The sequence below is a fragment of the Odontesthes bonariensis genome, chromosome 11, assembly GCF_027942865.1.
Source record: "Odontesthes bonariensis isolate fOdoBon6 chromosome 11, fOdoBon6.hap1, whole genome shotgun sequence".
In the NCBI taxonomy this organism is placed as follows: Eukaryota; Metazoa; Chordata; class Actinopteri; order Atheriniformes; family Atherinopsidae; genus Odontesthes; species Odontesthes bonariensis.
In genome coordinates, this window is record NC_134516.1 from 29,659,811 (window position 1) to 29,803,989 (window position 144,179).

At 42.6% G+C, this 144,179-nt stretch overlaps 1 protein-coding gene, 1 long non-coding RNA gene and 7 other non-coding genes across 9 annotated transcripts; 3 read left to right on the forward strand and 6 right to left on the reverse strand.

Annotated features, from left to right (window-relative positions):
* Positions 1-10,189: 10,189 nt before the first annotated feature.
* Positions 10,190-82,634, forward strand: LOC142391893 (uncharacterized; the record flags this gene model as incomplete). The annotated part of the gene is made up of 2 exons (XM_075478078.1): positions 10,190-10,505; positions 81,472-82,634. Coding segments are annotated over 2 exons (1,125 nt in total), but the record flags the coding sequence as incomplete, so codon positions are not given.
* On the forward strand, positions 62,792-63,814 carry LOC142391896 (uncharacterized). Its single transcript, XR_012770628.1, has 3 exons — positions 62,792-62,870; positions 63,388-63,536; positions 63,757-63,814. It is a non-coding gene; the product is annotated as an uncharacterized LOC142391896 (long non-coding RNA).
* Positions 82,635-96,425: 13,791 nt separating the features above from the next.
* On the reverse strand, positions 96,426-96,536 carry trnal-caa (transfer RNA leucine (anticodon CAA)). The gene is made up of 2 exons: positions 96,499-96,536; positions 96,426-96,471 (listed from the first exon to the last, which is right to left on the reverse strand). It is a non-coding gene; the product is annotated as a tRNA-Leu (tRNA).
* A 527-nt stretch (positions 96,537-97,063) lies between these two features.
* On the reverse strand, positions 97,064-97,136 carry trnak-cuu (transfer RNA lysine (anticodon CUU)). Its single transcript has one exon. It is a non-coding gene; the product is annotated as a tRNA-Lys (tRNA).
* Positions 97,137-98,175: 1,039 nt separating this feature from the next.
* On the reverse strand, positions 98,176-98,286 carry trnal-caa (transfer RNA leucine (anticodon CAA)). The gene is made up of 2 exons: positions 98,249-98,286; positions 98,176-98,221 (listed from the first exon to the last, which is right to left on the reverse strand). It is a non-coding gene; the product is annotated as a tRNA-Leu (tRNA).
* A 529-nt stretch (positions 98,287-98,815) lies between these two features.
* trnak-cuu (transfer RNA lysine (anticodon CUU)) lies at positions 98,816-98,888 on the reverse strand. Its single transcript has one exon. It is a non-coding gene; the product is annotated as a tRNA-Lys (tRNA).
* A 715-nt stretch (positions 98,889-99,603) lies between these two features.
* Positions 99,604-99,714, reverse strand: trnal-caa (transfer RNA leucine (anticodon CAA)). Its single transcript has 2 exons — positions 99,677-99,714; positions 99,604-99,649 (listed from the first exon to the last, which is right to left on the reverse strand). It is a non-coding gene; the product is annotated as a tRNA-Leu (tRNA).
* A 529-nt stretch (positions 99,715-100,243) lies between these two features.
* trnak-cuu (transfer RNA lysine (anticodon CUU)) lies at positions 100,244-100,316 on the reverse strand. The gene has a single exon. It is a non-coding gene; the product is annotated as a tRNA-Lys (tRNA).
* A 26,507-nt stretch (positions 100,317-126,823) lies between these two features.
* On the forward strand, positions 126,824-126,905 carry trnas-uga (transfer RNA serine (anticodon UGA)). The gene has a single exon. It is a non-coding gene; the product is annotated as a tRNA-Ser (tRNA).
* Positions 126,906-144,179: the final 17,274 nt, after the last annotated feature.

Here is a 144,179-nt window from a genome sequence, read left to right on the forward strand (position 1 = left end):
GGCTGCGGTATGCCAACCTTGCAGCTGAAGCAGAGGGGCGGGGCTGAAACGTGAAGGCGTGGCCTGTCGAGGTGGGCTGCAGAGGCTTTGTGGCCAGAAGTACCACAGGGCTGCTGAAGGAAGTTGGCATCAGAGGGCAGGCCCAACGGAGGGCAATGAAAGAACTGTCTGCGGCAGCTGAGCAAAGCAGTCACTGGCTGTGGCTCAAGCGCAGGGACACAACGTGGGCTGCTGGGTGAGCATGTGGTGCCACCGTGCAACACGCACCCAGGTCTGATCAGCCTGCGGTGGGCCAACCCTGGCAGAGGGTGTCCTGTGAGGAAATGGCCAAAACACCCTATGATGCCCGGGCACACAACTGATGATGTGTCGCGCTGGGGGCGCCACATGGTCAGCAATGGCAAATCCCACTCCACTGTCACTTACCATGAACATGAAGGGACTTCAACACCAAGTCCTATGAGGAAGTCTTTACTGATTGGATAAGGACTTGTGGGATATTCTGTATGACTTTCCTATAAGTCTCACTGGAACAACTCATGCTATATTTAGCATTAAAATAATTCAATTCAACTATGTTTCCATTATCATCCATTATGTGTCGAACAGACCAAATTTGTTTAGTCATCCAGTCTTCCATTAACATAGACTTCCTTCCATTCAATATTACCCGATTATTCCACAATGGTACATTATGAGGGCTGAAATTATGCTTGAACATCAATTTCCAATTTAACAAATCCTGTTGATGAAATTTGGATAGTTTTATGGGCAGTTTTGAAATTTCAAAATCTCATACTAATAGAAAACCAATACCTCCAACTTTGTTAAAAACAAGAGAAGGTAGCGAGAACCATATCTCATCATCATTTCTTAAGAAAGAACAAAGCCATTTGATCTTCAATATACCATTCATAATTTCAAAATCAATTGCTTTTAAACCACCATCCTCATAATCCTTTATCAAATCTCCATTTTTGATGTAGTGATGCTTATTTTTTCATATGAAATGAAAGTTTATTCTATTGATTTCTTTTATAATTCTAGGTGGGATGGCGAGGGAGTATGCTGGATAAATGAATCTGGATAATGATTCAACCTTGCTTAACATGGTTCTGACGAATAGCGTTAAGTCTCTTTGTAGCCAATTATTTAAAGTTTTTTTAATAATTGGCTATTTTGCATATTCTTTTTTTCACTAACTTCTTCACATTTAGTTATCCAAATCCCTAGATATCTGGTCTCCTTTTTGACAGGCATATCATACAACGAAGAATCAGAACAGTTATGGATACTCATGAGTTCACATTTGTCCAGATTCAGGTGCAAACCTGAGGCCTGAGAAAAAATCTTTATTGTTTCTAAGGCTAATGGAATTTGATCCTTATTTCTTAGAAATATAGTTGTATCATCAGCAAGCTGACTTATAATAAATTTGTGTTTGTTAATGTCTAAACCTTCAATGTTTGAATTTAAAACAGTAATAGCTAGTAGTACAGTGGCTATAATAAATAAAAGAGGTGAAATGCTGCAACCCTGCCTGATGCCTCTTTCCACCCTGAATCTGGAACATGTACCTTCTGAGAGACTGAACCGGTGGAGGTACCAGATCGGCTCGGGGGCCGTCGTCTGCTGAACACGTCACACAATATGGCTGAACGCTGGAATGGGAGTACATTGTGATTGGCTGTACGTCGGACAGTTGTGATTGGCTCGTTTTTTCTTTCATCTTATAACCTTATGCGTGCCTTGAACATGTACACCCCGATTTACCTTTGTGTATACATGCCACATGTTTCTGTACATTTTGTTAAAAATCTTTAATAAAAAAAAAGTTGTGATTGGCTCAGACAAACTTCGTTGCGTTCGACTTTCACAAGAAACAGACAGAAAGATAAATGGATGCCATTTATATAAGCTAATTTTTCAGTTTGTGTATTTGTCTTATTTACCTAGACTATATGTATATATAAAATATATATATATATATATATATATATATATATATATATATATATATATATATATATATGTATATATATATATATATATATATATATATATATATATATATATGTATATATATACATAGTCAAAGAGGTTATTGCTGCTCAGCACACAAAGCTGAAAATGAAGCTTCTCTTCAGAGTGAACCAAGGCCAAAATGATTCAACAAAACAAACTAGATCTTAAAGCTTTGGGGCTAGTGGTGGTCAAGGTGTGGTACACACTATTTTGTAGGAAATATTTCATTTCTTCCTAAAAGCTCTCCATAGCTGCTGCCGATCACCGAAAGACCGAGAAAAAAACTCTCCTAGTTACGGTTACTATGGCTACTACAGCCAATCACAATGTACTCCCATTCAGAGTGGTGTAAAAAGAGAGTGGCGACACTCTCATAGACGTCTATAGAAAGAAAGGAATGCGGAAGTCACGTGGGTCACGGAGACGCCACAGTTCCAAACAAGAGATGCAGCTCCGTTAACCTCAATTGCTCGTCAAGAACAATTACTGGTAAGTTAATAAAATAACAGCATTTTAAAAGTTTTTTACATTTTTAAGCATTATCTATCAGAAGTATACTCTTAGACATCGTTATTTTTACATTTGGTTAGCATGAAATGTCGATGTTGATGTTAAAAATGGAATGGATTTAGGGACCTAGCTTAAAGCTTGGTAACGGAGGCTAACGTGAGGTAATTAACGTGATCATTTCACTAAAGTCCGTTAACTTTTTATTGTCAGGTGACATTGTGTAAAGTTGTTTTGATTGTTAGGTTTTAAAACATTACCAATATACTATATAAGCCTATAGTAATTTTACATTTAATACATTTTTGGTATTTCTGACGTATTTTCTCCGGTAACCTGATTAAATTACAACATTTTTGGCATAGTGAGGCATTAGCTGACTGGTCTTTAATTAAGTAAGTTTTTTTCAGCATGACTTTGTAGCTGTGATAATGAATTTATCAATTTCTTTGTTGTTGTCAGGGAGGTCAGCAGATGTGGTGCTCGCTGCGGTCATGGATCAACCCTCATTAGGACTTCAGAACTTTTCTACAATGTCCAAACCCTTGAATTTGATCAAATACAGTTCATTGTTGCAGATTAATCTACCCAACAGTATAAATAGCAGTAAAATAACTTCTTTAATAAGGCTTGTTTTACATTTTCCATGATGACATTTCATAATAAAATGTTTGGTTTAAATCTGTTTTGTTTATTTTTTTCACAACTGACACATTTATTTTGTCATTAATATGGTTTTAACCAGAAAAAAAGTTAAATTCATATTTTAATCCATCCATTATACCCGCTGAATCCGTCGGTCGGGTCGCGGGGGGGCTCATTGTCCATCTGACACCAGAGAGAACAGACAGACTGAATGACTGAATCTTCTACAGATGGAGTGTTTGGGACAACAGGAGTAAATCCTGGGAACAGACAGTAACATCAGGCTCTGTTGAAGGATGTAGATCTGAAGGTAAGCTGGACCTCTGGGATGATTCAGTATAAAGGAGGACGAGGTAGCTGCCCCCTGCTAGCATGCAGGGGTACCTTCTACGATTTAAAATGGTGATAAATGTGTCTCTGCGCTCCAAAAAAGAAAAACGTTGATAAAATACATCGTCGGTGAAGTGATCAATGCACATTATGGGTCAATATTTACCGAAAATTGCGTCGTAAATGTTAAAGTTATCGTTTTTGTGCTCCGTCCCGCTAAGACCCGTTCAGACTGACTGACAACGCTGTGATGTTTGGAACTCCGGAGGCTCACATGAACCACGTGACAGCCCTAGCGGCGACTTCAAAGCGTGTCGCAACTCTGTATTACTCTATAGCTCTGCTCCCATTCAAGCCGACAGCCATATAGTGTGACGTAATCAGCAGGCGACGGAAGCCGAGCCGATTCGACCAAACAATGCGTTCTGCGCTTCGGACGTCATCAATCACGTGATCAGCGCCATTTGCTGCACGCCCCGGAACATTGTCCCGACTCTGAACACGTGATAACATAGCAACAGAAAGCTGCATGCAGGTGAGTCCAGAAAAGAATGAATTTAGCGGTCAGACGTTAGCAGAAATGCCCTTAAAGTGCTCTGTGTCATTGGTTTGATTCCTGCTCCTGGACACGGGCAGTCAGAACATGCAGCAGAGAGTAAAAAGTTCAAATAACCTGGCTGCTATTCACAGTTAGCCCGGCATGCTAAAGCTAACGCTTGATAGAAGTGTGCAGCCAAAACATGTGATTTGATGTGTTTAACGTACACAATATGCCATATTTCATGATTAGATCTTAAAATGGGACTTAATTATGCTCAATATAAATCATTTAATGACATGAAGAGTTTAAGTTGTGTGAAGAGGAGTCATAGCATTATTATAAAGACTTGTGGGTGATCCAGGAAAGTATCACAGGAGCAGTAGAAATCCAGTTCTCCTCAGTATCAGTGTGTGATTTCTCAGATTTACACTCAGAAGCCCATTAAAAGACAGTCTGACTGTCCTCTTCAGAAGTGTCTCATGAAAGCTTCATTATTCACTTTCCTTTACATATCCAATATTTTCTGTTATCCACGAATCAACAAGGACTGAGCACATGATAAAAAGGTTCTGGAAATGAGAACAGGTTTAGAAACGGAGAGAATCTGAACCTCAGTCTTTGGGATGATATTGGGACCCTTTCCTCAAACAGGATCATTGTCTTAATGTAGTAGAATGATTTAAGTTGATGGTGTTCCACTGACTCAGATGAGATTTATGGGATATTGCACACAGTGGCTGTCGGTCTACAGAGTTATTATTAAATTTTTTTCTGAATTTGATCAAAAAGCTACAAATATTTTGAACTGTGACCTTAGTGGGTCTTTAAAGAAGCATTTTAAAGTTCACAGGGATTTAAATAAAAAGCACAGTAATGAGTTTAATGGAATGTGACTTGATGGTTAAAAACTGTGCAGAAAGGTTATCAAGAGAAGAAGAAAAGTGGGTGTGGTTTAACACGCTGCACGCCACAGCTGGATCTTATCGTATGTGCTGAGAGTTGCAGAGTCCATCAGTCGGACCAGAATGGAGCAGAACCAGGAGCTGAAGCAGGACCAGAACCAGGAGCAGAACCAGGAGCAGAACCAGGAGCAGAACCAGGAGCAGAACCAGGAGCAGAAGCAGGAGCTGAAGCAGGAGCTGAAGCAGGAGCTGAACCAGGAGCAGAACCAGGAGCAGAACCAGGAGCAGAAGCAGGAGCAGAAGCAGGAGCAGAAGCAGGAGCAGAACCCGGAGCAGAACCAGGAGCAGAACCCCTCCACCAGTAACAGAGCCGGCTCATCCTCTGGGTCCACCGGGCCACAGGTCAGTGTGGAGGAGGTTTTTATTTTATTTCTTATTTATTTGGTTAGGACTCTGCACATTAATCAACATATCAGCAAAGCATCCATGTAAATATGCCGGAGTTAGCACAGTTGCTAAATTTCATCCGTTGTCCTCAGGCAGGTATCATAAAAACACACAGACAATACACCATGACAAAAAACTAAAGAACAAACAAACAGAAAATCTTTAGAAAGATTCACATCAAAGTTAAGAGTCCGTACACAAAAGGGAAAAGACGGAGAGGTGACCCATGAGAGCAGCTCTGGCTGTTTTCAACCACTGTTTAAGGGTCTTTTTAAAGGTGGTGGAATTGTCCCAGTTTCTAACACGAGTTGGCAGTGTGTTCCAGCACTGTTCCTCTGATGGACTCCACCATTTGGCACAACTTAGTCCTGCATCATTGCACATCAGTCTCCTCGAGTGCTCTGGGGTTTACTCAAGAGGATTTTGTCTTTATGAAATCCTGTAATAATGGAGGGGCTAATCCTTTGGAAACCTTAAAGATGAGACAGACATCCAAAAACAGCTGATAGCTATCAAAGTAGCTTTTGGCGCCGTTTACACATACCCGGGTATTTTGAAAAACGCATATTTTCTAACCTTCGTTTTCAAAAAAAAACCCATGCACACAGCCCCGTTTTAAAAAAAACCCCGTCTACATTGATCCGGAGAAATACGCTATCAGGAGCTGTTAAATTACGCCAAGCCTGACGGTGGCAATGTTAGAACAATGAGAATTCCACACAAGCCAATCAGAAGCCTAATAGAGAACCGCTGACAGGCAACTTTCTTCACAACATCAACAGAAGCGCGCATGTGAGTACTCTCACCCTGGATGTGCGGGCGTAGCAGTTCTGCTAGGGAAAGGAGTGAAAATCGTGACATCCTGAAATTTTCCCTCCATTCCTCCGGGACAACGAGGCCATTTTCAAAATTTTCCCACCATAAAGCAGTCCGTCCGGGTCTAATCCTGAATCGCCGTCGCTGGCAGTGGTATGGCCGGGCTCTGTCTGCCAACAGAAGCTCCGCAATTGCTGCCCTCCGCGCCGTAATGCGCCTTTGTTGTTCAATACTTTGTATGAGTGTAATTTTCAAAATCACACAAGCGAGTATAGCTCTCAACAAAATAAATGCTGCTAGTACCTCCATGCTTGCCAGATAAACAATGAATGGCGTTATCCTGCCACTATGGTGGATAGGGGCGGGGCTCTGTACTATGACGACAACTCCGCATTCCATTCTGAAAACTCCGTTTTCGTCTGTCAACCAGTTTACACACAAACGCTAAACGGAGTTTTTAAAAAATCTCCACTTTTGCCTGAGTTTTTTTTAGCTTCGTTTTCGGAGGAAAAAACTCCGTTTGTGTGTCAACGAAAGGCACAAACGAAGGGAAAGGTCTTCGTTTTTCAAAATACCCGGGTATGTGTAATCGGCACCTTAGTCCAAGTGTAGGAGCCATTTGAATAGTTTATGTTTATCATTTATTGTCTTTAAATATTATTATTTACAAATTCCATTTTTTTACTTTCAGAACTTAATTTGTTTCTCTACATCCAATATAATTCCTGTTTTGAGTATGTATGAGTAAGAGGGAGTGAGTGTGAATGAATGAGTACGCCCTCTACAGGCAAAGGGGGAAATATACCGACAGGTATATAGGTGTGCCATCCAGATGCCAATGGGAGGGTTCGGTGATGCGCACACCATCAAAGACCGTGGCAAAGAGAGGAAGGAATGGACATTGGAATCCAGAACATTAGAAACTTACAAAGACACTTGAACCCTTGAAGTGTGTAATTTATATTATTTCTGTTAATAAACCACAATCAACTTTATTTTCGACTCCTCGACTGTTTAACACGAGTCAGTGATCATCACACCGAACCCCAGGAAATGTCAAACAAACAAAGGTCAATGGGACACCAAAATAACACCAAGGTTTGGACAATACACCAAGTTCCTCAACTGAGCCAATGAAAAATCTATTGATAACTCGCAGTAATCTCCAGATTGTCAGTTAGCTCATCATTTACCTGGAGCTGTAGATCACTAAAATGGGGAGAAAACTCATTTAGATTGTTCCATATTAGCTTTTAATCACCATTTGCCCCATTTATGTCCTCAATATAGAATCTGCTTTCACCTTACGGGTCATCCTTAAGACTTTATCTCTATTTTTCATACATTTTATAATTTCATTGTTCAATCAGGGCAGAGGTCTCTTTTGAAAGAAAACACTCTGAATTGTCACCTACAACAGTCAGAAGTGCTATTGCACAGAGTTATATGAGCTTGAATACAGTGAAAACAGATGGATTTTTATGCCTGCCAAATTTTTCTTCCCAATGTGTGTCTTAAAAGTGACTGTAGCATAGGGCTGCTGACTGAAAAACACAATGGGACTACAGCCTGAAGTCTTACCCATTCCCACTTCAAATGTGACTGTAATACAACAAAAAAAATTAGTATTTTGTACAGTTTTTTCCAAGGATAGGACCTTGGAAAAAAGCTTTAGTGATGAGAATGCTGCTGAGTGATAACGCTGAGTCACAATTTACTTCGGTAACAATTAAGTATCTAACTGTCTATCTATGAGTACAATAATATTAAATAAAATAACAATAAAATGTAAATAATACTTGTCAAGAGTAACGTTTCCGTCGTCAGAAAATGCTTCTTCTTCTTCAGAGTCAATGAACGACACATCACTGTCTTCCTCTGACACACACTCGTCAGAAGCATCACTGTCCCGCCGTAGACAAACCTCCAAGGCTTCCTCCATAGTGTATTTAGTTTTCCAAGTCCGTTTAGCCATTTTGTAGACGCAAGAAGACGAATAACTGCAGAATTTCGAATTACGCACAGCGATGCGTAATTTGCAACTCCTGAAATCAGCGACTACTTGCACAGGAAATGTTTACGCACACCTGTGGCTGTTTATGGGAGAAATCCCACCCATCGCGCGTCATGCCGTTTTTTTCAGAATGCCATTTGCTATTCAATCCGCCACTCCAAAGTAAACTGGTTCGAGCCGCACACGAAACAAGTAGTGCAGATACTTTTGACGCATCAGTGAGTAACTGACTATTGTGCCCCAGCAGACAGGGTAAACATTCATCTATTGGAACAAGTAAGATGTCATTCAAAAGCTAAAAGACCAGAGCTGTTTCGGTATGACGTTGGTGCTAATACATGCATGCTAACTGAAGTTATGATCAAGAATATGCGGAAAAATATGCTTCCGACAGAAATTCTGAAAGTTCGCCGCCGCAGACTTTGTGTCTTTGTGGGCGAAATACTTGTTGTCGACTAACTATTTTATTGGAGTACATTGATTGGACCCTTGCCAACGTGACAGGACCATTTTTATTGGAGACTTTATAGGTGACTTTGATACTTTTATGTTTTTGCGACTGGTTTTACATAAGTGTTAACTGTGTCCACAGTTCTGATTGTATCCTGGATACATCATTGGAATCACAAGACCCTTAGCTTTCCAACGGTATATAACATATGTAGGCAGTAGGCACATATAAAGGCGGGCTGAGGAAAACCCCGGATTTGCGCTGAAGTGTGCAACGTCCCGCCAGCGGGACATGAAAACGTTAAGGGGTTAATAAATGTTCCATTTGCTCAGTTTGTGCTTTTCCTGGTTAAAAACATCTATCTATCTGAAATAGTGTAGCTCAAGTTCCTTTTCAGAGTTTCATCATGACAAAAATAATTAGTAAAAGAGCAAAAAGCAAGAGTTTACTGCTTAAAAAGCTGAACGTGTGCAGAACACATCAGAGCACAGTGCTGATAGCTGAGGGCACTTATAAACGCACCCTCAGCGTTCACGTTTGATCTGAGATATTGAGACCTGTGTGGCTCGGTCTGTCCAGCTCCAGTTAGAATATGTTGGTTAGCGTAGGTTAGCTTAGAGAAATCTTTTGTGTGAACTTCAAAAGGATCTAAGTCTTCTTCCTCTCTGTCATTGCAGAAACGTAGAGCCCAAGAGGGATCCAGATGGCACTGCTGTAAGGACTGTGGGGAAGTTATCAAACGATCTCGTCTGAGGTATCATCAGAGGCTTCATACTGGAGAGAAGCCATACAGCTGTGGTCAGTGTGGGGCAGCTTTCACTGAATTAGGTAGTCTAAAGAAACACAAACGTATTCACACTGGAGAGAAGCCATACAGCTGTGACCAGTGTGGGGCAGCTTTCACTACATTAGATAATCTAAAGACACACCAACGTATTCACTCAGGAGAGAAGCCTTACAGCTGTGGTCAGTGTGGGGCAGCTTTCACTACATTAGGTAATCTAAAGACACACCAACGTATTCACTCAGGAGAGAAACCTTTCATCTGTGGTCAGTGTGGGGCAGCTTTCACTACATTATATCATCTAAAGACACACCAACGTGTTCACTCAGGAGAGAAACCTTTCATCTGTGGACAGTGTGGGGCAGCTTTCACTCAATTAGGTCATCTAAAGACACACCAACGTAGTCACACAGGAGAGAAACCTTTCATCTGTGGTCAGTGTGGGGCAGCTTTCACTAGATTATCTAGTCTAAAGACACACCAACGTAGTCACACAGGAGAGAAGCCTTTCATCTGTGGTCAGTGTGGGGCAGCTTTCACTCGATTAGGTAGTGTGAAGACACACCAACGTATTCACTCAGGAGAGAAGCCATACAGCTGTGGTCAGTGTGGGGCAGCTTTCACTGAATTAGGTCATCTAAAGACACACCAACGTATTCACACAGGAGAGAAGCCTTACAGCTGTGGTCAGTGTGGGGCAGCTTTCGCTCGATTAGGTAATCTAAAGACACACCAACGTATTCACTCAGGAGAGAAACCTTTCATCTGTGGTCAGTGTGGGGCAGCTTTCACTCAATTATCTAATCTAAAGACACACCAACGTAGTCACTCAGGACAGAAACCTTTCATCTGTGGTCAGTGTGGGGCAGCTTTCACTAGATTATCTAGTCTAAAGACACACCAACGTAGTCACACAGGAGAGAAGCCTTTCATCTGTGGTCAGTGTGGGGCAGCTTTCACTGGATTAGATTATCTAAAGAAACACCAACGTAGTCACTCAGGACAGAAACGTTTAATCTGTGGTCAGTGTGGGGCAGCTTTCTCTCGATTAGATTATCTAAAGAAACACCAACGTAGTCACACTGCAGAGAAATGATTGGCTTAAATCAACAACAATTTTTACGGCAGATAAGCAAACATTCACCTGGGAGCAGCAACAGGAACTACCAATCAGAAGCCTTGCCTTTGTTCAGATTAAAAATCTTCTTTGTGGATTACCACCTTCTCTTGTCAGGACTTTAGTTCTGAATGTTCTGTGGGGAGCACATGTTTGAAGAACCATTGAAAGTGCTTTATAATTTGTTGGGATTGCTTTAACTGGGGACGGATCTCCCGACGTTCAAGACAAACATGGCATCAATTGTGAGTTGATGGACAGAACAAAATGCAGTCTGTTTGAAAGTAGAAACATGTTTATTCTGTTATACTGAACATATTTGTTTTGTTTAAAGTTAAGATCCACAAAGTAGCTTTGCACCAGCTGTGGGTATTTCTGTAAACATCTGAAGAAGCAATATATCATTTCAGTTTGATGTGAAGTCGAGCTTTACACTCGTCTGTATTTCATTGTTCTGCATTTCATTAAAGGTCAGATGTTAACTTTTCTCATGCTTTTCATGTTCTTGTTACAGATATTTTTGAAGAAAATGTGTGTTTGGTTACGAGGGAAAGTTGACCCTTATCATCTTCCCCAAAGACCCAGAAATCTTTAACGCAGTCTGAAAAAGGTTTGGAGTTGTTCCCTGTACTTCCCAGACAGCTGTATGATGCTGATGACTGAAGCTGAAAGTTAAGGCTGTTCCAACGCTAAAAGGGCACGAGGCCCAACTTCAAGCTGTGAAACTCTTTCAAATGTCTGTTGTGTTGGAATCAGATGTGTGAACGCATTTTAGTCCAAACGAGGGAAAAGGCAGCTAAGCAGGCTAACGGTACTTTGAATTGAACCGTTTAACACAAGAAAACTGAACTGATCTGTTTGTTGCTTCTACAACTGCTCAGTTACTCACACAATCAGGTACTGAGCAGATTTACCAAACAGACATTCTGCTGTAATCTCAGATGCTCTCAGTCGCGCTGCTCACGTTGTTTTAGTCCACAACTCTTCTTCTTCTTCTTCTTCGCGTGAGAGGAAGAGCGGAGCGAAAGAGAGAGAAAAAGTTTTTTTTGTCATCTTTATTCTCTATTCTTGGTTTTCTTTGTTTCAATGTTTCATTAGTTGTGTCTTTCTGAGTACTTTGTCTTGTGTGTTGTGAGTTTAGTTTAGTTTTTTTTTTTGTAGCGTTTGTTGGGCGTGCTTCCCAGCACTGCTGGGAAGCCGCAATGGCGGCGGGCGGCTTCTCCGCGCTGTCCAGGCAGCACGGCATCAGGGTAGGTGCCGGCTCTCTGTGCAGCGTGGAGGACGTGGCGCTGGCCGTGGGGCAGGTGATCGGGCACAGCTCTGTTAAGTCTGCTGCCCGCATGAACAAGGCTGTTGTCTTGTTTGTGGCGAAGGTGGAGCAGGTTAAACTGCTAGTGGAGACGGGAGTCACAGTTAATGGGATCTTCGAGCCGGTGATGCCGCTCACGCAGCCGGCTTCGAAGATCGTTCTGTCAAACGTGCCCCCGTTTATTAGTGACGAGTTCCTAATTAAGGAACTCTCCAGGCACGGGAAGGTGGTTTCCCCACTGAGAAAGGTGCTGTCGGGCTGTAAGTCCCCACTGCTAACGCATGTGGTGTCTCACCGCAGACAGCTACACATGATCTTAAACGATAAATCAGGGGAATTAAATCTGAGGTTTATTGTGCGCGTGGAGGGGTTCGATTATACTTTGTTCGCCACCTCCTCCACAATGAAGTGCTTTGGCTGTGGCACAGAGGGCCACCTGATTAAAGCCTGTCCCAGCCGCGCCGCTCCGGCGGGCTCCAGCGGAGCCGCGGCTGCCGACCAGCCCGCTCCTGGTGCCGCGGGGCGGGGGGGTGATGCTCCCGCCTCCGGCTCTGGTGGAGCCGCGGCGCCCGGCCGCCCCGCTCCTGGTGCCGCGGGGCGGCGTCCGGGGGGGCAGACACAGAGCCAGCGGGGGGTGAGCCGCGAGGGCGAAAGGGAGGAGGGTGAAGTTAGAGGCAAGGTAAGTGAAACGGGTAAGGTGTGTGAGACAGGTAAGGTAAGTGCAACAGGTGAGATAAGTGAGACAGGTACAATAAGTGAACCAGGTAAGGTGTGTGAGACAGGTAAGGTATGCGAGACAGGTAAGGTAAGTGCAACAGGTGAGATAAGTGAGACAGGTACAATAAGTGAACCAGGTAAGGTGTGTGAGGCAGGTAAGGTGTGTAAGACAGGTAAGGTGTGTGTAACAGGTAAGGTAAGTGAGACAGGTAAGGTGTGTGAGGTAGGTAAGGTGTGTGAGACAGGTAAGGTAAGTGAGACAGGTAAGGTAAGTGAGACAGGTAAGGTAAGTGAGGCAGGTAAGGTGTGTGACACGGGTGAGGTTGCAGGTGAGGTGAGTGTCCTCCCTGCAGCGTGTCCAGGTGCTTTAGCTGCTGGAGCTGGACTCATGGAGACCTGTGAGTCTGGGGAGAACTTTGTTTCCGTAAAACGTCGCAGCAAGCGCAAAAATGTGGTGAAGGTTGTGGGGGGCTGTAAAACCGGCCGGCTGGAGGCTGGAGTGAGCGACGCAGGCAGCAGCGACAGCGAGGGCGGTGTGTCTGACTGCAGCGAGCTGTCTCTCAGTCAGACAACCGCCAGTCAGGAGGGTGACCTGTATCCCGCTGAGGTGTTCCAGACCTTCCTGCACCAGACTAAGGGCATGAAGGGCCTGCGGCTAGAGCAGCGTTTTCCAGATCTGCTAAAGTTTTACGTCTCAGCGAGACACCTTATTCAGCACAGAGCTTCCTCAGGTCTCACTGATCGGGAAATTTACAGACTCAGGAAACACATGATCAAAGTGAGAAGTCAAATCGGACTTTAATGATGAGGGTTTTAGAACTGGTTTTACTTCTCCATTTTACTGTCTTTGGTTTTAACATCTCCTTTACCATGAACATTTTAAAAATGGGGAGTTAAACGTCAACGGAGCCAGGGAGGCCAGAAAAAGGGCTCTGGTTTTTGACACAGCACGGAGAAAAAAGGTAGATGTGCTGTTTTTACAGGAAATCCACAGCGATGGCAGCAACGAGGCAGACTGGAACAGGGAGTGGGAAGGTGAAGTGTTTTTAAGCCATCACAGCACTCAGAGTGCAGGAGTAGGCTTCATCTTCTCCAGAACATTTACTCCATTGTCTCTGGAGGTCGAGCAAATTGTACCGGGGAGGTGCCTTTTAATCAAAGCAAAGTTTGAACACCACACACTGTTTTTTGTAAATATATATGCTCCGACCAATGGTCCAGGGAGGGAGAGCTTTTTTAATCAAGTCAACGACAGACTGAACTGCTGTGGCTCGGAGGATTTTTTATTCTTGGGGGGGGATTTTAACTGTACTGGAGACGCGGTTTTAGACCGTAACCATGCAGAGCCTCATCCAGCCTCTCAGCTCGCTCTGAGGCGGCTGGTCTGCTCCCACGGCCTGGTGGATGTGTGGAGAAGGACGCACACAGACTGCAGGCAGTACACATGGTCCCACCTGACAGACAGTAGGATCTCCTCGGCCAGGCTTGATCGCTTTTATTGTTTTAAACATCGTTTTAATGTTTTTAAGGGCTGTACGATCATGCCAGTCGGTTTTACTGATCATTCTTTGGTTTTATGTCATGTTGTTCTAAAGAATGTTTTACCCAGGAGTGCGTACTGGCATTTTAATTCAGCGCTGACGTTTGATAAAGGTTTTAAAGAAGCTTTAAGTTATTTTTGGGCCATTTTTAGACTTAGGAAGGGTGATTTTACGTGTCTCAGGCAGTGGTGGGACCATGGCAAGACTGAGATAAAACTCTTTTGCCAGCAGTACACTCTCAATGTTACACGGGATGCCTGTCGATCTATACAGGACCTGGAGACTGCGATCGTGGAACTGGAGACAGTTGTCACTTCCACAGGAAATCGAGGATGTATTGAAGTCCTCAAATCTAAAAAGATGGCTCTGGCCAAACTGCTGGACACAAAGGTGCAGGGTGCACTGGTCCGATCCCGGTTCCTAAACATCTCCGAGATGGATGCTCCCTCTAGCTACTTCTTCGGCCTGGAGAAGAAGCGAGGTCAGGCCAAGGTAATCCACTCTCTGCTCTCCGACACAGGGCAGAAACTCACTGACACTGCAGATATCAGACAGCGAGCTGTGGATTTTTACGCATCCCTCTATGCGAGTGCATACGAGGAGAATGATGCACTGTTTGAGGAGTTCTGTGGTGAGCTGCCTCAGGTCTCTGAGGAGACCAACGCACAGCTGGAGCAGCCCTTACAGCTTTTGGAGCTGCAGGCTGCTCTGCAGGGCATGCAGGGACGGAGGGCTCCCGGCATCGACGGTCTGACTGTCGAGTTTTATAAGGCCTTCTGGCACATTTTAGCACCCGACGTTTTAGCTGTTTTTAACGAGAGCTTGGCTTCGGGTTCCCTGCCGCTGTCCTGTCGCAGGGCTGCTGTCACCCTCCTGCCAAAGAAAGGCAACCTTCAGGAGATAAAGAACTGGCGCCCTGTGTCGCTCCTGTGTACAGATTATAAAATCCTGTCCAAGGCCTTGGCGAACAGGCTGAGGAATGCTATGGAGCAGGTCATCCACCGGGATCAGACCTATTGTGTACCTGGCAGGTCTATGGTAGACAATGTCTACCTGATTCGGGATGTTTTGGAGGTCTCCAGCTCATTGGGCATTGATACTGGTCTCATTTCGTTAGACCAGGAAAAGGCTTTTGACCGCGTTGAGCACAACTTCCTCTGGAAAACCATGGAGAGGTTTGGCTTCAGCGCTGGTTTTATAGCCAAGATCCGGGTGTTATACTGTAACATTGAGAGTATGCTGAAGTTCAACGGCAGTCTGTGTGCTCCTTTCAGGGTGCATGGAGGCATCCGGCAGGGCTGTGCTCTGTCTGGGATGCTCTATGCACTCTCCCTGGAGCCCCTCCTCTGTAAGATTCGCACACGCATAGATGGCCTGCTTTTACCTGGTTTTAAACAGAGCATTGTGTTGTCTGCCTACGCAGATGACGTCATTGTTCTGATCGGATTCCAGAGAGAAGTAGATCTTTTAGTTGAACTAGCCGCCTCCTTTAACACTCTGTCCGCAGCGAGGGTGAACTGGAGGAAGAGTGAAGCCCTTGCTGTGGGCAGATGGTGTGATGGCCTCCCAGTTCTCCCTCAGCACCTGCAATGGAGCAGAGAGGGGCTGAAATACCTTGGCGTCTTCCTCGGGTGTGAGGAGATGACCAGGAGGAACTGGGAGGGTGTCACAGAAAAGGTTGTAGGCAAACTACAAAAATGGACATGGCTGCTCCCCCAGATGTCTTACAGGGGTAGAGTGCTGGTGCTGAACAACCTGGTAGCATCTCTGCTGTGGCACCGCCTGGCCTGCGTGGACCCCCCATCAGGTCTACTAGCTCAGGTCCAAGCAAAGATTGTCGACTTTTTTTGGAATGGTCGGCATTGGGTGCCACAGGGGGTGCTGTTTTTACCGAGAGAGGAGGGGGGCCAGGGCCTCATCCACCTGGCCAGCAGGGCCTCCACTTTCAGGCTTCAGTTTGTCCAAAGGTTTTTAACAGGTCCGGCGGACTTGGTGTGGAGAGAAGTGGCCGGCTGGATTTTTAAACGTGCGGGTGATCTGGGACTGGATGCTGCTCTGTTTTTAACCGATTGCACTTTATTAAATTTAAACGGGTTGCCTCCTTTTTATCACAGTGTTTTTAAGTCGTGGGTCCTTTTTAAACTTGACTCGCGACAAAGCTCTGCCTCCCTGTTCTGGCTGCTGCAGGAGCCACTGGTGCACGGGGCCCGTCTGGACGTGTCCAGCGAAGCTACGCCTGGACTGGGAACAGCACTGTGCAGGAAAAAGGTTGTGGTGTTCCAGCAGCTGGTGGACACTGCGGGGCCGGCGCTGACGGACTTGCAGGCCGTGGGCTCTCTCCTCGGCATCAGGTCCGCCAGGGTGGCAGAACGGGTCGTGGAGCTCTGGAGGCGGAGGCTCTCTGGCAAGGAGGGAGGCCTCCTCCCAGTGTCGCTGCTGCCTCCAGAACCACTTCCGCTACACCGGCTTCAGGAGCCAGTAGGAACTTTGTCCGTCTCTGACGTCATAAGTAATAACCAATGGGAGAGCAGCTGAGCGTTTGGAACGAGCCCCGCCCCCTCGCTGGCTGCTTCTGCCGGGGTGAAGCACAGAGATAAATCCTCGTTCCCTCTGTTAAAGACACCTTTATGCCCACTGAATCCAGTCTGAGGAGAACTCTGAAATGTTTCAGCTAACAGATAGTTGTCCACAAGAACAAACACAAGAGGCTCCATGTTTTTAAGTGTATACAGTAGAAAGTTTTCAGCTGTTTGGTTTGATTACTCTTACCTTCTCTGTCGACATAGCTTGCACCTTCTGACTCCTCGCCGGTTCGTCAACAAACGTGAAAAGTGAAAGTGAAAGGGTGTTGTATTTACGACAGTGTAACCGTACATTACCTCCAAGCCTTAGGGGGAGCTCCATAATGGGCTTTTTGAGAAGTTACATTGTATTGCTTTAACGCGGACATTAAAAGATGGAGGCAGCGGTAGAACAACAGCAACAGGGTTCGGTAAAGTTTGACACATATTGACAGATTCGCACTTGCTGAATAAATACCTCCAAAATAAAGCGTCGTTCCAGATCAAATCACACCTCTCTCCATCAGATAAACATTTGAATCCAAATAAGCTGTCCTTGGAGCAGGAAAATAACATTAGTCTCCATGTGCAGCCGGCTGCAACACCTGCTCCAGAAATATTCAATAACTCCGCTCTAATGAGTCTTAATGCCAATAAAATCACTGCAGACATCAACGGCCTCCTGTTGGTTCCACAAACACAGCTTGTGCTTCATTTGGTGCGTGTGAGTGTGAGTATGTTGTTCTGAACAATTGACCAACATCTGTATTACAGACTGTGGTGTCACCTCAGGAGACTCTGATATCCTGCTGCTTATACTACAACAGGTGTGTGCAGCAGGAACAGGGAAAGGATGGATGAGATCTTTATGATATGATGGAGGTTGGAGCTTCAACAAGAAGATGAGAAAAGTCTATATATTTCTACATTTATTTTCTTCATCTTTGACAGATCTGTCCTTTTTGTGGCAGTTCAGTAAAAATATGGAGTTTCTGCAGTCCGAGAGGCCAAACTGACATCATGCAGTTTATATTTACACCACAAGAGAGCGAAATCACCATAAATGAAAAGTCCCCTTCCGTCACAGTTCCAGCAGATATGAGTTACATTAGAGCTGAACTGAACATGGATCAGTAACATTTATTCAGTCCTGATCATCAGTGTTTTTCCAGTTATGGTAACAAAGACAAACTGAACACATGTGGCACCATTAAAGATGATTTACAGCCCTTAAATGAACTCTCCGTCTCCTCTGTAACTGATGAGTTCAACATGTTGAAGAGCTGTTTGAACCAACTCTGAACTCATTCATTCATTCATTCATTCATTCATTCATATCGTCTCACACTTTGATGGAAACGTGTCGCACAAAGAAAAGTGATCATTCATTTCTTTAGATCTAAAATAATCAGTGTTGATAATCTGAGGCTCTTTTGTACAAATCTAACATGTTTTTAATCCTGTAAATGATGTGATCATGTGACCAGCACTAAATCAGCTGTCTTCAGATCAGAGGTTATCGTTTTATTTGAATAAAATACTTAATAAAGAATCATTTCAGATGTAGAATATCTAAGTTACACAAAGAGCAGAGAGACCTCGATAAAATGACAAACTGACTTTTCAACAACATCTCTTCTTCTTTTGTGGAGACTCAGAATGTGTCCAAAGTTTTGGTGGACTTTCTTTAAAAAGTGATCCATCAGCTATATTCCATCCGCTATATTCCACATCTGCTGAATACAGAAAGTTTGGACGTGTTTGTGGCTGCTGCTGCTGTCCCAGCCATGATGTGTCCACACTGGGTGTTGTGTTCAGAAAGAAGCATGCACATGCACATGCACATGCACATGCACATGCTAAAACAAGGGCACAGATAGAAATGACCTTTGGCCAAATTAAATACAGGTTCATTGCTTAACTCTCTGGGCGCCATAGGTTTACCTCTGAAATGTTCCAATTTGACATCTTAATTTCAAAAGGCCATATCTTAAAAATGACAATAGATAGAGACTTTCTGTAAATTAGAGAAATGTTTAGTATGATCTCAAGTTTATGTGGAGATAAGATTTACCCATCTAATTTGCATATTATAACATCATAGGGTGGCGGCCATTTTGGAATAGCATTTTCTGAATCTGAATTTGTAAGGTCTTTATCTCCTGTATAGCCAATTTGCTGCTCGAATGGGGAGATCCAATTTTGATACACATCATTGTTATTCGTCACGTACGCAAAGCCAGCATTCATGTCTTGTACAGGTACTGGCAGCGCATTACGCGCGGCTCCTCTCCCCCGTGACACAGGGCTCCTGCTGCGGGCAGCACCGCGCCCACCTCTGCCTCCAGCACGCCGGGCTGAGGGGCTCGGGCTGCCGTCATTTTCCATCCCCACCCTGTATCTACTACGCTGCCCATTTCCTCTCCTCTGCACACTTCTCCCCCGTCTAATAACACCATCAGTCACAGGCAAAGACTCCACAACTTGTGTGTCTCCAACATTACGGAGAGGAACGCGACCTGAAGTAAAGGTAGCAACATGGCTATCATAGTCAGAAGACCGGGGAGCTAGCTGGCTAGCGCGGTAAAATGACTGAACTTCAACAGCTGCCCCAGGCTCATCACCTTCAACTACACCTTCCACACTAATGCCCCGACCCCGTGAAACATCGCCACCCCCACTGACATCGGATACACCACTATCTACTGTATGGGAAACATGGCAAGAAGTGGTTTGTTGTGCTTGGTGTACTTTCGCCGCACTTTCTCCGATCATCACTAAATGAATCACCGTCATCAAAAGGATTATATTCGCCTTCCGAATCGGGATCGGCGAAAAGAAGTCCCAAAACATCATTACAGGTGAGTTTTTTGCCCGACATCAGACGCAAATCCAAATGTACAGGCGCTAATGATACGAAACTGGCTATGTGAAAAGATGCTAACTGGCTCCTGAACAGTGAAACTCGTCGCTCTGATTCAACCCACCGTATCTCCTCAGTTTTGTATAGAAGCATGACGTAATTATGGGTGTAAACCAAACTACAACATGTCCTCCCTCTAGTGGATGGGAGTAGAAACGGAGTTAAACACCCTATTTGAAAAAAAAACACCGTTTTATCCAGTGCGGCATCTTGTCGACGAAAGTCGCCTGTGGCGCCCAGAGGGTTAAAGTTCTCAGGCACCATGGCTGACTTCTGACAGAGCCATCTTAAATTAATAGTATACTTCATATTTTATACATTTTGTCTTGTGGACAACTTTTCAGGCTCAAGTCTTTTCTTCGTTGAGTCCCTGCAGGTTCTAGTGCCTGAAAGGACTCAGTTTCTCCTGACACAGTGAGGGACCTGTACAGGGACACATGTTTCCTTTGATCCTTATTGTTGTGACCTTTGAGTTAGAACTTCTTTTTATAATTTAGCATTGACACAGTAGTAGTTTAAGTCAGAGCAAGTGTAAGAAGGCTAAATGGACAGAGATGATTTATAACTTTCCACACGTTTAGGTCATGGCACCCCACTGTGAATATAAATGTATAAAACACATTTCTAACACGTTGCATGAACCGTACAATAATGACAAGTTTGAGTTTAAGTTGTGTTGAATTGTTTAATTATTGTTACATGTTTCTCAAGCTGTGGAGAGAAACCAGAATTAAATACAGTTCACAACATGAAATTCTCCTTTATCTGAATTTATACACGTCCCTCTCCAGTTTCATAATCTCTAGCTTGATCTTTTTTATTTTCAGTTTCTTGTATTCCATATCTAGTTTGGCGCTCTCTTTATTGGACAAACACATTTCTTCAAAGGCTACTTACCACTCTGACATATTTTCCTGTACTTTACCTTCACTTGCTGCCAGGTACGCTTTTGGCTGTTAAGATTCCTCCTGTTGAGATGTAACAGTGAAAAATTAATATCTGGGTCACACACACAGGATAATATGGTCACAAAGTATGATGATGCATGTCGATTATTGGGTTATTAATAAACTGAGCAGGGCCAGTATATGTGTACTGTACATCTGATACAGAGACAATTCAGCATGCTTTACGTAAACACATTATAACACAAAGAGGAGAGCATAAATACATGAGGACAGTAAAATGAATGTCAATGGTATGAAACTTTCATAACTTACGCATTTAGTCTGTCTACAGTTGTTTGCCATGCCGTTTCTTCGCTTTATTGATCACAGCTGTATTACCATTTCTGGTGATGAACTTTTAAAATCCTCATACAGCTCCATAAGCATTATTTGTTCAGCTGCCGAAAAAATAAAAGCTCTTGTCTTTCTCTCCTTTTCTGCCATCTCTGTTTTTCCACCATCCACTCGTCAGGGCTTCTTACGTTCCTCGTACACTCGCACTTAGCCAGGCTATGTAAGCCTCGCTTGGATTAGCCTCACTGAGATGCAGCTGAGCTGGCTTCATGGAACGACTTGAGGCTTAATTGGAAGATGGTGTCAGTTAAAGCGACGCTTTCCGGCTACAGCCTGGCTTTCTTTAGCTACTTTCTAGGAATACCCCCCTTGAGTGCCTATGAAAGGTGCCTATAAATAAAATGTATTATTATTATTATTAATTCTGATGTGCGATGAGGCAGTTCTCCTGCAACATTAAGCTCTTTTCCACCAGTACTTACTCACAACCACTTCAATGTGGGTGGGATCGTTGTAGCAAGGAGGTCCAAAAGTCCTGTGATGTCAGTCTTATGTGACACAAACATGACACAACAATTTAGGACATCGAGGCAAAGGTTTACCTGCTGCTTGGTCTATGTCTTTGCGTCTAGCAATCCACCTCGTTGACGATCACAGAATACATCAAATCCAACTGTTGCTGTTGCCGGTTCTTGTTAAGGAGTGGCTTTCATGACTCATCCAGTGACATCAATCCCTGGCCAATCAGTGGCCTGCAGTCTGTAGATGTCACATTTTCGGCTCAACTCAACTCGACACCGACCGAGTAGGTGCTAAAAATGTATCACCTGGTGCCAGGTGGTATTACCTCATGGAAAACCCTAACAGCTGAGTGGGATCCAGTCGAGTGGAGTAGGTAGAGGTTGAAAAGGAGGAATGTGTTCTGATGTCATTCTAAATCTCTGAAAGTTGACTTAGGCTTGTTTTATCTCGTCTTTTTTTTTCGGAAGGCATGTTTTATCACATGTGATTAGCCCGGCTAGCTCAGTCGGTAGAGCATGAGACTCTTAATCTTAATCTTAAAAGCCACAGGTTCCTCTCTCAGTGACAGTCAGCCAGACTCCACCTGATCGGTACAAAGAAGAGAAGCAAACAGTCGAAATGAGCTACTTTTTTTGCACTTTACGTTCAACAGACACTGAGGGTGGGGGTATTTCAACATGCATTCACTTCTTTTATATTACATTTTGCAGACGCATTTACAAATTAGGATAATTAGGATATGATGACAGACAGTCATCATTGAAAAAAATAAACGTGCACAATCGGCCTCCTATAATGCAATCTATGCAATTTCCAAGCATAGAATCGAGTGTAGGAGCGAGTGAAATTAAAGAATTCCCGATTTCCATGTCTTTTTTTAAAATTTAAAGAAAAAAAAAATTTAATTTTAAAACTTTTTTTTATTTTTTTTATTTTCCCGGTTTGGAATGTCTCGCGGACCGGTACTGATTTAAGTGATCAGTATTTAACAACTTTGTTGCACAAGGCTGGGTGGCCTCTCGCGGCCCAGTTTCCCTTTTTAAATAAACATTCCAGTCATTCGTATTGAATGTTGACCCCGTGGTTGAACATCAAACATTTAGATGCAAACCTTGAAGACGTAGAATGTTTCAAACTGGATGTTTCAGCTGTTGTCTCGAAGCAAGTTCATCAACAGTTTCAAGTTCTCTACCCGACTGATGTACTTAGAAGGTTTTGGATCAACATCAAAGGAATCCCTGGAGTCAAAAGAACCACCACTTTTATTATGGGTTGTCCAACAGATAATGGTGAGAATATAGAGGGGGATGGCCACTATATAACGCTGTTTTCACGTAGTTGTTAGCTGCTCACTGGTGTGAACTGTGAACCTGAACGAGTGTGTACAAGTAAAGCAGATTTTCAGCTTCCCACATGAGAAGCCTGGACAGAAATGTTTGTTTTGATTTAAAAACCTCTTTACTCCATGACCCTTTCTCTTAGTGCAGAATTAGAACCCCAGAATGTTCTAATTTATTCGCTGAGCCCCCTGTGACATCACACAGAACCCCCCTTAATGTACAGAATACGGAACCCGTGGCAGTCGGATCCTTACCAGACCGGTGCAGAGTAACACCTGTTTCAGTAGTTTGTGAAAGCCTTTAACTAACTTCCACACTGCTGATATACAGCTTGCAGACATCCATTGCATCTCTCAGTGTTGAATGAAGATGATGCCCTTCAGTGATGATGACATAATGTGAGTACAACCAACTGCTCGATGCTGTAAATTGTCTCTTTGGGTCTTAAAATTCTTTTGGGTCTATCATAAAGGAACATAAACTCGAGAGTGATATTACAGTTCTTAAATGGTGCGCCTATGACTCAGAGTTTACACCTAATAAGTTGGACTCTAGATTCAAAGATTGGATAGCTGAGGGTATAACAGCCTTATGCAGGGTAATGAAAGATGGAAAAATGCTCAGTTTTGAAACGCTTAAAAGGACACATTTAGTAGAAAAACAAGACTTCTATGGATATCTGCAGCTGCGGCACTACGTTGATACGAAGATGAAAAATGTAACAAAGACTGGCACATGTTTGATTGAACTGTTTACAAAAGCCTATAATTCAGAAACTATTGATAGAACTGTTTCATGCTTACATAAGTGTCTGTCGAATTTGAAATCACATTCAACTTCATATATTAAAACAAAATGGGAGAAGGAAGGAGGAATAATTATATCTGAAAAAGAATGGACAACAATATGGAGGTATCAATGGATGTGTACCAGCTCACAGAAGTGGAGGGAGTTTGGCTGGAAAAGCCTGATTAGGTGCTTTATTACACCCTCCCAGAAATCTCACTATGACAATAACTCCTCAGTCTGCTGGAGGAACTGTGGAAATCAAAATGCAAACCATTATCACATTTTCTGGGACTGCCCGCTCATGAAGGACTATTGGAAAAAGATACACAACGCCCTACAGGACATCTTCAAATGTGAAATACCCCTCGACATTAAGACCGTGTTTTTCGGACACATACCTGAGGGATGGCTGAAAAGAGATAAGCACCAAATAAATATCCTGCTAATGGCTTGCAAAAAGAATATCACCAGGAAATGGCTATCACAAGAGAGCCCAACTGTCAACATCTGGATGGACATCACAATGGACAGATATATAATGGAGAGAATAACAGCATTTGTTCATTTTAAACTGGAGAAATTCACCTCATACTGGGAAAACTGGGTCAACTATGTCACGCCCCATAGGCCTGATTTTATTTTTACAAATCAATAACTATGCCATATAAAAAGGATCACTCCCCACTTTGTACACATTCTTGTGTGTTTTTGTTGTTGTTTGGTTCTTTTTGTTTTGTTATCGTTTAGACATAAAATAAAAATACCACTTTGGCATTTAGGACAGACAAGAGATGTAAGATGTATGCACATGTACCGGATGTGAATGTTTGTTTCTGAATGTCAATAAAAAAAGAATCATTCTTTTGGGTGGGCATTGATGACAGATAAGCCACAGAAATGTATCACTGCAGTAATGGACAACTGTCGGCCCGGTTAAAGTACATTACAATAATTTGTCTGAAATCACTAAATTCATGACATTTACCATTTCTCATTATCTAAAATGTTCTATTGTCTTTCTGTTTCCAGCTGTTAGTCTGGGTCTTGAGGTCCGTCAGTCTCCCTCTGATCTCATCAGAAATCCTGGTGCCAAAATGCAGATTTTCTGCAGCCACAGTAAAAGTGACTACAGAGTGATGCTCTGGTACCAGCAGTCACCTGGAGACACAGCAATGAAACTCATTGGATATTTGAACTACAAAGCTGTCACAATGGAAGACAAATATAAAGATGGTTTCAGTCTCGCTGGAGATTTGGGTGGAGACGCAGCAAAGAATGGATCTGTGCACATCCCAGATGCAGGAGTGAATTACAGTGCAGTTTACTACTGTGCAGCACCAGAAGCACAATGACACAAATCCCCTCTGAACTCTACAAAAACTGCACACAAGTTTTTTTCTGCAGGCTCCCAAAGCAGCTGCTATGTGGTTGCCTTTCAGTTTGATGCATTCGCAGCACACTTCAGTAACACTGTTTCTGTACACTTTAACTTGGTGTCTCACTTTAGCACGATTTATACATCCAGGAAGGCAATCTACAGCAGCAAGAATATGTGAAGCCACTCCCTCCTTCCACTTCATCAGTTACAGTGATGGTGTTTCTGCATCCTCTTCATTCCTCTTTAAACCTCACTCATCTCATTTCAGCCTTAACACAAGTATAGATGCTGAGACTTTTCTGACTGTATCAACATCTGCAAAACTCTGTGAAACATAGTTTTATAAGGTTTTTTTTTAAGGCTTTTAAACAAATCATCTGTGCTGTTAAAGGAGAAAACATTCTGCCTTCCCATTTGTTGCTGCATGCCAGGTAATCATTTGAAAAAGTATTCCTTCTTTATCATGTGGATGTTTTTCTGATGCATTATCCTGATCTAAAGTTCTCTTTTGCTCTTGCTCCAGCTGTTAGTCTGGGTCTTGAGGTCCGTCAGTCTTCTTCTGATGTCATCGCAAATCCTGGTGATACAGTGCAGATTTTCTGCAGCCACAATAAAAGTGACTACTGGATAATGCTCTGGTGCCAGCAGACACCTGGAAAAACAGCTAAGAAACATTTGTTTTTAAAAGATAAAACAATGGAAGATCCATATAAAGAGGACTTCAACATCTACGGAGATTTGAGCGGGGATACAGTGAAGAATAGTTCTCTTACAAACAAAGCAGCCCAACAAAAGCACAGTGCAGTTTACTACTGTGCTGCACCAGATGCACAATGACACAAATCCCCTCTGAACTCTGCGAAAACTGCACACGACTTATCAACTTCAGTGGTTTTGAATTTTAAAAAATGAAAAAAACTGCTCTGGGACACCTGCTGAAGTGGTTTTATTATAATGGGGTGTGAGGGTATAAATGCTAGATCCTTTAGACAAACAGAATTTCTAATGTAATGAAGTTTGCCAAGAAACAAAAAAAAAGGGAATTAAATCTTAGGTTTCATGTCATTTCCTTCATGGAAATAGTGATTAAACAGAAGTCTCCTTGTTGGTACCCTATGGCATCCAGGATCTGCAGATGAGCTGCCCCTCACCTCTGGAACGCTCCCACCAGACACACATCACATGTCTCGCACTGTTGACTGTTGAAGTTGATTTACTGTTGGTTGGCCGCTCCGTTTGGAAATGTGATGTCACGTGTTTTTGACACGTTGCCATAAATCAAATGACTTCTTTCTTCTTCCTCTCCTCATCTTCCAGTTTGGAAGATCTCACTACACAAGGCAGCACTTTGGGTTTTAAAAAAGTGTAATGAGCCTTTTTCATGTTTTCTGAAAAAGCAAAAGTTTAAGAATGCAGGTAAATGATGGATAACTGCAGCAACAATGGGAGCCATCAGTCTGCTTTACAGCCACAGGAAGCCACTCCTCTCTTGACATCACATCGGTTGGCTCATAAAATCCCTCTCAGTTCAGTTAAAAGGAGAAACCCTGTCATGATTCCACTCCTGTGTTTCATTGCTGATGTCAGAGTGACTGCACTCATGTCAGACTTCTACAGGATCATCATATTTCTTATTTATCATTTCCTCACAGGTAGCGATTGTTTCATTGTGAATTAAGATGTCTTCTACACCAACGGTGAGTCATTCACAAACTTAACTTCACGGTGAAGAAAACTGGTGAATGTGCAGACAGTGAAACAAACAAAATGGACAAAAAGCTCAGAAGTTCTGTGACAAACCCCAAATAGTATATCTATATCTGTAGTATATCAGATAGTATATCTATATCTGTAGTATATCAAATAGTATATCTATATCTGTAGTATATCAGATAGCATATCTATATCTGTAGTATATCAGATAGTATATCTATATCTGTAGTATATCAGATAGTATATCTATATCTGTAGTATATCAGATAGTATATCTATATCTGTAGTATATCAGATAGTATATCTATATCTGTAGTATATCAGATAGTATATCTATATCTGTAGTATATCAGATAGTATATCTATATCTGTAGTATATCAGATAGTATATCTATATCTGTAGTATATCAGATAGTATATCTATATCTGTGGTATATCAGATAGTACATCTATATCTGCAGTATATCAGATAGTATAGCTGCCTCTGTCTTTAAAGCACCATCAGCTCCGTCAACATGTCCAAAGACACTGACGAACTCCTGTATCGACCACACACAAACCCGCCTCCGTTTAACGTGTTTGAATATTTGTTAAGGACAGAAAAATGTTCATTCCAATATTTCAAAGTGTTACAAGTGTGCACGTCAGTATCAGAACGGATCACATGGTGGAACTTCTCCATCAGCTGATTCATACTTCACACAGTGTAATCTTCCTGGTTTCACAGCTGTGTTCACTTCAGTTAAGCTCCTCCCACATAACAAACGTGGCCTCCTGTTGGTTCACAGGATCAGAGAAGGTCACACCTTGCAGTGACACACCTCCCTGCATCTCTTCATATCTGGGACTACACAGTGAGATACTGTAACTGAGAGCCTGAGTTTTACAGCATGACCTCTATCAGACATCGGCTCCTCAGCTTATTGGTGCTTGCTCACTGGATCAAAGGTAAAGTAGTATGTTATTAGCAGATTCATTTCAGCAGTTAGATGGTGTCTGCACCGCTGAAACCGTTAACTGGTAAAATGCTCATTTGTGGTAACTTTCTCTGTTGTACTCACAGGTCATGTTGATGGAAGTGATGTCTACCAGACTCCCATACTGTGGGAGCAGCAGGGTGAAAATGCAACAATACACTGTAACCACACAAAGGGTGGAGGCTATCACCAGATGTACTGGTACAGACAGCTGCCTGGAGAAACTATGAAACTTATCGTGTTCACAGCTACAGGTAAAACAGATCACGACTTTGGAGAATTCAGCAAAGACAAATTCTCAGCCACCAAGACTGAAGCTGAGAGAGGAACATTCCCAGTAAAGAATCTGCAGCCAGAAGATAAAGGCTGGTATTTCTGTGCTGTGAGTCAACACAGTGATCCAAACACATGTGAACACTGAACAGAAACCTCTGCACCCTGTTCCCATCTGTATTTATCTGCTCTCCTGTAGGGGGCGCTCAAGTACAAGCTCACATTGAGCCTCATGCAAGAACCGTTCGTACGCACAGATTTGTTCTTAAATCATCCGTATAAGGGATTTAAGAGAATTTGCGCATTCAGCAATCTTTTCGTATTTTACGTTTTCTTTCAGGTACGAACAGAATTTATGAGTGATCCAGAGCTGTCGTAGGAGTTTCGTAAAGTCCGCTGTTATTCCAATCAAGTTTGCTTGACTAATGGATTGTATATTTAATAACTTTGAAGAAAACATAAATAAATATACATTATACCCCATAGTGATGCTGACATTATTCTGTTTAACTTAAATTGTGCACTAATTAAAGGTTCATTTGAATCTGTATATAACGGGAAGTGTAACCAGCGGCTGACTTGCTACTTTTGGATGCCTTAGCGCGTCAGGCTCTAGGAAGAGAGCGTGTGGAGACCGACGAATGGCTGACATCGCGATTAAGATTCCCAAGGACTGTGCTGCTGCTAATATGCAGCTTGCTAGAGCCACAACTCCAGAGAAAAACATGCCGATCAAACCCAATTCCACCACACGCCCAGGTCCTCACCACCCTTGGATTTGTGGCCACTGGAACCTTTCAGAGGGAGACTGGAGACAGATCGGGGGTGTCCCAGTCCTCTGTGAGCCGTGCACTCCCATTGGTCATCAAAGCTCTCATCAGTTTATCACCCATGGTACATCAGATTCCCATACACCGCTGTCCAACAAGTACAAATTAAGAGGGACTTTCATGCCGTGGCTGGACTGCCAATCATAATTGGAGCATGAGACACATATACGCATCAAAGCCCCAGTGCTGTCGTGGAGCGCACTGAGCTGAAGGCCAGGTGGGTGTGTCTCGATACCCCATCAAAGTGCCATCATGATGAGGCAACAACTGATTGCACGGCTTTAGTTGCAGTCATCGAGCGCCTGCCCATGGAGAGACGTTTTTTTTAAGCCATTTTCATATCAAACAATTTATTTTCTATTTCGGTGACATGGTATTAACAGCACTCGTAATTGCTTCCCATTTCTTCGCTTTAGCAGGTCCCGTAATTCCACTGCTGACACTGCTAAAAATGACAGATTTTCCTTTTTGGATCTCTGAAAGCAGAACTTCAGTCTCAGAGCCCGTAAAGTTGTTGTTTCTGCGCCTTGATGCCGTTCTCATGACTCAACACTCAACACTTCCTGGCACAGGAGAGAGGAAGCACAGCCTTATATGGTATCATTTAGGGCGTGGAGTATGCAAATCTACTATCCTCGTGCACGTGAACTTAGATACGCACAGGTGTGATTCATCATTTACGCAGGTCGTTTACACACTTTTTCCGAAGTTAAGAGCGCTTGTTGAATCTGACGTGGCGTGTTCGTACGAGACCTTCTTACGAAAAAAGTGAGAGAAATTTAGAATAAAAATACGAAAATGTTCTTGCATGAGGCCCATTGTCTGTGGCCCACAGAAACAAAGAGAAAGTGTTATCAGTCACCTTGAGACTCTCTCTCTAAAACCTAATTATCAAGTTAGAAATCTCGGGGTAATATTGGACTCAGACCTGAACTTTAACAGCCACATTAAATCTGTAACATCAGCAGCTTTTTACCATCTAAAAAACATTGCCAGAATCAAAGGAATAGTGTCTAAATCAGACTTATAAAGACTGATCCATGCGTTTGTCTCCAGCAGGTTAGACTACTGTAACGGCCTGCTCACTGGGCTCTCTAAACGGGCTGTAAGACAGCTGCAGTACATCCAGAACGCTGCTGCTCGAGTCCTGACTAAAACCAGGAAATACGACCATATTAGTCCAGTGCTCAGGTCTCTGCACTGGCTTCCTGTCGCTCAGAGAATAGACTTTAAAACAGCTCTGCTTGTGTACAAGTCTCTTCATGGTCAAGCACCAAAGTACATCTCTGACATGTTAGAGCCATATGAACCAACTCGGGCTCTGAGAACCTCAGGGAGGGGTCTCCTGCTGGAGTCAGGACTAAACAAGGTGAGGCTGCGTTTCAGTTTTATGCTCCTAACATCTGGAACAGTCTTCCAGAAGATGTGAGACAGGCCTCAACTCTGACAATGTTTAAATCCAGGCTGAAAACAGTTCTATTTAGCTGTGCATATGACACCTGAAAGTATTTTATCTGCACTCTTCACTTTTTAATTAATTAATGATTATTTTTTTTCTTTTTTTTTTTTTTTCTTTATTTTATTTTTTTATTTCTTTTTAATGATTTTATTGCCTTCTTGTGATTTTATGTAGCTGTGAAGCCCTTTGAATTGCCCTGTGTATGAATTGTGCTCTATAAATAAAATTGCCTTGCCTATTCTCTGATATGCAGAGAAAGAACAGCTGGAGCTCAGGAGCAAGAGCAGGCGCCAATGGGGAGGTTGGTGGTTCCACTCCGGCTTCCCCGGCCACATGTGGAAGACGCTGAACCCCACGTTGCCTAGCGAACCATCCATCGGTGTATGAATGTGTGTGACTGAGTAGAAAGCCTGTAGTTACAGACTAAGACGTGCTGTGTGAGTGTGGCTGAATGTGGCAGGTAGTGTTGAAGCTCTGAGTGTCATTAAGATCAGAAAAGTGCTGTACAGGAATAGTCCATTTCTACTTTCTGATAAGGTTCTGTGTGGGCGTGGCCTAAAGCCCATCTCTATCTGACACCACTGTCTCTTAGATTTCCTCAAACATTTTCTGTTGTCGACTTCAGCAGAAAACACCTGAGCTGAAACAAGGTGGGGCGAGCAGTGGTAAAGCCCTGCTGCCCCCCCCACAGACTCACACCGTTCATTCTTTACACGCTCAGCTGCAGGAGTTTGGATCAAACTGAGCATTTATTTTGCATTCTTTTCACTTAGTTTCTGTACGCTCTGAGTTGTGTAAAGTTCCTCCTAAAGCAGCTCATCATCATGTTATTCCATCCGACCTCAGCCTGAGCTGTTTTAATGTCCCCTCCACAATCAGAAGTTCTCCACAGAGCAGGAACAGTTAAAGGATTTCAGCTGAAGCAGAAAAACACAGCTTCTCTCCTTACAGAGCAGCTGCTGAACACTTGTTTCCATCGTTGTGTCTCTCACTCATTTGGCCAGTTTGAGCTTGTTGTTGAAGCCCCAAATAAAGCCCGCCCTCTTCCTGTGTGGGTCCCTGTGCTTTCTTCTTCTCTTCACACACCAGGGGGAGAAGTTTTTAAAGATACAAGTCATAAACCATTAATTCCACAAATATGTCCAAAGCTGAATGAACATGTTGTAAATAATCAGATCAGATAAATCATCTGCCTTTAACTGATGTACAACTGAGCATCTGGGCGCACGGCTCGGGCTGCGAGCTGAAAGACAGCTGTGACTCAGAGCATCTGAGGGAACTGAACCCGTGATGAGTCCAACCCCAGGCAGCGTCCCATCATCCTGAGCTGCTCCTTGTGAGCAGCGTTGTTGAACTTTAAAAGTCGTCTGGTCGTAGTTTCCACGTTCTCAGAGGCTCAAAGCTTTCAGCCGACAGCCTGAGCTGTTCAACTCCACACTGAAGGGTTGAATCCTAAAGTTTCTCTTTTCATTTTGGCTTCATAGATCAAACTTTGAAGACTGAGAAAAATTGAGTGGAACCTGGAAAAGGCCTGAACTCAGCCCCTATGAAAAGAAAATGAAAAGAGAAAGTTTAGGATTCAACCTTTCAGTGTGTAGTTGATCCATGTAGTTGTCTTATCCACCAGTGACCTCACATTTCCCCTGATGATCGAGGGAAGAAATGCTTTAAACTTCCTCCTCCTTTTCCTCCAGTTTGTTCCTGCTCTGCATCCTAGACGTCTCCTCTTCAGCTCATCCAGATTTGGGGTATTTTTCCAGACATTTCTTGGGCTTTTGTGAAGCTCAGTTAGCTGCACCAACAGGTGAACAAATTTCCCGTTGCTACGGTTACGCATCATAACAGATGTGAAAACCTACCAGAGTGACCAGCAGAGGTCCTTCCAGCAGCATCCACACCAGCTCAGAAACATGTTTCAGAAGTCTCTGTTTTCACAGAGGAAATCTGAAGAAGATGCAAAGAATTCTGGGATAATAGTGCTGACCTGGTTCTGTTCCACCTGAACCCAAAACATTTCATCCGGAGCCAAAAGCTTCCATCCAATATGTATCATCAATCTACATTTCTAAATAACTAAAGCTGACACATGAGTTTATTATTTTATTTTTTGAACTAGAATTATATTACGTGGAATTCTACAGTTAAAGAGGAAAACCTCCATTTAACTAGGAGTTACAGCAGATTAAATCTATAAGTTAGTGTAAATATAAATATATATGGCGAAAAACACTAACTTCATGGTGGCACTGGAGGAAACTCAGGTATTCTGCAGAAGCACAGGAGTTCATCCCCTTCAGATCATGAATATCTGACGTTGATTCCTGCTTTTAAAAGAATCAATGAGAAATCCCACCAGTGAGACGACACTGCCACCAGGAGGTCAGATTGGAACATTACACTATTGTTTGGATCCAGCACTGTGTTCTTCAACAGCCTTCAGTTTTACAGATCATTACGGAGGTGGAAAAAGTGAACACAAACTACTGAAAAACACTGAAGCACAGAAGCAGCGCTCAGTGTGCTTTGGGAGCAGGAACCCCAGAAAGACTTCTGGGGACTGAGGGTATTTTCCTCATTTTTACGTCCCTTCTTTCATTTGCCTTTTTGAAGCACTTGTTATTACTTCTTTGAATTGGCTGATGTGACAATTCTTCATGCTGCTTCCTGCTTTTGATTAGTTTCAGGTGTAGTCTGAGTAAGAGGAGAGAATAATGCAAAACAAGAAACTGCAGCACTGATCAGACACGGCTGGATCTCAACAGGAAACACTCCCTGAGAACCAGATCTAACGTGTGACTTCCACTGTGAGTCAGCTCAGTTACAAACTGGGTTTAACTTCTGAGGTTGGTCTCTGACTGAGGGACTGTCTCTGTCACGCTCACAGCCCCCCCGGCTGGCTCGCCATGTTTTGCCACATATACACAACATGACGGGGTTCATTCGGGGGAGGTGACTTCACTGATGACCATCTGCATACAGGAAGACAGTCCTGCGTAACATTCAGTTGCCACAGCGACTGTCTTGCATTTCTGGTGGCTACTTCCTGTTCAGCCAGGACCGTAGCGCCAGTCGCTAACACACAAAAGTCACCGCTGATCACATCTTTAGGCCAAAGTGGGATTTGTCAGTGAGATTCTCCCACTGTGAGCGACAGAAAGCGCTTTCTAAGAAACTCTTAAGGATATAATAGCTGTGGGGACGTAGTTACCACAAGAACACAATACAACTCCAAGTCTGTGCTGAACATTTTCCACTGAAATGCTCAGGGTACGCCAAACACAGTCAGCTTAAAACTAAAGGGAACAGAAACAGCCTGAAGCAAGTTTAAATGATCAGCGTTTGAGTTTGTAGATACAATCCAATAAAGTATAAGGGTGTCGTGTGCACACTGCCACCGGGTGTTCTGGGTAAGTTGTGCAGCCGTCGGGGCAGAAGAAGAAGAAGAAGAAGAGTTGTGGACTAAAACAACGCGAGCAGCGCAACTGAGAGCATCTGAGATTACAGCAGAATGTCTGTTTGGTAAATCTGCTCAGTACCTGATTGTGTGAGTAACTGAGCAGTTGTAGAAGCAACAAACAGATCAGTTCAGTTTTCTCATGTTAAACGGTTCAATTCAAAGTACCGTTAGCCTGCTTAGCTGCCTTTTCCCTCAGTGCAGCCATGACGTTTGGACTAAAATCCGTTCACACATCTGATTCCAACACAACAGACATTTGAAAGAGTTTCACAGCTTGAAGTTGAGCCTCGTGCCCTTTTAGTGTTGGAACAGCCTTAACTTTCAGCTTCAGTCATGAGCATCATACAGCTGTCTGGGAAGTACACGGAACAACTCCAAACCTTTTTCAGACTGCGTTAAAGATTTCTGGGTCTTTGGGGAAGATGATAAGGGTCAACTTTCCCTCGTAACCAAACACACATTTTCTTCAAAAATATCTGTGTAGCAAGAACATGAAAAGTATGAGAAAAGTTAACATCTGACCTTTAATGAAATGCAGAACAATGAAATACAGACGAGTGTAAAGCTCGACTTCACATCAAACTGAAATGATATATTGCTTCTTCAGATGTTTACATAAATACCCACAGCTGGTGCAAAGCTACTTTGTGGATCTTAACTTTAAACAAAACAAATATGTTCAGTATAACAGAATAAACATGTTTCTACTTTCAAACAGACTGCATTTTGTTCTGTCCATAAACTCACAATTGATGCCATGTTTGTCTTGAACATCGGGAGATCCGTCCTCAGTTAAAGCAATCCCAACAAAATATAAAGCACTTTCAATGGTTCTTCAAACATGTGCTCCCCACAGAGCATTCAGAACTAAAGTCCTGACAAGAGAAGGTGGTAATCCACAAAGAAGATTTTTAATCTGAACAAAGGCAAGGCTTCTGATTGGTAGTTCCTGTTGCTGCTCCCAGGTGAATGTTTGCTTATCTGCCGTAAAAATTATTGTTGATTTAAACCAATCATTTCTCTGCAGTGTGACTACGTTGGTGTCTCTTTAGACTAGCTGATGTAGTGAAAGCTGCCCCGCACTGACCACAGATGAAAGGTTTCTCTCCTGTGTGACTACGTTGGTGTGTCTTTAGATGACCTAATTGAGTGAAAGCTGCCCCACACTGACCACAGATGAAAGGTTTCTCTCCTGTGTGAATACGTTCGTGTGTCTTTAGATGAGATGATTGAGTGAAAGCTGCCCCACACTGACCACAGATGAAAGGTTTCTCTCCTGTGTGACTACGTTGGTGTGTCTTTAGATGACCTAATACAGTGAAAGCTGCCCCACACTCACCACAGATGAAAGGTTTATCTCCTGTGTGAATACGTTGGTGTTTCTGTAGATCAGATGATTGAGTGAAAGCTGCCCCACACTGACCACAGCTGTAAGGCTTCTCTCCTGAGTGAATACGTTGGTGTTTCTTTAGACTACCTAATTCAATGAAAGCTGCCCCACACTGACCACAGATGAAAGGTTTCTCTCCTGTGTGAATACGTTGGTGCCTCTTTAGATCACGTAATGTAGTGAAAGCTGCCCCACACTGGTCACAGCTGTATGGCTTCTCTCCTGTGTGAATACGTTGGTGTTTCTTTAGATCAGATGATTGAGTGAAAGCTGCCCCACACTGACCACAGCTGTAAGGTTTCTCTCCTGTGTGAATACGTTGGTGTCTCTTTAGATTAGATAATCCAGTGAAAGCTGCCCCACACTGACCACAGCTGTATGGCTTCTCTCCAGTATGAATTCTCTGATGATACCTCAGATTTGATCGTTTGATAGCTTTCCCACAGTCCTTACAGCAGTGCCATCTGGATCCCTCTTGGGCTCTACGTTTCTGCAATGACAGAGAGGAAGAAGACTTAGATCCTTTTGAAGTTCACACAAAAGATTTCTCTAAGCTAACCTACGCTAACCAACATATTCTAACTGGACCTGGACAGACCGAGCCACTCAGGTCTCAATATCTCAGATCAAACGTGAACGCTGAGGGTGCGTTCATAAGTGCCCTCATCTATCAGCACAGTGCTCTGATGTGTTCTGCACACGTTCAGCTTTTTAAGCAGTAAACTCTTACTTTTTTCTCTTTTACTAATTCTTTTTGTCATGATGAAACTCTGAAAAGGAACTTGAGCTACAATATTTCTAAATGATGGAAGGAACCAGAGTCTTGTCCAAGTTGTTCACTTAAATACCATGTAGAGGTTGGGCTGAAAAAGGTTGATGACCGCTGCTTTAAAGGAATAAAAGTAACAGCGGTGGTAATACATGACATTCTTTACACTAACCCTCTGTTCCAGCTTACAACTCAGAGGTCTGCAGCCATTCAGCTCAACAGCCATCAGGGAAACACAGTCCGTTTTAACTCAACCTTTGTTTCTCTCTAAAACAACTCCACAAACCTGTCATCTAACCATTAAAGACCCAGAATATTACCACCACCAGGTTCAATTCATGTTGAGTCTAAGCACATCTGGATCTGCAGCTCAGAGAGAGGAGATGAAACCAGGAAACACTTTGCTGTTTTTAATCAGGAAAAACACAAACTGAGCAAATGGAACATTTATTAAGGGACTCTAATATTGATATACTTGGAATATGTGAAAGTTGGTTGACACATTCATCATCATCTACAGCAGCTACCAGCATTCCAGGATATAATGTATTTAGAAAGGCTAGAGAAGCAGGGCGAGGTGGGGGAGTATTAATCTATGTCAGAGAGAAGTTTCAACGTGAACTAATAAGGTGGCCTAAAGACGTTAACGCTGAGTGTATTGGTCTAAATGCATCACTCTGCTCATCAATGTCTTTTACTGTGATTTGTGTGGATCCACCTCAGCAAAGGATGTGTTTTATGATCATCTTCAGACAATCTTAAATCACTGCAACTCGAAGAAGGAAATCATCCTACTCGCTGATTTTAATATCAACTGGGACATCAAGTCAGGAAAAAAATTAAACAGCTGATGGATGAGTACAATTTGACACAAATTATAAAAGGAGCGACAAGAATAACTAATACGTCAAATACAACAATTGATCCAATATTTACTAATAATCCTGAAAGAATCTCTAAGACTTTGATGAGGTGGCTCGGGCATCTGGTTAGGATGCTCCTGGACGCCTCCCTGGTGAGGTGTTCCAGGCCCGTCCCACTGGGAAGAGGCCCCGGGGAAGACTCAGGACACGTTGGAGAGACTATGTTTCTGGGAACGCCTTGGGTATCCCCCAGAAGAGCTGGAGGAAGTGGCCGGGGACAAGGACGTCTGGGTTTCTCTGCTCAAGCTGCTGCCCCCACGACCTGACCCCAGGACAAGCGGAAGATGATGGATAATGGACTTTGAATCTATTATCTGGCCTGTCAGATCACAATTTTATCTTGTGCTCATGGAAAATTAAGAGGAAGCATTTAATGGCATCCACCAGAGGTCACCAGTTCTACTTCATGCCCAAAAGCCAACAACAATTCCTGAATGAGGAAATCCAAAATCCAGAAGGTCTAATATTCTGGAAAATAACAACATTGATCTCTAGCTCAGATACTTTATTAAAAAAAAGTCAATGATATTATAACGATTCACAAAAAAAAGGTAAATCCAAGCAACATAGAAATAATCTGCCCTGGTTGAACAATGAAATTATAAAATGAATGAAAAATAGAGATAAAGTCTTAAGGATGACCTGTAAGGTGAAAGCAGATTCTATATTGAGGCCATAAATGGGGCAAATGGTGATTAAAAGCTAATATGGAACAATCTAAATGAGTTATCTCCCCATCTTAGTGATCTACAGCTCCAGGTAAATGATGAGCTAACTGACAATCTAGAGATTACTGTGAGTTATCAATAGATTTTTCATTGGCTCAGTTGAGGAACTTGCAAAGCCCTTTAAATGCTCACATATTTCATCTCTAAAAAGGCCAGAGATTCATTTGGTCTTACTAGTGACTTTTTAAAGACCAATAAACAGGCTCTTGCTGACCCAGTTGCACATCTTGTAAATCTATCCATAAAACAGGAACGGTACCATCGACATGGAAGATTGCTCGGGTCACCCCCGTCTTTAAGGCCGACAAAATCTATCGACCCATAAGTATTTTACCTAGAATTTCCAAAGTAGCAGAGAAATGGGTTACCACAGAACTGACTGAACTCTGAAATAATGGCCATGCCACTCTTCATCCAATGCAGTTTGGATTTAGGAAATTCCATTCAGCACAGACAGCTGCCTGTTATTTCCTAGAAAACTGAGAGGGCTCTAGCTGCAGACCTGCACTGTGAGGACCAGGAAGAGAGTATTTTTTGTTCCCCATTTGAAATGTGGAGACGACGAGGTGAGTAAAAGTCGAGTGACAACAACTTTTCGTCATATGAAGAAACAGAAACAGTCTTTATTCACTAGAACGTTACGTTGCACACTATATACTGTAAAGTTGTATTCATTTGAAAAAAATCAGGTGTTTTACTTTTGGGTAGTCTTTAGTGTTGTGATCGTATCGATAGTGCTCACTTAAAGGCCTACAGAAAGGTGATTTTATGCACAAAACTGAAATAGCAGATCGATTCCTATACCATGGAATTTTTTTATGATTTTAAAATAATTGTAGGCCCCTGGATAGTCCTGATTAGGCCCAATAAACTATCACCACATTTGACTCGAATTTTGGCAAACCGACGACAGGTGCGTGACGTCACGCGTGCCAACTGCTGGAACAATCACCATGACTGATACTAGTAGTTCTAGTAGCGAAGCCAGCAGTTTGCCAGACCTGGACAGCTTCTTCACGGCAAATTTTGAGCGTGTGTTACCCTCAGCAGCTCACACCACCGGGGACAGAGGAAGCAGAGAGACCTGCGGTCTTGTGTCTGTGTCTCCCTGTTCGCCTGCCTCCTCTCTGGTGAAATCAGCCGGAGCCATCCCGCCGTGTTCAGCTCCCTGCGGTGCGGACACTCAGGGGGAATCCACCTGGCGGAGAGCGGACACACTCTCCGCCAGGTGGAGAGTGGAAATCAGACGGCAGAGCAATCATCAAACGTCAAGAGCCCCGACGTGTGTCCACGTCGGGGCTCTTGATGATCGCTCTGCCGGCTGATTTCAGGGCAACCATCCCGCGGTGTGTCCGCTCTCCGCCAGGGAGACACAGACACAAGTTCCGACCGCAGGTCTCTCTGCTTCCTCTGTCCCCAGTGGTGTGAGCTGCTGGTGCTGAGGGCAACACACGCACCCACAGCACTTCGTACATACTCGCAATAAAAACTGCACTGAACCCAACGTTTTATTGCCTTCACCACTCAACAAGCATACTACAATAGCGGCAGCCAGGAAAAACCATGGCACATGTGACGTCGCACGGAAGCCCCGCCCCCAGTCTGGAATTCCAGGAAGGGTTTCCAAGCGGCAAATTCAAAATTGCAAATTTCATGCGTTTATGAAATGTTTTGGTGTAGGGTCCAATGATCATTATTGTTCCTCTGTATATGTATTATCATTATGTATTGGGTATAGTGTCAGCTTTCTGTAGGCCTTTAAATGTGCCATTTTCCAAGACCAAGAAAACTGAGTTATATCATATAATTTTTGAATAATTTTGTTTTACTTATTACGACATTATATGTCTCTTACAGATGCATATTTCAATATTACCCTCTGGCATAACACCGGCACTACGCCCAAAATCGAACGCTGCACGTCTTGTTGCAACCTGTTTCACTGCCCTCTTTGCCTAACATTTAAACCAACAAAACTGGCTGCAGAGCCACTTAGAGGCACATAGGAAAGGTGGCATTTTATTTAAAGCTAAGCATAATGTAATTGTCTGTGTGTTTGATGACCTTTCATGCTCTGACAAAAAAGCTGACACTTTTTTTTCCTCTGGACCAGTGCGGTGGTCCGAGCGGTGCATCACTGTGCATCAATTGTGGAGAAAGGTTCTTGTGCAATAAAACACTTACAAAAAATAAAATAAAAAGACATTTGAAAGTTTGTTTTGAGTCTACTGTTTTCTCCTGTAACAGAGGTTATTGGCTATCTGGGTCATGTAACTAGGTATTCAGTAATTGACTTAGTACACTTCACAATATTAATAGAATGTTATTAGAATACATAATATGATATTAGACATGTAAACACACAGATGTGCCTATATAAAAGAATTGAGTAAATCAATATGTAAATGCATCCAACAGTGACATCTGTGGTAGAGGAGTTTAAAGTTGCAAAGTGCAGAGTCGTTATGACCTACAGAGACTCCCACGATGACCAAATCAAAAACGCAGGGATCGTTACGAGATCCGGCCGCAAGTGGGGAGCTGAGTCAGCGGTCGCACAAGCTGAAAGCATGCTGAAGATTCGCGACATCATCGGAGCACCATGCATAGGAAGGCAGGGTCTTGGAACGTCCCATTTCCAGCAGTGGAGCAAGGCAGGAACCAGGGATCGAAGAGCAATGATTCAGGAGGAGGTTAGAAGTCTGGAGGAGGAAGGGCGAAAGTCAAAGGCTGTCGCGCTATCTTCCCAAGGACTCTGGACCAAGTGGGACCTCCTCAAGCGGAAGATTACTTGGGCAGACCTATGGAGGTTGGAACCGTTTCGCATTTCCTTTTTACTGCGATCAGTATATGACACACTCCCGACCACAGCAAATTTGCACAGGTGGGGACTGATTGAGAGCCCACTGTGCAAACTTTGTGGGGAGAAAGGAACCATGGCGCACATCCTGTCTGGGTGTAAAACTGCACTTGCCCAAGGAAGGTACAGGGGGCGCCTGACAAGGTGCTCATGACACTTGCCAACACCCTAGAGCAGGAGAGGAAGAAGAAACGGCAACATCCAAAGGCAACAGCAATCCAGTTTGTAAGGGAAGGGAGGAAGCCACCAACCACAGGTACAGCCAAACCTAGCCTGCTGCAAAAGGCCCAATCCTGGGAAATGAAGGTCGACCTGGGGGGAAGGCTGAAGTTCCCACAGGTTGTCCAGACATCCCTGAGGCCGGATGTGGTGCAGTGGTCGGAAGAAGCCAAGAAGATCATCCTCATAGAACTTACTGTCCCATGGGAAGAGGGGTGTGAACAGGCTTTTGAACGGAAAAACTTAAAGTATCAGGACCTTCTGCACAAGTGTAGGGAGAAGGGATGGCAGTCATGGCTGTTCCCAGTCGAGGTCGGCTGTCGAGGTTTCCCTGCCCAGTCGTTGTGGAGAATGTTCACAGCCATCGGATAGGGAGGGAGGGAAAGAAAGATTGCAGCTCGCAGGATGGGGGAGGCAGCGGAAAAAGCGTCGTGCTGGTTATGGAGTAGGAGGGAGGAGGCTAGCTGGAAGCCAGGAGGAGGAGATGGGTAGTGACTTGGCCACCACTACCGACCCACCACCGGGAGGCTGTTGTGGTTCAGGGTTGAAACAGCCAGTGAACGGTGGATGCCACCTGATGACATCAAGACCTCCTGGCCAAGGCTACATTCACTTAGGGTGAATGAAGGAGAAGCATCCACGGATGCATGTTTAATCTAATTTAATCTGGGGGTTACATTTTCAACGATAAATAATGGTATAGAAGCAAAGAATAGGGTGGAGCACAGAAGCTTTATGCCAGGATACATTAAGGTGTATTTATAGAGATTTATTGTTTCAAAATGAATTTGTAGTGCAAACTCAACTAACAGCTGTTGTTTTTGCGAATTAAATAAAATTAAAATATTGGAGTAAAATAATGCATATTTTGAATAGGCCAAAAATGTGTTAACATCTAGTCTCCATTGATTATCTGTAGAATAAACTTATAGGTGGTCGTAACGTTTAAATATGTAATGTTTAAAACGTTTAACAATACGAGCTTCCGGTACACTCGCTTTTATTTTGAAAGGCTTCGAATCAACCTCCGGTCCTCACAGTGCAGGTCCGCAGCCAGACTCTCTTGAGAAAACTTAAAGAGCTTGTTGGATCAGGGTGGCTTTGCAGCTGCTGTATTTCTTGATTTAAAGCGTGCTTTTGACACCATTAATCATGATGTGCTTATTGCTAAATCAACTCATTTCAACTTTTCAAATAGTGCCCTCTGCTGGATGAAATCATACCTGTCGCACAGGAAACAGGCGGTTCAAATTGGTGATTCGTCATCTTCATACCTCACTTGTTCTGCTGGAGTAACCACAGGGCTCAATATTGGGTCCTGTTTTATTCAGCCCAAATGTCCATAACTTACCAAATCTCTGTAGAAATATAAAGATGCAACCATATGCTGACGACATTGTATTATACTGTTATGCCAATTCAATTCAAGAAGCTGCTGCCATTCTCTCAGGAGCCCCATTGGCTCCAAAACTGTTGTTTACATTTGAATAAAAAAATAAACAGTCTGTATGTTTTACTCCCGGCAGCCAACAGAGGGACAGCAACCATCAGTCATGGTGGATGCAGAGACACTTGATGTGGTTCAACACTTTAAGTACCTCGGGGTAATCGTTGGTCCTTTTATTTTTTATTTTTCTTAAGCACAAGTTTCTTGTGTTTATATTGAATCAGACTCAGTGAATAATTCCCTATACTCCCTATAATACAGATCAGTGAGCAGTGCTGACCAACATGTCATTGGGGTCATCAGGTGGGAACCTCCTTTCATCAGTGTTTCGTCTAGTTGGGCCCACGACACCTCCAGGAGGCTAGACAATGACCACTGGCGTCCCAGAGTCACCCCCCTAATGCCAGCCAACACTGCCCCTCACACCACAACAACCATAATCTACCTCAATCATCACGGCAGCACATTGGTGACGCACAAACATTTAAAGAGAAAGCACGTCGGGCAGTTAAACGAAACGGAGTCTGACTCGTCTCGGTAAGTTTCAAGTAACATTCAAGCCAATACGTTTTGTTTTTGATGTACATTTTATACGCGTTTTTTCGCTTTAAAAGAGAGCTTTAACGTTATGCCTGACTGTGCCTGACACACATATTTTAAATTAAATGCATGCAGTCCGAAGAAGAGAGCCACCATGGACTGTTGACAAAATGCACTTAATATTTGTTTTATTTACTGTTTTACTGCTGCTAATGTGCCTGTCCTTGGTTTACAGGAAAAAATGTTTACTTGATTGTAACTAATTATTTATTTTTTATAAAACACATTTGCCCGTCCTTAAAAAACTGGACAGAGGTTTATTTATTTATGGATTTATGTCTATACTGACCGAGCACTGTGCCTAATTGGTTTTAGATTGGACATTTTTATTTACTTTTTGTATGAATCAGCAGCAAAGTTGAATAAAAGATGCATTTTTCATTGAAGTACCCATCTTTCTTGTATTTATTATCATTTGCCACATAATTAAAGCAACTTCATGCTAAATTTAAGAAAAAATTTATAATTATCCGATTAGTCGACTAATCGTTTCAATAGTCGGTGACTAGTCGACTATTAAAATAGTCGTTAGTTGCAGCCCTAGTGCCAAACCCTCCACTTAAATATCTTGAACTTCTTCTTTGCTTTTTCAAAAGTCTGTTTACTCTAAGTGCTGCCCCTGCTGGGCCCCCAGCTGCTATTGCAACTTCTAATCCAAATCCACTGGCTGGATTTTACTGCCTTATCTTACACTTCTTTCACCATTTTCCTCACACTCTGTCCACTTACACCCAGCTCCCTCAACAATGAGACAACAGACTTTGCAACAAATCCTCTACATCCTACTTCCACTAGACAGATTCTAATCTTCCATCCTCCCTGCTCTGCTTCTGCCCACAACTCTACATATCTAAGCTTTTTCCTTTCATATGCTTCTGCTACTAATTCCTCCCAAGGAACAGTCAGCTCTATGAAATAGACTCTCATTCTACTCCTAGACCACAAAACTATATCAGGCATTAGATTTGTAGAGGCTATCTCCTGGGGAACAACAAGTTTATTTCCTAAATCTATCTGCATCTCCCAATTATAAGCATCCTCCAAGCTGCCGTGCCTCCTTATCGTCTTATTAACTTTCTCCCCCTCTTGAACAAACTGAATTGCAACTCTCTTCACCTTAGACCCTCCTAAGTTTACCTGCCCTCGTTTATCTTCAATACCTGCAGCTAAGCTTCTTAATACTTGGTCATGTCGCCATGTATACTGGCCTTGTGACAGACTAATCTTACAACCTGACAAAATATGCCTTAGAGTTGCAGTACCTGAACATAACGAACATAACGGGTCTCCATTTACCCAGAGTTTTAGGTTCCGGGGAGTTGGCAATACATCATATGTTGCCCCTATCAAAAACCTAATACTCCTTTCCTCCATACTCCACAGCTCTTTCCAACTAAACTTTTTCTTCTCTACACCTTCCGAATTCAACCACCATCCCTGCTTAGCCTGAGCCACTGCCTTTGCACCCCTTAACATTTCCTCCTGTCTATGAATCTGCTCAACAACTAGCTTTCTCTTCTCCTTGGGACCTGCTCTACTCCACACTGGTTTGCCTGGGCCAAGCCCCAAGCCTCCCCGGCCTATTTGCACATTACCCACAATCTCTGTATGTCTAAGAGTTGCTTCTGCTTCCTGAGCTGCCATTCTTGGTTTCCACTTCCTCCCCTTGGTTGGGTTTGGAACCACCTTAGTAACTACCACATCTTTATTCCCAGCTAACAGGAGCTCTGTCCTAACTTTAGTACATTTAAACTCCTCTACTAGACTAGATACTGGGAGCTGGAGTATGCCTTTCCCATACAGTGCCACAGTACGTAAGCATCTAGGAACACCTAGCCACTTCCTAATGTAAAAACTAACTAATCTTTCCATTTTTTCTGCAACAGATAATGGAATCTCATACACAGACAGTGGCCACATCAACCTAGGAAACAATCCAAACTGCAGACACCACAGCTTCAACTTTCCTGGAAGTTCTGATTTATTTATTCTATCCAGTCCCTCAGCAACATCTTTCCCAAACTGCACTGCCTGCTCTCCATCATTCATGTCTGCCTGGTACCACCTGCCTAAACTCTTTACTGCCTTTTCCCTAATTATTGGAATGTTTTCTTCATCTATTACAAACTTTCTATCACTTAATTTCCCTCTACTTATTGAGATACTTCTAGACTTAGTAGGTTTGATTTTCATACCAGCCCACTTTAGATTTTCATTAAGTCTCAAGTATTCTCTTCATACATGGCACTGTTGTAGTCACTAACATCATATCATCCAAGTATGCTCTAATTCAGTGGTTCTTAACCTTTTTTCCCTAATGCACCCCTTAGCTGTGCATAAGACAAGCCGTGCACCCCCCAGCACCCCGCCCAATGAAAATCCTACCCCCATAGGCCAACACCCTAAAATAATTAAAACAATAATGACAAACACTTATTGGCAAAAAAAAAACCTTCCTTTAATAAAGTGTATAACACATACACACGTGTAATATGTATTTTCTTCTGGCTCACCAGGTCTATAAAATATCCAGAAATGATAACAGTAAGGACATTTAGTTTTAGCTTAGTATATGTCTGTGTGCCCTGAATGTTTACTTTGTATTTATATGTCCTGTCCTATCTGTTGTGCCTGTGCACTTTATATGTCACCGTGGGAGTGTGTGAAACGTCCTCTCGATTCCCTTGTATGTTTCGGCATGTGAAGGAATTGATAATAAAGCAACTTTAACTTTAACTTTAATGTAACAGTGTCCCCTTTTCATTAAGGCTAAACATTAAATGCAGAAAACCAAGGTCTCCTTCAGACAGTTAACAAAAGTCTGATGATATAATGCTAATATAATTAAAATAAAAGGTCTATCAACAAATAGAATGCTGATAAAATTGAAAAAAAGAATTAACATTGATAATTATTGACCATAAAAAATAGTATTATTATCTTTTTAACACTTTCTTCAGTCATAAACTGATGACCAACTTGGGCTTGAAACTTAAACAAGGTCTGCTGAAACTGATTATTTCTAAATGTCTTTCAGTCATAACCTAATGACCACTTTGTGCTTGCATATCTCTGGACAGGGATGTGATGTCAGGTGTAATACTTGTGACAGCCAATCTAAAGTCCTGGTGGACATCAAGTCTGTTTCTGGCTTTTGTTTTTATTGTCACAAGGGCACTGAATGCTGTCTCAGACAAGTATGTGGTGCTAAATGGGAGAATAACCCTTCTTAGTGCATGTTTAGCTAATCTGGGAGCAACAGACTGTCCTTTGACAATCCAAAACTTTTTGTACCCCATCTCACGTAGATATTTTTGGGACACAGAATCAGCTTGAAGGTCACAAAGCTCATCCTCACAGCCGAGGTATTCCACATCTCCGAGGCTTGAATTGTAAGGGTCCAGCACCCACGATTCCTTTGTTGAGTATTCACTGACATCTGCGAAGCGGCTATTAATCTCCTCTCGGAGCATGGTCATGTGCCTGGTGAACTCGGTGCGTAAAGACGCACGCACAGTCCCAGCAGACTGCTTCTGCAACAGTGGGAAGTGCTGTAATTCCCCATTTGACATTTTTTCCACTCTGTAATTCAGTTTGTGCACATAAGCATCCAGGGCGTCTTTGCAATGCACAATGTTTGATTCAGGCCCTTGCATCCGCTTGTTCGTCTCGTTGTAAAGCCAGAACATGTCCGCCAGGTATGCCGTTTTGATCCAAAACTCCTCAGTCAACTGTTCACACAGTCGGCGATTGTGATCTTTCAGGAATTCCTTTATTTTTTCTTGCAGCTCCATAAAACGCACAAGCACCTTTCCAGGCGATAGCCACCGCACCTCTGTATGTAGCAGCAGTGTTTGATGCTCTTCATCCTCGCACAGCTGAGTGAAGAGTTGCTTGTTGCCAGGACGAGCTTTGATAAAGTTAACAACGCTAACAACAGTTGACAGGGTGTCTCTGAGATCTTCGGACAGTTTTTTACTAGCCAGTGCTTGGCGATGTAGCATGCAATGAAAAATTAAGCAATGTGGCGCTTTTTCTTTCAGGCGGCTGTTAAATCCCTTGTTTTTACCCATCATAGCCGCGGCCCCGCCAGAGCAGCATGCCACCAGCTTTTCATAGGGCAGATTGTTTGGATGTGAGGTATGAGTCCACAGCCATAAATATATCCTTGCCAGTTGTTGTTGTCTCAAGATTTTTAGACATAAGAATGTCTTGCTTCAAGTCCTCGCCATCAACATATTGCACATATACTATGAGGACGGACTCGCCTGCCACTGTTGTGGTCTCATCCAGCTGTATCGCAAAATCAACATCTCTCAACTTATCATGCAGCTGGTTTTGACAATCCACAGCCATTTTGTCAACCCTGTCTTTGACTGTGCTGTCCGAGAGGGGGAGAGTTTTCACTTTATCAACAGCGTGAGCCCCAAATAACCTCTGCACAATTTTCAGACATGACGGTTTGATTAGCTGCTCTCCGATATTGTGCAGCTTTTTAGTCTTTGCGATTAGCAGCGAACAGTCCAATGACGCCTCAGTGACTCTGAATAAATCACTACCTGCTCTTTCGAAACTTTTTCTGATGTCCTGGGACGTTTTGAGAGTGCCACCTGTTTCTTCCTCTGGAAATATTCTCGACTTTCCCCAATTCTATGGCTGTGCCTGGTCTCCTGGTGTCTCTGGCTCTTCATCGAAACACAGGCACTTTAATGAAATTACATGATGGGGACATAACTTGTTTTCAATATATTTTTAAATGTTTTAATTTTACTGACACCATTTGGATGTGTTGTTAGGATTCTGTAATTATTGAATCTAACTTAACAAATACAACTTTGGTAACGTGACGTCACGACCTCACTGCAGACAAAATTCTGCGCACCCCTTGCGCACCCCAGGTTAAGAACCAATGCTCTAATTGGTGTAAGGTGCATGCCATCCTCACGTCTCTCTCCTCCTACAACCCACTTGGAAGCTCTAATAATTATCTCCATGGCCATTGTAAATGCTAATGGAGAAATCGTACACCCTGCCATAATGCCTATTTCTAGCCTCTGCCAACCTGTTGTGAAACCTGCTGTACTTAAGCAAAGTCTAATATCCTGAAAATATGCTCTTACTAAGTTAACAACTATTACAGGCACTCTAAAATACTCAAATGCTTTCCAAATAAGGCAAGGCAAGGCAATTTTATTTATAGAGCACAATTCATACACAGGGCAATTCAAAGTGCTTCACAGCTACATAAAACCACAAGAAGGCAATAAAATCATTAAAAAGAAATTAAAAACAAAATAAAGAAATTAAAAACCCATTAAAATAATCATTAATTAATTAAAAAGTGAAGAGTGCAGATAAAATACTTTCAGGTGTCATATGCACAGCTAAACAGAACTGTTTTCAGCCTGGATTTAAACATTGTCAGAGTTGAGGCCTGTCTCACATCTTCTGGAAGGCTGTTCCAGATTTTAGGAGCATAAAACTGAAACGCAGCCTCACCTTGTTTAGTCCTGACTCTGGGCACCAGCAGGAGACCCCTCCCTGAGGTTCTCAGAGCCCGAGTTGGTTCATATGGCTCTAACATGTCAGAGATGTAGTTCGGCGCTTGACCATGAAGAGACTTGTACACAAGCAGAGCTGTTTTAAAGTCTATTCTCTGAGAGACAGGAAGCCAGTGCAGAGACCTGAGCACTGGACTAATATGGTCGTATTTCCTGGTTCTAGTCAGGACTCGAGCAGCAGCGTCCTGGATGTACTGCAGCTGTCTTACAGCCCGTTTAGAGAGCCCAGTGAGCAGGCCGTTACAGTAGTCTAACCTGCTGGAGAAAAACACATGGATCAGTCTCTCTAAGTCTGATTTAGACACTATTCCTTTGATTCTAGATGGTAAAAAGCTGCTGATGTTACAGATTTAATGTGGCTGTTAAAGTTCAGGTCTGAGTCCAATATTACCCCGAGATTTCTAACTTGATAGTTAGGTTTTAGAGAGAGAGTCTCAAGGTGACTGATAACACTTTCTCTTTGTTTCTGTGGGCCACAGACAATGATTTCAGTTTTGTCTGAGTTTAGCTGGAGGAAATTGTTTTGCATCCACACACTTATCTGTTTGATGCAGCGACACAGTGTATCTACAGGCCCGTGTTCTCCTGCCGTCAGTGACACGTAGATCTGAGTGTCATCTGCATAGTTGTGGTAGGATACATTATAGCTGCGTATTAGCTGGCCTAATGGAAGCATGTACAGATTGAACAATACGGGTCCCAGGATTGACCCATGGGGAACCCCACAGGTCATAGCCATTTGGTCTGAGACACAGTTACCAATTTCAACAAAATATTTCCTGTCCTCCAGATAGGACTTGAACCAGTTTAAAGCACGACCAGAGATTCCCACCCAGTCTTCTAACCTCTGTAATAAGATTGCATGGTCAACTGTGTCAAAGGCAGACCTCAGGTCCAGCAGAACTAAGACTGTGACTTTACTTGCATCTGTGTTCAGGCGGATGTCATTTGTCACCTTGATCAGAGCTGTCTCAGTGCTGTGGTGGGGCCTAAAGCCTGATTGGAAAGTATAAAAAGCATTGTTAGACAGGAGAAAGTCACTAAGCTGTTGGTACACAACTTTTTCTAGGACTTTGCCTAAGAATGGCAGGTTTGATATGGGCCGGTAGTTGTTCAGCACTGTGGCATCAAGATTGCTCTTCTTTAGAAGAGGCTTAATGACAGCGGTTTTTAAGGCCTTTGGAAATGTTCCAGTCTGGAGTGAGATGTTGACTAGATGAGCGAGTTGTGGTAACAAACTGCTCAGCACAGACTTTAGGAATCTAGTGGGCAACTCATCAAGGCAGCACGTTGATGAACTCAGACTGCAGATGGTCTCTTCGACTGTTTTGTCAGTAACAGGTGTGAAATGTGTCAGCTCTTGGTGTCTTGCTGGCTGCAGAGTAGTTATTTGTGTTGTGGAAATTATTGCATTTTTAATGCCTTGAACTTTGTCATTAAAGAATGTTGCAAACTCATTACACTTAGATGTAGAAATGAGTTCTAAAGGCAGTGAAACTGGAGGGTTTGTTCATCTGTTTACTGTAGCAAACAGGACACGAGAGTTGTTACTGCAGTTTTTGATAATTTCAGAAAAATAACTCTCCCTTGTTCTACGCAAAGTCTGGTTGAACACACATAGCTTTTCTTTGTAAGTCTCATAATGAACCTGGAGCTTTGACTTGCGCCATTTCCGTTCGGCTCTCCGGCACTCCCTTTTTTGTGCCCTGACCGACTCTTCTTTCCTCCATGGCGCCCTTTGCCTACTTTTAACCATTCTAACCTTGACAGGAGCAATGGTATCCAAAACATTTAAGAGACTTGATGTGTAAGAGTTCAACAGATCATCAACATCAGAACACAGGGTGTTCTCAAACCTAATCATTTCCATAAACTGTGTCCCTGTTCTGTCATTTATGAGTCTTCCCCGAACAACTGCAGACCCAGCTGGTGTTTTGGGTAAAGTAGATAGGTCGAAGAAAACACAGAAATGATCAGATAAAGCAACATCGACGACATTTACGTTTGAAATAACAACATTCCTTGAAATGAGCGCATCTAGAGTGTGCCCTCTGTTGTGGGTGGGCTCAGTCACATGCTGAGTTAGACCAAACATTTCAAGGACAGCAGTGAGCTCATTAGCTTCCTTGTTATGCGCTACGTCCACATGCACATTCAAGTCCCCTGTTATGACTAAACAGTCAAAAGCAGTGCACACAATTGAAAGTAGTTCAGTAAAATCATCAATAAAACAATTCTGTGGTGGTTTATAAATGGTGATATAAAGTATGGAAGATTGTTTTATCTCCATTTTGAATGACACATACTCAAATGATGAAAAAAACCCAAATGACAGCTTGTGGGTGGGTATATTGTCCCTGAACATGGCACAAACACCCCCACCCCTCTGGTTTTCTCGTGTTTCAGACACAAAATTGAAGTGAGGTGGACTAGACTCAATCAGGACTGCATTAGCTGTGTTTTTGTCGAGCCACGTCTCAGTTAAAAACATAAAATCAAGATTGTGAGAGGAAATAAAACTATTAATTAAGAATGATTTGTTACTTAAAGATCTGACATTGAGTACTGCGTGTTTGAGATTAGTTATAGTTGAACTGGATGCTGTGTTCTTGCAAGGGATATGTATAAGATTTCTCTGATTGGACAGTCTGATTGTCCCTGTCTTCCCTCCATCCTTGGACCTCTGGTTGAGATGGTGTTTACCAACATAGAGGCCCTTAGCGTCCTAGACAACAGCATTGACGCTGTTGGAAATGACAGCTGTGGGCACCGGTGGTGGGGGCCAAGCTGGGGGGGGCTTTGGTCGATGGAGTAGGCTGGGGAGGGAGAGGGGCTCAATGATTCTTTGAAGATAGAATTCTTGATCTTGCCATGTTTGGCGTGAGAGGAACCATTCTAATCCCCGATTTCACCAAGCTTTCAAGGTGATCAGGAAATCTCCTGGGTGACGGTGGAGAAGAGAACGATGGTGAAACATTTCTGGAGGGTGTAGATGCAGCAGGTGGGTCCCAGGCCTGTGGTGAGGCCCGTGGTGAAGGCGATGGTGGAGCTGCTGAATCCTGTGTTTGGGATGCTGGAGGTGCTGCTGTGGCTGCTGTGGCTGCTGTGGCTGAATCCTTTGCTGGGTCCTTGGGTGGCGAGGCAGGAGCTCTTCTCTGGCTCGTCTTTTCTCTCTGCGGCAGCACAGGACCCGGTCCTGGTCCTGGTCCTGGTCCTGGCCCTGGCCCCTTCTGATGCCTCAGAGCGTGGAGAAGATTATCTGTCAGTCGTCTCACTCCACCTCTGTTCAGGTGTGGGCCTTTTCTTTGAAAGAGATCATCTCTTTGCCAGAAAAGATTAAAGTTCTCAATGAAATGAGGTCCTCTGGACTCACAGACTTTAGACAGCCATGTGTTCAACTGAAGCAGCCGGCTGAATTTGTTGATCCTCCTGTCGATGTTTGGGAGAGGTCCACTTATGAATGTTGGTATCGTCACTTTTTCAAGACTCTCAAACAGTTTCTCAAAGTTTTTTTTTAATATTTCAGACTGATTCTCTCTGATGTTCACTGCACCCACATGCACAATCAGCTGTTTCACCCCTTGGTGTTTTGCCAGCACCTCTGGTAGTAATCTTGTGATGTCAGAGACAGTGGCACTTGGATAGCTGCATGTAACCATTCTGTTTATGTTTATATTAGATATGGCTCTGTCTCCAAGCACAAGAGTATCTTTGACCTTGACACTTGGCACAGTTTCTCTGTCCATCTGCTGCTTTGTACCATCTCTCTGTCTGTTACACTCAGTCACATTTGGCTCTGACAGTGGTGAAAATCTGTTTGTTAACTTTATTCCGGGTGATGTTACATCTCCTCTGTTGAGGGTATGTGGCACTGAACCAAATGCATTTGCAAGATCCAGAAATATAACATTGATACTAATCTTAATTTTAAGCAACACGTTAAAAAAGTCACAAATACAATTAAATCTAACTTATCAAATTTCAAACATATGAGACCCTTCCTGACTATGGAGTCAGCAAAAACTTCTACGCATGCAGTGATACTTCCTCGAGTTTCCTGCTGTTATACAACATGGTCACATACATCAGAGTGCAAAATCTTGGACTTTGATAGCTATCAGCTGTTTTTGGATGTCTGTCTCATCTTTCAGGTTTCCAAAGGATTAGCCCCTCCACTATTACAGGATTCCATAAAGACAGAATCCTCTAGAGTAAACACCAGAGCACTAGAGGAGACTGATGTGCAATGATGCAGGACTAAGTTTGGCCAAATGGTGAAGTCCATCAGAGGAACAGTGCTGGAACACACTGCCAACTCATGTTAGAAACTGGGACAATTCCACCACCTTTAAAAAGACCCTTAAAGGCCTACAGAAAGGTGATTTTTTGCACAAAACTGAAATAGCAGATCGATTCCTTATATACCATGGAATTTTTTTATGATTTTAAAATAATTTTAGGCCCCTGGATAGTCCTGATTAGGCCCAATAAACTATCACCACATTTGACTCGAATTTGGCAAACTGGAACGACAGGTGCGTGACGTCGCGAGTGCCAGCTGCTGGAACAATCACCAGTAGTTCTAGTAGCGAAGCCAGCAGTTTGCCAGACCTGGACAGCTTCTTCACGGCAAATTTCGATGTGTGCCGCGGGGACGTCGCTTGGAAATATAAAACGTTGGGTTCAGTGCAGTTTTTATTGCGAGTAGATGTACAAAGTGCGTGTGTTGTCCTCAGCACCAGCAGCTCACACCACCGGGGACAGAGGAAGCAGAGAGACCTGCGGTCTTGTGTCTGTGTCTCCCTGTCCGCCTGCCTCCTCTCTGGTGAAATCAGCCGGAGCGCATCCCGCCGTGTTCAGCTCCCTGCGGTGCGGACACTCAGAGGGAATCCACCTGGCGGAGAGCGGACACACTCTCCGCCAGGTGGAGAGTGGAAATCAGCTGGCAGAGCGATCATGTCCACGTCGGGGTTCTTGATGATCGCTCCGACCGCAGTGAGCAACGCACTTCCGGTTATTTTGACAAAATAAAATACCCGTTGCCTTTTATCATAGGGAAAGCCATTACGTGCTGTTGTTTTGAAAACAGGAAGTGAACTTACCCTCGTTGTAGCTAGCTTGAAACTGCCGTTTTGACAGGAAATGACGGTATGCCGGGTTGCCACCGTCCTGCAGTGCTTCTGTCTCGGCTTGTACGGTGTCGCGGGGCAACTGATTTGTCACTCACAAAACAAGTTGAATTGTCGCTAGATTCAGCCAGATTGAGCCCGAAAGTCGCTAAGTCGCTAGATTATTTTTTTTTGTCGCCAGAGATGGCCAAAAGTCGCTAAATCTAGCGACAAAGTCGCTAAATTGGCAACACTGAGGCAGCCAGGAAAAACCATGGCACATGTGACGTCGCACGGAAGCCCCGCCCCCAGTCTGGAATTCAAGGAAGGTTTCCTAGCGGCAAATTCAAAATCGCAAATTTCATGCGTTTATGAAATGTTTTGGTGTGGAGTCCAATGATCATTATTGTTCCTCTGTGTATGTATTATCATTATGTATTGGGTGTAGTGTCAGCTTTCTGTAGGCCTTTAAACAGTGGTTGAAAACAGCCAGAGCTACTCTCATGGGTCACCTCTCCATCTTTTCCCTTTTGTGTACGGACTCTTAACTTTGATGTGAATCTTTCTAAAGATTTTCTGTTTGTTCTTTAGTTTTTTGTCATGGTGTATTGTCTGTGTGTTTTTATGATACCTGCCTGAGGACAACGGATAAAATTTAGCAACTGTGCTAACTCCGGCATATTTACATGGATGCTTTGCTGATATGTTGATTAATGTGCAGAGTCCTAACCAAATAAATAAGAAATAAAATAAAAACCTCCTCCACACTGACCTGTGGCCCGGTGGACCCAGAGGATGAGCCGGCTCTGTTCCTGGTGGAGGGGTTCTGCTCCTGGTTCTGCTCCTGGTTCTGCACCTGGTTCTGCTCCTGCTTCAGCTCCTGCTTCAGCTCCTGGTTCAGCTCCTGGTTCAGCTCCTGCTTCAGCTCCTGGTTCTGCTCCTGCTTAAGCTTCTGCTTCAGCTCCTGCTTCAGCTCCTGGTTCTGCTCCTGGTTCAGCTCCTGCTTCAGCTCCTGCTTCTGCTCCTGCTTCTGCTCCTGGTTCTGCTCCTGCTTCAGTTCCTGGTTCTGCTCCTGGTTCTGCTCCTGGTTCTGCTCCTGCTTCAGTTCCTGGTTCTGCACCTGGTTCTGCTCCTGCTTCAGCTCCTGCTTCAGCTCCTGGTTCTGCTCCTGGTTCTGCTCCTGGTTCTGCTCCTGCTTCAGCTCCTGCTTCAGCTCCTGCTTCAGCTCCTGCTTCAGCTCCTGCTTCAGCTCCATTCTGGTCTGACTGATGGACTCTGCAACTGTCAGCACATACGATAAGATCCAGCTGTGGCGTGCAGCGTATTAAACCACACCCACTTTTCTTCTTCTCTTGATAACCTTTCTGCACAGTTTTTAACCATCCAGTCACATTCCATTAAGGCGAGACACGGCAGGCAAAAACAGTGATTTTTCAGATGTGTTCTTTAGACCTGCTATGAAGAAAACGTTGAAAACATAAATTAAAATGTTTATTTTATTACATTTTGTTTACTCGCGGCAGTACGTTTCCCCCGAATTGACCAAAAAGTTAGCATTCCAACGCGCCATGCTGATCTTCGTCTATTTATTGAAGTCTGTCATGACCGGTATCGTTGGAAAGCTCTGAGTCTCCTGCACAATAACATGTCACCCAAATAACGGCACTTCCTTTCTATCAGTAACCAATCGTGGATGTCTAAAGGCAGATTTATAGCTAATGACAGAATCTCATTGGCTGCTGCTCGTTTCTGCTAACGTGATTCGCTCAGATGCAACACATGTTCGACTCTGACACTTCTGTGTTTAGCTTTCGCTGAATCTCCGAAAATGCCCCGTAACAGCGCAACTTTCACAGAAGAGAAAGCAACAATTGAGCTTTGCAAGATGCAATAAAAGAAAATGACGGAGTTAATGACGGTGCCTGTGCGACACAGCAGTGGCACCGTCATAAGTCATACATGTTGCACGTCTCAATGAATTGATATGCCATCTTTTAGTGGTTTGAGCTTGTATTCTTTATTAATATGATTATTTTATTCAATATTAGTATTACTAAGGGCCTGAGCATTTATTCTGTTTTTGAGCAAATACAAATCCTATTTAAATCTAGGACTGGGCAATTAATCGAGTTTTACGATTTCTCGAGATGTTTTATGAAATCGAGAAAGATTTTGACATATCGAATTTCTCGAGTTAATGCTGTAGAACAGCGATTCCCAACCTGGGGTGCGCGCCCCCCCTGGGGGTGCGCCAGAGAGGTCAGGGGGTGCGCGAGACCTCTTCGGGTTAGAGGCATTTAAACGGCCGGATTGTGTAATGATACGCTCATATCTATTATCTGCCGATGGTTCAAATCATTCGAGATCGTAAAGCCTGTTTTGCATCTCACAGCCTTTAATAAACGATGTAATACACATGACGTCGTATTGTATAATCCAGTCCCATCAAAGCAAATCATAATAGCTATGAAAACCTTAACTATTTTTTATCTGTATCAGCCTCCGTAGTTAGAACGTTCGAATACTGACTGAGCCCACCCACACTTTTTCCCGCACAGTTAACGTTAAGTTAATGTTAGTAAAAGAAATGACATACTTTTGAAACTATGGCTGACAAACGCAAAAATGACACCGACAGCACAGCTGGGGTGAAAAAGACAATTAGGACCTACAATGAGAGCTATATTATGATGGGGTTTACCCTGGGAACAGACAACCGACCGGAGTGCGTGATATGCGGTGAAAGGTTAGATAATGATAGCATGAAACCCAGCAAAATGAAGCGGCACCAGACGACAAAGCATCCTGAAACGGTTGGAAATGATCGTAGTTTTTTTCTAAGGAAAGAACAGCTTCTTAAGGCAAGCAAGCCAATGGATATCAGAGCCGCGTTTAATAGGGCTGGCAGTGATATGCAGAAGGCTACTGAAGCCTCTTTTAAGTGTTCGCTTTTAATTGCAAAAGCAAAAAAACCTCACAGCATTGGCGAACAGCTCATCAAACCAGCTTGCATTAAATTAGTTGAGAAACTGTGTGGCCCACAGGTGGCAGACAAAACTAAAAACTGTGCCACTCTCGAATAACACAGTGAAGGACCGAATCGATAAGATGGCAAATAACTGCGAGCAACAGCTGGTAGAAAAGCTTAGAAAGGGGCAGTTCGCCATACAGCTTGATGAAACTACAACTGTAGCAAACGAGGCTGTGCTCATTGTTTATGTACAATTTATTGAGGGGGAAGATCTGAAGCAGGACATTCTTATGTCTGTCAACCTTACCACCACTACCAGGGGTGAGGATATTTTTACAGCAGTGGATTCTTGCTTCTCGTCCCAAAAGCTTCCCTACGAGAAGGTAGTTGCATGTTGTTCAGATGGCGCTGCCTCGATGATGGGTAAAAACAAGGGCTTTAACAGTCGCTTGAAAGAAAAGGCCCCACACTGTATAATATTTCACTGTATGATACACCGCCAGGCACTGGCCAGCAAAAAACTGTCTGACGACCTCAGTGAAACACTCGCGACTGTAGTTAAAGTCGTGAATTTCATCAAAGGTCGCGCCACCAGACAGCGTCTGTTCGCAGATTTATGCGAAGATGAAGCGCACCAAACACTCCTCCTGCACACAGACGTGCGCTGGCTCTCACGGGGCCGAGTGCTGGCGCGTTTTGTGCAATTGGGTGAAAAAGTAGGTGAATTTCTCAAAACTCACAGCCCCTCACTGTTAGAGAAGATAACTGAGTCATTCTGGGTTAAAACTGCATACCTAGCCGACATCTTCAGCCTGTACAATGAAACGAACAAGCGTCTCCAAGGCGCGGAGTCCAACATCATGGAATGTAAAGAGGCGCTTGACACATTCGTGGGTAAACTTGAGTATAGGGTTGGGAAGATGGAAAGGGGAGAGCTACAACAGTTCCCACTACTGCTGAAACAATACAGAAATGATCCTGAAACGATCCCTGTATCTGTCCGTCGTGAGTTTACCAGACACATGAACGCATTGCAAGAGGAGATTAAATCACGGTTTGCCGACACAGATGAATACGTTTCGAAGGAATCGTGGGTGTTGGATCCCTTTATTGCAAAAGTCGAGGATGCGCACTACCTTGATTGTGAAGACGAGCTCACCGACATCCAGGCCAACTCTCTGTCAAAGAGATATTTCCAGGTAGCCCCACGGTATTGCATTTAATATTGTATCACTTGCGATGTCTAATAAGCCTCTGTGCTCGCGCTACTTGGGGTGTTGGATATATTTAAGCATAATTCAATTCATTCTTTATTTATTTCATTCAAGGAACACGGATTTAAAAAGTTTTGGATTGTGAAGGCACCCAGCATTGCTCCAAGACTCACACTACATGCCACAACAAGGATCATACTCCCGTTCAGTACCACATATCTTTCAGAGACGGCCTTCAGCGCTCTTGTTGCAATCAAAACTAAAGCGCGCAACAGACTGGAGGTGCACAATGACTTTAGACTGGCTGTCACTCAAATCACTCCTGATATTCCAGCCCTGGCTGTGGCTATGCAAGCCCAAGGTTCTCATTGATAAATGTAGGCCTATTAATGCCATGCACAGTAAGATATGAAATAAAATGTGTTCAAAAATTTGTTAAATAAAATGTGTTCAAAAATAGAAATATTTTTTTTGGGGGGGGGGGGGGGAGAAAAAAGGTTGGGAATCACTGCTGTAGAACCTAAATTAACAAGATTTCGTCACTCTTATTTTCCTTCTGTGCTGTGGAGCTGTCCGCTCCCAGTGTTTCCCATACATAGACTAATTTGTGGCGGTGCGCCACAGATTCAACACCGGCCGCCACATATTGCGTTTCGTTATTATTATTTTTTTTAACGCTATTTAAAAAAAATACTCGTATTCGTTAAGCTGCATTTCCTTTCCCTGCTCTCCCTCAGTCTCTCTGTCCCTCGCGTCTCTCTCGCATAGCCTACTCACACACACACAGCCCCTCCCCTCCGTGCTTCCCTGGAAGCTTGCTAGCTTCAGCGTCGCGTTAGATTAGCTCTATAGCTCTGGCTCAACCGAAATAAGACGACTGCCGAAATTCACGAAAGGTTGGTATCACGTGCACCTTTATAAAATCACACATTAAAAAGTCCTATAAAAATATTTTATATTTTGAATACAATGTTGTCCCGTCCCGTCCCATAGCAAACAAGCGATTACGCCTTCTTTATAAAGTTAACTAGTCGCAAGTTTGTCGTAAAAAATAAAATAAAAATGTAGTTGGGTTGTCGAGGTCATAACACTAGCAGCTGTGAATCAAATAAAGTAGTTTTTTTACCTCTTACACTGAATGTTTGCTGCTTCAATCCAGATGAGTATTGAAAAATATTTTCCGCGATTGAAAGAGAGACGTGCGTGTTGAGGATGAGTACCAGCCTGAACCGGAGGTATCAGTCTGAAACAGATCTGAACAGTCCGATCAGTGTAATTACAGGGTCCCCCCAGGATTGTTAAACCTAAATTTAATACTTTTAAGACTTTTTTTATTGCCTTTTCAAGTAAAATTTAATACTTCTATCGCACCCATTATTTAAATAATATTGAACGACATTCAATAAAGAAAACACTTAAGTTTTATCACATTTAACCCATTTTACCTCTTAAGAGATTACGTCTCTGTTTGGCAAAAGAATGTACATTTATGGAAAATACAATTAAAAACACATTTAAAGTTGCATTATAAAATTGCCGATCCAGTACCTTACATGCAAGTCCAACTGTTTGGACTTGGTGGTCTTGTTAAGGCTTTCGTCGAACATAACGATGAAGGCATCTGCGCCATTGACTTCTTTCGTCATTTCTTGAGTAATAAACGGTGCAAGACCAAATTTTGTAATACAGTGGAAACCGCTTATAGTGATCACGTTGGTCCAGAGCCAATTTGAACACTATAAGCGGTTGATTACTAAAACCGAATTTGTACTGTATTACAGGTATTTCACTTATTTTTTTATGCAGAATATCAACTAAATGCCATTTGTATCATTTTTCTATGAGAAAAATGAAATGAATTCATTTCATTTTTCTCATAGAAAAACGTTTCCAAAAAAGCTATCCGTTTAAACGGATAGCTTCAACATTTACTGAATTTTATTATCATGCAAGTTTAATTACAGTACTGCGCAGTGCGCAGACATACTGTAGGCTAACTCAAATACAGTACGTAACTTATTCTCTGCTGTACCGCTGATGCTTTTTTTTTTTACAAGTCTGAAAATAAAGTTTGAATTCAATCCGCCTTTCAGCACCCCTGCTCGGATCTATGCTCCTCCGTGCCGGTGTTCTGTCGATTTGTGCTACTTGGCGTGAAAACAAAACTTAGAAAATCGGCTTGGCGCATGCGCAAAACCACAAAGTAGCAATTCTCGACAAGTAGGAGAAATTGACTGAACACCGGCCTCCCATCTTACAAGAACCAGTCTGGAGCTTCCAGCGGTCACACGCGCATTCAATCCGCTCTCCAGCACCCATCCTCGGACACATGCTCCTCCATGACTTCCTTTTTCCAGCCATGATTCGCGCGCTTACTGCCCGGTGTCAACTCGTTACGTTAGCTAGCGAGGCAGAAGCTTTCCCATGCTACACTCCTCGTTCTAAATGACGGCGCCACGGCACTCTAGGTTTGTACGTCTATGGGTATTGACGTTCTGTGCGTCATCTTCATTATGAAAAAAAAAACTTCGTCATAATTTAGGTTGCACACGGATGTTTTTTGAAAATTCCAGACTTTCAACAGCTAATTTAATACTTTTAAGACGTTTAATGCTGGACAACTAAATTTAATGCCTTTTTAATACTTTTAATAACCTGCGGGTACCCTGATTTAGCTATGTTATTAATTTGTTTACAATGATGAAGATGTGGAAATAATCTGCAGATCAGCCGCACCTGTGTCACCCACCGTGACACAGGTGTCACACATCCTTACGTCCCCCATCATTTTCCTTGATGGAGAAATTATCCAGGTTCCCCCGTGGCCCACCACCACACATTGCCTTCACATCTGTGGGAAACACTGCGCTCCACTATATAACTGTCTATCCTCAGATTTTATGTTTGAATTAACAATAAGGCAATATATTTCTTCCTTGGTCTGATAATGTTAAAAATGGTGCATACACACTTTGTTACTAGTACCTACCTCTAGGCACTTGGCTGCCTACCTGTTTGCATTTCAATAAAAAAAAACAAGCTGAATTTGGTGCGATTTATTTTTTTAAATTATTTTTTCCTGCATAGATATCGAGATATATATCGTATATCGAGATACAGCAAACACTAATCGAGATTATTGTTTTTCTCAAAATCGCCCAGCCCTATTTAAATCTTTAAATGTCGTTTTCTCAAAAATCAGTTTTTTGTATTTTTCCAGTATCAATATCTCAGCCTATGGAGCACCTACTAACACCAAACTTTCCAGTGATACACATATCAGTATTCTGAAGATATTAACAGAAGGATTTGTTGATAAATAATTCCTGGCCTGATTTATGTGACATAATAAAAAAAATGGCAAAAATCGATGTTTTTGACTATGGACTATGGACAGTATATTTGAAATCCCTCTTTTTCTTTTCATTTTGTGTGTAAACATTTTGTGTGTAAACAAAATGAAAAAAGAATTTTGCACCTGGTTTTATCATATGTTCAGATCTATCTTCCGGAAATACTGTATATGCAAATGTGCACATATATTTAATGAGATCATGCCTAATTTGCATAATTAAACATACAAATTTCTAAAACTTGTAATACATTTTTTTTCATACTTGTATAAGTAATCAACTGAGGAAGTTTCATGGCTATAGCTATTATTTTAAAATGTTACCCTATTCACCTGTAGTGTCTCGCCTTAAACTCATTACTGTGGTTATTATTTAAATCCCTGTGAACTTTAAAATGCTTCTTTAAACCCCAGTTAAACACCCACTAAGGTCACAATTCAAAATATTTGTAGCTTTTTGATCAAATTCAGAAAAATTTTTTTTAATAATAACTCCGTTTTCAATGTGGAAATGGAAAGGGCGAAGCTGATGACATGTCCTTCTACAAATCCCCTAGTTTTAAAATGGCGGAGCGACATAGAGACATTCATTGGGGTGTAACACTCTTATGTACATTCGCATGCTGAATATAAAGAATATAAGAAGAACACTGCACTTTTGTGATGGAGGTAATACTTGTGAATGATAAGACTCAAATTTGTTAAATGTCCCATGGCATGAAAATTTCACTTTCAGAGGTTTTTGAGCCTTAAAATGAGTTCCTCTAGCCTCCTTAAGTCAACCCAATGAGTAGAAATTGCGAAATGTATTCACTGAGCAGTACAGCATTTCCTCCATGTTTTGAATAGAGCGCCTCCAAGTGTCTCGTTGACTCAAGGCTCCTGGTATGACGTCACGCCAGGATAGAGCTCATCAAAATTTCCCACCCCCTCTCTCCGCCACGCCCTCTGTCTCCACCCACACCTGCATTACCTTACCCGCCCAACTCATGTGGAGTAGACCGAGACTCGCCAAAGAAGAAGACTCGCCACGACTGAAGACAGTCACAGAAGATACAGCAATGGCTTCCAAACGACGTTACCATGCGAAATGTACTGTGCCAGGATGTGAAGATGAAGAGAAGAATATGTTTCCGCTTCCATCCTCTGTCCCTTTGAAAACGGAATGGCTTAATTTCATTTACGAGGGACAGGTGCCCATGAATGTTCCAAAGAGCGTCAGTGTTTGCGCAACACATTTCACAGAGGAATGCTTTCACAACTTGGGACAGTACAGGGCAGGTTTTGCCCTACACCTGAAGTTGAAGCCTGGATCAGTGCCAATCCTTGCCGGTCCATCAGCTACCCACAGCGATCAAGTAAGTCATAATTATTTGGAGCCGCTAGCACTTTATGGGTGACAGCTAACTAGCCAACATTAGCTGTGGAGGTATTTATCCATGAAACCTACACTGCGCTACAAAACCAATACTCTGTTAAACTGGTTAGATTTGGAAAATTGGTTGTAAAACAAGACATTTGTCTTTTGACCAAGTATCTTACGTGTAGGGACTACATACAGCATGAATACTTAGGTAAGCAAGTCTAGTTATGTTCTGCGGCTAGATACGTCTGTTACACGGAAAATGACGCCCGACGAAAACAATTCATATTTTGTAAGCCTTTCTTTCGATTGGTGACTTTATATTTTGTAAGCATTTGTTGCGGTTTGGTGACCTTTTATTTTTATTTATTTTTTTTTTTTTACGTCGAGTTGTTTCTGCGTCTTTCGTGTGGGATACGCGATCGGGTGTTGTGGCTAGGTGAAGGGTGTTTAGCAAACGTTTGCTGACTACCCTCGAACATACACCATCATGTATCTGTCAATTCAAACACAGTTTTGACTTCAAATCTGTCGTGACTCGTCAGTTTATCACGAGTGTAATGCTCGGCTTTCGAACCATGAGATGTGTGCTCTCTGTCTGCATCAGGTTCACTTTCACTGGCCAGCACATCAAGTGCTCACGTCCAGACATCCCGGAGCAGGGATGCTGCCTGCCAGACTGAGCCCATTGTCTGTAAATAGGACTGCAGCCACACCGAAGAATGTTGTCTTTCTCTATATTGGAATGCTTTGCAGGTGAGATGTTTTACCTTGTAGTTGTTGAAAGTTTTTGTTGTCTGAAATGTCATTATTGAGCCGGGTTTCTCCCGCACTATAAGGCACGAAACACCTAGACCAGGTCCCCTGAAAAGATTGTCTTGTGAATGTAATTTATATTTGATTTACCAAAAAATGTATACTTTTAGGGGGTTTTCAGATCATAGTTCCTATGAAACTTCACAATATATGAAAAGCTTTTTCCAAAATGCTTTATACCTACTTTAAAAAATATTGTTTTATTTGTTACTACCATTAAAAGCAGCATTTAAATGTTTCAACATGTTATGTAAATCTCAGCTAATATCACTTTTCCTGATGCTTGAAATCAGATTTAAAAAAAGTAATGAGAACAGCTTTTATAGCATTTTGGAAAAGAGCTTTTCATATGCTCTCCCATGATGATGCATGTGTCTCTACCAGCTAACCCCCACCACCATGACAAATGAAAATTCTGTGGGAAACACCGTTTACACATTGTTTCTTGTACTTTCAGACTGTACTTGGCGGCGATCCACTTTAATGAAAATGCGAACCGACCACAGGCCCAGACAGCAGACGGTGTACCTCTCTTCAAAATCTCCTTTCCCAAATCCAAGAAGGGAGAGTGCACAGTCAAACGTCAAAAGACTAAGCCAACCTTTGGTAAGACCTCAAAAGTTCAAGAATTCAAGTCCAACTACTTTTGCCTGTATCAAATTTACTGAGGTTAATTCCAACAAATAGGAATACAAAAAATGTGGGAAATATAAATCTAAACAAACATAAATACATAGAACAAATATAAATATATAAATAGATATAAAAATAAACATTGAAATGTACAAATGACTAACTGAAATATACAAATGTTGTGCGTGTACAGTGTGTATGAATGTTCTGTGTGAAAGGGTATGTGGATGTCCTGATGGACCTAATTTTTCTCATGCGAGGCAGTCTAAACCCGGTGCAGTGTCCTTCATCATCGGGGTACTCGGCACGGATACGCAGGACCACACAGGCAGGAATGACCACTCTGATCCGGCGACCCAAAAAGCCCCAGCACCACGCCACGAACTGCCTGTAGGCCAAATACCTGAAGCGCCTGGAAGAACAGATAGAAAAAATGACACTTGCAGAGAATGCTGTTGTTCTTCTGTTATTGCTATGTTGTACATATTTACATATTCCTATGGATTATTCTTGATTGTGTTTTAATAATGTCTTGTAAATAAATCTACAAACACTCTTCATACTGTCTGCATAGTTGAATTATCAGGCTCTATTGGGTGGGTATACTGTAAACTCTATGTATGTGGCTATGAGTAATTATTTTACAGCGCTTACCGATGCGTTCTTCTCAGGCGTAAACTGCCAAAATGGTGCCTGTAGACTCGGCCAGCGGTTTGTAGCGAATATACATTGAGACAGACCGGCTCAAACCCTGGATGATCCAGCATACATGCTGGCTCTGCCGCCACTTCTCCTAGTAGTGCTGTGACCTAATAAAGATTAGAACTAGACATGGTAAGTGTCATTTCAGGAACAGGTAGATCCAAATGTTTACAGTGTTACCTGAGGGATCTCCATGCAGCATCTACTCTCCCTTTCTGTGGGCATTGTCTCGCAAATTCCACATTGACACCTATTATTAAAAAAAAAAAAGGCAGTGTAATGATATTCTGTTTTCAGGTAATGCCGGCAAATATAACAATGAAACATCTTTAGTGGCAAGTAAATGAGTTAACAGGTGAGCATGAGAATAATTACATGCTGGTCAGAATACTATCATGTTTTTTGCATGCCATAGGCTACTGTATAACTACATGGGCAACAAACAGCTGGCTGTTCCCAGTGAAGACGGGCTACTAAAAAGGTGTACACAGAAATCTGTAGCATAAGTTTCACTTCGTGTAGTTACACTTTGGATCCAGCACCTGGTCAGGATATGATGAGGAAGTTTTTTTTTTTTTTTGTATATTACAGCATGTAAACCTTTTTGTCTAGAAAACTTGGTTATAAATCGCTCCCCTTATGTCAACACTGGGTGGAGAATCATTTGCCAAACAGGACAGTGTTTGTGGGGGTAAAAAGTCCATTACCCACCGGCGTTTATTAGAGTTGTTTTTCATAACACGTTGGCAATGTGTACTATGGGAAATACTTTGGCAGTGTTACTGTTGTATAATGCAAGGCGACATTGAGAAAGTTACTTGGTGTAGAGACTGGAGATGCCAGCAGCCATACTCACTAATGTTAGCACTGCAAATACGTGCCCACATTGCAAAATAAGTTGGGAACTTATACGTTTTGTAAGCAAAAATAATATTTTAGGTAGTCCTGATGTAGTGACTACAATTTCTGCTCTTATTAGGCTACCGTAGGCTAAGCCACTGCTAGTATCTGCGCACCTCAGTGGTTCGGACCGACCCAACAATAAACGTTTCCAGACATAACATTTCAAACTCACCATTCTGAGACGTTTTGCTGAAGGCGCTGCTGATCTGCAGTTTGTTGCTGAACTGCCTGCGCCTCGGCTTCAGGGTCCGATTCCGTGTCGAAGGCAAACGGTACGATCGTTTGCTCACCTGCCATTTCTATTTTTTTTTCCTACTAGCAGGCAGCTAACATGCGCGGAGCCAAAACAGAGAATCAGACACGCCCCCATTCAGCCATGACACACCCCTCGCGCTCCTCCTTGCTTCTCATTAGGAAAACAGGGCACTGGAGAAGCGCTGAAATGCGCTTTCTTCTAAGAGGCCAAATCTGCGTTTTCCGGGTGAATTTTGAGAACGCCTGGGGGTATAACATCCTGAAGCCTCCGAAAGCCCATTTAAAGTGCCGCTACTATACCATGCCATGGGAACTTTAATAGACAACGTGAAATATTACACATTATGGCTTTAAGACAATGATCCTGTTTGAGGAAAGGGTCCCAATATCATCCCAAAGACTGAGGTTCAGATTCTCTCCGTTTCTAAACCTGGGGCCGTATTACAGAAAACGTCCTATCTTAAGTCAAAAGTTAAGATAGGACGAGTGGAGAAAAGATTTTTTCAAGTTTGGTATTACTGAAAGCAAATCCTAACTCCGTTTAGGAATCTTATCTTATCTTTGGAAATCCTATCTTATCTTGAGTTAGGAATCCTAAGTAAGCGATCTAAACATCTACGATCGACTTTCATGTCGGTTACCTAGCAACTGATGCTACATTTTTGACAGGTCAGCGACTTCGGTTTGGAAGTCTCCTTTCGCAAAAAAGCGTAGCGCATTTGTTACTTGACATATCACCGGCAGGGCTCCATGTCGCCGCGTAGGCCTTTCCAAAGTCGGGCGGAGTTGCTCGGTTAACAATATTATTTAGTGCCGGGGCAAACGGTACCAGCTAATTAAAGTACGGTCGTCAAACCGTAAAACATCGCCGGGGTCCATCATTGCCCTTTCGATATAAAAATTTCTATTTTCCCTACGACGTTGTACTAATAAAATTCGTGCCATATTTTCTCGATAGAACTGACAAATAACTAATAGGCCTACCTAACTGACAATAACTGACAAAACACCACTTAGGACAGCAAAGGGGGTTATCCTAAAGTTAGGACAATATATTTAAGATTTTTCAAAGTTAGGATGCTTCTGTAATACACTTTTCTTAACTTGAGAGATAGGATGCGTAAACCAAGATAGGAAACGCTGTTCTGTAATGCGCTTTTCCTAAATACGGTCCTAAAGTGCCGTTACCACGGTAACTAGACAGATAAGATAAGATTCTCTAGTTAGGATGTTTCTGTAATATGGCCCCAGTTCTCATTTCCAGAACCTTTCTATCATGCGCTCAGTCCTTGTTGATTGGTGGATAACAGAAAATATTGGATATGTAAAGGAAAGTGAATAATGAAGCTTTCATGAGACACTTCTGAAGAGGACAGTCAGACTGTCTTTTAATGGGCTTCTGAGTGTAAATCTGAGAAATCACACACTGATACTGAGGAGAACTGGATTTCTACTGCTCCTGTGATACTTTCCTAGCCTGGGTGCCAGCCGAACTTAGCCCCGCCCATAAAAGTTTTGGTCGGGAAGTTCGGTCTGGCTCTGCTCAGACCAAGAATTGGTCGGACCAATCAGATTGCCAGGGCGGGCTTTATACGATGATGGACAGATGATCAACAGGGACATTATCGACTACGTCACTAAAGAGCTGAACACGGCTGCCGCTGGAGATTCTGCCATCGAGTCTGTTCTACAGGATCTCCACATTGCATTCATTTTGAAAGACGAACAGAGGAACGCGATAAAGGCTTTTATCGATAGAAAATATGTTTTTGCCGTCCTTCCAACAACAAGTGTGTGTTGCTTAAACTACGTCACATACTATGTTGCTCTGATTGGTTGTAGGTCTATCCAATTGAGCGAAGAAGCATTTTTTCTCCTGGTTCGGTTGAAACACGCCCTATACCCAAATCTTTATTGAGCGGTATCAGACTTAGCCTGGGCGAAAGCCGACTGTTGACTTTGTCAAACAGTCTGGGAAAACCCAAGAGGAATCCGTTTCCATGGAGGGCGGGACCTTACCCAGCAACTTAAATTCATTGGAGTAACGGAGTTCCCTTAACCAATCATAATGTTTAGAAATGACGTTGGTTATGCGCCGAGGTTCATGCTTACCCTCGCGAGGCTCTAGCTCGCGAATCACGCTTCCCACATCCGCTTTCATTATACCGGTACCATTTGATAAATCAAACTTTTCCCACAGCCAGTTGGAAGGAGAGCTTCGACATCCTTGCCACTAACAATATTGAAGAGGCATTCCTCTTGCTCTCGTTTTAATTGTGTAATGATCTCCAGAGTTGAGACAACTTCATGGATAGCTTCTAGCGTTCTTCCGTCACCATGTTTATTTCCACTGCGGTTGAACTACAATTATATGGACTACAATGGACTCCGTGCGTGAGTTCTGCGTCACCACTCGCAACTGTTTGCTGATTGGCAAAACACTGAGCGAACCGAGGTAGGGGGATTTGGCCAGACTATGTGCGGAGCCAAAATCTTTGGGCGGAAGTACATAGGATGGCGTCGCCAGGCTATATCAGACTCACATTCTGACTAGAATCGTGAGTATGACGTAGTCAGGCTAATACTTTCCTGGATCACCCACAAGTCTTTATAATAATGCTATGACTCCTCTTCACACAACTTAAACTCTTCATGTAATTAAAGGATTTATATTGAGCATAATTAAGTCATTTTAAGATCTAATCATGAAATATGGCATATTGTGTACGTTAAACACATCAAATCACATGTTTTGGCTGCACACTTCTATCAAGCGTTAGCATTAGCAGGCCGGGATAACTGTGAATAGCAGCCAGGTTATCTGAACTTTTTACTCTCTGCTGCATGTTCTGACTGCCCGTGTCCAGCAGCAGGAATCAAACCAATGACACAGAGCACTTTGAAGACATTTCTGCTAACGTCTGACCGCTAAATTCATTCTTTTCTGGACCCACCTGCATGCAGCTTTCTGTTGTTATGCTACCAGATGCTTCGGCACAACGCCAGAGAGTCTCTATGACAACGCTTCCGAAGCGCAGAACGCATTGTTTGGTCGAATCGGCTCGGCTTCCGTCGCCTGCTGATTACGTCACACTGTATGGCTGTCGGCTTGAAAGGGAGTACATTGGGATTGGCTGTAGTAGCCATAGTAACCGTAACTAGGAGAGTTTTTTTCTCTGTCTTTCGGTGATCGGCAGCAGCTATGGAGAGCTTTTAGGAAGAAATGAAATATTTCCTACAAAATAGTGTGTACCACACCTTGACCACCACTAGCCCCAAAGCTTTAAGATCTAGTTTGTTTAGTTGAATCATTTTGGCCTTGGTTCACTCTGAAGACAAGCTTCATTTTCAGTTTTGTGTGCTGAGCAGCAATAACCTCTTTGACTATATGCGTGTGGACTCCTGCATATAAATATACATAAAACTAGCAAAAATTGTTCTGTTGGAAATGTGTGTATATACATACACTTTATATATATATATATATATATATATATATATATAGTGTATAATGGCAAAGCTGGGCTGAATAACTGATTTTAAAGAAGCTTTAAATCACTTGGAGGGAAATATGTGGCTGTAGATGCTTTGACTGATGAGCCGGGATCAGTTCTTCTTTTCTGTAGAAGACCTAATTATTCTGTATATCTCACGTGAACCATGAAGCAACTCTGCTGGAGTTGGGTTAGATGGTCGTGTTGATCATTTCCATCAATCACCAGTGAGTGGGATCAGGTCTGAGTCACTGAAAAGTCAGTTTCAGGAACACAACTCTTTGTCATTCTTAGTCTCCTCCATAAAAGTAGATTTTTACATCTTCAGCTTCTTAGTAGTTCCAAGAACAACTATCTTCCACCATGTCCCACCCTCTGACTTTATCACCCGCAGCCATGTTAGTAAGATGGAAATGTCTCTTCTACCAGAACATCATCTGCTTCTGAGATAAAACTGCATCTCACAGATTCCACTTATTCAGCTCCTCTTAGTCACAGCACCCTCTGCTGGATTGTAGGGGAACTACAGCAGACTGACATTTATTGGAATCTTAGCAGTGTGGTGTGAGGACAGGATGGTGGAACTACATATTTATTGTTCTCACTGTTTTCCCCAGAGATTCTTAGTGGGACACTTATGACACCATCTTCAGCTGAAGCCTCTTGGTCTCATCCTGTTCCCTCTTTGTTCCTAAAATACTTTCATCAGTCAGATTAACCTTCAGTTAGTGCATCATTTAAGTCCAACAGAATCATGTCAGCATCACTATGGAGTCATAGATTTATTTATTCATCATATCTTCAAAGTAATTAAATATAAAATCCATTAGTATATATATATATATATATATATATATATATTTATCTATCTATATATATTATATATATATATTAATTTCTTCTGAGATATATGTAGATATATATATATATATATTTTTAGTTTATTTTATAGTTTCTGTATATTGTGTTTTATCTTATATGTATAATGTATTATTTCTTCATTTTTCAACTTAATCATACACAGAATATCATGTTGATTATGTTGATATTTCTACAGTCAGCTCAACACTACAGATATCTGTACAATGTTTTGTATGCCATGCTTTTTGTACATTTACATAGAACAATACATTTTATTGAAAAAAAAAAAAAAAAACCTCCTAAACCGGTCACATGGTACGGCCGGTTCGAAAGGCCTCTGACGTAACCATATAGTCATCGACACGCGCCTCGGTACAAGCTTCACAAAATACATCCGAAGTTACTGGACACGCGCTTCAGAATCAAGACCCTGTTGGAAACATCACTACAGACAAATGCGCACATTGAGAAACGGCCCATTACCCGACACACACTGCGAAGTCTCGGCTCACCTCGGTTCATCTCGGCTCATCTCGGAACATCTGGTAGCATAGCAACAGAAAGCTTCATGCAGGTGAGTCCAGAAAAAAATTAATTTAGCGGTCAGACGTTAGCAGAAATGTCTTCAAAGTGCTCTGTGTCATTGGTTTGATTCCTGCTGCTGGACACGGGCAGTCAGAACATGCAGCAGAGAGTAAAAAGTTCAAATAACCTGGCTGCTATTCACAGTTAGCCCGGCATGCTAAAGCTAATGCTAACCGTTAAAGCGTTAAACCATCCCAGAAACACAACCTCAGCTATAGATTTCAATAAGCCGGCCAGATGGCCAAATAAAATGGAGCTTTATCCTTTTAGCTGTGTGTGAAACATACTTCTGGGCCCTTTTCTTCCTTTTTTCTAACCTTTTGGGGCACTTTTTGACCATCCTGTCACATTTCCCACTAAAGCTGCAGTTTTCTTAACTTCTTTCTGTAGTTTTGCTGAAATCTTTTGTGATTTAAAAAGTTTGATGATCAATGTCAAATGTAGAATGGTTCTTTCCAGACTTATCTGAGCATCATTTGGCTTTTTGATAGAAGTGTGCAGCCAAAACATGTGATTTCACTAGTGCAGCCAGCAGTGGTGTCCAGTTCAAGTGGTGAGAGCAGAGTAGTAGTGATATAAGGGAAGACAAAACTGGTGGTGAGGATGATATAAATGACCGAGAGCCAAGCTGAAGCTGCGGCAGAAGGTAAGCCCACAGCCGGTCTCTCTGGTGAGAAGGACGAGCTCATCCCTCGAAGGGGCTCAATTTCAGCTGTATGGAGCTACTTCAGATTCAGGGCGAGCGATGTCCAACAAAAGCAGGTGTTGTGCAAAGACTGTGCAATAATAATTGCATTTCAGTTTTATTTTGTTTATTCCTTACATAGTACATTTTTAGCTAGATTTCATTTCGTAATTTTAAATTACATTCTGCACTGAAAATTGTTTTGTTTTTTTGGAAAGAAGTGCAATAAAATTCAGTTGTTTATCGTTGTTCCATAATCGTGATTAATAATCTTGATTTCAATTATGATCCAAATAATCGTGATTATGATTTTTTTCCATGATCGTGCAGCCCTACGATAAATTAAATATAGCATGCCCTGACACAAACTTTCATATCCATTAAGTCTTTTTAATAGTAAAAATGAAAAGTGCAGGGAGCTGCCAGCAGCATTTGTAAAATAAAGCCAAACATAACTTATAAAATAAAATAATAATATAAATACATAATTATCAATAAAAAAATAAATCGCTCCCTGCCACGAGAATACTTGAATATATGCTCTTTTTATATTAAGAAGTAATAGAAAATGAACTGACTGAGAACTAAAAAGCAAGTGTAGGGAGCTGCTTATAGCATTTTTAAACAGCAAAATAAACATAAACATCCCTGTACAACTTTACAATGAACCATCTGAGTCGCGTCGCGTACGGCTTCATGAAGTTGTTCACCTAACACCATGGTTGTTAGCGAAAGCCTGCTAGCTACTTGGTGGTGGTGTGACAGCCTGTCTGGCTACCCGTAACAAGATGTTACTCCAGATGTTTGAAACGCGGCGAATGGCCAAAACTTAATTCTACTTTCGCCACGGCCGCCTTGAAACCGTTCGCAGCCTTGCGTGTTGATTGGTTGTATTCCGTGTGCCAAACAAATCCGATGCTGTGACGGGCGGGGCAATGCTCATGAACTCAAAGTGGCGAGAGCGAGAGCAGAAGACGCGTTCAGAACCAAACGGCTGCAAAATTTGTTGTGAAAATTATATGAACTTATCGGAGGAAATTTATGGAAAGTATGGCCAATGCCGATATCCCCAAAATGCTAAATATTGGCCCGATATATCGGTGGGGCCGATAATCGGTCGGGCCTTTTTTGGGATGATTTTGGGACCCTTTCCTCAAACAGGATCGATAGCCGCTTTCGGACTGTAGGAACCTTTGGCAGTTCTAATAACCTTTTAATCCGCGGGGCCGTTTTCTCCCGTGTTCGGACATACAGGAACTCGGGGCTTTCTCCCTTAGTTCCTATAACTATTTAGCTCCTTCTCCGAGGTCGGGTCTTTTCATAGTTCTATAGAACTAATCTGACGGAGGTGTTTGGTGGTCGGTAGCTACGCCCCATGTCATGCTATCACGGCTGAAATGTTTCCTCATAGGAAACGGACACAACTTGCGGGTGTTTAATAAGTTAAACTTACACTGGTCTCATTTGTCTGCGTCGCTCTGCTCTCCTTTCTTCCTTCATGAAATGAAAAAGTATCGTCTCCTGACTCTCTCTCAGCTCGTTTCGACCAACGCGGTGCCGGTGCTGGTGCCGTGCCCAGCACCGGTTCTATGCTTTTCGACCAATACACAACTGGTGCCGGTGCCCAAAAAACTCGGCACCGTCGGCTCCGCGAAGTTGCTGGGCACCAGCACCAGCACCGGCACGGCCCTGGTCGAAAAGCAGTATCTGTGAGCTCTTCCAGCCTCGATGTTAGACGCCTGATGTGATTGTCCATGATTAATATCACCATCATGCAGACCATGAACACGGTGGCCTCCTAGCTCTCCATATTAGCTTCTTTGTTGTGTTTTTCTTCTCTCTTTATTTTTACCGGGTTTTGCTTTGTTTTGTTTTGTTGTTGAATGTGGCGCTAAACGACTAACGGCTAACACGTCACGCAGACGGCTGCGCGCGGCACATCAGTCCCGACTCATGTGCGAATGCAGACTGAAACAGCTCCGCTGGGGAAGGACGCAGTTATTATCAGAACGAAATTCGAGTAGGACAGTTCTGATAATAACTGTGTTCTTAGAACGGCTCTGTCCGAAAGCGGCTATTGTCTTAATGTAGTAAAATGATTTAAGTTGATGGTGTTCCACTGACTCTGGTGAGATTTATGGGATATTGCACACAGTGGCTGTCGGTCTATAGAGTTATTATTACATTTTTTTCTGAATGTGATCAAAAAGCTACAAATATTTTGAACTGTGACCTTAGGGGGTCTTTAAAGAAGCATTTTAAAGTTCACAGGGATTTAAATAAAAAGCACAGTAATGAGTTTAATGGAATGTGACTGAATGGTTAAAAACTTTGCAGACCAGAATGGAGCAGCTGAAGCAGGAGCTGAAGCAGGAGCTGAAGCAGGAGCTGAAGCAGGAGCAGAACGAGGAGCAGATCCAGGAGCTGAACGAGGAGCAGAACGAGGAGCAGAACCAGAAGCTGAAGCAGGAGCTGAAGCAGGAGCAGAACCTGGAGCTGAAGCAGGAGCAGAACCAGGAGCAGAACCAGGAGCAGAACCAGGAGCAGAACCAGGAGCTGAAGCAGGAGCTGAAGCAGGAGCAGAACCTGGAGCTGAAGCAGGAGCAGAACCTGGAGCTGAAGCAGGAGCAGAACCTGGAGCTGAAGCAGGAGCAGAAGCAGGAGCAGAACGAGGAGCAGAACGAGGAGCAGAACGAGGAGCAGAACGAGGAGCTGAAGCAGGAGCAGAACGAGGAGCAGAACGAGGAGCAGAACGAGGAGCAGAACGAGGAGCAGAACGAGGAGCAGAACGAGGAGCAGAACCCTTCCACCAGGAACAGAGCCGGCTCATCCTCTGGATCCACAGGGCCACAGGTCAGTGTGGAGGAGGTTTTTATTTTATTTCTTATTTATTTGGTTAGGACTCTGCACATTAATCAACATATCAGCAAAGCATCCATGTAAATATGCCGGAGTTAGCACAGCTGCTAAATTTCATCCGTTGTCCTCAGGCAGGTATCATAAAAACACACAGACAATACACCATGACAAAAAACTAAAGAACAAACAAAGATTCACATCAAAGTTAAAGGGACAGTTCACCTCTTTTGACATGAAGCTGTGTAACATCCCATATCAGCAACATCATTTATGAACATCTTCTTAGCCCCTGCTGCGTCCTGTGAGCAGAGTTCCAGCCTCGTTTTGGTGTTGATGAAAGTAGTTCGGCTAGTTTGCTAAGGTCCCGAAAATAAAGCGTTTTGCTTCCCAAAACAATATGCGTTCCAAAGAGTAATATATATTTGCATCACAAAACCCTCCCTCCAGAAAAAGTCAGAGCTCACATCGCTTGGCCCTATTTTCTCTCCCTTCGTATCACTGCCTGCTGTGTAAACCGTGCAGACCGAAGTGCAGACCGAGCACTCCCCTGCTTCCGAGCAGCAAACACCGTAACAGCTGCAGCTATCGCTAGGTGGCTGTTAGCATTGATATGAAGGGAGGCAAAAATAGTGGACGTCATTGAGGGATACTCCTTCATACTCAGCTGCCTTCCCTCTAATTTTTCATGTCTGGGCAAACACACCAGTTCCCTGAGCACACTGAGGACCACTGTGAGCAGCATCAGATGTGCACGCTGTGGCCACACACCTGCATCACACCTGTTCAACACCCTGGATCATAGCCAGTTACATGGCTTATTAAAATAATCAAATCACAGCAGCAATTTTCATTAGTTTACTTTTAATAAAAGCGATTTGGCCCACTTAAAATGAAAAAGACAAAAATCTTGTTCGTGAGATGTGTAGTATGTTATCTGTTATCTGTGAGAGTCATGCTTGCAGCCTTGTTTTGCAGAGTAGACCTTTCTCACTCGAAAAAGAAAAAATCTGACCCAGTTTCAACGCTTGTTCTTCTGTTTGCACTCAGACAGCCATTCCATCCTAAAAGAACCGCATTTCTTTTTTACTTTGGCTCGGTGAGTGGATGTGTCGCTGGCGCTGCCCGTTCGTTTCGCCATGATAAGGGGTTGCGTCTCACTGTTAGCTAGCTAACCTGCACGGTGCGTATGGGCAGGGCACATATGCAAGCACCATCAATGCTCTGATTGGCTGCATAGCGTAAGTAAGCCGTCTCATTGGCAGAATTAATACGTTTATGGTGAATTTTATTTTATGCGCTGCATAGATTTTCTTGTGCGCTGAGAATGTGCGATCAGCTCAGAGGGAACGTTGCTTAGCTGCACAATCAAAGACGACACGTACCTTTCCAGGCTTGCGTGGATGAGTCACTGGGTGATGTGGGAGGTACCAGATCTTGCTATCGCTGCGGTCAAGTGACGAAGCTGAGACCTCTTCTGCATAACCTTTGTCGATGGTCGACTTCATCGCCTCCACATACTGTACGTTCTTTCTTAGTCTGCGTTCCAGTAATCGTAGTCTGTGTTGCTAAGTTGATGTTGTTTGGTAATGTCACTGTTTCCTTTTTGAAAGGTATGTCTACGCTATAGTGTGAGCCTTCTTTGGAGAATGACTTTTTCCACAGTTTAATGACTTTGTGGTCATTGATTGATAGATTGTTCTTGTGTGTGGGGTCATCAAGTTTCCAAAACCTTTCCACCTGAGTTTGCAGGCTATGATCGGACTTGAGGAAGTAGGCGCTGGCCTTCCTTCTTTCCTTGTAATCAATTGGTCCGTTTATGGCCCAGCCAAGCACCGTTCTGGTAGCATATGGGTCATTATCTCCACCTACACAATATTCTTCAGCTCTCAGAAGACATGGTGGATCTTGTCCAATAACAAGGTGCACATCTTTGGAGTTGACCCTGGGAATAGGGATGTCCGCTAAGTGATCCCATCTGGCCGTCTCATCAGGTGTAGCTAGACGGATAAAGGCCGAGTTATACTTCTTTTAACGGCCCTTGCGCTTTCTTCTTGCGTGTGTGTTAATGGCTCGAGACGTTTATACTTAATTTTGCTTTGTCGGCGGTTGCGTGTGCTGCGTGGCGATTCACCACCAGGACAGTAGGTGGAGTAGCGGGTTTTTTCAATGACAAGCCTACTATGATGAAAGGAAATTCCCCGCCAGGACCTCTCACCTGGATTCATGCTTCTTCTTCTTGTAAATAGCTGGTATTTTGTCAGATTTTCAACACCTTGGGGGTCTAAACGACAACTTTCTCGCCTGAAAATGTTTCAAATGTTGCTAAAGTTATATATTTACAGAGTTTATAGCTTAAGGGAAATCAGCTTTTCAGGCCGGCTGATTTTGGCTCGGACAGGAGTGAAGTGCACTGTGTGTAAACGCTCTGCATACTGTCAGATCGATGAGTATGCCGTTTTCAAGTAGTAGGCTTGCGTCTCTTCTTGCGTGAAGTTTAGAAAATTGAGGTGACACACGCAACCGCGCAAGGGCTTGCGTTTCTTCTTGCGTCTTGCGTTACCGACTATAAACCAGGCTTAAGTCCTATGTTTAACTTATTTAGTGTTCTCGCACCATTAAGCGTGTACATGCTGCCATCGTGCAGTGAATCTATCTCAAGGTCCACACTTCCAGTAAATATTCCTTCTCGACTGCCTCCTACTGTATCAAGGTCTAACCTTAACCTTGAGTTTCTTGGTGAGTTCTTCCGACACTAAACTGGTGTTGGCTCCTGGATCGAGTAATGCATACGTGACAGAACTGATGCTGCCAGCCTTGCTTCTAACCACAACAGGAACAATAGGTAAGCAAACCTTACCATTTCCAGCTCCAGCAAATCCACAAGTGGCATTAGGTGATCTGGTAGGTTGTGTTTGTTGGGGAGTTTTACTGTCAACAGTGGCGTCCTGACTTGCTGTAGTATTCTGTTTGCTCGTGTGGTTAGGATGCAATCATTTGTTATGTTTCTGTCCGCAGCCAGGCACATTACGTACCCAATAGCGTGTGCAGACCTCAGTGTTGTGCCCCATCATGAAACAGTTTTGGCACAGGTTTTTCTCCTGAACGAACACGAGGCAATCTGGCACATTTAGTGAGCGGAAAGCTGGACACTGGTTCAAGAAGTGGCGCTCTGAGCACTTCTGACACTTTAGATTAGCTGGTTGCTTGGTACGTGTAGACTTGTTCTCCTGAACAGCAGTGCCTTAACACTTGTGGGGTAGTTTTGAAAAGGTTTTTTGAACCCCTTTGTAGTCAATGTAAAATTGTTTGGTTTCTTCTGTTTCTTATAGCTAACTAACCCACCAAAGACTGGATCAGACCTCTTTTCAGCCTCTGTCTCTACGAAGCTGACAACGTCGTCAAGTTTTGGAAGATGTTCTTCTTTTGTAATTTCATAGTTCTTATTTAACCATTTGGCCCTGAGATCTGATGGTAGCTTGCCAATGATCTCAACCAATGTGCGGCGACCACTGAGTTCTTCCTCACACTTCATGGCAGCAAGCGTAACCTCACAGCCTCTCAGTTGGTCTGCGAAGTCTCTGAGTTGCACATTGTCTCTTATCTCCTTAAAGTTCAAAACCTTTCCTACCCAAGCTTGTGAGATGGAATGAGGATTTCTGAATCTTGTTCTTAGTCGCTCAAGTGCCTCCTTGCTACCCGCACTAGGATTGGGGTTGTATAAGCAGTGACTTATGGCCTCTCGAGCCTTTCCTTCGGTGTACTGGTGTAGACGAGTTAACCATTGTGGTGAAAAGCCCCATGAACTTCCAATACTGGAGGGGGTCTCCATCAAACTTGACCATATCCCTTGGTGGGACCCTAAGAGAGTCTACTTGGACTTGATACTGCTGCCTTGAAAACTCTAGCAATTGTGATATTGAATCCCTAGATATTGGTGAAAGTGACGGTTTTGTCATTGCAGGGATCCTGCCAGCTCTCGATGTAGAAAAGAAATGTGCAGTCAGGGCTTGCTTCTTGTCTTCATTGTGTAGCATCTGTGCATCTAGCTCGGCCTTGTGATGTATTTGCATGAGTTCCATTTCAAACTACTCTTTGTTGCGTTGAAGCAGCACTTCAAAGTTTTCCTGTTCCCTCTTTCGCAGAGCTTGTAGCATCTCTAGCTCTCCTGACACAGAATTTTCATCATTTGTGTCGGCTTGAGGTTCATTGACTAAATCATTTTGGTTTGTGACATGCAGCCAGGCTAGAGCCTCATTATGCACATCATGAACGCTCATCAAGATAAGCTTCTCATAGGCATCAAACTCTTCTTTCTCAATGTCATCAGTGAGTCTATCATGATAACATCTGAGTGCTTCTTGAAGTTGTGTGAGGGCTAGGTCGAGGCTTTCCAATGCTGCTTACAACTCTTCAGGTTTGTTTTCTCGGATTTTTACATTCACAGCCATTATCATCTTGGTTACAGCTGCTTTAGCTTGTTCTCGCCTCCTTTTCAGTGTTGTAATAATAAAATCCCTCACCTTCAAGTACTGGAAGAAAGGATACCGTGGCAGATCATATTTTTCTTTGAGTTGTGTGAAACTGGCGAAGACGCCATGCCCTTGGCATGCCAAATTTTAAAGACTGAGGAGAATAAGAAGGTAATTGTGTCATATTAAAGTGATCACCTTTATTGTCATTATAATTTACATTACAATGAAATTTGGTTGCAACTCCAAAGGTGCTTATAAAACAATCAGAAATGAAAACAAAGCTATGTTAAAAATAAATTTAAATATATTTAAATAAAATGAAGGCACAGTATGAAATATAAAATAATATATGGTAGTGAATGGAACAGAGTTATTTAAACTAATAAAATATTGCACATTTTTCCGGATTTACACATATTGCATGGTATATATTGCCCATGACGTGTATTGCTAGCTATGACAGATGTCAGGATTGTTCCAGAGTGTACGTCATAGGTCACGTGACGGACTAATAGGAAGCTCGCCAGCAGATCGCAAAAATCGCACTTTTAAAAGGCCGTACAAACTCAATTTCTCTATCATAATGATTAAAACCAGCTTCAAGTGACTATTTTGTATGTGTACTTTCTATGTGTTTATGTATATTACAGTATTTTCCACGTGTCATGAGGTCTTTAAGGGAAGTTTGAAATTACCCACAGTATAATGGGAAAATGCATTGAAAGCACTTAACGAGCCAAAAACTGCCCTATTTTGGAGGCCTCACAACTCAGCCATACAACATCACAGAGACCTCATTCAAAGTTTATGTGACAGTAGACTCAACTTTATATTTTACGATACAACAATACAACGACTCAACTTTACTATTTGTTTTTAGTTTGGTTTAATATTATTAATTTTGTTCCATATTAGCTTTTAATCACCATTTTCCCCATTTATGGCCTCAATATAGAATCTGCTTTCACCTTACGGGTCATCCTTAAGACTTTATCTCTATTTTTCATTCATTTTATAATTTCATTGTTCAACCAGGGCAGATTATTTCTATGTTGCTTGGATTAAATTTTTTTTTTGTGAATTGTTATAATATCATTGACTTTTTAAATAAAGTATCTGAGCTAGAGATCAATGTCGTTATTTTCCAGAATATTAGACCTTCTAGATTTTGGATTTCCTCATTGAGGAATTGTTGCTGGCTTTTGGGTATGAAGTAGAACTGGTGACCTCTGGTTAGGGGTGGGTATTGGCAAATAAGTCACGATTCGATTCAAATCACAATTCACATGCCACGATGCGATTCCATCACGATGCATCACGATACTTGAATTATTACGATACATTCCGATATTTTCACTGAACATACTAAAAGGCAGGGTAGGGGATCTTTTTCTGGAACATTTGTTTAGATATTGCTTGAAATACTCTTCACACCCCCATTGCAACCAATTAATTAAAAGTTTTGACACAAATATGAAATGTTTTAGTGGCCTCTTGAACGTACAATCTAGGAAAAACACTATCCAATCATACTGAACGGACCGTTCACAATGATTGGATTCTGATGCTGTCTATCAAACTGCATCTGCTCCTCCCTCCCCCTCCTTCCCCCTGTGCGCTTACCCTGCTCCGTGAACGAATTACGCGTCCAGAAGCTTGGCAGGAAGCGAAACTAGAGCCAGCTTGGCTAGCACCTAGCATTATTAAAGTATAGTTAGCATAAACTAAATACTAAATACGTCAACGATCGATGCTTGCTGTCAGAACAGCGCTCGTGCACCTTCGTGCACGTTCATGTACTCTAGAGGCGTGCCTTCGGGGGGAAAGTGAAGAAAAGGGTTGGGACTTTTTACCTGTGTATTTTCAAAATGCAGCTTCGCTGGACTCAAAATCCAGGATCTCCTACCCTACCTTTTCAAAAAAAAAAAAAAAACAGCCATTACCAGTGGCTGACTGGCTGTGTATGATCAGGATAGTGTCTTCAATTGATACATAACTCAAAGCAAATCAATTCATAACTGTATTTATTGAAACAACTTTTGGAGGTATTACCATTAAAACAAATATTACTGGATACAAATATTACTATTACTGGACAAATTCATCACAAAAAGTGCATAGGATTTATAAAACTTAAAATAACAAAATAGGGTTGATCAGTACAGACAAAAAAAGTGCATAGGCTTTATAAAACTATAAATATATATGTATATATGTAGATATATATATATATATTGCAAACATCCCTTGCAGCGAAATGTATCAATTACATGTGTCCTATCATTAAAGGCATAAAAAATAAAAATAATATATTTTTTTTATTTATTTTTTTTAAATAATCGATACTTGGCGTCCAGAATCGATGCAGTAGATCGCGAAAATTAGAATCGCGATACATCGTCATGACGATTATTTTTGCACACCCCTACCTCTGGTGGATGCCATTAAATGCTTCATCTTAATTTTCCATGAGCACAAGATAAAATTATTATTCGACAGGCCTGATAATAGATTAAAAGTCTTAGAGATTCTTTCAGGATTATTAGTAAATATTAGATTAATTGTTGTATTTGACGTATAAGTTATTCTTGTCGCTCCTTTTATAATTTATCTCAAATTGTACTCACCCATCAGCTGTTTAATATTTTTCCTGAATCAGAGAGTAGGATGATTTCCTTTTTCGAGTTGCAGTGATTTAAGATTGTCTGAAGATGATCATAAAACACAAAACACATAGCTCAAGTTCCTATTCAGAGTTTCATCATGACAAAAAGAATTAGTAAAAGACCAAAAATCCAGAGTTTACTGCTTAAAAAGCTGAACGTGTGCAGAACACATCAGAGCACAGTGCTGATAGCTGAGGGCACTTATAAACGCACCCTCAGCGTTCACGTTTGATCTGAGATATTGAGACCTGTGTGGCTCTGTCTGTCCAGGTCCAGTTAGAATATGTTGGTTAGCGTAGGTTAGCTTAGAGAAATCTTTTGTGTGAACTTCAAAAGGATCTAAGTCTTCTTCCTCTCTGTCATTGCAGAAACGTAGAGCCCAAGAGGGATCCAGATGGCACTGCTGTAAGGACTGTGGGAAAGTTATCAAACGCTCAAATCTGAGGTATCATCAGAGAATTCACACAGGAGAGAAGCCATACAGCTGTGACCAGTGTGGGGCAGCTTTCACTGTATTATCTCATCTAAAGACACACCAAGGTATTCACTCAGGAGAGAAGCCATACAGCTGTGGTCAGTGTGGGGCAGCTTTCACTCAATTCTCTAATCTAAAGAAACACCAACGTATTCACTCAGGAGAGAAACCTTTCAGCTGTGGCCAGTGTGGGGCAGCTTTCACTCAATTAGATAGTCTAAAGAGACACCAACGTATTCACTCAGGAGAGAAACCTTTCATCTGTGGTCAGTGTGGGGCAGCTTTCACTAGATTAAGTCATCTAAAGACACACCAACGTATTCACACAGGAGAGAAACCTTTCAGCTGTGGCCAGTGTGGGGCAGCTTTCACTGCATTAGGTAGTCTAAAGACACACCAACGTATTCACTCAGGAGAGAAACCTTTCAGCTGTGGTCAGTGTGAGGCAGCTTTCACTAGATTATCTTATCTAAAGACACACCAACGTATTCACACAGGAGAGAAACCTTTCATCTGTGGTCAATGTGGGGCAGCTTTCACTCAATTATCTAATCTAAAGACACACCAACGTATTCACACAGGAGAGAAACCTTTCATCTGTGGTCAGTGTGGGGCAGCTGTCACTCGATTATCTCATCTAAAGACACACCAACATATTCATACAGGAGAGAAGCCTTTCAGCTGTGGTCAGTGTGGGGCAACTTTCACTGAATTAGGTAGTCTAAAGAGACACCAACGTAGTCACACTGCAGAGAAATGATTGGCATAAATCAACAACAATTTTTACGGCAGATAAGCAAACATTCACCTGGGAGCAGCAACAGGAACTACCAATCAGAAGCCTTGCCTTTGTTCAGATTAAAAATCTTCTTTGTGGATCACCACCTTCTCTTGTCAGGACTTTAGTTCTGAATGTTCTGTGGGGAGCACATGTTTGAAGAACCATTGAAAGTGCTTTATAATTTGTTGGGATTGCTTTAAAGTTAAGATCCACAAAGTAGCTTTGCACCAGCAAACCGGTATTTCTGTAAACATCTGAAGAAGCAATATATCATTTCAGTTTGATGTGAAGTCGAGCTTTACACTCGTCTGTATTTCATTGTTCTGCATTTCATTAAAGGTCAGATGTTAACTTTTCTCATGCTTCTCATGTTCTTGCTACACAGATATTTTTGAAGAAAATGTGTGTTTGGTTACGAGGGAAAGTTGACCCTAATCATCTTCCCCAAAGACCCAGAAATCTTTAACGCAGTCTGAAAAAGGTTTGGAGTTGTTCCCTGTACTTCCCAGACAGCTGTATGATGCTCATGACTGAAGCTGAAAGTTAAGGCTGTTCCAACACTAAAAGGGCACGAGGCTCAACTTCAAGCTGTGAAACTCTTTCAAATGTCTGTTGTGTTGGAATCAGATGTGTGAACGCATTTCAGTCCAAACGAGGGAAAAGGCAGCTAAGTAGGCTAACGGTACTTTGAATTGAACCGTTTAACACGAGAAAACTGAACTGATCTGTTTGTTGCTTCTACAACTGCTCAGTTACTCACACAATCAGGTACTGAGCAGATTTACCAAACAGACATTCTGCTGTAATCTCAGATGCTCTCAGTCGCGCTGCTCACGTTGTTTTAGTCCACAACTCTTCTTCTTCTTCTTCTTCTTCTTCTTCTGCCCCGACGGCTGCACAACTTACCCAGAACACCCGGTGGCAGATTGTGCACACGACACCCTTATACTTTATAGGATTGTATCTACAAACTGAAACGCTGATCATTTAAACCCGCTTCAGGCTGTTTCTGTTCCCTTTAGTTTTAAGCTTACTGTGTTTGGCGTACCCTGAGCATTTCAGTGAAAAATGTTCAGCACAGACTTGGAGTTGTATTGTGCTCTTGTGGTAACTACGTTCCCACAGCTATTATGTCCTTAAGAGTTTCTTAGAAAGCGCTTTCTGCCGCTCACAATGGGAGAATCTCACTGACAAATCCCACTTTGGCCTAAAGATGTGATCAGCGGTGACTTTTGTGTGTTAGCGACTGGCGCTACGGTCCTGGCTGAACAGGAAGTAGCCACCAGAAATGCAAGACAGTCGCTGTGGCAACTGAATGTTACGCAGGACTGTCTTCCTGTATGCAGATGGTCATCAGTGAAGTCACCTCCCCCGAATGAACCCCGTCATGTTGTGTATATGTGGCGAAACATGGCGAGCCAGCCGGGGGGGGCTGTTAGCGTGACAGAGACAGTCCCTCAGTCAGAGACCAACCTCAGAAGTTAAACCCAGTTTCTAACTGAGCTGACTCACAGTGGAAGTCACACGTTAGATCTGGTTCTCAGTGAGTGTTTCCTGTTGAGATCCAGCCGTGTCTGATCAGTGCTGCAGTTTCTTGTTTGGCATTATTCTCTCCTCTTACTCAGACTACACCTGAAACTACTGAAGAATTGTCACATCAGCCAATTCAAAGAAGTAATAACAAGTGCTTGAAAAAGGCAAATGAATGAAGGGACGTAAAAATGAGGAAAATCCCCTCAGTCCCCAGAAGTCTTTCTGGGGTTCCTGCTCCCAAAGCACACTGAGCGCTGCTTCTGTGCTTCAGTGTTTTTCAGTAGTTTGTGTTCACTTTTTCTACCTCCGTAATGATCTGTAAAACTGAAGGTTGTTGAAGAACACAGTGCTGGATCCAAACAATAGTGTAATGTTCCAATTTGACCTCCTGGTGGCAATGTTGTCTCACTGTTGGGATTTCTCATTGATTCTTTTAAAAGCAGGAATCAACGTCAGATATTCATGATCTGAAGGGGATGAACTCCTGTGCTTCTGCAGAATACCTGAGTTTCCTCCAGTGCCACCATGAACTTGGTGTTTTTTGCCATATATATTTATATTTACACTAACTTATAGATTTAATCTGCTGGTTTTGGAACCGAACCAGGTCAGCACTATTATCCCAGAATTCTTTGCATCTTCTTCAGATTTTCTCTGTGAAAACGGAGACTTCTGAAACATGTTTCTGAGCTGGTGTGGATGCTGCTGGAAGGACCTCTGCAGGTGACTGGTAGTTTTTCACATCTGTTATGATGTGTAACCGTAGCAACGAGAAAGTTGTTCACCTGTTGGTGCAGCTAACTGAGCTTCACAAAAGCCCAAAAAATGGCTGGAAAAATACCCCAAATCTGGATGAGCTGAAGAGGAGACGTCTAGGATGCAGAGCAGGAACAAACTGGAGGAAAAGGAGGAGGAAGTTTAAAGCATTTCTTCCCTCGATCATCAGGGGAAATATGAGGTTACTGGTGGATAAGACAACTATATGGATCAACTTCACACTGAAAGGTTGAATCCTAAACTCTCTTTTCATTTTCTTTTCATAGGGACTGAGTTCAGGCCTTTTCCAGGTTCCACTCAATTTTTCTCAGTCTTCAAAGTTTGATTTATGAAACCAAAATGAAAAGAGAAACTTTAGGATTCAACCCTTCAGTGTGGAGTTGAACAGCTCAGGCTGTCAGCTGAAAGCTCTGAGCCTCCGAGAACGTGGAAACTACGAGCAGACCACTTTTAAAGTTCAACAACGCTGCTCACAAGGAGCAGCTCAGGATGATGGGACGCTGCCTGGGGTTGGACTCATCACGGGTTCAGTTCCCTCAGATGCTCTGAGTCACAGCTGTCTTTCAGCTCGCAGCCCAAGCCGTGCGCCCAGATGCTCAGTTATACATCAGTTAAAGGCAGATGATTTATCTGATCTGATTATTTACAACATCTTCATTCAGCTTTGGACATTTTTGTGGAATTAATGGTTTATGGCTTGTATCTTTAAAAACTTTGCCCCCTGGTGTATGAAGAGAAGAAGAAAGCACAGGGACCCACACAGGAAGAGGGCGGGCTTTATTTGGGGCTTCAACAACAAGCTCAAACTGCCCAAATGAGTGAGAGACACAACGATGGAAACAAGTGTTCAGCAGCTGCTCTGTAAGTAGAGAAGCTGTGTTTTTCTGCTTAAGCTGAAATCCTTTAACTGTTCCTGCTCTGTGGAGAACTTCTGATAGTGGAGGGGACATTAAAACAGCTCAGGCTGAGGTCGGATGGAAAACACATGATGATGAGCTGCTTCAGCAGGAACTTTACACAACTCAGAGCGTACAGAAACTAAGTGAAAAGAATGCAAAATAAATGCTCAGTTTGATCCAAACTCCTGCAGCTGAGCGTGTAAAGAATAAACGGTGTGAGTGGTCTGTGGGGGGGGGGGGCAGCAGGGCTTTACCACTGCTCGCCCCACCTTGTTTCAGCTCAGGTGTTTTCTGCTAAAGTCGACAGCAGGAAATGTTTGAGGAACTCTAAGAGACAGTGGTGTCAGATAGAGATGGGCTTTAGGCCACGCCCACACAGAACCTTATCAGAAAGTAGAAATGGACTGTTCCTGTACAGCACTTTTCTGATCTTAATGAGCACTCAGAGCTTCAACACTACCTGTCACATTCAGCCACACTCACACAGCACGTCTTAGTCTGTAACTACAGGCTTTCTGCTCAGAGACACACATTCATGCACCCATGGATGCGTCGCTAGGCAACGTGGGGTTCAGCGTCTTCCACATGTGGCTGGGGAAGCCGGAGTGGAACCACCAACCTCCCCATTGGTGCCTGCTCTTGCTCCTGAGCTTCAGCTGCTCTTTCTCTGCATATCAGAGAATAGGCAAGGCAATTTTATTTATAGAGCACAATTCATACACAGGGCAATTCAAAGGGCTTCACAGCTACATAAAATCACAAGAAGGCAATAAAATCATTAAAAAGAAAAAGAAAATAAAGAAATAAAAAAAAATTTAAAAAAATCATTAATTAATTAATTAAAAAGTGAAGAGTGCAGATAAAATACTTTCAGGTGTCATATGCACAGCTAAATAGAACTGTTTTCAGCCTGGATTTAAACATTGTCAGATATGAGGCCTGTCTCACATCTTCTGGAAGGCTGTTCCAGATTTTAGGGGCATAAAACTGAAACGCAGCCTCACCTTGTTTAGTCCTGACTCTGGGCACCAGCAGGAGACCCCTCCCTGAGGCAGGAGACCCCTCCCTGAGGTTCTCAGAGCCCGAGTTGGTTCATATGGCTTTAACATGTCAGAGATGTACTTTGGCGCTTGACCATGAAGAGACTTGTACACAAGCAGAGCTGTTTTAAAGCTGCCGTCGGCAACTTTTTTTTTTGTCATATTAGCTTGAACTGTCATGGGATTCTGGAAGGAGAATATTAAATAGGCTGTTTAGGAAAAATCCCGAATTCTGTAGCTCCCTCTGAAACCTGTAATCGTGCTTGCAAAAATCGAGCGCTCCCAGCTGTTTTTAAACCAACGTTAGGTTTATTATTTATCTATTATCAGAGCAGAACAGTCACCAACCACGTCTTCCATGCTGAGCCTGAGTCTGCCCCCAGCTTGAATGCGCGCACACTGGTGAGAACTCACGTGCACAACCTCGTCCACAGAGGGGGAGGGACCTGAAAGTTGTATCAGTTTGAATTTTCCAACTTTAGACTCGGAATTTTGAAAACCTGCCGACGGCAGCCTTAAAGTCTATTCTCTGAGCGACAGGAAGCCAGTGCAGAGACCTGAGCACTGGACTAATATGGTCGTATTTCCTGGTTCTAGTCAGGACTCGAGCAGCAGCGTTCTGGATGTACTGCAGCTGTCTTACAGCCCGTTTAGAGAGCCCAGTGAGCAGGCCGTTACAGTAGTCTCACCTGCTGGAGACAAATGCATGGATCAGTCTTTCTAAGTCTGGTTTAGACACTATTCCTTTGATTCTGGCAATGTTTTTTAGATGGTAAAAAGCTGCTGATGTTACAGATTTAATGTGGCTGTTAAAGTTCAGGTCTGAGTCCAATATTACCCCGAGATTTCTAACCTGATTATTAGGTTTTAGAGAGAGAGTCTCAAGGTGACTGATAACACTTTCTCTTTGTTTCTGTGGGCCACAGACAATGGGCCTCATGCAAGAACATTTTCGTATTTTTATTCTAAATTTCTCTCACTTTTTTCGTAAGAAGGTCTCGTACGAACACGCCACGTCAGATTCAACAAGCGCTCTTAACTTCGGAAAAAGTGTGTAAACGACCTGCGTAAGTGATGAATCACACCTGTGCGTATCTAAGTTCACCTGCACGAGGATAGTAGATTTGCATACTCCACGCCCAAAATTACACCATATAAGGCTGTGCTTCATCGCTGCTGTGCCAGGAAGTGTTGAGTGTTGAGTCATGAGAATGGCATCAAGGCGCAGAAACAACAACTTTACGGGCTCTTTTCCAAAAAGGAAAATCTGTCATTTTTAGCAGTGTCAGCAGTGGAATTACGGGACCTGCTAAAGCGAAGAAATGGGAAGCAATTACGAGTGCTGTTTATACCATGTCACCGAAATAAAAAATAAATGGTTTGATATGAAAATGGCTTAAAAAAAATGTCTCGCACCTGGCCTTCAGCTCAGTGCGCTCCACGACAGCACGGGTGCTTTTATGCGCATATATGTCTCGTGCTCCAATTATGATTGGCAGTCCAGCCACGGCATGAAAGTCCCTCTTAATTTGTACTTGTTGGACAGCGGTGTCTGGGAATCTGATGTACCATGGGTGATAAACTGATGAGAGCTTTGATGACCAAGAGGAGCGCACAGCTCACAGAGGACTGGGACACCCCCGATCTGTCTCCAGTCTCCCTCTGAAAGGTTTCAGTGACCAAAAATCCAAGGATGTGTGGTGGAATAGGGTTTGATCGGCATGTTTTTCTCTGGAGTTGTGGCTCTAGCAAGCTGCATATTAGCAGCAGCACAGTCCTTGGCGATCTTAATCGCGATGTCAGCCATTCGTCTGTCTCCACATGTTCTCTTCAAGAGCCTGACGCGCTAAGGCATCCAAAAGTAGCAAGTCAGCCGCTGGTTACGCTTCCCGTTATATACAGATTCAAACGAACCTTTAATTAGTGCACAATTTAAAGTGGAATTCACCCTTTAAACAACATCGTGCCCAATCACTATATTTGACCATAATAGAATAGTGAATTGTGCTGCCACTGGGTATTATGTCTTCATATTAAATATAAAACCCTTTCATTTTTTAGAAATGGTGATTTGACGCATCATGAAATCACCGGAAGAAAAAATAACAAACTACAACAATTCTAATTAGTTATAGTTCTACTTCATGCACGTAGTTCTAGCTGCTATAACAACCAAGTAATATCCTGGAACAATGCAAAAGGCAGAGAGAGAGCGATTCTGTTGTCAAGAACCTGGGAGCTAATGTGCGCTGTTAGCACTTAAGCACTTCGTGGATACTACTGAAACGTGAAGATTGTGACGACATGACAAATTTGTTTTGTTTAGATCAACCACTCTCAGAGATCGCATGAAACACCGTACGGTGTCTTAGCTCTGTGTTTGGGTAACCCAGCCTGACCGTCGGAGCCCAGTCCACTGACTCAGTAGCTAACAACGCGCTGGGGCAGCCTTCAAAACAAAGCCCAAACCGAGCCCGTATTACATTACTGTTGATTGGCATTTAACAACATAATACTTTACTGCACTACTACTAAACAGTTAGATTTCGCACACACCTTTGACGAAGTGGTCACCGCAGACACGAGCATTTGCAAATTCAGCTCCTCCAGTCTGTAAACGTAGGTTAGCTATCCACTTTTTGCGGCGTTGTTCTGTGAGGTTTTTCCATTTCTCACCTCTATGGGCGATTTACCTTCGGTACCCGATAGTAACCCTTTCCCTTCTCTCGGTTAGACCGATTGCAACATCCAAAAACGGCACAAAACTGAGGCATTTTGGGTAAAAAGTGGCAGACAAAACACAGTTGCCCACCACCTGGGTTCGCGCGCTTAGAAAAATACGGAAGTGACGTTAAGTGAAACCCTTCTATTAGAATTGTTGTAGTTTGTTATTTTTTCTTCTGGTGATTTCATGACGCGTCAAATCACCATTTCTAAAAAATGAAAAGGTTTTATATTTAATATGAAGACATAATACCCAGTGGCAGCACAATTCACTATTCTATTATGGTCAAATATAGTGATTGGGCACGATGTTGTTTAAAGGGTGTATTCCACTTTAAGTTAAACAGAATAATGTCAGCATCACTATGGGGTATAATGTATATTTATTTATGTTTTCTTCAAAGTGATTAAATATACAATCCATTAGTCAAGCAAACTTGACTGGAATAACAGCGGACTATTTAACGAAACTCCTACGACAGCTCTGGATCACTCGTAAATTCTGTTCGTACCTGAAAGAAAACGTAAAATACGAAAAGATTGGTGAATGCGCAAATTCTCTTAAATCACTCGTACGGACGATTTAAGAACAAATCTGTGCGTACGAACGCTTCTTGCATGAGGCCCAATGTGAGCTTGTACTTGAGCTCCCCCTACAGGAGAGCAGATAAATACAGATGGGAACAGGGTGCAGAGGTTTCTGTTCAGTGTTCACATGTGTTTGGATCACTGTGTTGACTCACAGCACAGAAATACCAGCCTTTATCTTCTGGCTGCAGATTCTTTACTGTGAATGTTCCTCTCTCAGCTTCAGTCTTGGTGGCTGAGAATTTGTCTTTGCTGAATTCTCCAAAGTCGTGATCTGTTTTACCTGTAGCTGTGAACACGATAAGTTTCATAGTTTCTCCAGGCAGCTGTCTGTACCAGTACATCTGGTGATAGCCTCCACCCTTTGTGTGGTTACAGTGTATTGTTGCATTTTCACCCTGCTGCTCCCACAGTATGGGAGTCTGGTAGACATCACTTCCATCAACATGACCTGTGAGTACAACAGAGAAAGTTACCACAAATGAGCATTTTACCAGTTAACGGTTTCAGCGGTGCAGACACCATCTAACTGCTGAAATGAATCTGCTGATAACATACTACTTTACCTTTGATCCAGTGAGCAAGCACCAATAAGCTGAGGAGCCGATGTCTGATAGAGGTCATGCTGTAAAACTCAGGCTCTCAGTTACAGTATCTCACTGTGTAGTCACAGATATGAAGAGATGCAGGGAGGTGTGTCACTGCAAGGTGTGACCTTCTCTGATCCTGTGAACCAACAGGAGGCCACGTTTGTTATGTGGGAGGAGCTTAACTGAAGCGAACACAGCTGTGAAACCAGGAAGATTACACTGTGTGAAGTATGAATCAGCTGATGGAGAAGTTCCACCATGTGATCCGTTCTGATATTGACGTGCACACTTGTAACACTTTGAAATATTGGAATGAACATTTTTCTGTCCTTAACAAATATTCAAACACGTTAAACGGAGGCGGGTTTGTGTGTGGTCGGTACAGGAGTTCGTCAGTGTCTTTGGACATGTTGACAGAGCTGATGGTGCTTTAAAGACAGAGGCCGATATACTATCTGATATACTACAGATATAGATATACTATTTGGGGTTTGTCACAGAACTTCTGAGCTTTTTGTCTATTTTGTTTGTTTCACTGTCTGCACATTCACCAGTTTTCTTCACCGTGAAGTTAAGTTTGTGAATGACTCACCGTTGGTGTAGAAGACATCTTAATTCACAATGAAACAATCGCTACCTGTGAGGAAATGATAAATAAGAAATATGATGATCCTGTAGAAGTCTGACATGAGTGCAGTCACTCTGACGTCAGCAATGAAACACAGGAGTGAAATCATGACAGGGTTTCTCCTTTTAACTGAACTGAGAGGGATTTTATGAGCCAACCGATGTGATGTCAAGAGAGGAGTGGCTTCCTGTGGCTGTAAAGCAGACTGATGGCTCCCATTGTTGCTGCAGTTATCCATCATTTACCTGCATTCTTAAACTTTTGCTTTTTCAGAAAACATGAAAAAGGCTCATTACACTTTTTTAAAACCCAAAGTGCTGCCTTGTGTAGTGAGATCTTCCAAACTGGAAGATGAGGAGAGGAAGAAGAAAGAAGTCATTTGATTTATGGCAACGTGTCAAAAACACGTGACATCACATTTCCAAACGGAGCGGCCAACCAACAGTAAATCAACTTCAACAATCAACAGTGCGAGACATGTGATGTGTGTCTGGTGGGAGCGTTCCAGAGGTGAGGGGCAGCTCATCTGCAGATTCTGGATGCCATAGGGTACCAACAAGGAGACTTCTGTTTAATCACTATTTCCATGAAGGAAATGACATGAAACCTAAGATGTAATTCCCTTTTCTTTTTTCTTGGCAAACTTCATTACATTAGAAATTCCGTTTGTCTAAAGGATCTAGCATTTATACCCTCACACCCCATTATAATAAAACCACTTCACCAGGTGTCCCAGAGCAGTTTTTTTCATTTTTTAAAATTCAAAACCACTGAAGTTGATAAGTCGTGTGCAGTTTTCGTAGAGTTCAGAGGGGATTTGTGTCATTGTGCATCTGGTGCAGCACAGTAGTAAACTGCACTGTGCTTTTGTTGGGCTGCTTTGTTTGTAAGAGAACTATTCTTCACTGTATCCCCGCTCAAATCTCCATAGATGTTGAAGTCCTCTTTATATGGATCTTCCATTGTTTTATCTTTTAAAAACAAATGTTTCATAGCTGTGTTTCCAGGTGTCTGCTGGCACCAGAGCATTATCCAGTAGTCACTTTTATTGTGGCTGCAGAAAATCTGCACTGTATCACCAGGATTTGCGATGACATCCGAAGAAGACTGACGGACCTCAAGACCCAGACTAACAGCTGGAGCAAGAGCAAAAGAGAACTTTAGATCAGGATAATGCATCAGAAAAACATCCACATGATAAAGAAGGAATACTTTTTCAAATGATTACCTGGCATGCAGCAACAAATGAGAAGGCAGAACATTTTCTCCTTTAACAGCACAGATGATTTGTTTAAAAGCCTTGAAAAAAAACCTTATAAAACTATATTTCACAGAGTTTTGCAGATGTTGATACAGTCAGAAAAGTCTCAGCATCTATACTTGTGTTAAGGCTCAAATGAGATGAGTGAGGTTTAAAGAGGAATGAAGAGGATGCAGAAACACCATCACTGTAACTGATGAAGTGGAAGGAGGGAGTGGCTTCACATATTCTTGCTGCTGTAGATTGCCTTCCTGGATGTATAAATCGTGCTAAAGTGAGACACCAAGTTAAAGTGTACAGAAACAGTGTTACAGAAGTGTGCTGCGAATGCATCAAACTGAAAGGCAACCACATAGCAGCTGCTTTGGGAGCCTGCAGAAAAAAACTTGTGTGCAGTTTTTGTAGAGTTCAGAGGGGATTTGTGTCATTGTGCTTCTGGTGCTGCACAGTAGTAAACTGCACTGTAATTCACTCCTGCATCTGGGATGTGCACAGATCCATTCTTTGCTGCGTCTCCATCCAAATCTCCAGCGAGACTGAAACCATCTTTATATTTGTCTTCCATTGTGACAGCTTTGTAGTTCAAATATCCAATGAGTTTCATTGCTGTGTCTCCAGGTGACTGCTGGTACCAGAGCATCACTCTGTAGTCACTTTTACTGTGGCTGCAGAAAATCTGCATTTTGGCACCAGGATTTCTGATGAGATCAGAGGGAGACTGACGGACCTCAAGACCCAGACTAACAGCTGGAAACAGAAAGACAATAGAACATTTTAGATAATGAGAAATGGTAAATGTCATGAATTTAGTGATTTCAGACAAATTATTGTAATGTACTTTAACCGGGCCGACAGTTGTCCATTACTGCAGTGATACATTTCTGTGGCTTATCTGTCATCAATGCCCACCCAAAAGAATGATTTTTTTTTTTTATTTTATTTTTTTTTATTGACATTCAGAAACAAACATTCACATCCGGTACATGTGCATACATCTTACATCTCTTGTCTGTCCTAAATGCCAAAGTGGTATTTTTATTTTATGTCTAAACGATAACAAAAAAAAAACGAACCAAACAACAACAAAAACACACAAGAATATGTACAAAGTGGGGAGTGATCCTTTTTATATGGCATAGTTATTGATTTGTAAAAATAAAATCAGGCCTATGGGGCGTGACATAGTTGACCCAGTTTTCCCAGTATGAGGTGAATTTCTCCAGTTTAAAATGAACAAATGCTGTTATTCTCTCCATTTTATATATGTCCATTGTGATGTCCATCCAGATGTTGACAGTTGGGCTCTCTTGTGATGCCATTTCCTGGTGATATTCTTTTTGCAAGCCATTAGCAGGATATTTATGAGGTGCTTATCTCTTTTCAGCCATCCCTCAGGTATGTGTCCGAAAAACATAGTCTTAATGTCGAGGGGTATTTCACATTTGAAGATGTCCTGTAGGGCGTTGTGTATCTTTTTCCAATAGTCCTTCATGACCGGGCAGTCCCAGAAAATGTGATAATGGTTTGCATTTTGATTTCCACACTTCCTCCAGCAGACTGAGGAGTTATTGTCATAGTGAGATTTCTGGGAGGGTGTAATAAAGCACCTAATCAGGCTTTTCCAGCCAAACTCCCTCCACTTCTGTGAGCTGGTACACATCCATTGATACCTCCATATTGTTGTCCATTCTTCTTCAGATATAATTATTCCTCCTTCCTTCTCCCATTTTGTTTTAATATATGAAGTTGAATGTGATTTCAAATTCGACAGACTCTTATGTAAGCATGAAACAGTTCTATCAATAGTTTCTGAATTATAGGCTTTTGTAAACAGTTCAATCAAACATGTGCCAGTCTTTGTTACATTTTTCATCTTCGTATCAACGTAGTGCCGCAGCTGCAGATATCGATAGAAGTCTTGTTTTTCTAATAAATGTGTCCTTTTAAGCGTTTCAAAACTGAGCATTTTTCCGTCTTTCATTACCCTGCATAAGGCTGTTATACCCTTAGCTATCCAATCTTTGAATCTAGAGTCCAACTTATTAGGTGTAAACTCTGAGTCATAGGCGCACCATTTAAGAACTGTAATATCACTCTCGAGTTTATGTTCCTTTATGATAGACCCAAAAGAATTTTAAGACCCAAAGAGACAATTTACAGCATCGAGCAGTTGGTTGTACTCACATTATGTCATCATCACTGAAGGGCATCATCTTCATTCAACACTGAGAGATGCAATGGCTGTCTGCAAGCTGTATATCAACAGTGTTGAAGTTAGTTAAAGGCTTTCACAAACTACTGAAACAGGTGTTACTCTGCACCGGTCTGGTAAGGATCCGACTGCCACGGGTTCCGTATTCTGTACATTAAGGGGGGTTCTGTGTGATGTCACAGGGGGCTCAGCGAATAAATTAGAACATTCTGGGGTTCTAATTCTGCACTAAGAGAAAGGGTCATGAAGTAAAGAGGTTTTTAAATCAAAACAAACATTTCTGTCCAGGCTTCTCATGTGGGAAGCTGAAAATCTGCTATACTTGTACACACTCGTTCAGGTTCACAGTTCACACCAGTGAGCAGCTAACAACTACGTGAAAACAGCGTTATAGTGACCATCCCCCTCTATATTCTCACCATTATCTGTTGGACAACCCAAAGTACATCAGTCGGGCAGAGACCTTGAAACTGTTGATGAACTTGCTTCGAGACAACAGCTGAAACATCCAGTTTGAAACGTTCTACGTCTTCAAGGTTTGCATCTAAATGTTTGATGTTCAACCACGTTGTAAACATTCAATACGAATGACTGGAATGTTTATTTAAAAAGGGAAACTGGGCCGCGAGAGGCCACCCAGCCTTGTGCAACAAAGTTGTTAAATACTGATCTCTTAAATCAGTACCGGTCCGCGAGACATTCCAAACCGGGAAAATAAAAAAAAAATAAAAAAATGTTTTAAAATTTAATTTTTTTTTCTTTAAATTTTAAAAAAAGACATGGAAATCGGGAATTCTTTACTTTCACTCGCTCCTACACTCGATTCTATACTTGGAAACTGCATAGATTGCATTATAGGAGGGCGATTGTGCACGTTTATTTTTTTCAATGATGACTGTCTGTCATCATATCCTAATTATCCTAATTTGTAAAAGCGTCTGCTAAATGTAATATAAAAGAAGTGAATGCATGTAGAAATACTCCCACCCTCAGTGTCTGTTGAACGTAAAGTACAAAAAAAGTAGCTCATTTCGACTGTTTGCTTCTCTTCTTTGTACAGATCAGGTGGAGTCTGGCTGACTGTCACTGAGAGAGGAACCTGTGGCTTTTAAGATTAAGATTAAGAGTCTCATGCTCTACCGACTGAGCTAGCCGGGCTAATCGCATGTTATAAAATATGCCTTCCGAAAAAAAAGACGAGATAAAACAAGCCTAAGTCAACTTTCAGAGATTTAGAATGACATCAGAACACATTCCTCCTTTTCAACCTCTACCTACTCCACTCGACTGGATCCCACTCAGCTGTTAGGGTTTTCCATGAGGTAATACCACCTGGCACCAGGTGGTACATTTTTAGCACCTACTCGGTCGGGGTCGAGTTGAGTTGAGCCGAAAATGTGACATCTACAGACTGCAGGCCACTGATTGGCCAGGGAGTGATGTCACTGGATGAGTAATGAAAGCCACTCCTTAACAAGAACAGGAAACAGCAACAGTTGGATTTTATGTATTCTGTGATCGTCAACGAGGTGGATTGCTAGACGCAAAGACATAGACCAAGCAGCAGGTAAACCTTTGCCTCGATGTCCTAAATTGTTGTGTCATGTTTGTGTCACATAAGACTGACATCACAGGACTTTTGGACCTCCTTGCTATAACGACCCCACACACATTGAGGTGGTTGTGAGTAAGTACTGGTGGAAAAGAGCTTAATGTAGCAGGAGAACTGCCTCATCGCACATCAGAATTGTGTATGTTAATGGGAGGAACTGAAGGCCCGTCTTCAGAGATAAATGCCCTTTTTCACCATGGCCTGACATGGCTTTCTTCATGGTGTTCTAATATGCAAGTAAGATTTAAGCATGAAATTAATGTCAGGAGTGGGATTTGAACCCACATCTCCTTTGGGAGACCAGAAGTCCCTGTGCTAAGGAAGGAATGAAGCCTTGAGTCTGGCGCCTTAGACCGCTCGGCCATCCTGACACTGTTACTTCCGTGACTGTAAAATACAACAAACGTGAACCAAAATGCAAAACGCTACTCCACTTGACTATATTCGACTCAGGTTTTAGGGTTTTCCATGAGGGAGTAACAGCTGGTAGCAGGTACATTTTTAGCACCTCCACGGCAGGGATTCGAGTTGAGTCGAGCCGAAAATGTGACATCTACAGACCGCAGGCCACTGATTGGCCAGGGAGTGATGTCACTGGATGAGTAATGAAGGCAAGAGAGGGCCAGAGGCCATGGGTCGTTATTCAGATTTTTCTTATTTTGTTTTAAAGTGAATGATCATACTTGAGCAAAAAGGGAATACAGAAATGACATGAGCCCAAAGAAAGGTAAACATAATGCTCTTGCTCAAGTTTGAATGTTTTTGATTCATATTGTGCATTTCAGGAGGTTTGTGATCATTCAAAGAGGCACCACTGAGGACGCTGTGATGGTGGTAACTGAGCTGAACTTTGACTTTAAGGGCTGGATCAAACATCTGTTGATTACTAAAACTGCTACGCCCAACGTGGGGCTCGAACCCACGACCCTGAGATTAAGAGTCTCATGCTCTACCGACTGAGCTAGCCGGGCTAATCACATGTTATAAAACATGCCTTCCGAGAAAAAAAGACGAGATAAAACAAGCCTAAGTCAACTTTCAGAGATTTAGAATGACATCAGAACACATTCCTCCCTTTTCAACCTCTACCTACTCCACTCGACTGGATCCCACTCAACTGTTAGGGTTTTCCATGAGGTAATACCACGTGGCACCAGGTGGTACATTTTTAGCACCTACTCGGTCGGGGTCGAGTTGAGTTGAGCCGAAAATGTGACATCTACAGACTGCAGGCCACTGATTGGCCAGGGAGTGATGTCACTGGATGAGCCATGAAAGCCACTCCTTAACAAGAACCGGCAACAGCAACAGTTGGATTTTATGTATTCTGTGATCGTCAACGAGGTGGATTGCTAGTGTTGTGGAGAAATTAGAGTCGAATCCCGCGTTGGTCAGCCGTCCATTGGGGAGTTTATTGAACAAACCGTCACAGCAAATGTGCATACAGAATGTACAAAATGTCCACCGTCTTCATACTGTGAACCAACTTTATACTGGTTTAATCATAACATGCATGCGTCATCCGGACTCAATCTCTTTCTGCGACGCCGAGCGTCTGCCCTAAATGTAAACAGCCCATACTACCTTTTACCCATATTCATATGAACCAGTCAACAAGGCCCAGGATGTAACTAGGCCAGAAGTCATGAGCATGTCATGACATCCTTCTCCCACACTAGACGCAAAGACATAGACCAAGCAGCAGGTATACCTTTGCCTCGATGTCCTAAATTGTTGTGTCATGTTTGTGTCACATAAGACTGACATCACAGGACTTTTGGACCTCCTTGCTATAACGACCCCACCCACATTGAGGTGGTTGTGAGTAAGTACTAGTGGAAAAGAGCTTAATGTTGCAGGAGAACTGCCTCATCGCACATCAGAATTGTGTATGTTAATGGGAGGAACTGAAGGCCCGTCTTCAGAGATAAATGCCCTTTTTCACCATGGCCTGACACGGCTTTCTTCATGGTCTTCTAATATGCAAGTAAGATTTAAGCATGAAATTAATGTCAGGAGTGGGATTTGAACCCACGTCTCCTTTGGGAGACCAGAAGTCCCTGTGCTAAGGAAGGAATGAAGCCTTGAGTCTGGCACCTTAGACCGCTCGGCCATCCTGACACCATTACTTCCCTTACTGTGTAAAATACGACAAACGTGAACCAAAATTCAAAACGCTACTCCACTTGACTATATTCGACTCAGGTTTTAGGGTTTTTCACGAGGGAGTAACAGCTGGTAGCAGGTACATTTTTAGCACCTACACGGCAGGGATTCGAGTTGAGTCGAGCCGAAAATGTGACGTCTACAGACTGCAGGCCACTGATTGGCCAGGGAGTGATGTCACTGGATGAGTAATGAAGGCAAGAGAGGGCCAGAGGCCATGGGTCGTTATTCAGATTTTTCTTATTTTGTTTTAAAGTGAATGATCATACTTGAGCAAAAAGGGAATACAGAAATGACATGAGCCCAAAGAAAGGTAAACATAAGGCTCTTGCGCAAGTTTGAATGTTTTTGATTCATATTGTGCATTTCAGGAGGTTTGTGATCATTCAAAGAGGCACCACTTAGGACGCTGTGATGGTGGTAACAGAGCTGGACTTTGACTTTAAGTGCTGGATCAAACATCTGTTGATTACTAAAACTGCTACGCCCAACGTGGGGCTCGAACCCACGACCCTGAGATTAAGAGTCTCATGCTCTACCGACTGAGCTAGCCGGGCTAATCACATGTTATAAAACATGCCTTCCGAAAAAAAAGACGAGATAAAACAAGCCTAAGTCAACTTTCAGAGATTTAGAATGACATCAGAACACATTCCTCCCTTTCCAACCTCTACCTACTCCACTCGACTGGATCCCACTCAACTGTTAGGGTTTTCCATGAGGTAATACCACGTGGCACCAGGTGGTACATTTTTAGCACCTACTCGGTCGGGGTCGAGTTGAGTTGAGCCCAAAATGTGACATCTACAGACTGCAGGCCACTGATTGGCCAGGGAGTGATGTCACTGGATGAGTCATGAAAGCCACTCCTTAACAAGAACCGGCAACAGCAACAGTTGGATTTTATGTATTCTGTGATCGTCAACGAGGTGGATTGCTAGACGCAAAGACATAGACCAAGCAGCAGGTAAACCTTTGCCTCGATGTCCTAAATTGTTGTGTCATGTTTGTGTCACATAAGACTGATATCACAGGACTTTTGGACCTCCTTGCTATAACGACCCCACCCACATTGAGGTGGTTGTGAGTAAGTACTGGTGGAAAAGAGCTTAATGTTGCAGGAGAACTGCCTCATCGCACATCAGAATTGTGTATGTTAATGGGAGGAACTGAAGGCCCGTCTTCAGAGATAAATACCCTTTTTCACCATGGCCTGACATGGCTTTCTTAATGGTCTTCTAATATGCAAGTAAGATTTAAGCATTAAATTAATGTCAGGAGTGGGATTTGAACCCACGTCTCCTTTGGGAGACCAGAAGTCCCTGTGCTAAGGAAGGAATGAAGCCTTGAGTCTGGCGCCTTAGACCGCTCGGCCATCCTGACACCATTACTTCCCTGACTGTGTAAAATACCACAAACGTGAACCAAAATTCAAAACGCTACTCCACTTGACTATATTCGACTCAGGTTTTAGGGTTTTTCATGAGGGAGTAACAGCTGGTAGCAGGTACATTTTTAGCACCTACACGGCAGGGATTCGAGTTGAGTCGAGCCGAAAATGTGACGTCTACAGACTGCAGGCCACTGATTGGCCAGGGAGTGATGTCACTGGATGAGTAATGAAGGCATGAGAGGGCCAGAGGCCATGGGTCGTTATTCAGATTTTTCTTATTCTGTTTTAAAGTGAATGATCATACTTGAGCAAAAAGGAAATACAGAAATGACGTAAGCACAAAGAAAGGTAAACATAATGCTCTTGCGCAAGTTTGAATGTTTTTGATTCATATTGTGCATTTCAGGAGGTTTGTGATCATTCAAAGAGGCACCACTGAGGACGCTGTGATGGTGGTAACAGAGCTGGACTTTGACTTTAAGGGCTGGATCAAACATCTGTTGATTACTAAAACTGCTACGCCCAACGTGGGGCTCGAACCCACGACCCTGAGATTAAGAGTCTCATGTTCTACCGACTGAGCTAGCCGGGCTAATCGCATGTTATAAAATATGCCTTCCGACAAAAAAGACGAGATAAAACAAGCCTAAGTCAACTTTCAGAGATTTAGAATGACATCAGAACACATTCCTCCTTTTCAACCTCTACTTACTCCACTCGACTGGATCCCACTCAGCTGTTAGGGTTTTCCATGAGGTAATACCACCTGGCACCAGGTGGTACATTTTTAGCACCTACTCGGTCGGGGTCGAGTTTAGTTGAGCCCAAAATGTGACATCTACAGACTGCAGGCCACTGATTGGCCAGGGAGTGATGTCACTGGATGAGTCATGAAAGCCACTCCTTAACAAGAACCGGCAACAGCAACAGTTGGATTTTATGTATTCTGTGATCGTCAACGAGGTGGATTGCTAGACGCAAAGACATAGACCAAGCAGCAGGTATACCTTTGCCTCAATGTCCTAAATTGTTGTGTCATGTTTGTATCACATAAGACTGACATCACAGGACTTTTGGACCTCCTTGCTATAACGACCCCACCCACATTGAGGTGGTTGTGAGTAAGTACTGGTGGAAAAGAGCTTAATGTTGCAGGAGAACTGCCTCATCGCACATCAGAATTAATAATAATAATAATACATTTTATATATAGGCACCTTTCATAGGCACTCAAGGGGGGTATTCCTAGAAAGTAGCTAAAGAAAGCCAGGCTGTAGCCGGAAAGCGTCGCTTGAACTGACACCATCTCCCAATTAAGCCTCAAGTCGTTCCATGAAGCCAGCTCAGCTGCATCTCAGTGAGGCTAATCCAAGCGAGGCTTACATAGCCTGGTTAAGTGCGAGTGTACGAGGAACGTAAGAAGCCCTGACGAGTGGATTGTGGAAAAACAGAGATGGCAGAAAAGGAGAACAAGACAAGAGCTTTTATTTTTTCGGCAGCTGAACAAATAATGCTTAAGGAGCTGCATGAGGATTTTAAAAGTTCATCATCAGAAATGGTAAAACAGCTGTGATCAATAAAGCGAAGAAACGGCATGGCAAACAACTGCAGACAGACTAAATAAGTTATGAAAGTTTCATACCATTGTCAATTGTTAGACATTTATTTTACTGTCCTCACGTATTTATGCTCTCCTCTTTGTGTTATAATTTGTTTACATAAAGCATGCTGAATTGTCTCTGTATGAGATGTACAGCACAAATATACTGGCCCTGCTCACTTTATTAATAACCCAATAATCGACACGCATCATCATACTTTGTGACTATATTATCCCGTGTGTGTGACCCAGATATTAATTTTTCACTGTTACATCTCACCAGGAGCAATCTTAACAGCCAAAAGCGTACCTGGCAGCAGGTGAAGGTAAAGTACAGGAAAATATTTCAGAGTGGTAAGTAGCCTTTCAAGAAATGTGTTTGTCCAATAAAGAGAGCGCCAAACTAGATACAAGAAACTGAAAATAAAAAAGATCAAGCTAGAGATTATGAAACTGGAGAGGGACGTGTATAAATTCAGAAAAAGGAGAATTTCGTGTTGTGAACTGTATTTAATTCTGGTTTCTCTCCACAGCTTGAGAAACATGTAATAATAATTAAACAATTCAACACAACTTGAACTCAAACTTGTCATTATTGTACGGTTCATGCAACGTGTTAGAAATGTGTTTTTTACATTTATATTCACAGTGGGGTGCCATGACCTAAACGTGTGGAAAGTTATAAATCATCTCTGTCCATTTAGCCTTCTTACACTTGCTCTGACTTAAACTGCTACTGTGTCAATGCTAAATTATGAAAAGAAGTTCTAACTCAAAGGTCACAACAATAAGGATCAAAGGAAATATGTGTCCCTGTACAGGTCCCTCACTGTGTCAGGAGAAACTGAGTCCTTTCAGGCACTAGAACCTGCAGGGACTCAACGAAGAAAAGACTTGAGCCTGAAAAGTTGTCCACAAGACAAAATGTATAAAATATGAAGTATACTATTAATTTAAGATGGCTCTGTCAGAAGTCAGCCATGGTGCCTGAGAAGTTTAAGCAATGAACCTGTATTTAATTTGGCCAAAGGTCATTTCTATCCGTGCCCTTGTTTTAGCATGTGAATGTGCATGTGAATGTGCATGTGCATGTGCATGTGTATGCTTCTTTCTGAACACAACACCCAGTGTGGACACATCATGGCTGGGACAGCAGCAGCCACAAACACGTCCAAACTTTCTGTATTCAGCAGATGTGGAATATAGCTGATGGAATATAGCTGATGGATCACTTTTTAAAGAAAGTCCACCAAAACTTTGGACACATTCTGAGTCTCCACAAAAGAAGAAGAAATGTTGTTGAAAAGTCAGTTTGTCATTTTATCGAGGTCTCTCTGCTCTTTGTGTAACTTAGATATTCTACATCTGAAATGATTCTTTATAAAGTATTTTATTCAAATAAAACGATAACCTCTGATCTGAAGACAGCTGATTTAGTGCCGGTCACATGATCACATCATTTATAGGATTAAAAACATGTTAGATTTGTACAAAAGAGCCTCAGATTATCAACACTGATTATTTTAGATCTAAAGAAATGAATGATCACTTTTCTTTGTGCGACACGTTTCCATCAAAGTGTGAGACGATATGAATGAATGAATGAATGAATGAATGAATGAATGAATGAATGAATGAATGAGTTCAGAGTTGGTTCAAACAGCTCTTCAACATGTTGAACTCATCAGTTACAGAGGAGACGGAGAGGTCATTTAAGGGCTGTAAATCATCTTTAATGGTGCCACATGTGACCAGTTTGTCTTTGTTACCATAACTGGACAAACTCTGATGATCAGGACTGAATAAATGTTACTGATCCATGTTCAGTTCAGCTCTAATGTAACTCATATCTGCTGGAACTGTGACGGAAGGGGACTTTTCATTTATGGTGATATCGCCCTCTTGTGGTGTAAATATAAACTGCATGATGTCAGTTTGGCCTCCCGGACTGCAGAAAATCCATATTTTTACTGAACTGCCACAAAAAGGACAGATCTGTCAAAGATGAAGAAAATAAATGTAGAATTATAAAGACTTTTCTCATCTTCTTGTTGAAGCTCCAACCTCCATCATATCATAAAGATCTCATCCATCCTTTCCCTGTTCCTGCTGCACACACCTGTTGTAGTATAAGCAGCAGGGTATCAGAGTCTCCTGAGGTGACACCGCAGTCTGGAATACAGATGTTGGTAAATTGTTCAGAACAACATACTCACACTCACACATGCACCAAATTAAGCACAAGCTGTGTTTGTGGAACCAACAGGAGGCCGTTGATGTCTGCAGTGATTTTAGTGGCATTAAGACTCATTAGAGCGGAGTTATTGAATATTTCTGTAGCAGGTGTTGCAGCTGGCTGCACATGGAGACTAATGTTATTTTCCTGCTCCAAGGACAGCTTATTTTGCTCACTTTATTAATAACCCAATAATCGACACGCATCATCATACTTTGTGACTATATTATCCCGTGTGTGTGACCCAGATATTAATTTTTCACTGTTACATCTCACCAGGAGCAATCTTAACAGCCAAAAGCGTACCTGGCAGCAGGTGAAGGTAAAGTACAGGAAAATATTTCAGAGTGGTAAGTAGCCTTTCAAGAAATGTGTTTGTCCAATAAAGAGAGCGCCAAACTAGATACAAGAAACTGAAAATAAAAAAGATCAAGCTAGAGATTATGAAACTGGAGAGGGACGTGTATAAATTCAGAAAAAGGAGAATTTCGTGTTGTGAACTGTATTTAATTCTGGTTTCTCTCCACAGCTTGAGAAACATGTAATAATAATTAAACAATTCAACACAACTTGAACTCAAACTTGTCATTATTGTACGGTTCATGCAACGTGTTAGAAATGTGTTTTTTACATTTATATTCACAGTGGGGTGCCATGACCTAAACGTGTGGAAAGTTATAAATCATCTCTGTCCATTTAGCCTTCTTACACTTGCTCTGACTTAAACTGCTACTGTGTCAATGCTAAATTATGAAAAGAAGTTCTAACTCAAAGGTCACAACAATAAGGATCAAAGGAAATATGTGTCCCTGTACAGGTCCCTCACTGTGTCAGGAGAAACTGAGTCCTTTCAGGCACTAGAACCTGCAGGGACTCAACGAAGAAAAGACTTGAGCCTGAAAAGTTGTCCACAAGACAAAATGTATAAAATATGAAGTATACTATTAATTTAAGATGGCTCTGTCAGAAGTCAGCCATGGTGCCTGAGAAGTTTAAGCAATGAACCTGTATTTAATTTGGCCAAAGGTCATTTCTATCCGTGCCCTTGTTTTAGCATGTGAATGTGCATGTGAATGTGCATGTGCATGTGCATGTGTATGCTTCTTTCTGAACACAACACCCAGTGTGGACACATCATGGCTGGGACAGCAGCAGCCACAAACACGTCCAAACTTTCTGTATTCAGCAGATGTGGAATATAGCTGATGGAATATAGCTGATGGATCACTTTTTAAAGAAAGTCCACCAAAACTTTGGACACATTCTGAGTCTCCACAAAAGAAGAAGAAATGTTGTTGAAAAGTCAGTTTGTCATTTTATCGAGGTCTCTCTGCTCTTTGTGTAACTTAGATATTCTACATCTGAAATGATTCTTTATAAAGTATTTTATTCAAATAAAACGATAACCTCTGATCTGAAGACAGCTGATTTAGTGCCGGTCACATGATCACATCATTTATAGGATTAAAAACATGTTAGATTTGAACAAAAGAGCCTCAGATTATCAACACTGATTATTTTAGATCTAAAGAAATGAATGATCACTTTTCTTTGTGCGACACGTTTCCATCAAAGTGTGAGACGATATGAATGAATGAATGAATGAATGAATGAATGAGTTCAGAGTTGGTTCAAACAGCTCTTCAACATGTTGAACTCATCAGTTACAGAGGAGACGGAGAGGTCATTTAAGGGCTGTAAATCATCTTTAATGGTGCCACATGTGACCAGTTTGTCTTTGTTACCATAACTGGACAAACTCTGATGATCAGGACTGAATAAATGTTACTGATCCATGTTCAGTTCAGCTCTAATGTAACTCATATCTGCTGGAACTGTGACGGAAGGGGACTTTTCATTTATGGTGATATCGCCCTCTTGTGGTGTAAATATAAACTGCATGATGTCAGTTTGGCCTCCCGGACTGCAGAAAATCCATATTTTTACTGAACTGCCACAAAAAGGACAGATCTGTCAAAGATGAAGAAAATAAATGTAGAATTATAAAGACTTTTCTCATCTTCTTGTTGAAGCTCCAACCTCCATCATATCATAAAGATCTCATCCATCCTTTCCCTGTTCCTGCTGCACACACCTGTTGTAGTATAAGCAGCAGGGTATCAGAGTCTCCTGAGGTGACACCGCAGTCTGGAATACAGATGTTGGTAAATTGTTCAGAACAACATACTCACACTCACACATGCACCAAATTAAGCACAAGCTGTGTTTGTGGAACCAACAGGAGGCCGTTGATGTCTGCAGTGATTTTAGTGGCATTAAGACTCATTAGAGCGGAGTTATTGAATATTTCTGTAGCAGGTGTTGCAGCCGGCTGCACATGGAGACTAATGTTATTTTCCTGCTCCAAGGACAGCTTATTTGGATTCAAATGTTTATCTGATGGAGAGAGGTGGGATTTGATCTGGAACGACGCTTTATTTTGGAGGTATTTATTCAGCAAGTGCGAATCTGTCAATATGTGTCAAACTTTACCGAACCCTGTTGCTGTTGTTCTACCGCCGCCTCCATCTTTTAGTGTCCGCGTTAAAGCAATACAATGTAACTTCTCAAAAAGCCCATTATGGAGCTCCCCCTACAGGCTTGGAGGTAATGTACGGTTACACTGTCGTAAATACAACACCCTTTCGCTTTCACGTTTCACGTTTGTTGACGAACCGGCGAGAAGTCAGAAGGTGCAAGCTATGTCGACCGAGAAGGTAAGAGTAATCAAACCAAACAGCTGAAAACTTTCTACTGTATACACTTAAAAACATGGAGCCTCATGTGTTTGTTCTTGTGGACAACTTTCCTGTTAGCTGAAACATTTCAGAGTTCTCCTCAGACTGTATTCAGTGGGCATAAAGGTGTCTTTAACAGAGGGAACGAGGATTTATCTCTGTGCTTCACCCCGGCAGAAGCAGCCAGCGAGGGGGCGGGGCTTGTTCCAAACGCTCAGCTGCTCTCCCATTGGTTATTACTTATGACGTCAGAGACGGACAAAGTTCCTACTGGCTCCTAAAGCCGGTGTAGCGGAAGTGGTTCTGGAGGCAGCAGCGACACTTGTAATGTTCACAGCTTCTGTTTGACACCTCAGAGTTTATAAAACTCATACAACACTATCAGAACACATGGTCACCATAGGAACCTTTATAAGTTCAGGCTTTCTAAAGTAACGGGACAAACACACATCAGTCCAATCCAGATGTTTTTCTCATCTTTTCATAGTTTCCTGTTTTGCCTTCATAACTCAGATGGAATCAGTCAGTGAAAAACACAGCAGGCTGTGAGAGAAAGTAAAGGTGTTCACCAGACCAACCCAGGCTGAACCTGAGGGATGCATCACTGAAATTACTGAGCACATCATCAGACAGGAGAAGAAGAAGCCCATTTTCACTGATATCAGCATCAGATAGCAGACCTGGAGGTGCTTTTCTTTCTACAGCTGGCCTTCACTCCTCTGTGTCTTCTCTCCAACCATCTTTGTCCCAACCATTGCATCTGTGGTGTTCAGCACATCTGCAGCATCAGGCCCGCTGGCTCCGTTCTGCTCGTCTTCTGCAGACGGAGCTTTTTCATGGCAGGAAACCATCCAGAGAGTCAGGATTCTGCAGGAACCACTGGAAGACTTTCACTTCCTCCTTTAGTTGAACGCTTCATCAAACTGACATCATGCAGTTCCTCTATTCGCCACCAGAGGGAGACACATCTCCATCAATGCAGAGTCCAGCTCAGTATTACTGACAGTACTTCACAGCCACTGAGAGGACACATTTAAATCAGTAACATACAAAGAAATGATTTCTATATTTGAGCCAGGCTTCCACCTCCATATAAGACACACACTGTGTCCTCATACAACAAGCAGCTCTCCTGTCTGAGCTTCACATCTTTACAGTTAGCATCAGCACACACAGCATGTTGATGAAGATTCTCACTCATCCAGGTCATGGTAATCCTAAGAGCTCACATCTTCTGGCCTAAAAGGCCTCTAGCAAAGAGCCAGATAAAACCAGCCACCCACTCTCCAGATAAAGGGCCTTATGAGCTGCTGAAGTTCTTCAGGTAAATAAGTTTATATTAGTTTCTCTTTTGGTCAGAGGCTCTGGTGCTCTAGAGTTACACCAAGTGTTTCTGAACGTTAGCTGCAACACCTTTAAAACCTGTTTTATCTCCATGCAAACAACAGATAATCCTAACTGTCCTGTAGTTCGTAATGTGTCAGATCTCCATTTATTCCATCTCTTTCGCTGCAGTTTTAAAACTTCATTACATTTGTTTTGTTGTTGAACCACCAAACCAGCTCAGAAGACACAGTATTTAATGGCTATCAGGTTGAGTGGAGGATGTAAATGAACAAGTGGTTCCCTTCAAGCAAGTAAGAACATTCATCTTGAAAATCAACAGATATCAGCTTGCTGCACTTTTGCATGAAAGGATAACAAATCCAAGCCTGCAATTGTTATTAAGTTTTAAACAAGAGGCACAAGACTGAAGCGTTGGAACAGACAATTATAGCAGATAATAAAACACTTGTGATCTGTGGTGATTTCAACATTGACCTCTTAAAGGTACATACTCCTAAACAAACTTGTGATTTCTTGGCTGCGTTATACGGTAGAGGCTTGTATCCACTGATCACAAAGCCGAGCAGAGGATCCACAAATAGTGCAACATTAACTGACAACATTTTTACACATTCCTTGGACACTGGTATAAATAGTGGTTTGGTAATAAGTGATGTAAGTGATCATTCAGCTGTATTTGCAACATTTAATGATCAACTACAGAGGAAGAAAACAGAAAAGCGTAGATATGAAAGGGTAAGGACTGTTAAAGCAATTAATGCTTCAGAAATGAGCTTTAAAACAAGAGTGGAATGAGTTTCATACAGATGAAGTAAACACTGCAGACAATTCATTCTTCAACTGTTATTTATCTCTCCATGATAAACACTGTCCAACAGTTTTATGTTCACATAAGCATAGTTATGCTGAGAAACTTCGGATAACAAAGGCATTAAAAAATGCATGTAAGAAGAAAAATAAACTTTATGGAGACTTCATCAAAACTAGAACAGAGGTTGCTGAAAAACGCTGAGATGTACAAAAACAGGCTGACCAACATGTTGAGGCAAGCAAAGAAGCAACATTATGATAAAATGTTACAAATAAATCAAAATAATATGAAGCGCACATGGAACATCCTAAATAATGTAATGGTGAATAAGCCTTGATCACCAGATCAACCTAAGTGTTTCATAAAGGACAATAAGGTGTTTGGCAATCTGACTGAAGCGGCTGATGAATGTAACTCAGTACAGCGGCTCGTGAATCCTCTGGTGCACGTTGAGCATCGTCATGCTCTTGAATTCCTTCCCGCAGTCGTCACATTTCATGAGGTCCCTCATTTCCACGAGGTTCTCCTGGTGCTCCTTCAGGGCGGACGCGTACTGGAAGTGTTTGCCGTAGTTTGAGCACCACACGGGTATCTTCAGCGACGACCCCTGTTGGTGGTCGGTGCCGCTCACTTCTGCTCTTGACTCTTTTCTCCAAAAGAAACGGGTGCTCTTCTTCTGGCAAATGGCGTAAATCTGGTGTCTTTTCAGCCCGTGCATGTGTTTAAAATGCTCGTTGCAGTGGATGCAGTGATAGGGCCGATCGTCCGTGTGGCACTGTATGTGTCTGTTCAGTGTTCTGACACAATCAAATGCTTTAGAGCAAACGGGGCACACTTTGAGGGCTTTCTTTGCCACGTTTTGAACAGGTGCAGATGGGCTCTCCTCAGACGTCCCAGGAGGTGTTTCTAAATGAGCTTCCTTTGTGTCGCTGTCACAGTTCTGAGCGTCAGCGCCTGCCAGAATCTGCTCCAGCGTCTTGCTCTGCAGTGTGTCCTTAAAACATCTGAGGAAACTGGACAAGTGGAGGACAAAAGAAGAAGTGTCAGACCTAAAAAACTATCTACAGAAGATGAACAATATCTGAAAGTGATGTCCTTAAGAAAGAGGAAAAAATCCAGCAAAGACCTGACACAGGAGCTGAGAGATGCATCTGGACCTTCAGCTGATCCATCGGCTGTTGGCCCGAGCCTCATCAGAGATGGGCTCCATGGAAGGGTGGCTGTCAGGAAGCCGTTCTTAAGGAAGGGAAACAGTAAGCGTTGTTTCTAAGTGCTTGTTAAAATGATTATTTTAGATACTAATTATTGTTTTTTAGGCGATGTGAAAACCGTTTGCTGTGACTTTCAAATATGCTTCAAAACCTGGACGTGTTTCTTCAGATAAACTCCTGACCAGCTGTGAAAAAGCAGTGAAAATGTCTGGCCTGTATAAACTTTGTGATGTCAAACAAGATCAGAGATGACATTGCTTGTGATGTCACTACAGTGATGACATCACAGCTTTGTGAAGGCTTCTGTTCTGTCTCTTCTGGTCTGTGGTTCCAACCACAGATTCTGGATGGAAGTGAAGTCCGGATTCCAGAATGTTGATTTGTGTTCTCTGTTAATCTCTGGACGACTTCAGCTGATTACTTCCTGTCACTGTCACGTTGGAAGGTCCACTTCTGCCAGTTTTTCAGCAGCCAGTATCATGTTTTCCACCAGCAGTGTTTCCCAAGACAGAATAATGTCAGTTATTTTTTAAAATCTGACAGGTAACCAGGGAAGGAAGGACAAGAGGCAGGGAGGTGGGCAGCCACTGTGTGGCCTGGTGTGGGAATAATCACCTCAGCTGCTGATTTTAGGAGAAGCCAAACAGCGTCTGAGGAACACCTGGGAGGTTACCTGTTGCATATCTCTTATAAGTCTGTGGTGGAGAGTGGCATCTTTCTTCAGCAGCATCTGCTGTGGCAGCAGCATCAGAGCCAGCGACTCAAAGAAACTGAGCAAACTGCTAAAGAAGGCTGGCTCTGACCTGGGGACTGCTTTGGAGCTGTGTTTGATGAACACTCACTTCTTTTTTTATTTTTTTTTTTCCTTGTCCTGTCCAGCATTATGACAGCAGAATTGTAATCTGAATACCGTTTATGCCAAACACATTTGCTATACCAAGGGAAGCTTTATGAATGTAAAGCTCCCCTTGATGCCCATCAACTCCTTATTTATTTATTTATTTTTGTTACAATACTTAATATGATGTGATAGTGTGATAGTGCCGAACCGGACCGGGGACAGAGAGAGAGGGAGAGTGAAGAAGGGAAGAAAAGTAACAGAAATATGAAGAGACAAACATAGAAAACAATGAAAAATCAGACAACCAGCTGCTACACCTGTAAAAACAAAACTGAAGACAATCCAAGGCTTTTGTGGGGAATCCAGCCTTAGAGGCACCAGGAGCACCTGTAAGCAGATAAGCAGAGAACAAACACACAAACAAAAAAGCACAAGCAGCAGCAATCACATGGCAACCTTCCATCAAGGAATCGAACCCTGTTCCTCCGCTTGACAGGCAGATTCTAACCTTTGACCATTGAAGAAGATACAGAATGTGTTGCTTGACTGTCGTGCCAATTCTGAGAATACAAGCTGTAAGAGTATCACTGAAAAATTGACAAAAAAACACGTTGCTAAAACCCTTTCATTGTCAAGCATTTGCATGACTGAGAGCGTAAATTGACTGTGGAAGGGGTTCCATGGTGTAAAGGTCAGCACTCTGGACTCTGAATCCAGTGATCCGAGTTCAAATCTTGGTGGAACCTTCAGGTGTGTGCTGTCATGGTTGCATTCTGGAAAGAATATGAGTTAAGGAGGCTCGTCAGTTGTCAAATGACACCAGATTGCACGATTGATCAATTAAATAAATCAAACAAGTCTCATGGATTCTGTTCATTACATCAGATTTTACAGATCAAACATCTATTTTGTTCTACATTTGGATGCAAGAAGGCGAGCCAGGTGTTGGAATATATTCAGTTAAGTTGTGAGCTGTACAACCACACAGTGGACTGTGCACAAAAGCTTTCACTATCCTGTCTGGAACATGAACAAACATGTGTGATTAATACTGGGCATAATGCAACATCAAATGTTCCATCTATATGTGAGAATCAGATGTCTTACCTGGTCGTCCCTACAGCAAGGACACTGCCTGTGGGGACTACTTGCACATAGTGGACACATACTGACATAATTAAAAGAAAAACTTCTGTGGACTTGTTTCCACACTTTAAGTCACTCACATTGTTAACCTGCAGGTTGCAGTTTAAATATGAACATGATAAAGTCTGGTCTTTGTTGGATTTTATGAAAGTAATTATGAGGACAGATGATGTGAACTACTGTAACAAATGTTATTTTTCAGAATTAAAACAACCTGGGGATATAAATATTCTCATTTTCATATATAAATGAAGTTCAGGTGTGACAGTCAACATTTTACAGTAAAAAAAGACTTTCTCAGAAACTTAGACCCATATTAAAAAAGAGCATTATTCAAATAGACACATTTTCCCTTTTAAATGAGTTAAAAATGTAACTTTAACTTCAGTGTATTTTCAGTACAGTTCCACCTCACTGATGGCTGCTAAAGCCTCCACAGTACAAAGAACAGAAAACAGTCGCCTACAGACTATAAAGTGCTCAAATGTCACATTTCCCATGTTGGAAGTTTGCTGTGTCACAGGGAGTCTGTGGGAGTCTTTGGTTGTTCTCACAAGGCAACAAGTTTTCAGGAGGAATGATGGAAATCCACAGAAATCATCAAGACAAATTTGAGAAACACTTCCAGATATGAACAAAATGATGGCACAAGGTGCTTTAAACATTTAACCTCCGTTATGTCCTGTTTAATCAAGTTCATCTGAAATAAATCTAAGATCTCCTCCATATCACTTAATAAAAGAGCAGCTCTGCATCATGTTGTCTCACGTTTCTACATCTCAGCTCAGATATTAATCTGAGCTTTAAACATCTCAGAGTGCGCAGAAGGCAGTTAGCGTGACTTTAGGAAGAATCCACCCTCTGCTATGTTCCAAACACATCCATGCTTCTAGATCCTCTGGATGAGAGAGCTGCAGAGCTCCTTATTCCTGCCAAGGAGTCAACATTATGTTAGAGTTATTTCCAGAACTCAGCAGGTTAACTTACTAAGACTCCAGTCTTATGTCACGCTGAGCTCACTTTTTTCCCCTTGAAACCCAACTAGCAGCTCCCACTAGTGAAGTGGACAAGTGATGTGTTGGACCCCAATTTCATGACTGTGACGTCTTTGTGACGTATTAGGGCGTATTCAGACCAGGAAAGTCCGATAGTTCACTTGCTTTGGTCCGAACCTTTTTTTTTCATTTTGGTGCGGTTCGCTTTCAGACTGTACATTTCAGTAAACGGACCAAAATATGTCAACAAAGCCTCGCGCCCTGAAGTCGTTCGGCTATTGGTCAGAATCGACACGCGCAACACAAAATGCTAAGTCCAAAAGTGAATGTAGCCATGGACGCTTTCCGTGCCGTTATTGCTTTTAATATAATCAAAACTATATGTTTTTTTTTTAACGTTTTACTATTTTCACAACTGTGTAATTACTATGCTGCTGTACAAGTAATTTATCAACAACGACGACAAAGGGCAAGGCGGCTACGGAGGAGAACGCTGATTCGGTCTTTCGTTAGCTTTACCACAGCCGGTCCAGTAATTAGAAGAACGACGCTCTGTTCTGTTACCTAGCAGCAGACAAACGACGGATGCTCCCGAGGTACAAAAACGCAAAAGTCTGGGATTAGGTCCGGTCTGCTTTCACACCTCCAAAAGAGCCGCACCAGGGTTCGTTTGATCCGGACCGAGTCCGACCTTTCAGCTCGGTCTCGGTCCGCTTGTTTGGTCCGGACCAGAGTTCGGTGGTTTGTATTCAGACCATCCCAAAAGGTCCGAACCAACGAAAATCTGGTCCGTTTGGTCGTTTGGTCCGGACCAAACGAGGTAGGTGTGAAAACGCCCTTAGAACCGAGGTTATAACCTGGAGTCCTTCAGACCAAATCTCTGTCACTCCCCTCACACTCCCCAGCCAGAGATTAGGGGCCCACAGTGATCTGCAGGACTTTGGTCCAGATGTTTAACACCGTATCTGACCAAGCGGAATTCACCTTCTGTAAAACATCCCATGTTCATTCCTCACATGTTGCAACAAACCTTTTTAAATGTCAGAAGTGTTCATTTTCAGAGCTGAATTGAATGCAGCACGATCTGACTGGGTCCCAGGTGAGGTTTATGAGTGTAATTAGAGCAGGTAGAGCACCAATATAAAGTCAGCCTCAGATGAGTTACAGCACAAATCTTCTCTCAACAGCAGTCACTAGATTGCTGTTTTTGACCAGTTTTATCTGAGTTGTGTTGCTTCTGTTTTGTCTTGTTCAACATGTTGTTTAAGGTTTTCTTCAGGTGAGTCTTCATGTTTAATGGTTTAGGTTTTTGTTCTCCTATATACTAAAGTTTCTTTCTTTTCTTTTGAAATCCAAACAGGATTTCCTGGCTTTGTGTCCTGCTCTTCAGCATTGGAACTTGTTATCCCCCCCAGAAAAGCAAGTACATCAACATTTAGGTGCAGTTTATATAAAGGCAGCCAACATGGGAAGTTGTTTAGTCTGGACATGCTCAACCCATGATGTTGGTAGGAATGAGAGGGAAGAGGGTCTGCAACTATATTAATCATGCAGCACCAAATCTTATAATATATTAGACTTCAGGTTTAATGACCCACTTGAACTGCAAATACTCCTTTAGCTTTGTTTATTGTTACTAAACATATTGGCAGTGATACAGAGGCTACTGACAGCATGACTAACCATGCTGTCATAATTTGCTTCAACTAATTTCTGGGCTCAGGTCAAAATAGTGGCTCCTCTGGGTCTGGTAGTAGCACGTCTGGCTACGGCAGCGGCTCCTCTGGGTCTGGCTCTGGCTACGGCAGCGGCTCCTCTGGGTCTGGCTCTGGCTACGGCAGCGTCTCCTCTGGGTCTGGCTCTGGTTACGGCAGCGGCTCGTCTGGGTCTGGCTACGGCAGCGCTTCCTCTGGGTCTGGCTCTGGTTACGGCAGCGTCTCCTCTGGGTCTGGCTCTGGTTACGGCAGCGGCTCCTCTGGGTCTGGCTCTGGTTACGGCAGCGCTTCCTCTGGGTCTGGCTCTGGTTACGGCAGCGGCTCCTCTGGGTCTGGCTCTGGTTACGGCAGCGCTTCCTCTGGGTCTGGCTCTGGTTACGGCAGCGTCTCCTCTGGGTCTGGCTCTGGTTACGGCAGCGGCTCCTCTGGGTCTGGCTCTGGCTACGGCAGCGGCTCCTCTGGCTCTGGCTACGGCAGCGGCTCCTCTGGGTCTAATGCTGGCTTTACTGCGCAGGACGCAGACTTTGCTCGTTTCCTCGCTGCCCTAATGAACTTGAAGATCGACAGTTCTTTCCCACAGTCTGTCTGGACCTCCGACCAGGTCCCTAAGGACACATCTGAGATGCGCACTGTATACCCTTCATCCCACATCGTCCAGTCCAGCAATGGCTACCAACGAGCCCGCGACTCCAGTTCGTACGCCAAATACTCCCAGGATGCTTTTGACCACGCTGATGCCAAGACTGGGTCTAAAGGGCAGAAGTTGTACTAAGGTAAAGCTGGACTAGTGTCTGAAGTATTGAGACTCCTGTGTCAATACTGACCCCTTCTGTTTTCTGCAGGTGACTCTCATGGATACTTCCATGGAGATTCCAACATGTGGCTGAACTCTGGCAAAATAAACTTGACCAATAAAATGAGGTTTGTGTATTGAATACTTGCTCTCAAGGTTTGTTTTCACTTCAGAGAGGATTGAGTCTTCACCACACCCACTGAGGCTGACTCTGCTTTTGAAGGGCAAACTGAATACTTCTGCTTTAAATTCCACCCCTACATGTTTCCTTCTCCTCATGGTTGACTTGCATTACACGAACCCAGACTAAAATAACTTGAAGCTCAGTACAGTGGCCCTGCTTGACCTTGCACCATGAAGGTGTTTCAGTTAAATCTGCACTCGCTGGCCTTTTCCAAGCTTTAATTGCATGTGACTCATTAGCCTATGCTACGTAGCCTTGCCCCTCTGCTTGGCACCACTTGGTGTCTTCTGTGTGCCTCATCAGAGCCATACATCCCTCTTAACCAACTGTCTCGACTTGCCCCCTGTGTGTGCGGCCTTTGTTCATCTCACCTGGGACACCAGCTGGAGGGCTATGACACTGTGCTTCATACAGACTCGGTCCTTAACATGGCATCACATCTTGACATGTTGGTTTTCATCCTACACAAGACTTAAATATCTCCTGCTTTTGTTTTCTGGATTCTACCACATGTGGAAGATGCCTTTTCAAATTCCCTCGAGTGCAAAGCTACATGATCAATTTGCAAAATATTTTTTTAACTCCTTCGATTCAGATCACTTGCTATTAAACTAGCAATAGTTGGCACAATGAAACTTTCAAAGTACTCTCCCACAGGCTCTCCAATACGGCCCCCTAGAAAAGGTCTCCAAACAGTTCTAGCAGAGTCTCAGTGAATGGAAGTGTGGAAATTATTAGACCTTTTGCTGACTGGACTGGAGAGCTGTCCAGGGTGTACCCTGACTCTTTCAATTGGCAGCAGGGATAGGCTAAAGCAGAGATACTCATTATGCGGCTCCTCAAGCGTTAATTGGTGGCTCGCACTCGCATAGTAGCGTATAACAATTTGATAACAATACATTTTTTCAAATAACATACAGCGAATACTGCACAGTATTTATTAAGGCTTAATGGTGTTTCCTAAAGGGGGCACTGTTAAACCTGGCAACGCAGCCCGCTTAAACCACCGTCACACTTGACCGCAGTGCACGCTAGCTCCTTTAGCCAGCGCGAGATGCAGGCACAATGGGTCGGTTTTAAATTAAAAAAAGGACAAAAACCATGCTCATCTTGAATGTCTCACTATGATTACAACAAACTACTAATACAACATGAAAGTCAAGGACATGCAAAATGTATTGGCTGTGTTGTTCCTTTTTTGTGGGATGTTTTATATGTAGAAATGCATATTTGCAAAAGGGGACTTAGTATGTGTTCATAAAAGTGGCTCTTCCCTTGATTTTGCTCTGCCAATGTGGCTCTTGTGAAAAAAATAGTATCACTGGGCTAAAGGCTTCCACTACCCTAAACTGGATACATCGAGTAAAGTAAATGGATGGTAAGATAGTTCTATACTTCTACAGTGAGGAACCTTGGAGTTTTTTTTGACCAGAATTTATCATTCAATGCACATATAAAACAGGTTTCTAGGACTGCCTTCTTTCACCAACAAGTTGCCTTTTAAAGCACAATAGTAGGTACAGGATAGGGTTGTCAAAGAATATTCTAAATTTGAATAGGTTTTAAAAACAGACATTGAAAGGTGAAAATGATTATCAAATGTGGAAAAACATCTGCGCAGCCGCCATCTGCCTTGAGTCGGCACACTGCATGACGGGGTCAGGGACAGGTCACAGGAGTCGCACTGTCTGGTAAAGCGTCACTGCTGAAAGTTGATCACATGAAGATGGCAGAAAGTTCAGAACACAACTCTGCCGCAGACACAACGAAAGTGATTTTAACCCCCAAATATATATAAAGCCCCACCTGGAAATACTTCAGATTTGTCATTTGAGGGGAAAATTTTGGAGCCTTGAGACAAAGTTGCACACGAGCTACAGTTAGCTTATCAGTTGACCACCAGCAACATGAGGTTAATTCTTTAAATTGTTCACCCAAATGGACTTGGCATAACATGAATTGTTAAATGTTTAAACTTTAATAAACTACCTGTACAAGTAGTTAAGTCTGTTTGTCCCGTTATTGATGTAAAGCTGTTGCCTGGCAGTTTGGCTGATTGAAAGCCCCCAGATGCGCATGTGTGTCATTGACATAATGTGCCAATACAGATGTCTGAAAAATTGGTTTTGGAACGAATATTCAATCATTTTTGACAGCCCTGGTATATGGATACCCAGTGACAAAAATAGAAATTGTGTTCATTATCCACTGGCTTGCCATTACTTTAGCATGCCATTGGCAGGATTTGGGGGGGAAAAAAAAAAACCCAGACAAGGTCATTATATGACAAGACTGCTGAAGACAGCACTGGCTGTGGCTTAACTGCAGAAGAATATTTAAGGAGTATCCAGCCAAGTATTTCAAGCACAATGTTGGCATGGCAAGACTTCAGGTTGGCTACCGTGCACTCAGCAACCTATAGAAGGGGTTGTGTCTGGCTGCCATGTATAGATTTAGAGAAATGGCTGTAAAGGATGCTGTAGCTGATCACTATAGTCAATTGAGCAACTATTTAACACTTCCATAGCAATTCCTCTCAAGATGCAGACCTTTGAGAAGCCATGTTTGAAACCAAAAGCAGAACGTCCAAGTCAAATATGACAGGTGATGCCTGCCATTTGCCTTGAACCCAGATGGTGTACACAGGCCATTGTTTCCCTTAGTCAATCATTCTGAAGCGAGATCATTTGACAAGATTTTATTCAAAGGCTAAAAAGAATCTTGTACCGTTGGATTCAGCTTTCCCATCTGAAACAGAACCAGATTAGTTAGAGCATTGAGATAAAGACATTTGCAGGTACCACTCAACATACCCTCTGCACATCATGTTCAGCTCTAGCGGGCACTTGGGAAGAACTTTTTCTGCTGCCCAGAACCATGGCTGTCAGCAATATGCTCCTTCAAGTAGTGGACATCCTGAAAGTAGTCTTTGCCCTTCTCATGCTGCTGGCTGAAGGTGCTGTAGGTTCCAGAGGGGTACAAGCCGTACAAAAGCCTGTAGTCAAAGTTAGGAGATCCACCCACACCAAAGCGTGGCACCAGTATGGTTGCGGATCCCGGTCCAGACCCTTGGCGGTCATCCGGGTAGCCGAATTCCTCCGTCTGCTGCTGGTAATTCCCGAGTTCAGCTTCCTTGGTGACACTGGAGGTCTCCCCTGACTGGAGGACAGGGCCAGGTGGTGACAGAGGGGCTGCAGGGAGAACGTCAGTGAGGCTGAGGGCTTGGGCCGACGCATCCTCAAAGACTGAGGGAGCAATAGCCCACTGGGTTTCTGTGGAGACATTTCACAATTAGTCCTTTTCACAGCAGAAGTTCTGAAAGCACAGAGTCTTAACATCACAGTTTCTTAGGATGTAAAGTTAAAAGCCCCAACCCCCTCTAGAGACTTTGAGCTTTTAATGAAAAGTACAGGTGCAATGCACAGGTTTCCCTTTGGTGCCCCAGTAAGGCCGCTTAAAGTGAAGGGCCTTTCCTCCAAGCAGAAAGGAGCCATTATTACACACCTGAGCATCATTTTGTGTTTTAATACACTTCTTAATTTTTTTTAATTCAAACTAAACACGGCAGGTTTCTGCTTCAGAATAGAGCTAGGCAAGATTTGCTAGTGGCTACATGAAAACGCAGAGACACCTTTAGGCTTCCAAACATATTTTGGGCCATCTACACTCCAAGCAGAAGATTTACCTTGTGGTCCAGATTGGGCAGCTCCAGGTTGCAGAGCGCCAGCGTCAGATCCTACGTCAACAGGCACATAAGTGACAGTAGAGTATCCTGTTGCAGGCAGGCCAGAGCTCAAGCTGCTCAATGCTGGACCCGTCTGAACAGCCTGTGGGACACCAGAAGCTTGCACAGCCATTTGCACGGGCACAACGGAGCCAGAGCTGCTGAATCTTGGGTCTGCCTGAAGAGCACCTTGGACAAGGCCAGGAGCTTGGACAAGGCCAGGAGCTTGGACAAGGCCAGGAGCTTGGACAAGGCCAGGAGCTTGGACAAGGCCAGGAGCTTGGACAAGGCCAGGAGCTTGGACAAGGCCAGGAGCTTGGACAAGGCCAGGAGCTTGGACAAAACCGGGAGCTTGGACAAAACCGGGAGCTTGGACAACCAGTTGCGTTGGCACAAAGGAGCCATAGCCGCTGAGGCTTGGGTCTGCCTGACTTAGACCAGAGGATAGCACAGGTGTCGCCATATAAACGTCACTGGAAGCAGTGTAGGGCACGGTCACCGGGCGGCCAGCGGCTGCTCCCTGGTAAGAGCCAAAATGACCTGCAGCTCTTGTGCCGCTGCTGCTCTGGCCTGCTGATTTTGAACCTGGGTGCATGAGAACAAGTTTAGCAGAAGCTAATTCAAGCAAGCATGTATTGTTTTACCACAACAGATGATAGCACACCTTTAGTGGGAAAACCCCATGTAGCAGCAGTCAACAAGGCAAAGAGGGAAACCCTGAAATTATGTACAGCAAAGAGTAAGAATGCAATATTAACTACTGTTTCCAATCAATCAAAAACTGTAAAAGGCAGCTTGCGCTTATACCTCAGGAAGAACCCAGCAGCTGTCATGGTGAAAACAAGCTATGAGAGGAAACAGCAAGGGTGAAGGTTTATAAATAATGCCACAGACCAGCCCAGACCAATCAAAGCTTAACGTGCTAACAACAGACAGCTGCTTGTGAGGGACTATCAGGACAGGTGGACGCTGGAGGCTCATCTGGTTGCTCTGGTATCAGCCTCATTGTCTCCTTCGCCTCCACCCTCCTGTCTGTGCTAAAGGCACTTAGTCACTGCCAAATATTTTACTGTCTTAAAATAGCTCTACCCAAATTGTCGTAATTCTCAGATTTTCTATTTCAGTTAAACGTAGAAGCTGGAAATAACATCCTAGATGTTGAGTTTTCACACCGACCCACTGACACATTTAACAAGTTAACTGAGGCCTGTAGAGTCTGAGATGTAGCTCTTATTGGTCCTTTAAAGGAGACATGTTTTGCCCTTTTTGGTACAATTCCCGAGGTCTTACTGAAATGTGTGAGACAGGTCAGGAGCTCCTGGTCTTATTGGCCAAGTTTTTCCCCCAAAAGTGTATTTTATTTCCTACATGATGCTTTTCTAACTTTAACCCAGTACTTTTAATGTTTTACACCTTTCGACCAAGTAGTTTTGGAAAAAAAGGTGAAAAACGAATGAAGGAAACAACGGTCTCACAGCAGTTCAAAGACTGGTGTCAAACACAAGTCCCGTGTTTAGGAGATGGCTGACTATCCTCTGCATCCTTTTTAATCTCCTGACTTGGTCAGTATTACTTGTTGATAATCCAGCGGTGCAGGATGATGTTTCCTGTTAGTTTTGGCAGAACTGGTGCTCAGCTGCTGGCACAGAGGAATAACTGGCCCAGCAAAGAGCCTCCAACAAATAACCAACCGGGTGATCCAGAACTTCCTGCAGCTAAACAAAGAGAAAACAGAGGTCATTGTCAGCTGTTAAAAATCTGAGCTCAGCTTCAGGCTGTGATGTTTAAAGGCACAAACCAAGCAGGAATCTGGCTGTTATTATGGACTCAGAGCTGAGCTTCAGCAGCCAGATCAGGTCAGTTAGGACAGTGTTTCCCAACCTTTTTTGGCCCGAGTACCCCCTCACACATACAAAGCGTGCGATGATTCTTCAAAAGTAGAGCAACACAGTGGTTATTACATGAAAATCATTTTATTTAATATCCTTAACTTGAACATAAAATTCTCAGGCTTTCTCTCTCTTTTGTTTTAACCTCAGTTGAATTCAACATAAAAAACATTTTCTTGAAATATAAATAATTAACAAAAATAGCATAAATACTAAATCAAAATAATCTTCCTTTGTTATCTAACTTAAACAAGTAACATTTCTCTTTTTTTAAGAATACATGAACATAACTAATTTCTCTCTCTTTTTAAAGGAGAACTGCGGTATTTTCAACATTAAGCCTCTTTTCTGAGTCGTCTGCAATGTTTTAGCGTCTGCACCGCTTTTTTGAATTTTACTGCTGTCTCCGGTATTTGCCTAATTTTGATTCTTCTCAACCTGCCTCAGAATGGCAAGTCATGTGCATGTACAAAAAGGTCCGTAAAAGCACCATAAACGTCCGTTTTCAAAATCATCAACTCACCGGAGTGGTTACTGGTGTGCACTGGTAATCCATATCAAATTTCGTTGCGAAAAGTTGCTTCTGTCGTGTTTTATTTGACATTTTGTACTGGATGTTCGTTGATATTACTCCTCCACCGCTAAGAAAAGAGTTTGAGCATGAACTAGCAGTTCTGCTTTAAGAATACATTAACAGGCCTAACTCATGTAACATTCATCACAAAACAGGAGTCTCCTTCATACCGTTATCCCTATTGATGAGCTCGACATAGACCCATGCTGAGAAGATTTATCTTCTTTAAAATTGTATTAAATAAATAGCATATTACTAAATTCCACAGCGGACATTATTTTGTCCACATATTAAGAGCTTAGGACTAAACACTTTTTTGGGGCTTTTTATGCCTTTAATGCTAGGACAGTTCGAGACACACAGGAAGCATGGGGCAGAGAGAGGGGGAAGACATGCATCACAGGGTCGAACCGGGGCCAGCTGCAGCGAGGACTGTAGCCTCTGTTCATGGGGCGGCTGCTTAACCCACTACGCCACCGACCGCCCCGGGACTAAACACTTTTGTGTGACGTCTAAAAATAAATAAATAAATCCCTGTGTGCCGCGCAGCCCCTACAGTACCTCTGCGTACCCCTAGGGGTACTCCTAAAATTCACTTTATTTTGAGGCTTTTTCTTCAAATTAAAACCCCACTTTCATAATTACTCGGGACTCTTTGTAAAATGCAAATAAAACCAGAAAGATATGATCTTAGAACTATTAAAAAGTTCTATCTAATTAGAAGTAGTGCAAGTTCGGTGCCATCTGTTGGTTTCCATAGCGAGGAAATAGTTTTTGAATTGCTCTGTATGAATGAATTGGATTCATTCTGAATTGAATTAATTGGATTATAATTACAATGAATTGAACTCCAATTGGCCAGAATTGGACTTTATTACTGAAGTGCCCTGAGATGACATTTGTTGTAATTGTAATAGTTTATTTTGGCAACATTTTAAACAAACTGACATTATTCTGTCTTGGGAAACACTGCTGGTGGAAAACATGATACTGGCTGCTGAAAAACTGGCAGAAGTGGACCTTCCAACGTGACAGTGACAGGAAGTAATCAGCTGAAGTCGTCCAGAGATTAACAGAGAACACAAATCAACATTCTGGAATCCGGACTTCACTTCCATCCAGAATCTGTGGTTGGAACCACAGACCAGAAGAGACAGAACAGAAGCCTTCACAAAGCTGTGATGTCATCACTGTAGTGACATCACAATCGATGTCATCTCTGATCTTGTATGACATCACAAAGTTTATACAGGCCAGACATTTTCACTGCTTTTTCACAGTTGGTCAGGAGTTTATCTGAAGAAACACGTCCAGTTTCTGAAGCATATTTGAAAGTCACAGCAAACGGTTTTCACATCGCCTAAAAAACACTTAATTACTATCTTAAATAGTCATTTTAACAAGCACTTAGAAACAACGCTTACTTACTATCTTAGAAAGTCATTTTGATTTTAAGTTCTTAAAAACAACAAGCAAAATGAGTCAAACCAAGAAACCATCTCCTCCACTTCAGTGGTGTGACATGGCAGACGACGATTTGCCCGAGGGTTTCTACACGTGTCCCATTACTTTTGGCAGTAAGGAAAGTTATGAGGAACCCAGCAACTGTTGGAAAAAGAACAATCCCAGGTCTCTGCTGCAGCTGGGACTCCTCACTCAGAGGATGTCCAGCTCCTGCAGGATCATCTCCAGGCCTCCGTAGTTCCTCCAGTCAAGTGGAAGTTTCCAGTTTCACAAACCGAGGGGATTCCCTCTAACGCCTCTGCTGCCGACCGAGATTATGGATCAGAGAAATGACAGAACTCTTACCGACAGAAGAAAGACAAGATCAGCTATTTATAGTATGGGATGGATATTGTGAGGACAAAGCTGCTGAAGAAACATTTCTTTCTGACAGGAGAAAAAGACAGAAGAGTGGCAGCAGAGAGCGGCTGCTCCATGACTGAGGAAAAACTAAAGAAGGTGGAAAACTGTTTGACGTGTGAGCGTCATCTCCGTCAAAAGTGTGAGCAGGAGCTCAAGCAGTGCAACCGAGTCACTGCAGGATTGTGTGAAACTCTGAAAGCAGCAGCAGCAGAAACTGAATGTCAGAGTGGAGCTCAGGAGGAGCAGCTTCTGCTTCTTCCATCATTACTTAGAGAGATGACACTGGAATGGCACTGAGATGCTTTGGTATTCAGAGCTTTTATTGATTCTTTAAGGGTGGCAGCTTCCTCCAGTCTGACCCTCACTTGGAACACAATCAGACATACTGGGACATGTGGGGAAGGATCACAGTGTTCATACTGTTCATATCTGAGAACATCCACAGGAAGACACTTTATCATTTACATGTTGATTCTGTCTTTCAAAGGCAGATTCTTACTGGAATCCATGTTATACACTGTATGCTGACACGTAGAAATAATCCCATTCTGCTTGTAAGCAGCTCTTAACAGAAACCAGCATGACTGCACTGTTATTACTGTATTATGTTGATGCATGAAAGCAGCTGAATGATTGTGCTGTAAACACTGAGAACAAGCTGCAGATGTGGCTGTTGTGTTACTTTTGCTTCACAGTCAGTGTAGACAACATACAAAACAGCTTCAAAGACACTTCCAGGTGAGGCGTGAAGAAAGCAGCTGTGAGCACCGTAACATACAATAAATACATTATTACTGACCTGGACAGTGATGCATTCAGGTTCAGTTACTGCTGTCCCATTTTTAATCACATATATATAAAGGACTCCTGCTTCTGTTTTCATTTACATCTCATACAGCATTCATACAACCCATGTTTGCCACCATTGCCTGGGCTCTATGAACATGTGTTGCATATTATTTACAGTTCAGATCAGAAAGCTGAAAAAGAGAGCAAAGCAGCACACGTGATGCCTGCTGACTGAGAACAGAGCACCGCTGCTTCTGAAATCACAAGAAGTGATGTCATCACTGATTATGACTTCACAGTTTTGCATGACATCACAGTGGAAACATGACATCAGAGGACATGACATCACTGTAGTTTCTAAAAGCCTGAAAGACAAAGCGCCTGAAAAACAACACGTACTTAAAAAGTCATTTAGACAAACGCTAAAAAACAACAAGCAAAACGAGTCAAAGCAGAATATCCTCTCCTGCACTTCTGTGGGGTGACACAGTAGATGAAGAGATTCTGGAAAATGAGTCTGAGGGTTTCTACATATTTCCCTTTGAAAGTGGCAAAGAGGAAAGTTGTGAGGAACCCGCCAACAGGCCAGAAGCTGTAACAGCGAGCTCAGAACACCATCAATCCCAGGTCTCTGCTGCTTCCAACACACCCAACACAGAAAATCTGCTGCTGTTAGAGGAGCAGTCAGAGGTCTCTGCTGCTGCTGGGACTCCTCACTCAGAGGATGCCCAGCTCCTGCAGAATCATCCCCAGGCCTCTGCAGCTCAACACGGCAAGAGGGAGTTTACAGATTCAGGAAGCCGTCCCGCTCCCTCTGCGGGCAGCGCTCAGAGGGAGTTTACAGATTCAGGAAGCCGTCCCACTCCCTCTGTGGGCAGCACTCAGAGAGTTTACAGATTCAGGAAGCTGTCCCGCTCCCTCTGTGGGCAGCACTCAGAGGGAGTTTACAGATTCAGGAAGCTGTCCCGCTCCCTCTGCGGGCAGCGCTCAGAGGGAGTTTACAGATTCAGGAAGCCGTCCCGCTCCCTCTGCGGGCAGCGCTCAGAGGGAGTTTACAGATTCAGGAAGCTGTCCCACTCCCTCTGTGGGCAGCACTCAGAGGGAGTTTACAGATTCAGGAAGCCGTCCCACTCCCTCTGTGGGCAGCACTCGGTTTTTGCAAGCAAGATTACAGGCTTCAGAGGGAGCTACAGATTTCGTTATTTTTTCTAAAAAGCCTATTTAATATTCTACTTCCAGAATCCCATGACAGTTCAAGCTAATATGACTAAAAAAAAGTTGCCGACCGCAGCTTTAATTCAAAAACAGTCTTGGTGTCATTGTCATCGTTACATTAGCTTTGGGTTTTTCCTGACTTGAAATGAAAATGAAAACGCACAGAGATGACATTACAACATGTAGAATTTACTAAGTAAATATTGAAAAACACTTATTCAATAATCCAATATCAACAACCCACATAGATTTTTACACTCGGGCTCTCATTTCAATGAGTACAAAAGGTATGGTCTCAGGTCAGTTGTAAGCCTTCATTAGTGACCATTATCACTTCAGGTTTTGTATAGATTTGTAAAGATGAACACCACCACAACCAAACAAGACTGTGCTTGTATAGCTGTGTAAACCTGATTGAATCGTTACCTCTAGTTCTGAAAAGTTTGTACTTTTCAGGGTGCTGAAAATCTACAAATCTAATCTACAGGACAACTGTCCTAAATGTTATCTACACACAGTACATACTTACTACTATAAATATCAGAGAGAGAGAGACAGAGAGAGAGAGAGAGAGAGAGACAGAGAGAGAGAGAGAGAGAGATCTATCTATCTAGCTATTACTTCTGGCTACTGCTAGCTAGTTAGCGATAGCACCGGAAGGAGTGGATCACACACTCGAGAGAGAGAGCGGAAGTAGAACGGGAGTAGAGTCTTGCACAGAGCGAATTATTCACAGAGCGAATTGGCTAACAGACGAGCCTGGGACGCAGTGCACATGAGCAACATGTTTAGTGACAGCAAGTGGACAGTGACAACGGTGAGTTCATACACTAAGAGTGACTTTAGTTTTCTCTTCTGACCATCATGCAGCTATTCATTTAGTCATAGAGAGAAGTTAGTTGCATAGTTGAGCATCTAGTGCTAACTAAGAGGCTACTAGACGAGCCTGGTGCTCACGGCGGCTGCGTGGGCCGGAGGACAGAGGAGGACAGCCGCGGCTGTTCTCCTCTGTTCTCCTGTTCTCCGGCTCACAGAGACTCCGCGGAGCACCAGGCTCGGCCCCGTGGCTCACGCTCCTCGGCGGCTCCGTCACGAGCCGTCGATGGGCTACCGACGGAGAGGCTCCATTATTGATTCAGGGTTGCTCAAAGTTAACCTGGAAAGAAGCACAAGTTCATTTGAACATTTGAATAAACAAAACAAAGGCCAGACGTGTCGTTGATCACATTAATTATTGCACAGATTGATCTCTGAAGACACAACTCCTTCCTCTGACCCATTTTGAAAGATTGACCATTTCTAACAAACAAAAAAAAAAGCTTTTTCTTGATCGCCATAACTTAGGTCTGTCTCAGGAGTTGAAGTCCTTCATGAAGATGATGATTTGTAACCATTGAATGTCAAAGGTGAACACACCTGTATGTGGTTGTCATGGCCGAGAGGTTAAGGCGATGGATTTGAAATCCATTGGGGTCTCCCCGCGCAGGTTCGAGTCCTGCCGACAACGATAACATTATTGACCCAGGGTTGCTAAAAGTTAACTTAGAAAGAATCATGCATGGGTTCGAATCCCATTCTCGTCAAGTTGTGTGCTGTTGTGTTGTTTGTTAATTCTGATTCCACTTCTTACAAGAAGGCTTTTCAAACAATGCTTTTGTCGCAATATTTTTATTTGCTTGCACTGGGTTCATTTGGGTGATTGAATCTATCATGAAGAATTTTGAGCCTGACTTGAGGCTAATGTGAAAGAGCTGTCTTTCTTTCAGTTTGCATCCACCTTTACCACATCCAGCTGTTAACAATTTCCTCCACAGAGGACAAAGGAAAGACAACTGGAGAATGCGGGCGTCGATCCCGTTACCTCTCACATGCTAAGCGAGCGCTCTACCATTTGAGCTAATTCCCCTTCGGTTGATGTATTCTTAGACTACGGCTACACAAAAACGGGTACGAAAATTCTTGCGACCACACGGAAACGCGCTGCTGTCCAGACGAAAACGGATGAAAACGATGAAACGATGCAGTACACACGCCACTGTGTCACGCCACGCTGTGAGACAATAGAGAAGTGTTAAAATTGGCTCACAGCGTCAACGTGTGACTGACGCAAAAACGTTTTAGCTGTAACAATGGAAACGAAACGAGGCCGTTTTCAAACTTTCCCACTCTGGACCCGTTCTCAAAAACTATCGTTTTGGGGTAGTGGGAACGCCGGCTCCGTGTGGCCGCGACAGCGAAACGATCAGAAAAATTATCGTTTACAGTGAAAAACGTTTTCGTGTAGCCGCAGCCTTAGAGCTTCCAAATTAACGAACCATTTCTGACCAAACGATCCATTCCTTGATACATAAAAAGGAATAGATCTCACAACTGAAGCTTGTTGGTTTTTATCAGTGTTTTTAAGAGTGGTTGAATGTATCAAGTAGAGTCTTGCTTTCGATCAGTGAGACATGGAAAATCCGTAGTGTTTCATGGTTTGGCAGATTCTTTTTTCTTTCCGATTCTAAACAAATTTGAATTTGCACATAAGTTGGTTTGTCTTTATAAGATGATCATTAAGGCCTCTCACCAGAAGAGCACCTAAAAGATTTCTGAGGAGTGCGGACATCAATCCCGCCACATTTTGCCTGGAAAGCAAGCCTTTTATAATTTGACATAGTTTTTCTTCCATATTTGGGTATATTCTGAAGAGATTGTAATAACCCCAACCTTAAATTTGACTTATCCTAAGTGCAATTGCTTTTGTTTCGCCCAATTTTAAATCAAACAACCTCAAACATCCCTACATGGTACCACATTTAGATAATAATGATTTTATTTTTGTGAAAGGAGGATAAATTCACATCCTCTGCACGCAAGCCCACTGTATCTAATGAGGCTTCAATTTTGAGATCAAAATTATACCAGCTGTAGTTTAAGATGGAAATTTTTATGTTCAAACTTATAAGAGAGAGGACGAGGTGGCCGAGCGGTTAAGGCGATGGACTGCATAATTTATATATATATAAATTATGATAGGCTACAAAAAAGTGATCACAGCCAAATATGACAAAAGATTAGGCTAGCCTTTCATTTCTGACAGCTGAACATTGCACATCTACTAACCTTAAAACTAAATAAACGAGAGCAACAACCGTCTTTTTTTTTCTTCTTAAAAGATGTTTTATATTATTTTCATATGATTTGCTGATGGCAATTATAGAATGTGAGTGCTTGTGTTATATTGAAAGCGAGGCTGGGTGTGTCTATGAATATAGACAACAGTGAGGGGTTTTTTTAGGTGCTGTACAAGCAAATCATAGCGTCTCTGTACAATGACAGAGGACTTTAGGTAACACTTCACAATACTGACTGTGTATTAGAGTGTACATTCCGTTCACTTATTTCCTACTTTGCTCGGACTTCCAGTGTAGCCTAACTCCTGGCCAATTCCCACCTTCTCCAGTCTTACAGCATAACTCGCCGCGACACTTACCATGTAATACGCGAAACTACCCCAACTTTTTGCTCATGGCGGTTGTGTATGTATGCATGTCAGCGGACAAGCTTCACCCTTATTCCAGGGATTTATTATGTTTATCTTACAGCCTTGTATGATTGGGAATAAGAATATGTTGAGAAATGGACAAAACAAAGTGTCCCTGACATAAAATAACAGAGTTCTACTGATTTTTCTTATTCATGTTGTTCCTTCAATTATGAACCAAAAAAGAAAATATTTTCAGTTAACTAATCATGTCATCATGTGATTGTCGCAGGATCAAATGTCTTCAGGCTGCTCTGATTGGCTGTCGCAGGATCAAAGGTCTTCAGACTGCTCTGATTGGCTGTCGCAGGATCAAACATCTTCAGGCTGCTCTGATTGGCTGTCGCAGGATCAAAGGTCTTTGGGCTGCTCTGATTGGCTGTTGCAGGATTGAAGGTCTTCAGGCTGCTCTGATTGGCTGTCGCAGGATCAAAGGTCTTCAGGCTGCTCTGATTGGCTGTCGCAGGATCAAAGGTCTTCAGGCTGCTCTGATTTGCTGTCGCAGGATCAAAGGTCATCAGGCTGCTCTGATTGGCTGTCGCAGGATTAAAGGTCTTCAGGCTGCTCTGATTGGCTGTCGCAGGATCTAACATCTTCAGGCTGCTCTGATTGGCTGTCGCAGGATCAAAGGTCTTCAGGCTGCTCTGATTTGCTGTCGCAGGATCAAAGGTCATCAGGCTGCTCTGATTGGCTGTCGCAGGATTAAAGGTCTTCAGGCTGCTCTGATTGGCTGTCGCAGGATCTAACGTCTTCAGGCTGCTCTGATTGGCTGTCGCAGGATCAAAGGTCTTCAGGCTGCTCTGATTGGCTGTCACAGGATCAAAGGTCTTCAGGCTGCTCTGATTGACTGTCGCAGGATCAAAGGTCTTCAGGCTGATCTGATTGGCTGTCGCAGGATCAAAGGTCTTCAGGCTACTCTGATTGGCTGTCGCAGGATCAAAGGTCTTCAGGCTACTCTGATTGGCTGTTGCAGGATCAAAGGTCTTCAGGCTGCTCTGATTGGCTGTCGGGTCCGGGTACCAAAGTATAATTCGTTTTTCTGTCAAAACGAAAAAATGAAAAAACGGAAATAGCTGTCCTTTTTCCATTTTTTGTTTTAAACCAAAAACGGATTTTTCTGTCTTCCTAAAGAAAACGAAAAACCAAAATCAAATAACGGACAAAATTTGTTTTTTGGAAATGACTTTTTTCATTTTTCGTTTCTTACATTCAAACATGACGGCGGGCAGACCGGAAGTGGAAGTAACCCCAAAATAAAACTAGTGTGCTAATTTAATATCAAACATATTTTCCGCTTTTTATACACCCATTGCAGGTAGTAGACTGCATTTATTTTAGTTAAGTGAAACTAAAACAGCTGGTTGTTTGGGAAACGTCATAGGCTATATAAATTATGATAGGCTACAAAAAAGTGATCACAGCCAAATATGACAAAAGATTAGGCTAGCCTTTCATTTCTGACAGCTGAACATTGCACATCTACTAACCTTAAAACTAAATAAACGAGAGCAACAACCGTCTTTTTTTTTCTTCTTAAAAGATGTTTTATATTATTTTCATATAATTTGCTGATGGCAATTATAGAATGTGAGTGCTTGTGTTATATTGAAAGCGAGGCTGGGTGTGTCTATGAATATAGACAACAGTGAGGTTTTTTTTTAGGTGCTGTACAAGCAAATCATAGCGTCTCTGTACAATGACAGAGGACTTTAGGTAACACTTCACAATACTGACTGTGTATTAGAGTTTACATTCCGTTCACTTATTTCCTACTTTGCCCGGACTTCCAGTGTAGCCTAACTCCTGGCCAATTCCCACCTTCTCCAGTCTTACAGCATAACTCGCCGCGACACTTACCATGTAATACGCGAAACTACCCCAACTTTTTGCTCATGGCGGTTGTGTATGTATGCATGTCAGCGGACAAGCTTCACCCTTATTCCAGGGATTTATTATGTTTATCTTACAGCCTTTTATGATTGGGAATAAGAATATGAAAAAACAAAGTGTCCCTGACATAAAATAACAGAGTTCCACAGATTTTTCTTATTCATGTTGTTCCTTCATTTAGCTAATAATGCTACTGTTTTGATTATTCACTGAAGCCTCTTCCTGTCTGCCTCAGTGCAGGTCCCAGCGGGCTCTCCATACAAGGTCTTCATCAGTTTGGTGTCTAGATTGTTCAATCTGGACAATGTGGTGGTCCTCCTCACTGTTGGGCCCATGTCAGGATTGCTGGAGATTACAGTAAAATACACCCTGACATAGCCTACAGTTAAGAGTGAACATGTCAGACCCTGTAATGTGACCTTGCATTTTTCTCCTTTGAGGCCAAAATGTTGCAGGTGTGCGGACAAAGTGGAGTACCATTTAAATGGTTTGAATGTGTTAAAACAAAACAACTCATGTCTGTGTGGCATGTGTTTAACTAATAGAACTAGCACTTGAACCCAAACGCACAACTCAGGAACCAAAGGAGTACCCAGTAAACAAAATAGTACAAACAACTACAAACACTGTATTCAAAACACATTCTCAACAGAACTATATAACACGCACACACACTGGTAGCAATTCAAACATTCCCTTTCATAACTATAACTAACTTAACTAACTAACTAACAGAATAACCACAAAAAGAAACCATTAACAATTATGAACCGAAAAAGAAAAGATTTTCAGTTAACTAATCACATCATCATGTGATTGGCTGTCGCAGGATCAAAGGTCTTCAGGCTGCTCTGATTGGCTGTCGCAGGATCACACATCTTCAGGCTGCTCTGATTGGCTGTCGCAGAATCAAACATCTTCAGGCTGCTCTGATTGGCTGTCGCAGAATAAAACGTCTTCAGGCTGCTCTGATTGGCTGTTGCAGAATCAAACATCTTCAGGCTGCTCTGATTGGCTGTCGCAGGATCAAAGGTCTTCAGGCTGCTCTGATTGGCTGTCGCAGGATCATACATCTTCAGGCTGCTCTGATTGGCTGTCGCAGGATCAAAGGTCTTCAGGCTGCTCTGATTGGCTGTCGCAGGATCAAAGGTCTTCAGGCTACTCTGATTGGCTGTCGCAGGATCTAACGTCTTCAGGCTGCTCTGATTGGCTGTTGCAGGATCAAAGGTCTTCAGGCTGATCTGATTGGCTGTCGCAGGATCAAAGGTCTTCAGGCTACTATGATTGGCTGTCGAAGGATCAAAGGTCTTCAGGCTGCCCCTATTGGCTGTCGCAGGATCAAAGGTCTTCAGGCTACTCTGATTGGCTGTCGGGTTCAGGTACCAAAGTATAATCCATTTTTCTGTCAAAACGAAAAAATGAAAAAACGAAAATAGCTGTACTTTTTCCATTTTTCGTTTTAAACCAAAGACAGATTTTTCTGTCTTCCTAAAAAAACGAAAAACCAAAATCAAATAACGGACAAAATTTGTTTTTTGGAAATTACTTTTTTCATTTTTCGTTTCTTACATTCGAACATGACGGCGGGCAGACCGGAAGTTGAAGTAACGCCAAAATGACAGTAGCGTGCTAATTTGATATCAAACGTATTTTCTGCTGTTTATACACCCATTGTAGGTAGTAGACTGCATTTATTTTAGTTAAGTGAAACTACAACAGCTGGTTGTTTGGGAGAACGTCATAGGCTATATAAATTATGATAGGCTACAAAAAAGTGATCACAGCCAAATATGACAAAAGATTAGGCTAGCCTTTCATTTCTGACAGCTGAACATTACACATCTACTAACCTTAAAACTAAATAAACGAGAGCAACAACCGCCTTTTTTTATTCTTAAAAGATGTTTTATATTATATAATATAATATAATTTATAAAATAATAACTTTTTGCTCATGGCGGTTGTGTATGTATACATGTCAGTGGACAAGCTTCACCCCTATTCAAGGGATTTATTATGTTTGTCTTACAGCCTTGTATGATTGGGAATAAGAATATGTTGAGAAATAGACAAAACAAAGTGTCCCTGACATAAAATAACAGAGTTCCACTGATTTTTCTTATTCATGTTTTTCCTTCATTTAGCTAATACTACTACTGCTTTGATTACCCACTGAAGCCTCTTCCTGTCTGCCTCAGTGCAGGTCCCAGCGGGCTCTCCATAAAAGGTCTTCAGCAGTTTGGTGTCTAGATTGTTCAATCTGGACAATGTGGTGGTCCTCCTCACTGTTGGGCCCATGTCAGGATTGCTGGAGATTACAGTAAAATACACCCTGACATAGCCTACAGTTAAGAGTGAACATGTCAGACCCTGTAATGTGACCTTGCATTTTGCTCCTTTGGAGCCAAAATGTTGCAGGTGTGCGGAGAAAGTGGAGTACCATTTTAATGGTTTGAATGTGTTAAAACAAAACAACTCATGTCTGTGTGGCATGTGTTTAACTAATAGAACTAGCACTTGAACCCAAACGCACAACTCAGGAACCAAAGGAGTACCCAGTAAAAAAAATAGTACAAACAACAAAAAACACTTTATTCAAAACACATTCTCAACAGAACTATATAACACGCACACACACTGGTAGCAATTCAAACATTCCCTTTCATAACTATAACTAACTTAACTAACTAACTAACAGAATAACCACAAAAAGAAACCATTAACAATTATGAACCAAAAAAGAAAAGATTTTCAGTTAACTAATCACGTCATCATGTGATTGGCTGTCGCAGAATCAAACGTATTCAGGCTGCTCTGATTGGCTGTTGCAGAATCAAACGTCTTCAGGCTGCTCTAATTGGCTGTCGCAGAATCAAACGTCTTCAGGCTGCTCTGATTGGCTGTCGCAGAATCAAACATCTTCAGGCTGCTCTGATTGGCTGTCGCATAATTAAACGTCTTCAGGCTGCTCTGAATGGCTGTTGACAAAATAAACAAGAGCAACAACCGTCTTTTTTTCTCTTCTTAACCCTTGCGTTGTCCTCCGGGTCGAGGTGACCCAGCGGTCGATAGCCTCACTCACTCACAACACAGAATGTATAAACGTACTGCTGAAATCATGTCTGTATCTGTCTGTCTGTCTTTTGTTGACCATGAAAGCCAGCCACATTACACTCTCTACCGACTTTCCCGGCCGAGAGAGTTGTGTGTAAGGCAGCCCCGGGGGATGGTGGGGGGGGCGTTTTAAAAATCGACTTCTGTGTAAGAACACGGCCACCTACCGCCACCTGGGGAAGAACACTGCCAACTACCACCACCTGAGTGTGAAAACAAATTGAGTTAGTTTCGGGCACCCTCTGCTGCTTCCTGCCAGTACGTGTCAGTGTTGAGCTTTGTTTGCAGGAGCCGTGAGTTTCCATTAGTTTCCATTAACAGAAATGGTGCACTTAAAGTTTTTTGGTGATTCAAAATAATCAACCTGCCTTAAAAGGCAAAAATATGCACAGGCAGCACATGTCCCCCTCTGTGTTGAGGTATCACTTGTGGAAAGCTCAAAGCACTTCTGTTTTTCCGTCCATGAGCCAACTTTGCACTATTACAGTCGCCTCGGGAGGATATTTGTAACGCACAATTCCTCAGCAAACACATTGCAGTCTGTTGAAAGACTGCTGGATCATTTCAACTTGAAAAATTTTGAATGTACTGGAAGCTGTTGCGCCGATAAGAATCAAGAGCACCTTGATCAAACAGAAACCCCATGGAGAAACACCACTACGGTCAAAAACCTGAAAAGAGAATGCAGGAGAGCTGAACGTAAATGGAGGAAAACAAAGCTTCAGATTCACTCTGAGCTGTACAAAGAAAGCCTGCGTAGTTATAACAATGAGCTGTGCAAGGCCAGACTGCTGCATTTATCTGAAATGATTGATAAGAATGTCAACAATTCTCGAACTCTGTTTGCTATGGTTGAAAAACTCACAAATCCTCCTAAACAGTCAAACCCAGACCTCTCCACAGAGAAATGCAACGAATTTGCCAACTTTTTTAGCCAAAAAATCAAAACAATTAGACAAAACATTCACGCAACACAGACAAACAAGAAAACTAATCTGTGTCTAAAACCTAGAAATAACTGTGACGTTATGTCACAATTTAATATTGTTGATTTAAAAATCCTAGAGGAAACAGTTCGGCATCTGAAATCAACCACTTGTACTCTGGACATAATACCATCCGACTTTTTAAAAACTGTTTTTACCTCTGTAGAAAGAGATCTCCTACAAATAGTTAAAGCAATACAATGTAACTTCTCAAAAAGCCCACTCTGGAGCTCCCCCTACAGGCTTTGAGGTAATGTACGGTTACACTGTCATAAATACAACACCCTTTCGCTTTCACGTTTCACGTTTGTTGACAAAGCGGCGAGGAGTCAGAAGGTGCAAGCTATGTAGACCGAGAAGGTAAGAGTAATCAAATGTACCTGGGAGTGTGAGAGGGTCTATTTGTTTTTGTGGTAGGTGTGCCAGAAAGCAAGTCGAAGTACTTCCGCTCAGCTCCCGGGCCGCTACCGGGCCGGTCCAGCAAAGTTACATAGCGCAGTTTTTCCAACTCAGACCCCCGAAGGGCATAGGAGACAGGCCAATCGTAATATTAAAACTGATTCTAGCCGCACAATTTTTTTCAAGCTGTTATTTTAAGGTAGAAATGTTACATAGTATTGCTTTAACAGCTCACTGGCATCAGGCATTTTTCCCAAGTCACTAAAGGCAGCTGGCATTAAGCCACTCCTAAAGAAGAGAACTCTAGACGCCTCTATGATGAACAACTACAGACCTGTCTCCAATCTCTCTTTTTTATCTAAGATTATTGAGAAAGTTGTATTTAACCAGCTCAACGACTTTCTGAATGAAAGTGGAAGTCTTGATAACTTTCAATCAGGCTTCAGACGTCATCACAGCACTGAAACAGCTCTGGTCAAAGTGTTAAACGACATCAGGTTGAATACTGATTCTGGTAATGTTTCAGTCCTGGTTCTGTTGGACCTCAGCGCTGCGTTTGATACTGTAGATCACAGAATTCTGTTGCACAGGCTAGAAAACTGGGTTGGACTTTCTGGAGCGGTCCTTAACTGGTTCAGGTCCTACTTAGAAGGCCGGAGTTATTTTGTTACAATTGGCAGCTATGAATCTGAGCGAGTGGCCATGACTTGTGGAGTCCCCCAGGGGTCAATTCTTGGACCTCTTCTGTTCAACTTGTATATGCTCCCTTTGGGTCAGATATTGCAGAACTTTAAAATCAATTATCACAGTTATGCAGACGATACACAACTTTATGTGTCACCAGACGACTGCAGCCCAGCAGACGTACTGTGTCAGTGTCTGGAGTAAGTAAACACCTGGATGAGAGAGAATTTTCTACAATTAAATGAAGACAAAACTCAGATCATTCTGTTTGGGAGCAAAGAGAAGAGGGTCAGCATTGGTAAATATCTTGAGACTCGGGACCTTACAATCACTGACCAAGTTCGTAACCTCGGAGTGTTGATAGACTCAGATCTGACTTTCAGCAACCACATCAAAGCTGTCACCAAGGCAGCATTTTACCACCTCAGAAACATCAACAGAATTAAAGGTTTCCTCTCCCAAAAAGACCAGGAGAAACTCATCCATGCATTCATCTCCAGCAGACTCCATCACTGTAACGCTCTTTTAACTGGACCTCCCAAAAAGAGCATTAAACTTCTGCAGCTCATCCAGAACGCTGCTGCTGGAGTTTTAACCCGTACTAAGAGATCTGAACACATCACAGCAGTTTTAAAATCTTTACTCTGGCTTCCAGTCACAGAATAGATTTAAAAGCCTGCTGATGGTTTACAAATCCCAGAACGGTTTAGGCCCAAAATACATCTGTGAAATGTTCAGAGAATATAAACCTAGCAGAGTTCTTAGATCCAAGGACTCAGGTCAGCTGGTCCAGTCCAGAGTCCAGACTAAACATGGAGAAGCAGCATTTAGCTGTTATGCTACAAACAAGTGGAACAAACTGCCAGTGGAGATTAAACTTTCACCAAATGAAGACAATTTTAAATCCAGGTCTAAAACATTTCTTTTCTCATGTGTCTATGCATGAAATCTGTACGCTATCTTTTAACTTATCAAGACTCTTGCTTGTTTTTAAATTCATTTAAATGATTTTATTTGTTTCTCTTTATATTCTTTTATGTATTTTAATGCTTCTTCCACTCCCTGCTGCAATGCTTTTATTTTATGTAAAGCACTTTGAATTGTTTGTACATGGAATGTGCTATATAAATAAATTTGATTTGATTTGATTTGATTTTGACTTAGCTAGGAAATAGTTTTTGAATTGCTCTGTATGAATGAATTGGATTAATTCTGAATTGAATTAATTGGATTATAATTACAATGAACTGAACTCTAATTGACCTGAATTGGACTTTATTAAAGTTTGAAGTGCTGCACGGTGGTGTGGTGGTTAGCACCGTCGCCTCACAGCAAGAAGGTTCCAGGTTCAACACCCAGCTGGGGCCTTACTGTGTGGAGTTTGCATGTTCTCCCCGTGTATGTGTGGGTTCTCTCCGGGTACTTTGGCTTCCTCCCACTGTCCAAAAAATCATGCATGTTAGGTTGATTGGCATCTCTAAATTGTCCTTAGGAGTGAGTGTGAGCGTGCATGGTTGTTTGTCTCGTATGTCTCTATGTGGCCCTGCGATGGACTGGCGGCCTGTCCAGGGTGTACCCCGCCTCTCGCCCATTGACTGCTGGGATAGGCTCCAGCCCGCCCGCGACCCGATCGACGGATTCAGCGGTATGGATACTGAAGTGCCCTGAGATGACATTTGTTGTAATAGTTTATTTTGGCAACATTTTAAACAAACTGACATTACTCTGCCTTGGGAAACACTGCTGGTGGAAAACATGATACTGGCTGCTGAAAAACTGGCAGAAGTGGACCTTCCAACGTGACAGTGACAGGAAGTAATCAGCTGAAGTCGTCCAGAGATTAACAGAGAACACAAATCAACATTCTGGAATCCGGACTTCACTTCCATCCAGAATCTGTGGTTGGAACCACAGACCAGAAGAGACAGAACAGAAGCCTTCACAAAGCTGTGATGTCATCACTGTAGTGACATCACAATCGATGTCATCTCTGATCTTGTTTGACATCACAAAGTTTATACAGGACAGACATTTTCACTGCTTTTTCACAGCTGGTCAGGAGTTTATCTGAAGAAACACGTCCAGTTTTTGAAGCAGATTTGAAAGTCACAGCAAACGGTTTTCATATCGCCTAAAAAACACTTAATTACTATCTTAAATAGTCATTTTAACAAGCACTTAGAAACAACGCTTACTTACTATCTTAAAAAAATGTGATTTTAAGTACTCATAAACAACAAGCAAAATGTCAAACCAAGAAACCATCTCCTCCACTTCAGCGGTGTGACATGGCAGACGACGATTTGCCCGAGGGTTTCTACACGTGTCCCATTACTTTTGGCAGTAAGGAAAGTTATGAGGAACCCAGCAACTGTTGGAAAAAGAACAATCCCAGGTCTCTGGGGATTCCCCGTCTCCTCTGTCACAGCTCGGCTCTAAGGCTGTAACAAAGATGGGAGACAGACGAGAGTTTTCCCAATTTGAAAATAACTTTTATTAACAAAATTATCTAAACTAAGGAAACGTGGAAGTCAGTTGTCAATATTGTATGCATGCATGCATGCATGAGTGTGTGGATGTGTAAGCGATCAAAAACAGAACAAAACAGCAGCCGCCCCGTAACCTGGTCTAACCTGGTCAATCCAAGTCCGGGGGGGGGGGGGGGGGGGGGGTCCTTCAACACACAGTTTAATGCTTCTTTGCATTTTGTAAAGTTAATATATGACCAAGATGAGACAATTTACCCAAAACAGCTCAAATCTAATCTGCTGATATTTGTTATAGTTCTTTTTTACAACCAAATACTCAGACTCAGCTGTGTGGACCCCACTCTCCTCTGCACCTAAACACGGCAGCACAAGCATCACTTCCTCCTGTTTAGATCCAGTTACTGGGATGAAAATACAATGCTGACTGTCAATCTTTCAGTCAAGACATGATGTGTCACAACTGCAAGAAGTACGTCTTATTCTATAAGTTGTAAATGAAGCAGGGAGGATCCAAGCTTCCTAAAGTAACTCAGGAGTCCACAAACTCAGGGACGTCATGACCATGAACACACTGAATTAGCCTGCTCACCCACAGGCCCAACAAGGCAGGAGCTCCTGGTCTTGTTGGCCAAGTTCTTGCCCCAAAAGTGTATTTTATTTCCTAAACATGATGCTTTTCTAACTTTAACCCAGTACTTTTAATGTTTTACACCTTTCGACCAAGTAGTTCTGGAAAAAAGATCAAAATAAGGAGAAAATGAATGAAGGAAACAACAGGTAAACTTGAACAGCAGTTCAAAGTCTGGTCTTAACATTTACCACATTTCACTGACAGGCTGGTTCTGACCTGGTTATAGCTCCCCATCTTCCGTGGGTGTTCTGATGTGGAGTGAAGTCCTGGAATGTGCAACACTTTAGTGGATTCTCTGCTCATCTCTTTGTAATTCTGGCCCACTGAGTTGGAGCTCATATATATTGCATTCTGATGGACACTTGTTGCTTGCTTATATGACCCTGAATGGTTCTTTGGTGTTTGTGTGATTTGTAAATATTAAAGTGTGTATAAAAACTGTTTTGCAGGACTTGCAGTATTTAGTGTGTAATAGGCCCTGATCTACATTTCTTGTGTTCCTCCAACTCCAGTTTCTGACCAATTGTTTTGCATTAAAGGGGAAGTTTTTTTTTTCTTTAAACCTGGACCTTATTTCTGGCATAGAATACGTTCATCTACTCACCGATAACAGTTTGGTGAAAGTCGGCATCCTTCGGAAGAGTACTAGATATCCATATAACGTGAGAGAACGGGGCATAGACAATACAATCAATCAATCAATCAATCAATCAATCAATCAATCAATCAATCAATCCATCCATCCATCCATCCATCCATCCATCCATCCATCAATCAATGCAATCAATCAATCAATCAAACTTTATTTATATAGCCCTTTACAATAGCCAACTGGTACTCAAAGTGCTTTACAACAGGATAAAAACAACAATACATAAAACAAAACATAAAACACCATTCAGAAATGGTAAAAGTGCTAAAAGTGCTGCAGGGCATCAAAAGCCTTCCACAAGTGCAATAAAATGGATTGAATAAACTTTGTGTAAAATTACTATAATTAAAAAAGAGCGGATAGAATGGATGCATAGTGGCCCTAATCAGAGTTCGAACGCCAGTCTAAAAAGGTGGGTCTTAAGCTTCGATTTAAAAAAGGCCGAGATCAGTGATGGTGCGAATGCCAGGGGGCAGTTTGTTCCACAGTCTATGGCAAAGGAACGATCACCCCACTGTTTAGATCTCGACCTTGGGACCTCTAAAAGAAGCCTCTTTATGTCACTATGGTCACGCCATCTGCGCTTCGGAGAGGCACGGTCTCGCTATCTACACTTTAAAATCGAATCAGAGACGGAGAAAGATCCTACTGGCTCCTGAAGCCGGTGTAGCGGAAGTGGTTCTGGAGGCAGCAGCGACACTTGTAATGTTCACAGCTTCTGTTTGACACCTCAGAGTTTATAAAACTCATACAACACTTTCAGAACACATGGTCACCATAGGAACCTTTATAAGTTCAGGCTTTCCAAAGTAACGGGACACACACACATCAGTCCAATCCAGATGTTTTTCTCATCTTTTCATAGTTTCCTGTTTTGCCTTCATAACTCAGATGGAATCAGTCAGTGAAAAACACAGCAGGCTGTGAGAGAAAGTAAAGGTGTTCACCAGACCAACCAAGCCTGAACCTGAGGGATGTATCACTGAAATTACTGAGCACATCATCAGACAGGAGAAGAAGAAGCCCATTTTCACTGATATCAGCATCAGACAGCAGACCTGGAGGTGCTTTTCTCTCTACAGCTGGCCTTCACTCCTCTGTGTCTTCTCTCCAGCCATCTTTGTCCCAACCATTGCATCTGTGGTGTTCAGCACATCTGCAGCATCAGGCCCGCTGGCTCCGTTCTGCTCGTCTTCTGCAGACGGAGCTTTTTCATGGCAGGAAACCATCCAGTGAGTCAGGATTCTGCAGGAACCACTGGAAGACTTTCACTTCCTCCTTTAGTTGAACGCTTCTGTGTTCATCAAACTGGCATAATGCAGTTCCTCTATTCGCCACCAGAGGGAGACACATCTCCATAAATGCAGAGTCCCGCTCAGTATTACTGAAAGTACTTCACAGCCACTGAGAGGACACATTTAAATCAGTAACATACAAAGAAATGATTTCTATATTTGAGCCAGGCTTCCACCTCCATATAAGACACACACTGTGTCCTCATACAACAAGCAGCTCTCCTGTCTGAGCTTCACATCTTTACAGTTAGCATCAGCACACACAGCATGTTGATGAAGATTCTCACTCATCCAGGTCATGGTAATCCTAAGAGCTCACATCCTCTGGCCTAAAAGGCCTCTAGCAAAGAGCCAGATAAGACCAGAGCCACCCACTCTCCAGATAAAGTGCCTTATGAGCTGCTGAAGTTCTTCAGGTAAATAAGTTTGTATTAGTTTCTCTTTTGGTCAGAGGCTCTGGTGCTCTGGAGTTACACCAAGTGTTTCTGAATGTTAGCTGTAACACCTTTAAAACCTGTTTTATCTCCATGCAAACAACAGCTAATCCTAACTGTCCTGTAGTTCGTAATGTGTCAGATCTCCATTTATTCCATCTCTTTCGCTGCAGTTTTAAAACTTCATTACATTTGTTTTGTTGTTGAACCACCAAACCAGCTCAGAAGACACAGTATTTAATGGCTATCAGGTTGAGTGGAGGATGTAAATGAACAAGTGGTTCACTTCAAGGCAAGTAAGAACATTCATCTTGAAAATCAACAGATATCAGCTTGCTGCACTTTTGCATGAAAGGATAACAAATCCAAGCCTGCAATTGTTATTAAGTTTTAAACAAGAGGCACAAGACTGAAGCGTTGAAACAGACAATTATAGCAGATAATAAAACACTTGTGATCTGTGGTGATTTCAACATGGACCTCTTAAAGGTACATACTCCTAAACAAACTTATGACTTCTTGGCTGCGTTATACGGTAGAGGCTTGTATCCACTGATCACAAAGCCGAGCAGAGCAGCCACAGATAGTGCAACATTAACTGACAACATTTTTACACATTCCTTGGACACTGGTATAAATAGTGGTTTGGTAATAAGTGATGTAAGTGATCATTTAGCTGTATTTGCAACATTTAATGATCAACTACAGAGGAAGAAAACAGAAAAGCGTAGATATGAAAGGGTAAGGACTGTTAAAGCAATTAATGCTTCAGAAATGAGCTTTAAAACAAGAGTGGAATGAGTTTCATACAGATGAAGTAAACACTGCAGACAATTCATTCTTCAACTGTTATTTATCTCTCTATGATAAACACTGTCCAACAGGTTTATGTTCACATAAGCATAGTTATGCTGAGAAACCTCGGATAACAAAGGCATTAAAAAATGCATGTAAGAAGAAAAATAAACTTTATGGAGACTTCATCAAAACTAGAACAGAGGTTGCTGAAAAACGCTGAGATGTACAAAAACAGGCTGAGCAACATGTTGAGGCAAGCAAAGAAGCAACATTATGATAAAATGTTACAAATAAATCAAAATAATATGAAGCGCACATGGAACATCCTAAATAATGTAATGGTGAATAAGCCTTGATCACCAGATCAACCTAAGTGTTTCATAAAGGACAATAAGGTGTTTGGCAATCTGACTGAAGCGGCTGATGAATGCAACTCAGTACAGCGGCTCGTGAATCCTCTGGTGCACGTTGAGCATCGTCATGCTCTTGAATTCCTTCCTGCAGTCGTCACATTTCATGAGGTCCCTCATTTCCACGAGGTTCTCCTGGTGCTCCTTCAGGGCGGACGGGTACTGGAAGTGTTTGCCGCAGTTTGAGCACCACACGGGTATCTTCAGCGACGACCCCTGTTGGTGGTCGGTGCCGCTCACTTCTGCTCTTGACTCTTTTCTCCAAAAGAAACGGGTGCTCTTCTTCTGGCAAATGGCGTAAATCTGGTGTCTTCTCAGCCCGTGCATGTGTTTAAAATGCTTGTTGCAGTGGATGCAGTGATAGGGCCGATCGTCCGTGTGGCACTGTGTGTGTCTGTTCAGTGTTCTGACACAATCAAATGCTTTAGAGCAAACGGGGCACACTTTGAGGGCTTTCTTTGCCACGTTTTGAACAGGTGCAGATGGGCTCTCCTCAGACGTCCCAGGAGGTGTTTCTAAATGAGCTTCCTTTGTGTCGCTGTCACAGTTCTGAGCGTCAGCGCCTGCCAGAATCTGCTCCAGCCTCTTGCTCTGCAGTGTGTCCTTAAAACATCTGAGGAAACTGGACAAGTGGAGGACAAAAGAAGAAGTGTCAGACCTAAAAAATCTATCTACAGAAGATGAACAATATCTGAAAGTGATGTCCTTAAGAAAGAGGAAAAAATCCAGCAAAGACCTGACACAGGAGCTGAGAGATGCATCTGGACCTTCAGCTGATCCATCGGCTGTTGGCCCGAGCCTCATCAGAGATGGGCTCCATGGAAGGGTGGCTGTCAGGAAGCCGTTCTTAAGGAAGGGAAACAGTAAGCGTTGTTTCTAAGTGCTTGTTAAAATGACTATTTTAGATACTAATTATTGTTTTTTAGGCGATGTGAAAACCGTTTGCTGTGACTTTCAAATATGCTTCAAAAACTGGACGTGTTTCTTCAGATAAACTCCTGACCAGCTGTGAAAAAGCAGTGAAAATGTCTTGCCTGTATAAACTTTGTGATGTCAAACAAGATCAGAGATGACATCGATTGTGATGTCACTACAGTGATGACATCACAGCTTTGTGAAGGCTTCTGTTCTGTCTCTTCTGGTCTGTGGTTCCAACCACAGATTCTGGATGGAAGTGAAGTCCGGATTCCAGAATGTTGATTTGTGTTCTCTGTTAATCTCTGGACGACTTCAGCTGATTACTTCCTGTCACTGTCACGTTGGAAGGTCCACTTCTGCCAGTTTTTCAGCAGCCAGTATCATGTTTTCCACCAGCAGTGTTTCCCAAGACAGAATAATGTCAGTTTGTTTAAAATGTTGCCAAAATAAACTATTACAATTACAACAAATGTCATCTCAGGGCACTTCAGTAAGAAAGTCCAATTCAGGCCAATTGGAGTTCAGTTCATTGTAAATATAATCCAATTCATTCAA